At 37.1% G+C, this 108,978-nt stretch overlaps 14 protein-coding genes, 1 long non-coding RNA gene and 1 other non-coding gene across 19 annotated transcripts; 8 read left to right on the top strand and 8 right to left on the bottom strand.

The window, feature by feature from the left end:
• Positions 1-1,678: 1,678 nt before the first annotated feature.
• LOC112082044 lies at positions 1,679-4,086 on the top strand. Its single transcript, XM_024149131.1, has 3 exons — positions 1,679-2,838; positions 2,994-3,169; positions 3,242-4,086. The coding sequence occupies exons 1-3, from the start codon at positions 1,679-1,681 to the stop codon at positions 4,084-4,086; spliced, it is 2,181 nt and encodes a 726-aa protein (XP_024004899.1).
• Positions 4,087-9,589: 5,503 nt separating this feature from the next.
• Positions 9,590-11,748, top strand: LOC18029742 (transcription factor bHLH77). 2 transcript variants are annotated; one of them, XM_006414726.2, is made up of 8 exons: positions 9,590-9,718; positions 10,029-10,361; positions 10,474-10,614; positions 10,692-10,826; positions 10,908-10,979; positions 11,075-11,230; positions 11,317-11,395; positions 11,493-11,748. In XM_006414726.2, the coding sequence occupies exons 2-8, from the start codon at positions 10,038-10,040 to the stop codon at positions 11,534-11,536; spliced, it is 951 nt and encodes a 316-aa protein (XP_006414789.1). In that variant the 5' UTR covers positions 9,590-9,718; positions 10,029-10,037; the 3' UTR covers positions 11,537-11,748. The 2 variants fall into 2 exon arrangements, with proteins under 2 accessions (XP_006414789.1, XP_006414788.1); XM_006414725.2 differs by having other exon boundaries at positions 11,066-11,230; positions 11,493-11,746.
• On the bottom strand, positions 11,662-18,095 carry LOC18029741 (kinesin-like protein KIN-12A). Its single transcript, XM_006414724.2, has 16 exons — positions 17,718-18,095; positions 17,240-17,374; positions 17,068-17,151; positions 16,830-16,955; positions 16,685-16,744; positions 16,544-16,597; positions 16,370-16,462; positions 15,894-15,989; positions 15,617-15,762; positions 15,052-15,201; positions 14,836-14,965; positions 13,522-14,760; positions 13,313-13,411; positions 13,068-13,220; positions 12,197-12,988; positions 11,662-12,099 (listed from the first exon to the last, which is right to left on the bottom strand). The coding sequence occupies exons 1-16, from the start codon at positions 18,009-18,011 to the stop codon at positions 11,827-11,829; spliced, it is 3,924 nt and encodes a 1,307-aa protein (XP_006414787.1). The 5' UTR covers positions 18,012-18,095; the 3' UTR covers positions 11,662-11,826.
• Positions 18,096-26,895: 8,800 nt separating this feature from the next.
• On the bottom strand, positions 26,896-27,002 carry LOC112082477. Its single transcript, XR_002897152.1, has one exon. It is a non-coding gene; the product is annotated as a small nucleolar RNA R71 (small nucleolar RNA).
• An 18,025-nt stretch (positions 27,003-45,027) lies between these two features.
• LOC18029740 (dof zinc finger protein DOF4.3) lies at positions 45,028-45,618 on the top strand. Its single transcript, XM_006414723.1, has one exon. The coding sequence runs from the start codon at positions 45,028-45,030 to the stop codon at positions 45,616-45,618; it is 591 nt and encodes a 196-aa protein (XP_006414786.1).
• A 6,846-nt stretch (positions 45,619-52,464) lies between these two features.
• Positions 52,465-53,501, top strand: LOC18029739. The gene is made up of 2 exons (XM_024149130.1): positions 52,465-53,323; positions 53,419-53,501. Exons 1-2 carry the CDS (start codon positions 52,465-52,467, stop codon positions 53,499-53,501), a joined length of 942 nt encoding a protein of 313 aa, XP_024004898.1.
• A 37-nt stretch (positions 53,502-53,538) lies between these two features.
• LOC112082042 lies at positions 53,539-54,204 on the top strand. Its single transcript, XM_024149129.1, has one exon. It carries the CDS (start codon positions 53,539-53,541, stop codon positions 54,202-54,204), a length of 666 nt encoding a protein of 221 aa, XP_024004897.1.
• Positions 54,205-55,787: 1,583 nt separating this feature from the next.
• LOC18029508 (F-box/LRR-repeat protein At1g48400) lies at positions 55,788-57,324 on the bottom strand. The gene is made up of 3 exons (XM_006414721.1): positions 56,386-57,324; positions 56,167-56,307; positions 55,788-56,096 (listed from the first exon to the last, which is right to left on the bottom strand). The coding sequence occupies exons 1-3, from the start codon at positions 57,322-57,324 to the stop codon at positions 55,788-55,790; spliced, it is 1,389 nt and encodes a 462-aa protein (XP_006414784.1).
• Positions 57,325-58,896: 1,572 nt separating this feature from the next.
• LOC18029507 (protein transport protein SEC23) lies at positions 58,897-64,565 on the top strand. Of its 2 annotated transcripts, XM_006414720.2 has the most exons (12): positions 58,899-59,831; positions 59,936-60,109; positions 60,209-60,370; positions 61,089-61,231; positions 61,426-61,501; positions 61,615-61,784; positions 61,895-61,976; positions 62,620-62,697; positions 63,119-63,280; positions 63,382-63,645; positions 63,895-63,999; positions 64,129-64,565. In XM_006414720.2, the coding sequence occupies exons 1-12, from the start codon at positions 59,052-59,054 to the stop codon at positions 64,273-64,275; spliced, it is 2,343 nt and encodes a 780-aa protein (XP_006414783.1). In that variant the 5' UTR covers positions 58,899-59,051; the 3' UTR covers positions 64,276-64,565. The 2 variants fall into 2 exon arrangements, with proteins under 2 accessions (XP_024004652.1, XP_006414783.1); XM_024148884.1 differs by lacking the exons at positions 63,895-63,999; positions 64,129-64,565 and having other exon boundaries at positions 58,897-59,831; positions 63,119-63,281; positions 63,501-63,559.
• Positions 64,566-64,695: 130 nt separating this feature from the next.
• LOC18029506 (pentatricopeptide repeat-containing protein At4g14170) lies at positions 64,696-66,523 on the bottom strand. Its single transcript, XM_006414719.2, has one exon. The coding sequence runs from the start codon at positions 66,521-66,523 to the stop codon at positions 65,105-65,107; it is 1,419 nt and encodes a 472-aa protein (XP_006414782.1). The 3' UTR covers positions 64,696-65,104.
• Positions 66,524-66,714: 191 nt separating this feature from the next.
• On the top strand, positions 66,715-71,880 carry LOC18029505 (protein PRD1). 2 transcript variants are annotated; one of them, XM_024149475.1, is made up of 9 exons: positions 66,715-67,188; positions 67,344-67,453; positions 67,545-67,720; positions 67,929-68,228; positions 68,667-69,576; positions 69,678-70,392; positions 70,475-70,755; positions 70,828-71,497; positions 71,578-71,880. In XM_024149475.1, exons 1-9 carry the CDS (start codon positions 66,715-66,717, stop codon positions 71,878-71,880), a joined length of 3,939 nt encoding a protein of 1,312 aa, XP_024005243.1. The 2 variants fall into 2 exon arrangements, with proteins under 2 accessions (XP_024005243.1, XP_024005242.1); XM_024149474.1 differs by having other exon boundaries at positions 68,610-69,576.
• On the bottom strand, positions 71,784-73,512 carry LOC18029504 (pentatricopeptide repeat-containing protein At4g14190, chloroplastic). The gene is made up of 2 exons (XM_006414717.2): positions 73,158-73,512; positions 71,784-73,071 (listed from the first exon to the last, which is right to left on the bottom strand). Exons 1-2 carry the CDS (start codon positions 73,500-73,502, stop codon positions 71,929-71,931), a joined length of 1,488 nt encoding a protein of 495 aa, XP_006414780.1. The 5' UTR covers positions 73,503-73,512; the 3' UTR covers positions 71,784-71,928.
• Positions 73,513-75,174: 1,662 nt separating this feature from the next.
• On the top strand, positions 75,175-77,700 carry LOC112082400. Its single transcript, XR_002897072.1, has 3 exons — positions 75,175-75,888; positions 77,422-77,482; positions 77,570-77,700. It is a non-coding gene; the product is annotated as an uncharacterized LOC112082400 (long non-coding RNA).
• A 5,954-nt stretch (positions 77,701-83,654) lies between these two features.
• On the bottom strand, positions 83,655-85,767 carry LOC112082041. Its single transcript, XM_024149128.1, has 9 exons — positions 85,436-85,767; positions 85,291-85,347; positions 85,087-85,198; positions 84,762-84,998; positions 84,613-84,704; positions 84,297-84,541; positions 83,996-84,200; positions 83,778-83,920; positions 83,655-83,683 (listed from the first exon to the last, which is right to left on the bottom strand). Exons 1-9 carry the CDS (start codon positions 85,765-85,767, stop codon positions 83,655-83,657), a joined length of 1,452 nt encoding a protein of 483 aa, XP_024004896.1.
• A 13,472-nt stretch (positions 85,768-99,239) lies between these two features.
• Positions 99,240-100,920, bottom strand: LOC112082040 (ATP-dependent DNA helicase PIF1-like). Its single transcript, XM_024149127.1, has 2 exons — positions 99,954-100,920; positions 99,240-99,874 (listed from the first exon to the last, which is right to left on the bottom strand). The coding sequence occupies exons 1-2, from the start codon at positions 100,918-100,920 to the stop codon at positions 99,240-99,242; spliced, it is 1,602 nt and encodes a 533-aa protein (XP_024004895.1).
• Positions 100,921-100,965: 45 nt separating this feature from the next.
• LOC112082039 lies at positions 100,966-104,758 on the bottom strand. Its single transcript, XM_024149126.1, has 7 exons — positions 104,725-104,758; positions 104,438-104,617; positions 104,093-104,347; positions 102,584-103,369; positions 101,974-102,391; positions 101,165-101,768; positions 100,966-101,016 (listed from the first exon to the last, which is right to left on the bottom strand). The coding sequence occupies exons 1-7, from the start codon at positions 104,756-104,758 to the stop codon at positions 100,966-100,968; spliced, it is 2,328 nt and encodes a 775-aa protein (XP_024004894.1).
• Positions 104,759-108,978: the final 4,220 nt, after the last annotated feature.

The raw sequence follows: 108,978 nt of genomic DNA, 5'->3' as shown, positions 1-108,978 counted from the left end.
TAAAGGTCGTAGAAAGCCTCTAAGGTCTCTGAGGACTCCAAAAAGAGATGGAAAAAGTGGAGCTGGAGAGGAGAAGGAACAGAGGAAGAAGCCAAACATGGGTATCTCTCCAAAGAGAAAAGCGGCAGAGGTGGCAGAGGTCTTTACTAAAATCGCTAGGCATACAAACTCTGAGGAGGTCCCAAATGGGCTTATTAAGCTGGAATTCTCAAGGCTTGGGCCGGGCACAAGACTTGAAAATTCCCCGCCTCAGAGAACTACGTGAAAAACATTTCTCTGATTTTTTTTTTTAATGGAGATGAAACGTTGTAGGAATGGGTTGGTGGACATGAAGGCTTGGTTGGGTTATGAAAAGGTTTATACGGTGGATCTAGTGGGTTGGAGTGGTGGTTTAGCAGTTTTTCTAAGCATAATGTGATGGTGGGTGTGAAGTTTGCAGACAAACATCTCATTGACTGTCTTGTACATTTTGGTTCCTTTGAATTTTATGTTTCTTTTGTTTATGGTGAACCGGAGGTTAAAGGGCGAGGCCATGTGTTGGAAAGATTGATGATGATTGGTGTTCAACGGAAGGAGAACTGGTGTATGGTTGGAGATTTCAATGAGATTTTGCACAATGGGGAAAATATAGGAGGTCCCAAGAGAAGTGATAACTCTTTTAAAGCATTTGCTGAAATGCTTAGAACCTATGAAATGGATGAGCTTATAGGAGCTGGTGATGGATTTACATGGTCCGGCATAAGTGGAACCCATTGGATACAATAGATGCTTTGGTAATAAGGCTTGGAAACAGTGTTTTCCTCAGGCAAATCAAGTGTTTTTGGAGAAGCTTGGCTCAGATCATAAGCCGGTGCTTGTCAATCTGATGAATTGGCAGAGCAATGTGTGAGGTTCCTTTAGATTTGATCGAAGGATGATAGGGAAACCCCTGGTAAAGGAAGCTATACGGAAAGCTTGGCTTGGGAATCATCAAACAGCTCCTCTAAGCCTTATGGATTGGCTTTGGAAGTGCAGGAAATCTCTAAGTAGTTGGAAGCACGAGAACAACAGTAATTTGATGGATATAATTATGAAACTGAGATAGGAGCTGGAGATAGATGATTCCTTGTTATATTCTCGATTTGATGTCATGAGAGGGCTGAAACATGAAAGTGCCAAGGCATATCAGGAAGAAGAATCTTATTGGCAACAGAAATGCAAAGAAAAATGGGTTTAATGTGGAGATAAGAACACTAAGTGGTTCCATGCGTCAGTTAAATCCCAACGAATAAAATCCAAATTGAGTTTCTGATTGATGATCAAGGTCACAAGAAAACATCATCAGGATCGATGGGAGCTGTGGCTGGAAATTACTTTGACTCTCTGTTTTGATCATCGAGGAATGGGGCTATTGATGGTTCTTTTTAGGGTTTCCAGACAAGGGTTACTGATCGGATGAATCAAAGCTTGATTAAGAGGGGACAGCTACGGAGATTAAAGAAGCAGTCTTTTCAATCAAGGGATCAAGTGCACCGGGTGTTGATGGTATGAATGGTCTCTTTTTCCAATCTTATTGGGACATTCTTAGCCCCCAAGTTATTGAAGAAGTCAAAGATTTTTTTTTGAAACGGGGAATTTTCCGGTGGAGTGGAATTATACCCAAATTTTTTTGATCCCCAAGATCACTAAACCGAAGAAGATGGTTGACTTAAGACCGATAAGCCTCTGCTCAATCATATATAAAACAGTGTCGAAGATTCTTGTCAAACGACTTCAACTGTGGCTAGAGATAATTGTGTCACCAAACCAGTCAGCATTTGTTGTGGAGAGGCTTATCTCAGACAATATGCTCATCACTCATGATATGGTCCACGCCCTAAGAACTGATCCGAGAGTCTCCCTGGAAGATATGGTAATTAAAACTGATATGTCTAAGGCATATGATCGCATCGAGTGGGATTATCTCCAAGCTTTGCTTCTTGCACTTGGTTTTCACAACAAATTCATTAGCTGGATAATATTCTATGTGCGATCAGTAACATACTCTGTGTTGATCAATGGTGAAGCCCATAATATGATCAAACCGGAATGTGAATTACGCCAAGGTGATCACTTGTCACCTTTTCTTTTTGATATGTGCACGGAGTGCCTTTCTTTCTTGATGGCGAAGGCAGCATCAGATAAACGATTACATGGCATCCAATTTTCAGTGCAAGGACCGGCTGTACACCATCTTCTTTTTGCGAATGATTTCCTAATCTTATGTAAGGCTAATAAGGAAGAAAGTGATCAAATCTTTGGCGTTCTTAAGGAATACGAGCGTGTATCAGGGCAACTGATAAACTTCAACAAATCTTCTATTACTTTCGGAAGTTCTGTTGATGAGGCTATCAAACTGCGCATCAAAGACAAACTGGGCATAGTCAACAAAGGAGGTGCCGGAAAATATCTGGGACTCCCAGAATTTTTTAGTGGCTCTAAGAAGGAAAAGCTTAGTTATATTGGGGAAAACATGAAGTCTCAGTTTCAAGGTGGGTATGGAAGATTTTTATCCCAAGGTGGCAAGGAAGTACTGAAATCAGTGGTCATGTCCATGCCAGTCTATGCTATGTCGGTCTTCAGATTGCCTAAGACTACATGTAAAAATTTAACAAGTGCTATGTCCAGCTATTGGTGGAATGCTCAGGAAGACAAGAAGAAAATTTGTTGGGCGTCTTTGGAAAAACTTTGTTTGGAAAAGGACATTGGTAGACTTGGTTTCAAAGAGATTGAGCTGTTTAATCAGACATTGCTCGCCAAACAAGCTTGGAGATTACTAACTTGTCCTAAAAGTTTATGCTCAAGGGTACTTCAGAGTCGGTACTACCCCCCCCCCACTCTAATCTTCTCAGGGCCATTATAGGAAGCAAGCCGTCCTTTGCATGGCGTAGCATCATCTATGGAAGAGAACTATTAGAGAAAGGCCTTAAGAGGTTGGTTGGATCAGGAGAAACAATCAATGTGTTGTTGGATAGCTGGATAGTGGACGAGACTCCTAGGACTCCATTTCGAAGAGCTCTGTTTTGGGACTTGAACCTAAAAGTGAACACGCTGATCGACCCTCAATCAAAGACTTGGGATAGGGGGAAGCTTGAAGAGATCTTTGTTCCTGGGGACATTGACATCATTATGAAACAGAGACCTGCAGTTGGTTAAAAGGATGCCTGGGAATGGGCTTATAATCGATGTGGTGATTATTCTGTGCGTTCTGAGTACTGGTTAGGAAGGAAACTCAAGCCTTCGAATGCTATGAAGGAAGCTCTAGCCATGCCCTCAATCAATCCTCTAAAAAGCAAGGTTTGGTCCGTGAAAACATCTCCAAAGATCAAGATGTTCATGTGGAAAGCTTTATCTGGGGCCCTAAGTGTGGACGATGGTTTACAGAACAGAGGAATAAAAGTTGATGGTATGTATCAAGTTTGCGGCCAAGAAGGTGAATCTATCAATCATGTGTTGTTTGAGTGCACTGTGGCGAGGCAAGTATGGGCTCAGGCGAACTTCCCCTTTCCCTTAGAAGGTTTTCAACATTCGTCTATATATGAGAACTTTGCACACTTGTTTCGATGCTTAGATGATAAGGATATTCCAAAGGAAATAAGTCGAGGTTTTCCCTGGATTTTATGGCAAATTTGGAAGAACAGGAATGCATTATTATATGAAGGAAGATCTTTTACAGCAGTTGATACAGCTGGGAAAATCTGGGAAGGTTCAAATCAGTGGTTTGTATTGCAGAACAATGATGGGAGGGTTGTAATGGAGGGAGATGGCTCACAAGTTATGGAGCCTAAGTGGAAACCCCCTGATGCAGAGTATTTAAAATGCAACATTGGAATAGCTTGGTCGAGAAGAAATCAAATTGCTGCTGCTGTTTGGATAATACAGAACTCTGTCGGCAAAGTTCTTCTTCACAATCAACGATCCTTTACCACGATAACCAACCTGAATGAAGCAAAAGTCATGGGTAATCTTTGGGCTATTGAAAGCATGTGTAGCAATCACATTCATAATTGCATTTTTGGATCAGAAGTTGCAGAGTTGATTGGAGCTATTGAAAAGCCAAAATTATAGCCAGCTTTCCGAGCTCAATCGGCCCTTCTCTGGAATGCCATGAGTGATCACTCTAAGTGGAAGTGGGAGGTTGAATGTCGTCGCTTCAATAAGAGTGCCTTCTTAATTGCAAAGAGTGTGGTAGTGGAAGGAAGATTGCAATCATATGTTGCTTTGGGAGAATCTCACTGGCTAAGAGAAGCCATTACAGCCGATATGCCAATTCCGAATTCGTAATGGGACTATTGTGTCATTTTAATTTTGATAAAGAGTAATCTGCTTTGTGCTGTATTGCTTCTTTGTTTATTTCCTCATCATCAATAAAATTCAGCGATAAAAAAATAACTTTACTTTGTTTACTCTTAATTATATGCTGTTAAATAAATTGGTGGCTTTTCTTCAAGAAAAATTGCATATTCCAGAGATGAATGATCGTAGAGGAAAAAACAAACTCTTTTTTCTAGAGAATATGAGCTGTCACCAAACTTTTAAAGCTTTTTTAAAATTCTGTTTTCTTATGATGACTTCTACCATATACACAAAGCAATCTACCCACATAACGTTAAAAATAAATAAACTGATGTGGTTGGATAATATAATACTATTATGCAAAAGATTTAAACAATGGTGGAAATTAAAACTTCCTTAAACTTATTTCCACTTTTTGCCCACACATATGTGGTCCAAGGGGCGCAAGTCTGGGAATACGTTACACGCTCCACTCCGGGTTCAAATCTTTCTAGAAACAAAAATCTCATTTGTGTAGGAAGTCTGTGGAAAATCTGTATTGAAAGTTCAGACAATTTATATCTGGTAATCTAGTAATAAGCAGTATTCTAAAAGTTGGTGTAGGCGACCGCTTAGGAACTGCTTAGGCGCTAAGCGTTCATAGATCGTTTGTCTAGGTGCTACGCGTTTATAGACTGTGGCGGTTACTTCCTAAACGTTTTATATTTGATAATTATAAGACTTTTTTATTATTTTTATGTATAATTTAAATTTTAAATATATATATTTAAAATTTATAATATATAAATTTTATTATTTATTAACAAACCATGTAATTTTATATATTACACTTTATAAAATATATAATAAATTAATTTCTTTTGTAAACGCCTAAAACGCCTAAAAATTGCATAGACTCTCATTTGGCGTTCTAGGTGCTAGTAATAAGCAATTCGGTTACCCTTTAACATTAATCTGAAAGTATTCCAATCTCGAGATAAGCAATGTAGTGGCCAGTTGAATTTCATAGATCTCATAGTCTATTAATTTGAGCCTGCTCGGAACTCATTGTGTCTGTTGAAGGCATTTGGATAAACGGTTTGGGTCCGGGTAGGAACTGTTCGGTTCCAGATATTTCGGATATATAGATATTTTATCCACATATGTACCGAAATTATTTCGTTTTGGATTCGGTTCGAGTCCTCTCAGTTTCGGGTCGGTTCGGTTCTTAAATTGTAGATCCGATAAATACCAGAAAAAATTGGGTACTTTGTAGTTCGGTTTTTTTGTTGTATCCAAAACCAAAATTTTGTATCCAAAATGAATGAAAATTACACCGAAGTGACAAAAAAAAAAATCTGAAACCCATGATTTTATCCGAAAATTCCACTCCAATCCAAAAAAAAAATAAAAAAACCATTCTGATTCAAGTCATGCCACAACTCATAATCCTAAAACAGTTTCCAACAAGTACCAACATTCCAAAGTCTAAACACAAGTCACAAAGCCACAAACCATGAAGAAAACAATCATCCAAAATACAAAGAACACAAAGTATCAAATTCCAAACTCCAAAAGTCCCCAAGTCCAGAGTCCAAACTCCAAAGAACCTATGATATCACCACCGGCTCAGACTCTTTCTCATGTTTTCCATCCTTGAAATTTGAATTCAGGTTCATACTCTGACGAAAGACAATGAAGATATAGTTATAAATCATAATCATAAAGTGAAATGAAAAAAGAGAGAGTTACTTACTTCTCACAAGCTCATCTTCTAACTCCACATTTGAAAGCATATGTTGAATGGTTACCATTCCTTTCATTGATATAAATCTCGCACTTTAACCATTGCTCAGTACACATCAGAACTTCAACCATGTAGTGTGCCAAACAGCTTCTGTAAGGGGTTGAAACCCTACCACTAGTGCTAAAAGCCGATTCTGAAGCTACTGATGACATTTGCATTGCGAGTAAGTCCTTAGCGACTAATGACAAGATCGGATACTTACCACTATTTCGCTTCCACCATGATAGGATATCATATTCAGAACCCTTCATCAACTTTGGTTTGTCAACAGTCTATTTCAAATACAGCTCCAACTCATTCGTTGAATCTTCTACACCTGATTCTTCTACAAGTTCCTGATATATATCATCCATTCGTTTATAACCAATACCGGTTTTGAGATTCCTTTTATCCACAGCTTCACCTCTAGACAGATATTGTGACTGCAAAGATGATCCATGAGCCTGAGAAGATGTTTTTTGTGATCCACTATCATTGGCTTTATCCGCAAAAATAGTGTACTCATCAAACAAACGCTTAAAGATACTCTCGACCTCATCGTAAAGGTGAGTAGCTTTGACGATGTCTTTCCCATATAGCGATTTGAAGCAGAGCAGAAGAAACTTCATCTTCTTCCTCGGGTCAAAAACAGTTGCCACCATAGAAAGCTTGTTCATCTCAACAGTCTTATCCCCATCATTTATCGCAAACAGATCCCAATACTTTTCCAGTTTCTTAGTCATCGAAATGGCTTTACTAATCAACTCAGAATCAGAAGCTGGATTCGTCTTTAACTCATTGATGTTTGTTGTTATAGTGACTATCTCATTATAAAGTTTATGTGCAGCCACTGAAGTTGATGCAGAAAGAATCAATGTGGAATTGTAGAAAATCACAAGGAAATGGACGAACCTGTCTATTGCATCCCAATAACTCTTACAAGGTGGTCCGAGTCTCTTTTTCCCTTCCACAGTTTCTGTAAAAAGAAGTCGATATAAGGCTTATCTACCGCCTTAATCCTCTCAAAAGCCGATCTGAATTTCAGAGCTTGATCTAGCATGAGATAAGTAGAGTTCCACCTTGTATTCATATCTAAAGGTAAGCTTCCTCTAGTCATTTTCTCGGTTTCAACTCTAAACTCTAACGCCTTCGTTCTGTTTGTAGAGGACCTCACATAATGAATAGCATTAGGAATAGCAACAACATTGTGATCCACCTCTTGCAAGCCTTCCTTCAAGATCAAGTTCAATATGTGTGTAGCACACCTTAAGTGAAGATAGTCTCCGTTGAGAATCATCGCATCATCTCCAACTTTACTAAAAGCTGCTTTGAATCTCCTCATAGCTGAACTGTTTGTTGTAGCATTATCTACGGTAATATAGAAGACCCTCTTGATGTCCCACTCTTCCAAACACTGAATTAAAACCTTCAAAATCGTTGAAACTGCATTACAATTATTAACTTCACAAATCAAAAGCAAGAAGCATCGGCAGTTTTGCATCATCAACAAGCAAAAAGAAAAGGCAAATTAAAAGTTTGAGAGATACTATTATCCGAGTTGCACCTTTGTGATCATCAATATTCTTGAAACTTAAAATCTTTGTTAACCGCCAAGAAGCATCGGCAAAGTGAGCTGTTATGACCATATAACTGGCTGAAGTAGTAGGAGCAGTCTATATGTCTGTTGTCAATGACAACCTCTGCTTATTCTGTCCAAGATCCTCTTCATAGCAGCTTTCCTTGAAACATACATTTCTACAATGTCTCTTGTGGCTGTTCTCCAAGAGTGAGGACTGTATAGTTTAGTCTTTGTGGTGAAATGCTTCCAAGCTAAGCTCTCTATAAACGCTAAAGGCAACTCAGCTAACACCAACATCTCATTCGTAGCTTCTCTGAAGACATGTTCTGAAACCTTACCTAAACCCATATTTCCATCATCACCAGTAGGAGTTATCACAGTTTGGTTAGCAGCAGTCCAAGCTTGATACGCCTTACATCCAGAAATGTTGTGCTTCCTAAGGTTGGATGTGCCCGATTTGCTTGAACATGCAAATTCCTTACAACAGTAATTACAACTGCATTGGTCGTAATTCTTCTTGTGTCTGGTATAGTGCTCCTGAACTTTGGACCTTGTCTTCTTCCTTTTACAAGCAGAACCACTTGCACCTTCATTTTCTTTCCTCTTTCCTTTATTTCCGGTATTAGTTATTTCAACATCATCGTCTGTTTCAAGTGCATCATCTTCTTCATCCATTGGATCCTTATGTTCGCAAGAAGCCATCTGCAAAACGACGAGCATATATCAATGAGTTAAGAGAAATAGAGATTGAAGTAGATGAACTTTCTAATCTATCAAGGAAAACGAAAACTGAAATTACATATCAGATTATACAAAAGTAGATGAATTGAATCACTAACACTGATGAAAAGATAGAAGAGATGAAAGAATTGAGAAATCGACAGATGTATTTGAACTAAACCAAATGTAGATGAACCTCTGATAAAATTCACGACGAGGCTGATGACGGTGATGGCAAAACGGGCTCGGAACAGATGTTAGTGTATTTGGAGAACTTGTAAAAGAGAAGAAGGTTGAGATTTGAGATTGTGGGGGATTCGGGATTTCTATCGACAACTCTAAATCAGCGAAATATAACCTAAAGTTTTTAAGTATATATTATATAAGTTTTATACCATATATGTATTAAGTATGTATATATACAACCATAGATTATATAATATGAAGAATTCGATATTCGGGTAATCCGAATAACCGATGGATTTTCAGTTTTTACCTGGAACTGAGCCGATATCCACGGTTCTGAAAAAAATTATCATCGGATAAAATGACCTGATCTGAATCATAATCCGAACCGATTATTTTGGATCGGTTTCGATTTGGTTTTTTATCGATATTTATAAAAATATCCAAACTTATGTTGAACCATAACCCACACTTTAACACTATGGTGTGTTCCTACCAAAGCTAACTTGATCAGCTGATAGAGTTTATAAAAGAAAAACCTCCTCTCCTCTGTTCTTGCATAACCTAGCAAATTAATGTAGTGTCTTTTTCATAGGTTAGATACAAAATCTCTAAGTATTTGGAAATCAAAATTTGCATTTTAATACTAGAAGAAATCATCATATTCAAGATCTAACCTTCCACACAGTCAACTCTCAATTATTGACTTTTGAGCGTAGAGAGTGGAGACAAACAGTTAGACAAACCAAACACCATTTTGCCATGTTTCATTGAGGTCTTAACTTCTAAATTACTATTAGTATAATCGTTTGGTAGAAAATAATACATAATTTAAATACAATTAACAGTTTTTTAATCTCTCTCCAATCATTTCAAAGGGATCTGTGAGCTGCCCACCAACTTTCACTACCAACGATTCTTTTGAAAAACTGTAAAATTTAGTTTTTTTCTCTTTTGTCAGTTTCTCGAATTAATCATCTTTCCTCATTCATCGCTAAATGTCACTGTCTCCTCTCTGATTGATCCCGTGATTGCTCATAATCAGTTCTTGAGCCTCTATCTTTTTCTGGGTCTGCTCCTCTCATTCTCTCATCAAATTTTCTTAATCCCATTTCCGGATTATCTTCAGTAACTGTGCGAATTGCAGAAAAAAGGTAAAACCTTTTCTTTTTCTTTCTGATAATTTCTACATTTGCTCGTTTGATCTTAAACTCGTTTCAAATTTTGGGAAAAGAGTAATTCATCAGAAGAAGAATCATCTAGAAATTTGGTCTCTTATGTCTCTTTTACTTGTCGATTTAGCTGTTTCCATAAAAACTCTCTCTTTCTCTCTAGAAATTTGGTCTCTTATGTCTCTTTTACTTGTCGATTTAGCTGTTTCCATAAAAACTCTCTCTTTCTCTTTCTCTTAGTTTCGAGTTGTAGAAAGTTTTCTCATTTTTGTCTGCAACTGTTATCTTTTAGATTTTGACTATGGATAAGGAAACAGAAGAAACCCTAAACTGCTTATTACCATTAGGAAGATTTTGCGACACGCAAGAGATAACACCATTGTCACTCTCCCACTTCTCTGAGGATTTCCCAATTCGATTCCCGTATCCAGCACAATTCGGATCCAATCAGGTCCTGGGTTCGCAGCCAACAACACAGGAGAGCAACAAGAGCTCGTTACTGGATCCAGATTCGGTTTCTGATCAAGATAAGACCAGACACAACTCCAGGAAGAGAAAATCGATTCCCACTGGAAATGAAAAGGAGTCTCCAGCTTCCTCGTCTCTCACAGCTTCCAATTCCAAGGTTTTTCCAAACTTAACTCTTGGACATTATTTGTAAATGTGCTTTTAGGTATGTTCTTGATATCTAGATTTCGTAAATTCTGATGTTTTGAGTGTTTCTGAGTTGTGTTCAGATTTCAGAAGAGAAAGCTTGCAAGAGAAGCAAGCAAAATGAGACTGAAAAGAGCGAAAACAAAGAGGAGCCGCGCAAAGATTATATACATGTAAGAGCAAGAAGAGGTCAAGCAACCGATAGCCACAGTATCGCTGAAAGGGTACTGAAACCGTAGAAACTCATTATCTTCTTTTGAATTGTAATGTTTTTGATGTGTAGTATTGGATTTTGGAATAGGCAAGAAGAGAAAAGATTAGCGAGAGAATGAAGTTGCTTCAAGATTTGGTTCCTGGTTGCAACCGGATTACTGGGAAAGCTGTCATGCTTGATGAAATTATAAATTATGTGCAGTCGTTGCAGACACAAGTCGAGGTATAATCCAATCCCCATTATATTGTTCTTAATCCATGGAGCTGTGTGTTTCTTATTTTCTGAAACTCTTTACTTCTTCAGTTCTTATCTATGAAGTTGGCAACTATAAATCCAATAACGGAGTTCAATGCTAATGCTCTATTATCCGCAGAGGTACTTTTGCTTTAACAAAAATGTTTATAGCAAAACACTGGCTCTGCTTCTTGTTGAGAATGTTCTGTATCTGAGATTATGCTTAGATGTTGCAGCTTGGAGAGTCATTAACGCAGGCGATATCATGCTCAGAGGCAAGACTTCCTTCAGAGTATTTATCTCTTGGCAAGAACATTCCAAGATTCTTTGAGACTCAAACTCAGTTCCTAAACTCGTCTAGTGCTTCAAATGGTGGATTTGTTCACGCTGAGGTAGTTTAAATAATGAAGATACTTTTTGGTCATAGTGTAAAAATTCTCACTGTTCTTCCTCTGACTGTTTGTTGTGTTCTTTTTAGGCACCGGTTTTCTGGGAAAACGATCTGCAGAGTATTGTTCAGATGGGTTTCAGAGATATTCAGCAAGAGAACACCAACTGTAAGTAAACACAAAGAAAGTTTTTACATTTGAATTCTTGTTTTTGAGATGTCTAATAATATCTCTGTTACGTTTGTCATTTGGTTGTATGTGTCAGGTTTTGAACCAACGATTCATATGAAACTTGAGCCAGAGAGATGATCAAAGAAATGATGATTACTGACCATCTTTTGGATTTAATATCTGTTTGTCTGTAAAAATTCATCGTCTGTAAAAAGAGTGGTAGAACAAGAACTTTGTTGTATTGTTATTACAAAAGAGGCAGATTAAGTTGTGTAAACTGATGGATCAGATCATACTAGATTTGAGATAAAGATTAGAATGAGTTTGTGTGAAGCAAGTGCAACCTTTTTTTTGGACTTTTACATCATCACAGAATCAGACACCCATTTTTATACACATTACACAAAAATAGTAGTGGCAAGTTAGAATTAAATGTTGCACCGGTCGTAACCCGAGAACCAAGAAGGTTCACCAAGCTTTGAAAACTCGGCTTCTTTCTCGTAAAGCGGCTCAAACTCATCTCTCCATTGCTGCTCATTTGCATCAGCCGATGGTTCCACGGCTTGATCACATTTGGTAGAACATTCTTTGTGCATATGAGATTGGTTAAGTGTGTTGATTTCGTTTTCATGCTTCCTCTTGAGCTTGTCAATCTTTCTATATGCTTCTGCAGCTTCGTACTCTGCATCCATCGCTCGTTTCTGTTGACACAATCCAGATATGCAACAGACTCGATCAAGAATTCGGTTTGATATGTTTAAGAGAAATGTAATAATCAGAAGTTAAGAGAAACGTTACCTGCGCAACTGACAAGCCTTCTTCAGCTTCTTTAAGCCGAACAAGTAACTCTCCAGCTGCTTGTACGGCTTCAGCTGTGTCTCTTAGCTGTGTCTGGAGACTTTTGTTCTCATCTCTCAAGTATTGTCTCTCCTTCTCTCTCTCTACCTTCAAGGCCGAGATTTCTGATGCAAGTGAGTTTATGAATCTGGACTCTGCTCCTCTGACTCCGGCTTTCGCAGCTGCTTTTTTAACGTCGTCGATTCCTTCTTGAATCCTTCTATGTCTCGCAAGCAATTGCATATGCTTCTCTTCCAGGTCTGCGTATTGTTCGAGCATCCTCGCGTGCCCTTGCATGGCCATCTGCATCGCTTCTTTCAACTCTTCCGCACATCTTTTCTCGATATCAAGTTCATGTTTCTGCTTATTCATCACCACTTTACTGGCTTCAAGCTCGGTTCTCAATTCCTCGGCGAGAGAAATCCATTGGGTCTCTGCCTCAGTCCAACGAAGTCTTTCCTGTTCTAATGTCTTCTCAAGACTCTTGTTCAGTGATTCAGGAACAATCGTGGTAGCTGGGGGAGCCTGGTATGAAAGCTTAAGCAGGGAACATGTTTTCCTAGCTGATGTAAGAGAAGGGTCAATGTAACATTGTAGCTGCATCTTCAAATCCTGAATCTCTTCCAACAACACTTCCCTTTCTCCCATGTCACCATAAAAGTTCCTGAAACACTCGACCTCTTCTTGCGCTCGTTCCAACTCAATCTTCGTCTGCAGCACTTCAGGGTGATTCTGATACATGTCCTTCAGAAGCTGCAACATGATATGTCAGAGAAAGCTTTCGGAGTCGGGTCAAAAATTACCATCCGGAAAACAAAGAACCCACACTTACCTTATGTTCATGCAGAAGAGAAGCAAATTCTTCATCCAGGAAATCCTCCTTAGATAATACCCCATCCATAAGGCTTTCAAGGCGAATGATTTTGTCCTCCCTTGTTTGTCCTATGATGGCATTGCACTCCCTCTCATGTTTGTATTGTTGTACCTGTTGCACGATTTGGACCAATTTGTGTTCGAGGATACAGTTATAAAGAGCATAGGGAAACTAAAAGAAGAGAAAAGAATCAAGTGTCATACCAGTCGATTAAGCTGGGTTATCTCAGAGGCTTGTTTAGTACAGAACTCTTCAAGAGCCATTTCCCTCCTGATAGATCCTGCTAGAACCCTTTCCACTGCCTGTAAAGTGTAAAAATCGTCCCATCATTTGGAGGCACACAATATATGAATGTGGAAACAAAAAACCTCGAATTTCTACGTCTATTTCAGATGAATGCCACTATTCTTACTTTGGGAACTTGGCTCTTGGATTTTTCTGTCAATTCCGGGTTGTCAACAGGCACTAACTGAAGATTCGGCACGTCACCCATTTGCTGGACATCAAATTTTTCTCTGCATTTGCATTTACTGCACAGAAATTCTTTTGTATTCTCCTCTGATGTTGTATCAGCTTCAGGAAAGGTCTGCACACCTACATCCGCCTTACTTATGAAGGTTGAAGGCTTACTATCTGGAGCTTTGAAGGAAAACCTGAACGTCGATCGTCTTTGAGCTGTACTCTGGCTATACGACTCAAGAAGTTTAATTCCTTTGTGGAGGCTAGCTGCCAAACGCTCGGTCCGTACAGGAAAAACTTTGCTCTTCTGTGTAGACACAGCACTAGAACAGTTATTCATCATCATTTTGGATATAGCCGGAGATGGGTCCGCAGGATCCATAACTAACTTATCTCCCTCAGTATCCTTCTGAGATGCTGTTGACATTTCCGATGTCCTCAAGCTTTTCCTGCTATTTCTAATTGTAGGGGAGACGCTCTGTGTGGGAGATTTTAATACAGGAGCAGTACCAACTGGACCTACACAAAGACTAGGAGATGCAGAATTTACTAAGTGCTCTGGATCATTTACTCCATCAGCTCTCAATGCATTTGCAGAAGCACCGTCTTCCGGGACCAAGTCAGGGCATGATGGCACATCCTCTGTCTCGTTCAGTGGAGAACAAAGAGCATCATTGATTGAAAGAGGCTGCAAATTGGAGTCGTGATCCAAAGTTTGCAAGGGTGTCTTGATCTGATCTGCTGTGATGCCGGTCTCTGTGTCAGTTCTCACATTAACCACTGTTTCTGGTTCATGGTTCTCAGATTGAGAACAAGCATCCTCCATGGCAACATCTGTGTCCTCAGGAGATCGCTTTTCTGTGGATTGGCCATCAGATGATTTAGGATGCGATTTGTTGTATGTTCCCTCCTCACGGGTTTGTAGGGATGTACGTATACTCTCTACTCTGTTCATATCCTTGGAAGCTGAAGATGATTGCAGACCCACTTGAACACAAAGCCTTTCAACAGCAGCCTCATCAATTTCCATCTCAATATCTCCGTCATCATCTTCATGAGGTAAGGTTCTTGGATGACCCAGACCAAAGCTTCTTAATATACTCAAACTTCTACGTGCATTCCACGCAGAGGAATAAGCTACATTTGGATTGCTTGGATTATTTCCATCATCCTTCATCCTTTGTAGTTCATCCTGTTCAATTTATCCATTAAAAGCCATATTCACATTTATATTTATATCTTATAAATTATGTAAGAGAATGCGTACCTTCAGCTGCCGTATTACTCCACGCAAGAAATTTACATCATCTTGCATCACTTCATTGACGACAGCCTTATTCCGTATTGCCTTTGCACGCTGAGCAAATCTTAAGGTGCTGAAGGTTTCGCTCTTGGAACTGCAATTTTCGGTACCTACTTTATATTGCAGAAGATGGTGGATAGAATAATTTGTTGAAGTGGATATAGGGGGGTCATGTGTTACCTCAATGACGGAGAAATTGCACAAACCATCGCCAACTTTGCATTTCCACCAAGAGACTCTTGCAGTAAAAATGTTAACTTGGAATCCCTATAAGGTATATGCCTTGGCTTCCCTGTTTGAGAAATCTCTGCGAGTATGTTTATCAAGTTCCTGCACGTAACAATTTGTATGGTAAACATGTAGTTGTTATTTTACTAATATCAAATGAAGAGCACTGCTTAAAGGACAAAAGAACCTCAGAAGCTACGCTATTACCATCAGTTTTCAGGTATTATTTTCATTATCTCAAAGTTTCAGTTCTGTATCATCAAAAACTAGATTTCTAGTGCCTCCTGCAGTATCAGAAACTAGAAGACAGCAGAACAGCAAAAGCTACGCTACTACCATCAGTTTTCATATTATGTTCCATTATCCCAAAGTGTCAGCACTTCAGCATAAGAAACTAGAATTCTAGCGCATTCTGCAGTATCAAAAATAGAAAACTTCCATACTAAATGAGATGCAAAATTAACAACAACAAGGGTATATATAGACACACAGATATGGAGAGTACTCTGAATCATACCCAAGCTGAGAGAGCGATCGATTAATATTCCCAGCTTCTTTCAGACGTTCTCCTGCTGCACCAGTTAATTTTTGTCGTTCAGAACCAGCCAGATCAACAAGGTTTATTCTGCTTGTCTTAAAGCTGCTTAACCCATCTGGAACGTTCTGTTGGAAGTACATTCAAAGAATGAGACGAATCTATAAAACAAAAAAAACTACTAGCATCTCAGCTTCACAGCTTACTCTTAAAAAGCCACTAGTAATATGAAAAATTTTACTGTAGAAGAATAGCCTACCTTGCATCGGGATTCAACAACACAAGTAAATACACAATGTGACCTTGAACTCTCTGCATTCACACTCGTTGCACCAGTCCTTCTATTTCCCAAACCCTACACCAGTTTCATACACAATTCTAACTATCAAAAATACTTTTCTCAGACCATAAACTATCTTGGCCATTCAATATATTTGTCAAATAAAGAATAGTAACTTCTATATTTCTAAAAGGTATACTTTTTTGTCATATTCGATTTACACAGCATCACAACATAAACGTCAGCGTTCTATATGATTTGTGGCCATTTCCTCTTTCTAACAAAACAAGGTTTCACATTGCTTTACTAAAATTGAAGAGAAGTACAAAGATATGACACCTGGAAACTGGTATCCTTGTGTACTTTTAATGCAGCTTTTTGTTATCAAGTACTTCAAAAATATTGCAAATCAAACAGAAATAAGTGTCAGAGAGAAACCAAAAAGTATAACAAACCTTAATCAGAAGCTGTGACACATCTGTCAAGTTATTCACGTATTCCTCAGTCAGATTTTCAACATAAACACCTGACTTAACATCTTCTCTAATCTGGTGAGACATAAATGAAAAACTATGAACCCCATTTTTTTTAAGAATATAAGTCAAGTTGAATTTGAAAGTTCCTTTTACCATCAGATTTTTCTGGCTCGGATCCAGTAAATCTGTTATTTGCTCGTTGTAAATCTGCAACAGAACAAAAGGAAATGACATTATGTATGGACGAACTTTCAAACACCGTCCAAATTTAAGGTATGCATCCTCTCACTGAACCTCGAGTAATGAACAGCGGCACTGGTAATTGAGTTGCCTCTCAGCATGCTTGACTTGTTCCTGCATACCAAAAAGAATCTACTTCTGAATATGCTAATCTTTGTACAAGTTCAAAACCGCGAATTGAACAAAAACCATGCGTCACCTCTTTGATTCGGGCAAACAGGCGTTCAAAGACGCGTGGGGTCAAACCTCTTTGATCACCACTGAGGTGCTCTTTCAACAATCCATTTGCAGGACCCCACATGGTATACGTTTTCCCGCTCCCAGTCTGATGGGAATAGTTTCATGATCAGTCAAATTTAAAAGTTGCAGTCACAATTACAGTCTGAGAAAGAAATGGAACTCTGCCTCAAAGGAAGACTTTGGGAAACGAAAACTACCTGTCCATAGGCAAATACAGAACTGTTAAACCCAGATAGACAATTTTCAACAAGAGTCGCTCCCACAAGCTGAAACATTTGCTCCTGAAAACAACAGAAGAAAGAATTAGAGATTCAAAAATCATCATACGATGACAATGGCAACAAGAAAAAATGTAAACAGATATCTTGCCTGTGTTGACTCTGGATCAGCAATTGAGTCGAATGTGAAAGTTTGCCCACTAATTGTAAGGGAATCTTTTGCTATCTTTTGTACAACCATATCGCTTTCCTCACCTTTGTTTGGAGGCTTCACTCTAACTATAACCTGAAGATTGACTCAATTTGATCACCTTATGCAACTCCAATAACAAATTTGAGATATTCAACAGCAAATAATTCACACTTGGCTAAATACTAAAACAAGTTGTGTCCCATTTATCAGAAAACCAGTACTTAAAGAAGTCACCTTCACCAAGTTTCGCTATCAGAAACCGAACTAATTAGGGATTTGGCTCGACATTCCCTAATTTCTAAGAACATTCTTCAACTGGATCGAATTGATAGATAGATGTCCCTCGACATGACCTAATTTGAGATTTGGCTCGACATTGCCTAGTTTCTAAGAAGAAAGGAAGAAGAAAAAAGTTCAAATGATCCGGTGAAATTACCTTGACACCAGAGTCAGAAACTCCAGTAACGACGTTTTCCGCCGCAGCCTCCGCAGAGAGCTTCCGTTTGAGAGGATTAGACGACGGCGGCGGACGCGGAGGCAACGGACTCTTCATCTTCGTCGCCGGCCTATGGTCGAGGGTAAACGAGTTGTGCTCAGGAGGCGGAGCGTTTTCTTTGGCGGATCTAGTTTTGCGTGGGGGTTTCGATTTCGACAAACTAGGGCTCGGCGAGTGCGGCGGCTCTCCGCCGTCGCGCAAGATAGCGTTTCTTGGCAACATGAAGTGCTTCATTTCGCCGTGAAATCAACAATTAGATTCCTCCAGAGTAAGAAAAATAGGGGAGAAAAAGCGAATCTGCTTCTGCAAGAGCGTCAGTGAAACCCTAGTGTTCGGGCAAAGAGCGAGGACGAAGGGTGAGTAGAGAGAGAGAAGAGAGAGCCGTTAAAAGAGAGAGAATTTGAATTCTTCAGATCTTGCGATTATTGTCACCATATGTATATTTTATCTCGTTTAATTAATGAATTTTTATGATCGTAACTTGCAAAATGAATCCAACGGAGGGAAATACGAAATTCAGATCCGGGAATAAATATTGATCTTCATTACCTTTTCTTTCTCGACAAAAGATTTCAATAGACGCTAGTGATTTGGCCGGTTCTCGACAAATTTGTGCGGGTTCCAGTGATTTTATGTTCTTATTTTAACTCTTACAAAAAAAAATGAAGGACATGTGACTGAAACTCAAAGTCGTATGTGTTCTTAAAACCAAAATGTATTAATTTATAATTAGCTTCATATATAAATAAAAATCAAAGCCAAAATGATATCAATACGGAAAAGTAAGTACGATTTTTTGTAAAATAACAAAAACCAAACGACTAAAAATTAAATTTTAGCAAAAACTAAAGAGAAATATTCACGGTTTTCTTTAATGGCACAACATTCTTGTTTGTAATAACTCACAATGAGATACAGTATTTGTTAACTTTACAAAAAAACAAACAAAATAATGTATCTCAAATTTACTATTTTTTTATTTCTCAATTTCTTTTTTGTTTTCATGTAAATCAGTTAAGTTTTCGAGTCAATTTTGATTTAGATTTTTTTAATGATTCTAATATCTTGAATAATCAAATTTAAAATTATACTTTGTTCAAATATTCATATGTAAATCAAAATCTGCACTAGACAAAAAAGTGAACAAAAGTTCAATTTCTGTTTGATTGCAAGTTTCTTCAACCAAAAGTCTCATAACTAACTAAAAGCAAATAGGACAACCACAATTATACAATTGATATTTTGGTTTAACAATTACAATTAACAGATGTAATTTTTATCATCTGATATATGTGAGATGCATTAGTATATGAATACGATAGATCTACGGCTACAAAGTATAACAACATAGAACTAAGTTTCAATTACATATATTGATGTGCTCCTCTGTTTTCAAGTGTTTAATCTTTTTATGTAAATCTTTGTTTTCAATTAATATTCTGTTTTAAAACTATGTTTGTTTTGATGTATGTGAGCTGCATTAGTATATAAATAAGATAAATCTATGGTTATATCTAGAATATTAAGTTTCTCTTACTTCTATCAATTTTAAATTTGGCTTATATATATATATTTTGCTAAATGGTAAATGACTGTCAAAAATTTGTTGTTTTAAGATCGTAAATTTAGAAATAGTTGTTGACTGTTTTTAGGATTTGACTTCTAAGTTTTTAATTTGTAAACAAAAACAACCGTTATTATATTCTGGTGAGAAGCCTTTCAAATATAAACTTTTTTTTTGTTTTTTGTTTTATTTGTTAGACACTATAAGATCAAATATGTAAGGGTGTCAAACGGGTTATAGAACTGCGGGTTCGGTCCATCTAGATCTGTCATGGAACGTACCTGGTTAAAATTTTTTAACCTATTAATTAGCGGATTTTGCGGTTTAGCCTGTCGTAGTTAACGGGTTTAGTGGGTTAGACCAGTACGGATTCCTGGGTTAGCGGGTTTAGTCCGCGGTTTTAATTTTTAATGGTTTGGAAGCTTTAATAAATTGGTACCGGTCTATTTAATCAATCAAAGCCAATTTAAACCCTCTCTCTGTAGTAGAGTGTTCGAGTTTTAAACATATTTGACCTAACAACAGTGTTCGACGTAGATTGTAAACAGAGAAAGTTAGTTGTTTCAGAGCAAAGTAAAAGAGCCGATCCAAGCTGAAAGCCTGAGGCAGAGTTGATTCAATGGATAATTTTGTAAGAGTTGTTGTCTCTATAATTTTGGTCTCAGCTTTTACAAATTAACGTGTTATACTTGAACATCGTTGTCGTTGTTATCGTGATGAACACTGCAAATCCTGATAATCAGTTTTAACCTTTTTATTTGAATTATTGTGTTGTTATTGATAGGATTCACATGATTTTTCGAATCTACTGACAGTAGATTTCGAAACTCAAAGATTTATGGCTGCTGCAAATGCTAAACATGAACAGAGGTTGATTGAGGATGATGATCGAATGTCACCGGAACAGAGAAAAGGAGTGCTCGCAGGCAGCAGTGATGAAAATGCAGAAAACGTTCATCAGAACAGAAAGTTTGATGGACCGAATAGTTCATCAAAATCAAATCCTTACAAAAAAGATTTATGACTAGATAGAAAAAAATATTAAATTCTTACAAAAAAGATTTATGGAGGATAGAAAAGTGAAGCGGGACATATCAACAGATACTGAAAAAATTAAGGATATATAAACCCATTTCCTGAAATTGGATATCTACAATTACGTTTGGGCTTTGTAGCCCGTTATACCCTTATATTAAAGCTGTATCGCTGGAGAGAGAGATGGTGGCACATTAAATGACCCTATCTGTAATCATGAACAATAAGAATATTTACAGCTTTGACGAAATCCTTATCCAATCTTATGCCGACTGCGCAAGTAATATAGACCGTTCAAATACAAGCTTAGAGATTAGGAAATTATCAATACAGAATATTTTTTACCAGGGTTAAAGGGGAACTGAAGTTACAGAGAAGTTTTACTCCCCTATTTAATGGTGGTACATCAGTTGGCGTAACAACTGGGAAAAAAAAAATCAGAGGAAAAAAAATACCGTCAACTTGTTTGAAAGCATTTACTGTGTTTGGTGGTTTGAATTCGGTGATTGTTAACTTCAACAGCTGCGTAGAAGACAACGACAGTTAATACCGATAACATATATATATATATATATATATGAGTTTTTAAACCTCGTTGTTTTGTTGTGGTCATTATGTTCAAAGAAAGTTAACTAACTTAGCTGATATTTATGACATCAAAAATCGCAGGATTGCCAATGGAGGTTAGAGTTAACCGTGGGTTCTGGGTCAAGGATTCGGAGGGGAGATGGGATCATATACTCGATGTTCACGTCTTCAACTACTCTATCTCGGTGAAGGAGAAAGACGATTTCACAAAGATAGAGAAGTCAGTCAAATCTGAGCTTCTTCATCCGGGTGACGAGGTTGAGTTAACATACCAATGGCCGCACTAGATGCTGGGACCACAATGGAGGAAGGCACAACCAATAAACATGGTTAACGATGATGAAGTTGAACTATTTCTAGCCATCAGAGCAGACATAGACGAAGTGTTCTTGCATTCTAGAATAATACCAGTAGGAACAGAGAGAAACGTAAACTCCGACTCGGTGGCAGCGTTAGGACGGCAAAAACCTGAGAGAGGAAACACTTAAAGAGCGAGCAACGAAAAGTCAAACCGAGTTACTGATTTGAATAGGTGGCCGTTACATGTGTTCCAAACCGCCGAAATAGGTTGGTAAATTATTTTTGAATAGAAGATGTATAATAATATTGACAATGTTAATATAAAGTTATTTGTATTTTCAGGTAACCTGGATATCGAAAAACAACCAAACCAAGTACTTCCACTAAACAACGACCAACTTGTGGGGACTGAAGGCCAAAAAGAAGTGGGTCCTTCTGTCACATTTCCGGCGACTGAAGGTGAGAGTGAGGGAGTTTATGAAGAAATAGATTGAATGGCATTTATAAAAATGAAGAGCAAGCGCATAGCAAATCTTGATAACTGTGTGCGGGTAGTCCATTTAACAATGTTTGTATGACGTTATTTGTGTTTTCAGGTACACTAGGTAGCGGAAAACAGACAACTCCACCACTTCTGCTGAACGACGAACAACACATGGTAATTGTAGGCGCCGGAGCGGCAGGTCCTTTTGTCACATTTCTGACGAGTCCAGGTGAGAGTGAGGGAGTTTACGAAGCAGTAGTTGACAAACATGTATACAAATGATAAGCAAGCGAGTAGCTAATATTGATAACTGTTTTCAGGTAGTCCAGTTAACGATACATCTGGAAGTGCTGCGCCATCACCAAAATCTGTGTTAGGTAATATTCACATCCAGTGATTATGTAGGTAGAACGACAACTTGGTTAACTAAAGGTTATGATATTTGTAACAGGGATAACATCCACTGGAGAAGGGGTTGGGACAAGTACGAGGTGTGATCAAGTGTCAACGGACTTGGCACACCTCTGGTGATATTTCCGTTCAGGCGCGGATACGCTCACACAGACAACAACAAACGACCCAAGACCAACAAATATTCCGACGCAGTCAACTTTGATGCTACGTGATATAGGAGCAAGGGAGAGAAGGGGTGGTGATGCTGTACCTGCCAAAACTCACCATAGAAGAGCACATAATGTTGAAAAGAGTCTACAGTTGACCTTAGCTGGAGCGTTTGTCGGGGAAACTTAGATCAGAGTGAAGCCGCCTTGTTTGCAGGATTCTCATCGACCTCATCAAATAACAGTTACATGTCAACTTTGTCTGATGGGAGCTCTGATTTTGTTGTTCTGACCAACACTGCTATCTCATTGATTGGTACAGCAGAACAATCACACAAACTTAAAATAGAATAATCACATGAATAACTCATTGTTTTGTTACTAGTACAAGTGAAAATATGGACCCACAAGTAACCGTGGAAGATGCAAACTTACCGGGGGTTTTAACAACCCGCTGCAAGGAGTCCCGGTTTACAGAGCAGGAGAAGGGGTGCGAGACAAAGGGAAATCAATCGCAAGTGAGAGTAGATGTCCTACGCGGGCAAACATGTCGAATAGCCGACTGGTGATCCGACTCGATGGTAACCCCGTGACTGCTCAAGAACCAAGGATGACGCCTACAATACACGCATGCGATGCACCTGACGATCCAATAGGGAAAGGTAAATGGATCGGATAGTTTATTGATAATATGTTAAGTTTTGATAACAAATAGTGATATAGTTGTTAAGTTATCGTGATAACCATAGTGATAATACGTTAAGTTATCATGATAACTTTAGTGATAAAGTTGTAGTGCTAACTGGATGTGTATATAGCAGATGAGTTGGAGCGCGCGCTCCATGATGTCGACTACAAAGGGGATGAAATCTTTATCGGCCAAATTTTCAAAAACAAAGAGGATTGTCAAAGGAATTGGCTATCCAAGAAATTAACCATAAATTCCACTTTCGATATGCACGATCATGCTCCAATGTTATCATTATTGTATGTGTTGGAGATACTTGTTCATGATGTGTTTACGCTACCTGTATGGAAGAATGTAGCCGGCACGAAATTTGTAGCGTAATACAAGATCATACGTGCAGCGTGGATGCGAGAGGAAACTTCCATCAACAAGCTTCGACAGCGGTAATTGGAGTGGAAGGAAGGGGGCCACGGGCGTTTGAGCTATGCCAACTATGCAGGCAGGAAATTAGCCTCCACATCAGCTATTGGAAGGCCTGGAGAGCTAGGGAGATAGCAACGGACAAAGCATTGGGTTCAGCCATGGGAAGCTACGCTTTAGTTCTGGTTTATTTCAAATTGCTGCAACAAGCAAACCCAAACTCTGTTACCGGGATAAAGACGGAGGTAGACAGTACGGTGTGAAACGTTTTAAGTATCTTTTTTTTTCGTTACAAAATGCTTGTGCCAGAGGCTACCAATACATGCGAAAAGTTGTTGTCAATGACGGTACACATCTCCGTAATCGCTATGGAGGATGTCTAGTCGCAGCGAGTGCACAGGATGGAAATTTCCAAATTTTTCCATTGGGATTTGCAGTGGTGAATAGCGAAAATGACGAGGCGTGGGAGTGGTTTTTTGAGAAGCTTCGTCAGATTGTGCCTGATGAACCTGATTTGGTCTTTGTCTCAGACCGACACTCGTCCAATTCCTCTGCTATCCGCAAGGTATCATACATGTACATAGTTATCTAATTTAGCTAAAATAACATTGTTATCTAATGTATCTACAATATTGTTGTTATCCGATAGTTCTGTTAACAATTGCAAATGTGGGGTGCTAACATTTGATTTTTGCCATTACATTTAGTTTAATCCGATGTCTTTACACGCCGCCTACATTGTGCATTTAGAGCGAATTGTGGTGACATATTTCAAATCTGACACACTCAGTTACATGACGTCCCAAGCAGCAAGAGCTTATCGACTGAGTGAGTTTGACAGGTTGTTTGGCGAAATTAGAGCGATCGATGAAGCGTGCTCTGATTACCTTGAAATCGTGGGATTCGAACATTGGACACGGTCTCATTTCGTGGGGGATCACTACAACGTTATGACAAGCAATATCTCGGAATCCCTAAACAATGTCCTCACAATGGCCCGTGCTTTTCCCATCATATCCATCCTCGAAACAATTCGAACACTTGTGTCGTGGTTTGCACTCAGACGTAACGCAGCGAACGCCGACACGAATGTGATAAATCCCAAGGTTAAGGAAATGGTGATAAAAAAATTCAACAAATCCTCAGGATATTTCGTTATGAAGATTGGTGATGGTATTTACGAGATATGTGATGCGACGGATGTAGCATTCACTGTTCACCTGTGGGAATAGTCGTGTACCTGCAGGGGATTTCAGCTGCTAGTCATTCCATGCGAACATGCACTCGCAGCTTCTATTCGAGAAGGAGTGTGAGTTGATACACTAGTTGGCGTCCATTACACTGTAGAGTACCATAAGAAGGCGTACGAAGGGCTAATAATGCCTGTTCCAGATATGGACACTTTAGAATGTGTAGCGGAGGAAGATGGGGCTGTTAAATTGGGACCTCCTAAAGTACGCAGACCTCCAGGATGCCCAAAAAAAATCCATATTTTTTCGAAAGGGGAGTTCAAGGTAATCAGATTAACCATGACAAACGATGATATTAGTGTGATGCAGGTTTTAATATAGAGATAACAACTCCCATGCGCTCTCTTGTAGCGTATAAACAGGCGTCAGTTGATGAGTGGAGATTTTGACTCATTCTAACTTGTGTTTACTAATTGTTTTAGGAGTTTTTGGAGTCTTTTCAGGAAGTTTCAGGTGACTTAGAGTCCTTATCAAAGGATTGGAGTGTTTAGGAGGAATTGGAGCAAAAAGAGATGAATTTGAGCAATAAGGAGCTATTTCACACATTTTTGGAGAAATCATCCCCGGAGCACCTGCTCCCGGTTTGGACCCTTCGTGGAGCACCTGCTCCAGACGGGAGAAAAATAAGGAAAACATCTTTACCTAATCTCAAGCCGCGTGAAAAGAATAAAAGGAGTCCAAGCCGCCTATCTTTACGTGGACGCTTTCTTTTTACAATTTCCTAGACCATAGAGTTTTTACTTGTAAGCTTTTGGGAGAAGAAATCTGCTACACTTTGAGAAGAATTCTGAACCCTATTATCTCTTCTGCGATTTTAATTCATGAATTCCTTTCCATCTGTTTCTGTGTTTCTTTTCTCCATGTCTGAGTAGATCTCTTAGCTAGATTAAAGCGTTCAAAGGATTTCATGAGTTAGAGGATTAGATGCAAATAGGGCTTGATATCTATTGTCTTCACCATTGTTAGACTTAATGCTTAGGTTGAATTGATCACTCAATCTGCGATTTTAGGTTAATCTGTTCATCAAAAGTGTAATAGGTTGCTAGAGTAAACATTGGTGAGCGATTTGTCCTTAGCCAACGACAGTTGAAGTTAAGGCAAATCGTGAACAGATCAAACCTGCTAGCTAATGCTTGTCTGCAATTTTCTAGATTCAAACGACAGTTTAGGATTTAGGGTTTTAGACAAAGTTATCGAGATCACGACAGTGGATCGATAAGCTTTTCTGTTTGAGTTCGAGACTTGCGTTACACTTGTGCCCTGAATAGTCATCTGGTTCTTATCTCTGAAATTCCTGCGAATTGCTTTGGTCTAGTGCTTGTTTTAATTTGAATTTAAATCGTCGTTTGTCATTCTGTTTACTTTTTAGTTTTCGAAACAAACCATCGTTCGTCTTACGTCTTAGCTTTAATTCAATCCTCACAAATTCATAAAGTAACACTGGTCCTCTGGATTCCGAATCCTTTATATTACAACTACATCACTGTTCTATTGCAGTAGAAACTAGGAGTATATCTAGTGAGAACCAAATTTTGGCGCCGTTGCGACGGGGACCAATTCGTTACCTTTGATTTTTGGTTTGAAATTCAGACTAAGGCTTTACTAATTTTTCTCTTTTGTTCTCTTGTTTGCGTGTGTTTCAGGTGTATATCAAACATATCCACAAGGAGCAACTGCACCGATCTTGTTTCTTTGTCGAACACCGATCTAGCAAGAGTCGAGCGAGAAAACAGACGTCAAAGGCCTATTCAAGCCAACATGGGCGATCAAGGCAACAATGGCAACATGGCTGTCGAGGTTCAACAGCTTCGACAACAATTGGAGCAGCTGCAAAAGGCGCAGCAAGACAGGGAGCAGCCACAACCTGCTATTGGAGACAAGGACAGTCCGCACGCCTACTATCACAACAGGGCTGCGATTGCTCCTCCAACCATTCAGAGGCAAGACTTTGAGATCAAACCTCAGCTGATCTCATTGGTGAAGCAGCACCTCTTTCATGGGCTTCCTGCTGAGATTCCGATGGACCACATCGAGAATTTTGAGGAGATTTGCAGCACGACTGGATCAAATGGGATACCAGCCGATTTCTTGAAGTGCAAGCTTTTTCCATTCTCACTTGCGGACAAAGCTTTGCGCTGGCTGAAGTCATTACCACCTGGGTCATTGACTACATGGGAAGAGTGCAGATCAGCATTTTTGGACCATTTCTACACTAAGGCAAAAACTGCAACTCTGAAGAACAAGATCTCGTCGTTTAAACAGCAACCTGGTGAAGCTTTCTGCGAAGCTTGGGAGAGGTACAAGGAGTACCGAAGAGAGTGCCCTCACCATGGGTTCTTTGATGAGCAGATTCTGTCAACCTTTTATGATGGTGTCAACTGGGATTACAGGAATGCTTTGAATGCAGCTAGCAATGGCGATTTCATGACTAAGTCCAAAGAAGCTGCTTATGAGTTGATTGAGAACTTAGCTGCAAGCTCCAGCAACAAATCCCAAGAGTATGACAGGTCTAGCAAAGCAGTTCATAGTGTGGAGTTGAGCAAAATCGATGAGCTTACAGCAAAGGTGAATCTGCTGTTGAGAGAGAACCAGAGATCTGTGCATTTTGCTGATGAGGTTGGTGATGCACCTCTTGCTCAAGAGTTTGTAGATGCAGAGAATAATGATCAGATGGAGGTAAATTTCGTGAATGGACAAGGATATGTGCAGAATCGCAGTTTCAACAACTTCAGAAGCCACCCAAATTTATCCTACAGAAGCAACAATGTTGAGAACCCTCAGGATCAGGTCTATCCGCAGCAAGGAGTGCAGAATCAGTCAGGATTTCAGAAGAACTTCTCCAGCAACTTCCAAGGAAAGCAGTTCATCACCAATCAGAATCGATTTCAAGGTGGAAATCAGCAGAAGTTGCCTTTCACAAGTCTACAGCCTTCTTCGAGTTCCTCAAATAACTCGCAGGATGAGCTGAAAAACTTGATGCAACAGCTGCTGGTTAATCAGCAAAAGTCTTCCATGGAGATTAATGCCAAAGTGGACACCATGTACAATGATTTGAATGGCAAGTATGAGGCTGTGTGGACTCATGTGAAGAAGCTGGATGTTCAGGTAGCTCAGACTGCAGAAGCTGTGAAGAGATCACCTGGAACTCTCCCTGGAAAAGGTGAAAATCCCAGGAATGAGTTTGTGAATGCTATTGAGCTTAAAAGTGGGAAGACTCTACATGCTGCACCAACAAGCTCTGTCTCAGAAAAGAGGAAGAAAAAGGACGTGGAGCACCTGCTCCAAGAAGAGGAACCAGCTCATGACGTAAAAAAGACGAAGGAGCACTCTTCCTCCATCGGAGCACCTGCTCCAAAATCTGGAGCACCTGCTCCAGACGTAGATTTGACGAGGGAGCACCCTGAGCCAACGAGGGAGCACCTGCTCCAGCCACCTGCCCCAGAAAACATTCCTGCAAAAGTTTACACGCCTAAGGTACCTTACCCAGTTCCACCAAAGAAGTCTCGCAAGGACTTAGAGGATGCAAAGTGCAGGGAGATGCTGAAGGATTTGACTGTAAAACTCCCTCTAGCTGATGCTGTTCAGATGATACCAGCCCTTAAAAGATACATGCAGGGGTTAGTGTCTGGGAAAGCTGTTGAGGAAGAGAGTGTCATGATGGTTTCGAAGGAGTGCAGTGTTGTGCTTCAGAACAAAGTGCTGAAGAAGAGAAGTGATCCAGGAAGGTTTGTTCACTCAGTTAGGATTGGGAATGTACTTTTTGCAAGGTCTCTCTGCGATCTAGGTTCAAGTGTGAATCTGATGCCTTACTCTGTAGCCAAGCGATTGGGTTACACCAGATTCAAACCGACAAAAATCTCGCTGGTATTTGCTGATAGATCAACCAAATTCCCTGTTGGTATACTTGAGGATCTGCATGTTCAGATAGGTGATACACTCATTCCAGCAGATTTTGTGGTTCTGGAGCTTGATGAAGAACCCAAGGATCCTTTGATATTGGGTCGATCCTTCTTATGCACAGCTGGTGCAATCATAGATGTGAAAGAAGGAGTGATAGATCTCCAGCTGGGAGATATGGTGGTGCGATTTGAGATGAATAAACTCTTCAAGAAACCAATGCTGGACGGACAGACATTTGTCATAGATGATGGTTCAGGCATTGCTGAAGAGGTTGCTGAAGAGGTTTTGGCCATCGATCCTCTCGAAGTTGCACTCACCAAAGCTGAAGGAGAACATGGGTATTTGAGTGAAGAAACTGATGGGTTTGCAAAAATGCTGAATGCAAGCACGAGGATGCAAAGGCTGGTGGCGTACATGAGCTTAGAAGGCAAGGAGAGCTCACCTGCAGAAAAAGCCGACGGAGCACCTGCTCTGAATCCTGGAGCACCTGCTCCCGACGGCTTGATTGATGGACCTTGGAGCGAATTGAGAGCTCCAAAGCTTGAGCTCAAACCCCTTCCTGTGGGGCTCAGGTACGCGTTTCTAGGACCCAATTCGACATTCCCTGTGATAGTGAACTCTGAATTGAACAATGTAGAGATTGCCTTGCTTCTTTGTGAAATTAGAAAGTATAGGAAAGCTATAGGATATTCACTAGATGACATTCCAGGGATTTCTCCTGATCTTTGCATGCATAGAATACATCTAGAAGATGAATCAATGACTTCTGTAGAACATCAGAGGAGGTTAAACCCGAATCTACAAGATGTTGTAAAGAAAGAGATAATGAAACTTCTAGAAGCTAGTGTGATCTATGCAATTTCAGATAGTAATTGGGTTAGTCCGGTTCATGTAGTTCCTAAGAAAGGTGGCATCACTGTGATAAAAAATGATAGGAATGAATTGATACCAACTAGAACTGTTACTGGGCATCGAATGTGCATAGATTACAAGAAATTGAATGCTGCAACTCGCAAAGATCATTTTCCTTTACCATTTATCGATCAGATGCTTGAACGCTTGGCTAACCATCCTTATTACTGTTTCTTAGATGGTTATTCAGGTTTCTTTCAGATCCCAATCCACCCAGATGACCAGGAGAAGACGACATTCACATGTCCTTATGGCACCTTTGCATATCGCAGAATGCCATTTGGCTTGTGTAATGCTCCAGCAACATTCCAACGCTGCATGATGTCGATTTTCACTGACCTGATTGAAGACATAATGGAAGTTTTCATGGACGATTTTTCTGTCTATGGAAGCTCCTTTTCTGTCTGTTTGTCTAATCTGTGCAGGGTTTTGCAGCGGTGTGAGGAGAAGCATCTGGTGCTTAACTGGGAGAAATGCCATTTCATGGTGAGAGATGGGATCGTGCTGGGACACAGAATCTCAGAGAAAGGGATCGAGGTGGACAGGGCAAAGATCGAGGTGATGATGAGTCTGCAGCCACTAACATCAGTCAAGGGGGTTCGCAGTTTTCTGGGCCATGCAGGTTTTTACAGACGCTTCATCAAAAATTTCTCGAAGATTGCCAGACCCCTGACGCAGCTGCTGTGCAAGGATGTGAAATTCGAGTTTGATGATGCATGTTTGGAGGCATTTCACAGGATAAAAGGAGCTTTGGTCAGCGCTCCTATTGTCCAGCCACCAGATTGGGAACTACCTTTTGAGGTCATGACCGATGCTAGTGATTATGCAGTGGGAGCAGTGCTGGGACAAAGGAAAGAAAAGAGGCTCCACGTCATCTATTATGCTAGCCGAACACTCGACGAGGCTCAGTGCAGATATGCCACAACTGAAAAGGAGCTTCTTGCAGTGGTTTATGCTTTTGAGAAGTTCAGGTCTTACCTTGTTGGGTCGAAAGTTGTTGTTCACACAGACCATGCAGCTCTGAAATACCTGTTGACGAAGAAAGATGCCAAGCCAAGGCTCCTTCGATGGATCCTTTTGCTGCAGGAGTTTGATTTGGAGATTAAAGACAAAAAAGGGATTGATAATGGTGTTGCAGACCACTTGTCGAGGCTGAAGATAGATGATGACATTCCACTAAACGACAGACTTCCTGATGAACAAGTTTACGCCATAGATGTTTCTGGGTTCGACGAGCACCTGCTCCCCACCGGAGCACCTGCTCTGACGAGTTTTTGCAACCAAGTTGACATAGATCGGCATTCTGGTTTCCCATGGTTTGGAGAGATTGCAAATTATCTTGCTGCAGAGCAGGAACCTGCAGGTTTTGTGGGAAACAAAAAGAAGAAGTTTCTGAAGGATGTGAGGCACTACTTTTGGGATGAGCCTTATTTATACAGGCATTGCTCTGATGGAATCTTCAGAAGATGTGTAGCTGACGAGGAGATACCAGGAGTGTTGTTTCATTGCCATGGATCCTCTTATGCAGGTCACTTCGCCACTTTCAAGACTGTGTCGAAAATTCTCCAAGCTGGGTATTGGTGGCCAACGATGTTCCGAGATGCAGCGAGTTTTATCTCCAGGTGTGACACATGTCAGAGACAAGGGAACATCAGCAGGAGGAATGAGATGCCTCAGAATTTCATCTTGGAAGTAGAGATTTTCGATGTGTGGGGTATAGACTTCATGGGACCTTTTCCATCATCTTATGGGAATGAGTATATTCTGGTGGCAGTTGACTATGTGTCAAAGTGGGTGGAAGCTCTGGCTAGTCCCATAAATGACGCAAAGGTGGTTTTAAAGATGTTCAAATCTGTCATTTTTCCCAGGTTTGGTGTGCCGCGAGTGGTGATTAGCGATGGAGGCTCTCACTTCATCAACAAAGTCTTTGAAAACTTGTTGAAGAAGAATGGTGTAAGGCATAAGGTGGCGACCCCATACCATCCTCAGACGAGTGGGCAAGTTGAGGTTTCCAACAGGGAAATCAAGAACATTCTGCAGAAGACTGTGAGCACCACAAGGAAGGATTGGGCAGTGAAGCTTGATGATGCTCTTTGGGCATACAGAACAGCTTACAAAACACCTTTGGGGACTACACCATTCCACTTGGTGTATGGAAAAGCATGTCATCTTCCAGTGGAACTTGAGTACAAAGCTGCTTGGGCAGTGAAGCTGCTGAATTTCGATGCAAGGAGTGCTCAGGAGAGGAGAGTAATGCAGTTGCATGAGCTGGAGGAAATTAGGCACCTGGCATATGAAAACTCGAAGATTTACAAAGAGAGGACAAAAGCTTTCCATGACAGGAGGATCCTCAACAGAAGCTTTGCACCAAACGATCAGGTATTGCTCTTTAACTCTAGATTGAAATTGTTTCCAGGGAAGCTGAGATCGAGATGGTCTGGACCATTCACCATCAAGGAGGTTCGACCATATGGAGCTGTAGTGTTGCTGGACACTAAAGGAGGCGAGTTTGTTGTCAATGGACAGAGGTTGAAACCATACCTTACTGGTCCAAATATCGCAGAAGGTGAATCAGTCACCTTAAGCGATCCTCCTCAAGCCTAAATGGCTTTCCAAGTCAAGCTAATGACTTAAAACAAGCGCTTGGTGGGAGGCAACCCACCGGTAAGAGTCTCTAACTTTGTGTCTTTCAATTCTTAGCTACTAACTTTGTTTTTTAGGTTCTTTCTTTTCGAAAAAAAAAAAAAAAAAAAAGAGATAAAGCAGGTAGAGAGGTTTTCAGCGATGGAGGTGAAAAGAAGAAGAAGGAGGGAGCAACCCACCGGAGCACCTGCTCCATCTGCTAGGTTGGTTGCTCACCACGTAGAATTTGACGAAAGAGCACCACAGCCCCCACCGGAGCACCTGCTCCAAGGGGTGCTCACCACGGACAATGCGACGAACGAGCACCCTGCTCTAGTTTGGAGCACCTGCTCTGCCAGGGTGTTTGGCGCTTCCAGGTAAGTTTTTGGGAAAATTGGAGTTTTAATGGGAACGCAGGGGCTAGTGTGCAAAATTTTACCAAAAGATTTATTTTACACAGAATTTTACCCTACCTGAGTTTCCCTTGGTTTCTTAACTTGAGTTTTGCGACCCATAAACACCTCCTCCTTCCTCCTTTCTTTTTCGCCATACTTGATACTTGAGCTCAAATCCCAGATTTTTCAAAACTTCACCGATTTCAACGTTTTTGAGTCTAAGTTCATCGGTTTTTCGTCCTCTCTCCGTTTCTGCAACCAATTTCGACACCCAGCAAAGGTATGACTCGCAATTCCCTTTTTAATATTTCGGCAAAATTTTTAAAAGGGTGCTTACTTCTATCTGTGTGTTGATTTCGACTTATGCGCATGTTGTTGAGGTACTAGAGCAGCATCAGTTTACATCTATGTGATTATCCGTTCTACATACACACATGCAAAACTCTGCTCGAAAAATTAGGTTGGAGATTTTCTATGGGCTTAATTGTTTTCTTCTTCAATGTTGTTCCAGGAATGCCTCCCAGAACAATGTTCAAGAAGAAGGGAAAGAAGAAGAACGGTGAGGGAAGTAAACCTACCCCATCGACGTATCCATGGCCTCGCGAAGAAAACACACTGATCGAATTGCCTGATGAGTTGATACCCGAACACTCGGACGAGCAGTGGGACCAAACGGACTCGTTCTATTACAACAAGCTGCTCAACATCAAACTGCAACCAACCTTAGTGATGTGCACAGACACACTAAAACGGTTGGGAATCTTCGATGAGGTGAGCATCATCCTGCGCAACACGAAGCTGACGCAACTCGCTTTCGAGGACGACGATCTCTACCCTGATCTGGTCCGCCAATGCCTCGCATCTGCAAAGTTGCGGTACGCAAATCCGACGAAGCCAAAGGCCGATGAAGCGACTTTCACTTTCTTTGCTGAAGGGAAGCGCTACAGCATCGACATGGCAACGTTTTGCACTGCTTACGGGTTTCATGACGAGGATAAAGAGCTGCATTTCCCGAGTAAGTTCGAGGTTGCCAACCAATTTTGGCAAACCATCGCCTCCGGCCACTACAAGTCGAACACGGCAAGCGTATCAGTCATTCGCCACCCAGCTGTTCGCATCTGTGCGAAAATCTTCAACAACATGCTGTTCAACCGTGATTCTGGGAATAAGGTAGCGCTGGATGTTTTGATGTTGCTTTACTTTAGTTGTGGTGATTTGGTTGCAGATTCTTACAGCGTCAGCGTCCCGGTCGAGCACAGTATCAACTTTGGAGTTCAGCTGGCGCAAACCATATGCGCAGTGAGGACCAAACCTTTTGGGAGTTCGCAGGTCATTTACATTGGGAGTCTCCTCACAGCGCTTTTCACTTTTGCTCATATTCCTCTTCGGTATGCTACGAAAGATGTGAGCCGAAGGAAAATGGACACAGCCCATCTACTGACTTCAGGTTTTCTATGCGATGAGAACACCTACAGCTACAAAGGTGCTTACGGAGTTGCACAGCGCACGCCTCTCCCAAATCCTGCCATGACTGCACTAAACACTGCAGCTAACCTGCGTTTCCTGATGGAGGTGCCACTTTTAGCTGATGCAGCACACGACGGAGCACCCGCTCCGAATTCTGGAGCACCTGCTTCGAGTTCCGGAGCACCTGCTCGCGCCAGTTCTTCACGCTATCCACATTCACCGCAGGGAGATGAGGAGCTGCCTGACTACGTTTCAGCTGATGCTGGTGAGTTCGATTTGGCTCCTATCTCTGATGATCCTGATGATGCAGAGTTTCGGAGGTGGATGGTCGCGTCTACAAAGAAGAACAACAGCCTCATGAAGAGGTTGTTGCAGATGCTTACCAGTGGATGTCGAAGCAGCACAGCGACCGCAGCCAGTTCTCCGGAGAGGCACCCGAGACGCAGACGTCGCACTGGTGGATCTGGTAGTGAGAGCCCGGAGGACACCACCACTCACTGACCGCTAGTAACATCTCTCTACCACCATTGTATTATCCGCCTTGGTTTCTTTTCTTTTATTTGTTTCGACAGGATTTTTCTCTGCTCTTATTTGTACACCAGGGACGGTGTATAATAAGTTCGGGGGAGGATCTTGTCATCTTTTGCATTTTCTTGTGTTTTTCTTGAGTCAGTTTTAGTTTGTTTCTTTGAGTTATTTTGTTTCTTTGAGTCAGTTTGTTATATGAGTCAAGTCAAAGCTCGTGGGAATTAGGACCAATTCTATGATGATTTCAGACCATTTGTGAATCTTGACCACCTTCTTCTAGTGATTATTGCTGCAGAATCATCTAGATCGACTAATGGAAAATCCAAAGACAAAGCAGTAGACTAGAGGAGTCCAAAATTCTTGACACATCCAATGAACCTGAGCTAATTTTTCAGCTTTTCATTTTCCTCATCGATCAGGTTAGTGCTCATAGGGCTTGACTCCTCATTCTTACCTGACAAATAAAGACATGTGTGATAGATTTGGTATTCCTCTCTTATGTTCTAAGCATTGTTTCAGGCTGTTTCTAAAAAAAAATATGATCAAAAGGCAGAAAAGATTGAGATGATTTTCTTTTAGAAGTAAAGGGTTAGGAAAATTTCCAAGGATCCCATTATATTACTTCTAAAGTGGAATGATCACACAAGGGATGGAAGCGAGGGGTAGGAAAATTTCCTGTGACCCCATTGTTCGCCTACACCTTTGATATATGATGAGGGGACAAACCGGGGATTCGGTGGCAATCACCATCAATACTCGCGTCTTTGAACCTTGTTATATGTGCCGAAGAAAAAAAAAAAAAAAAAAAAAAACGAAACAGCTTGAAAAGTGAATAAGTTCGGGGGAGAGGAAAGGTACTTTTGTGTAGTATGGTCAATTTGTTGAGGTATAAGTATGGGAACGAGTCTAGAAGGTCCTTAGCACTGGTTTTATCGATGAGACTCAGCGATGATGGGACATGGATGATGTTATGAAATTGAGGGACTAATCTGGAAAGCTGCAGCGTCTACGGAGAAGTACATGGAGGTTAGATTTTTGATTGATTTTGCAGCAGATTGTCACATGCCTTGGTCAGGTTTACGGTCTTTTGAGTTTTGCGAGTTCCCAGCTTTATCCAGTCATTCTTTTGGAGTTGAATTCGAGTTTGTTTGAGGACAAACAAGGATTCAAGTTCGGGGGAGTTGATGAGTGGAGATTTTGACTCATTCTAACTTGTGTTTACTAATTGTTTTAGGAGTTTTTGGAGTCTTTTCAGGAAGTTTCAGGTGACTTAGAGGCCTTATCAAAGGATTGGAGTGTTTAGGAGGCATTGGAGCAAAAAGAGATGAATTTGAGCAATAAGGAGCTATTTCACACGTTTTTGGAGAAATCATCCCCGGAGCACCTGCTCCCGGTTTGGACCCTTCGTGGAGCACCTGCTCCAGACGGGAGAAAAATAAGGAAAACATCTTTACCTAATCTCAAGCCGCGTGAAAAGAATAAAAGGAGTCCAAGCCGCCTATCTTTACGTGGACGCTTTCTTTTTACAATTTCCTAGACCATAGAGTTTTTACTTGTAAGCTTTTGGGAGAAGAAATCTGCTACACTTTGAGAAGAATTCTGAACCCTATTATCTCTTCTGCGATTTTAATTCATGAATTCCTTTCCATCTGTTTCTGTGTTTCTTTTCTCCATGTCTGAGTAGATCTCTTAGCTAGATTAAAGCGTTCAAAGGATTTCATGAGTTAGAGGATTAGATGCAAATAGGGTTTGATATCTATTGTCTTCACCATTGTTAGACTTAATGCTTATGTTGAATTGATCACTCAATCTGCGATTTTAGGTTAATCTGTTCATCAAAAGTGTAATAGGTTGCTAGAATACACATTGGTGAGCGATTTGTCCTTAGCCAACGACAGTTGAAGTTAAGGCAAATCGTGAACAGATCAAACCTGCTAGCTAATGCTTGTCTGCAATTTTCTAGATTCAAACGACAGTTTAGGATTTAGGTTGTTAGACAAAGTTATCGAGATCACGACAGTGGATCGATAAGCTTTTCTGTTTGAGTTCGAGACTTGCGTTACACTTGTGCCCTGAATAGTCATCTGGTTCTTATCTCTGAAATTCCTGCGAATTGCTTTGGTCTAGTGCTTGTTTTAATTTGAATTTAAATCGTCGTTTGTCATTCTGTTTACTTTTTAGTTTTCGAAACAAACCATCTTTTGTCTTACGTCTTAGCTTTAATTCAATCCTCACAAATTCATAGAGTAACACTGGTCCTCTGGATTCCGAATCCTTTATATTACAACTACATCACTGTTCTATTGCAGTAGAAACTAGGAGTATATCTAGGAGAACCATCAGTGCACCCGATGTCGTGGTCTTGGTCATAACCGCTTGAGCTGTAAAGGTCCAATACCAGTAAGAATAGTCAACATTATTAACTGTGGTGTTCTGTGACGTGAACAACCAACTACACTGAATTTTAGGAACCTTAGGGAGGGAAGTCGACAAGTAACGACGTTTGGGAGTTAAGAAGCGGCAGGAATCAGAAGGGAAAAACGTGTAGTATAAAAAATACCTGTAATATAAGTGTGTTTTCGTGATCCCATTTTTCTGTATTATAAAGCGATCACTTTTAGATTCGGAACTCCAGCTGAACTAAGTTTGAACCAGACCCTCATCGCACTTGGAATTGCATTAGGGTCCAGTTCCAAACAGAGTTTAAAGGAGAGAACTTTCTTTTGGGTATGCGTACGCTATCACTGTAATATCCTTGTAATGTACTTCTCGTACTGTAATATATTAAATGTTGGATTTGCTGTTAAGTTTTCTAAGTTCGAATTGTTGTGGTGAACATTGTTCTTCACCGAGGACAACTCTATTTGTTGATAATATTCGAGTTGAACAAACAGAGATAAGACAGCGAGATATCTACTAAATTAACTGGATAACAGAGTTAATCAGTGAATATTAGCGGATAACTGCATTTATTGATAATATGCTACATAGTTAAATGAAACAGTTAGCAAGCAAAGTTGGCCAATGCAAGTTTGACACAAAATATTAAGAACGCTTATCGACGAAAAACAGAATAAATTGAAAGGACATGGAAAATGTAGGAAGTATATAAGTTATCAACTAAATTTACTTAGCTCGTCACAACTATTGCGCTGTCCTTAATTGTTGCTTTTGAACCTGTGAAAACTCATGTACTATAACAAGTAAAGCACGGCTACAAAAAGACAAGTTATTTACAAACATAACCGGGATAGTAATGTTATTACATGAAATATTAGCAGATAACTGCGTTCGCAAATAACGTGTAACAGGTTAAGAGTACGGCTTTTGAGAGTAACGATTAAAATGTTATCAAGAGATTTACTGCGTTTGCTGATAACGATGCTTTTGAGCTTATGCAGGTATTGTGTTAATAAAGGTTAACTATAATATCATTCGATAAATTTAAAGGTTGTTCAAAATGGGTTAACAAAGTTATCCAATAAAGAAGTAAACATTGTTCAAAAATGATAACATCTCAGTACACGAACACAACGATAGAGAGGATCAAGTTCAAACAACGGTACGCAGTAAAATACTAAAACATGAAAAATTATACGACAAAGTTCAACCGGATGCGGCGCCAAAGCTGTGATGAACCTCTTCAGTTCGTTTCAAACAAACTCAAATCAAAAGCTCTGGCAGCTTCAACGTCTCCCAAAGCATGGGTTTGAAGAAGGAAGATAGAGCACATACCAGCATCAGGAGAGGCTGATATTTGCGGGAGTCCAGTTATTCGTTCGATGGTAAACAGAGCAAGGTCGACCTGGCTCATCTCAGGGTTGTGTGAAACTTGTTGGAAGAGGTAAGGGAGCTTTTTCGCGATTGGTTGGAGATCGCTAACTACCCTAGACTTGGTCTTGCGTGACACATTACAATCCAAAACTCCAATCTTCTTCTCAATTAGATCTACAGCAAGGAACACCCAGTGTTACTGGTCAAAGTTGAATGGAAGGTATAATATATCTGCTTCAGCGTAGAGCTCCATCCGATATGGCTCGTCCTTCCCAGTTAGTAGGTCCACAACAACCCTGTTGAAACGAAATTCTTCCCGATTTTTGGACCTAGAGAACCTGGGGAAGAGGTTCGTGAGCTGTGACACAAACTTGGAGTCTAGAATATCGACTCTTAACCCCACGCCATCTTCAATGTCCTTCCTCAGCATGTAACGGGAAAATTTTATAAGAGCAACCATTACCTACAATCAGGTTAACGTGATATGTTAAATAGACTCTATATTTAGTGTGAAGCTTGCTATATTTGGGGGATGCGGATAAAGAGGTTACCTTAGCAAGAGGATTTTTTTTCCTTTCAAGCAAATCCGCTAACTCTCTCTTGGATAAAGTTATATGATGTGCTTGTCGTGTGTGAGGGTGTCAAGTTTTACCCTAAATGAAATCAATAACCGCAAGTGCACAGCTGATCGATTGTAGTACTTAGGGATCGAATCCACAGGGAAGGAGGATCTTTCCTGCAAAAGCCTTCAAAAAAAATATAAAGTAAGGAAGTCTAGAACCATGCGAGTTTTGTGAGGGTTTTGGTGATGTGTTTAAAACGTAAAAACGAATCCTAAAGAGAAAATACGGTAATTAAAATGACCTAATAACTAAACTTAACGAAAACAGGTAAAAACGAGAAAAACAGCTAACCTAATTGCTTAAATGAAAATCGATTGAAAGAGTAAAGATACTAGACTAAAGCTTGAATAAAAATCGGTGTAAATCAATAAGAAATAAAGCGTTGGGGTTCAGGGAAGTTTTCTCAGGGGTACGAACGATTCAAAACATTGCTAGAGAGTAAATTTGATAAGATCTTAGCTTAAACTTTTCGAACTGGAGTCACGGACGTATGAATACGCCACTGTCGTGATCATAGACTACTATCTCTCTCAACCCTGACCAGTAGGTTTCCACTCTGGCCCTGGAAAAGAAGAGGTGCATTATGTTTAAGACTCGTCAGCATTCACAAATCGCCCATAGGTAGGTTTCCACTCCTATGTTTGTTTTGCTCTCCCAAACTATATCTGACACCGGATGAACACTTTCGTGTCACCAAGCATCTGGATCAGATTGTAGTTCATGACGCTACTCTCATGCAGTAAAACGAATTCAGAAGAAAACGTTCTAAGATTCGGCTCAAAAGCCAATGGAATCCTCACCGAACATATATATCCCCATCGAAAATCTCTTAGACCCAACAATAAAACTATTCAGACATGATAAACGAAATCAAAAACATATTGAAAAGGTAGAATAGAAACCAAAATTGAAAAGAAAGAACAAGGGTTCAAGAAACAGATCTCTCTCTCCCTAAAACCTAAAAAAAAAGCTTAACGTAAAATTTTTGTAAAGTATTTCGTCTCTCTTCTTCTCTTCTTAAAAACGACCTAAATGACATGTATGTATAGTCTCCAATACTCTCTGGTGTCTAGGGTTCCGAAATTGAGGATGGGAAAATGATACGGGCTTCAGAAATGGGCTTTTAAAGTCGGAGTTAGCTGGCCGCGGTCGGGATGTGCGTGACCGCGGGGAAGGGATGGTTGGCCGCGGTCGCGGTGGTTGTGACCGCGGAGAAGGGCCTGTTGGCCGCGGGTAGAAACGCTTGTCGGCTGGTTTACGGGACATCTTGCTCTTCGCGTATCTTTTGATTGAACCGTTGGATTGCTAAGCTGTAAAGTGTGCTGGAAAGATTATACTTCCATCTTTAAGATCTCCAAATTTGAGCTGGATCGGACGGTGAGAAGGCCTTCAATCGGGGGTAAACTTCTGACAATCCAAATTTGAGCTGGATCGGACGATCCAAATTTGAGCTGGATCGGACGATCCAAATTTGAGCTGGATCGGACGATCCAAATTTGAGCTGAAATCTGGTTTTCTATCCTTTTTGTTAAGCTTTTCCCAAAGTTACCTGAAAAGAGTCTTGGAACTACAAATACTAGAAAAACGTAATAAAAGCACTTAAAAGCAATTAAAAACATAGAAAAAGTATTTCAAAACGATCCATAAAAGTTGTCAAAATACGGTGTTATCATTATACAGTTACCTAGACTTATTGATCTGCGGTTTATTCCATACATAAGCAGCCACATCCGGGAGCTATACCCACAAGTAATTATATGACATACCTTTTGACGCTGTTAATGGCGTTGTGCACATTCTCATCTAGCCTACGGAGCTTTTACAAGTGAGACTTGTTATCATGTCCTATTAGAGTCTTGAGTCTTTTATCACACTGATAACGCTGATCTAGACGGGACAAGAGCACACGCGGACGTTTGCTTTTTCTTGTTGCCTAAGGTTGGTTAACATCTGGAGATCGTCTCCGTTACCCTATACAAAGAGTTAAATAAATTAACACGTACATTATATTATATCGGTAATTTTATTAGCACATAACTCTCCTCGTCTTAAACTTATGGAAGGTGCACCGAGATCACCATCTTTAACCACCGTAGGATTTGGAGGGGCTTGGAAAGACTCGCTAGCAATGGCAGAGGGATCCTGGTTGAGAACCAATTTGTTTTACATGGGAAAGTGATAGTGCAGAGTGTTTGAAAAAAGAATAAACCGACGCACAATGAAGACGTGAATACTAACCGACACATGTTGGCTCGCACTTTTAGCTTGTTCGGTGAATTTGGATTAGACAACATCATCCTGCACCACAGCTTGATCCTGACAAACAAAGAGTCTGGATTAGTACAGTAGTAGATAATGGTCAGATATCTGTAGGATATGATTTGGTATTTTTGTTATCAGAAAACTAAAATTATCTGCTATCTATGATAACACGGTAAGTACTCACTGCCGATAATACTTCAGCATTTCCAGACTCCTGGCCAGATGTGATGAGGTGCGGTTTGGGGGCGGTTCATCGTGAACAATAGCTTGCTCCTGCTACCAATAGAAAACGATTGATGAAACGATAATCGGAAGTAAAGAATAACTATATGAAGATACTAATAACATTAAAGGATAACGGATAACGCAGATATCCCGAATAACGCAAAATCATGCTAACTATACGACCATGATAATTATTACTACCCAATCCTTCCACTCATTGGGCGTCTCGGCGATATTTGCAAGGTCATTCACCAGAGGGGGTGGGCTACTACCGGGGGAGGGGGGGGGGCAGTGAGGCCTCCTGCTGCCGGTGCCTGCATATCAAATTACCGGTGTTAATCACTAAACTTTTGATTTGCATGTAAAGAAAACAAAACTGCATGTAACTGAGTTACCGGGCTTCCAGCCGATGGGGTAATAGTTGTAGGTGCTTCCTCTTGGAATATGGCCATTCTTCCCACGTCAACATGGTCTGCCGAGTAATCAATCACTGTCATTTCCAACACCAACCCCGTTGTTAACGTCGCACACATCCGGTGTTGAATGATTGCTCGCATTCTCCTCGTCGCAATTCTCGCTTGTGTGGGAACTATCTGATACCGTACCCTTAGCAGACAAAGTTTCAACAGAAACTGACACTGTTGGCACTTGTTCGTGGTTAACCGTGTTATCTGTAATCAATTTCTTCAATGCAGCAATAATGACCTTGTTGTTCTTCTCAAGCAGGTCGGTAAATATTTTCTCTAGAGCCCTTTCATGATCAGCCAACTTCGCCTCAATGATATTCCAAATGCGAGATTCATCGGGAATTGTTGTGCTTGAACCAGAACCTCTATCCTTAGTCTTCCCTCTCCTTCCGCCTACAGCTGCGCCAGATTTGCCTCTTCTATTCTTTGTCTTCCCTGCTATCTCAGCTGGTTTGCTTCCACCCAAAAACATCTCGCTCTTGAACTGAAACCCTTCTTTAATGAGCTTCAACATGTTTTCGACCTTCGGATTGACTGGATCGTCAGCACAACTAAGATCTTCCTGGTCATCGTCAAAAACTAAATCCGGGCGAATGAGAGAGTGGACAGGGTCCTGCAATCAAAGACACTGGTGGAGTTGATAACAATGTACGATATATACCTTCGAAGTTGTGTATAACATATATCATGCCGTCGTCGTTAACTGTTAAAACTAAGTCAGACCAATTTGTCGGCAAAAGTTACTGTGGCTAGCATTGTTAACACTTATATATATACAAGTCCGTTAACTAAAATAGCTAGCTAACTGTTAACAACCATATAATCAATTTTTCGGTTAACCAGTGTGCTGATATAGATAACACTTATATGGATAACTAGACCATCGTTATGCTAACGTTTATTTGAGTTAATGTTGTACGCCTGTTAACTAAACTATCTACGATTAAATTGTATCTTGCCCGCTTCATCGATATCACGTGCGTGACTTAGTTTTAGTTGGAGGACTTGTTGCTGTTGGGGCAGGAAATCGTCTTCTTCGTCCAGCTCAGCAGACCTAGTCTGGTTCAGACTATCGGCGAGAGAGGGAACGGCTTTCAGCAAAACAAATTGCAGAGCAGCAAAAATACCTTGAACCGCTACATTGGCGTTGACAAGTTTCCATGGTTCCCTCTCCTTGATGGAAGATATCATCATGTCGAAGGAGAGACGACCCAATGGGTACTCAACGAAGGACACCGAATCCTCAGTCATTTCTGCATGTTCATTCACCACTTTGACTCTTGGGTAGTGAACGGTCGGAAGTAGAATCCCATCTACGAGCACTAAACAGGCCATTTTAAGTCAGGTTTGCTTATTGAGATCCCGCTGGCGATTCAGAATCGCTATGGCTCTCTAAACAATTTCACATAGTTTGGGTATGTAGACGATTTACGCTTCCTCGCTTCAGTTGACGGTAACCTCCCAAAGTTCAGTCCCGTCATAATTTTGAATTCGCGGAGAGAGAATCTTATCGGCCACCTAGAAAAAACAAACCAAATCTCGTTCTCCCTATCAACATCAAGCTGTCGAGAGAGTAAAAACTACCCAAAGGTGCCATGCCGGTTTTGATGGGATCTCCAGAAGCGTTCCCAGTGGCGACTCGCGGATAAATTCCAGTTCTTCTTCTTCAAGCACACCTACTAGATCTGAGATTATGCTGAATTTTTGGTAAGTTATTACTCGCTGTCCCCATGGCTCATCTCCCGCCGATATGACCGCTTTAGAAGTTCCAACGATGTCATGGCAGAATAGAATTGAAGAAAGTAGAAAAGAGTGAGACTTGTGACTAACTCGGATATTCGAGATTCCCTCGTTTTTATCGGATAACAACAAAAAAAAACTAGAAAATGGGAACGACACACACCAGGGAGTTCAAATAGGGTATTAGAAGGCTTAAAACACTATTTGGGCTTATCCTTTCGTTTTCCCCGGATATAAAGAAGGCGTCAGTATCTATAAGAAGAGATAGTCTTGTCGGTTATCTGACACACCCAGGGCGTGTAGGTCAGACGAATCAGTTTTCATGGGTAGGGGTGGTGTGGTCTTTTTGCGGTGAACACATGTGTGGGACAGGGTCTAAAAACGTGGGTCTTAATTATGATAACTTCTTTTACTCTTTAGTGGAATTTCTCAAGATATAATACTTGATAAAAAAAAAATTATATGGATATGAGTTCTTGTTTTCTTAGGATTAGTAGTATTGTCTACTCATGCACTTTTTTCACCGCTATAAACCTTATACATTATAGTTATTCTGTTACACATTTTTCATATGTGACATGAAAAACACTTGTGAATGTAAGGGCAGCTAAATTTTGGTTGTAGTATTTGATAGTAGAAAATAGTTATAAAGGACAGCTAAATTTAAAAGCAACTAGTAGAAAAAATATAAGATTTGGTAAAAAGTTTCTTGTTTTGGTTGTGTCTCTTATAATTCTTGATTTTGGTATTGGTACTGACATTAATATTGCTTCTCATTATTGGTATCTATTTTAAATATGAAACACATATGCTCACCATATTATCTTTCTCTCTTAATGAATCACTACTCAATTTCTATTTTTTTATAAAAAGTATTTATGTGTTTTGTCTATTTCAAAACTAGTTATTTTTTATTGTGGTTGAGTTTATAGTTTTCTTAGTATTGGATATTGTAATCTTCTACATCCTTTTAGCTCTCACCATTTGTATCAATTTAGATTATAGAAAAAACTCATAAAAAATTATAAAGAAAATTAATCTTATGTACCTACGTATTTTCTGATATTTTTATAGTAAAATACACACAAATTATATTTGTTTTGCCTAAAATTGGTTTTATATTCTCAAATCTCTTTAGATTTTGTTTCTGAATATATGATTTGGCTCATTTAATCATATTTATTCTCCATTTTTCATATACAACCAATAAAGTAAAGAGACTAGGTTGTTGACTAAGCTTAGCCTAAAGTATTTGGTGTGAAGATTAATCTTCAGATTTTATTAATATACAATCATTGACACGTTTTGTTCATATAATCACTCTCTAGATTTAAAACTTATATCTTCTTTAATTTCCACTTTCCAAGAGCTTATATAAGAAGAGACCCTCACATCATAAAAAAACATAACAACCATTAAAAAAAAACTAAATAGCTCTCTAGAGAAATGGCAAACTCGAATGTTTTTATAGGAGACAGTCAAGTGAATGAAGAGAAGCCTCCGCCACGAGTGTGTCCAAGGTGTAACTCAGACAACACTAAGTTCTGTTATTACAACAACTATAGCGTGTCTCAACCGCGCTACATCTGCAAGAACTGTCGCCGACATTGGACTCATGGTGGAACGTTAAAGGAAATACCCATTGGTGGAAGTGGTCATAAAACCAAGCGTCCGAAGATAAATCAACCTTCTGTTTCTCAGGTAGTTTCTGTTGATATCCAACAAGTTAATCACAACCAACCTTTCTTAAATGTTCAAGAAACCAACAACTTTGTTGGAACTTTTGGTCCTTCTTCTTCTTCTTCTATTGTTGCTGTTGGGAACCATTTTGGTTCTTTGCCTGAAATTCATGGTGATATGGTGCTTCCAATTCGAAGTGTTCCACCAATGAATCGTTTAGAATTCTCTGAAGGATCATTTCACCAAGATTACTTTGATGTTGGATCCAATGCTTTGATTGGTAATCCTTGCATAAACCAACCAATTGGTAGACATGCTAACAGTTTTAGCAGTTACCATATAAATCAAGAGGACTAAAATAAGCAGAACCAGAGCTTCAACAATAATATTATGAACATGAATCATAATGCCAGCATTAGTGGAAGCAGAGAATCGTCGGACACTGATCACATAAACAAGAACATCAAAATCGAAAACAACTGTGTGCCTAGTTCCTCTTATCATATGGAGAAGTTTGGTCCTTGAATCTTTGATATTTAATCTACCCATTTTCTTTATTTAAGTTTCTGTTTTTTTTTTTTGGGTTTATTTCTAAGTAAAAAAAAAGTCATGTCGTTGTTTCCCAAAAACTGATCTATGTTAATTATATGATAAATTTATAAATGTTTAGATGTATCCAACAATATGCTCTTGAGTCTTGATATGTGGTGATATATTTTTTTTTCCTGGTTATAAGTGAGACCTCAAGCCAAAACTAAAATTTCAGATCTTTAAAAACATGTACAACAAATACAATCAATAGAAATCGTAAAAATCTCGTTACAACATATGCTAAGCTAGCATAACGATGCCACATGAACTTTTTTTTTTTTGAAAATTTGGATACTCTTAGAATCAATGCACTTATGGTCGAAATGTTTGATATTTTTTGTTTTTTATGTTTGAAGAAATTATTTTAGGGGCATTGATTTTTGATTCCAGGTTTTAAGATTATTTTAAAATATAATAAAATATAAAGTTATAAACAGGCATCCATAGTAAAACAAACCGAATAACTGACTAAAAAATAAACAAACCGAATAACTTCGTGTTTTTTTTTAAATTTTTCTTTGTTTCATTGATAAAAATCTCATAAATAAAAGCAGATTAGCAAACCAAAAAATATTAACTATTACTAGTTAAGTATAAACATAACAGATAAAATATTTTTAATTTTGAAATAAAATTTCAGAGCAATGAATGACTAAACCTTTTGAAATTTTAATTATTTACAAACTTAAATTTACTAAGAAAAAATAATTATACTAGATTCTACCTTTTGCGTTCGCACGGAAAATTTATTTTTTAATCTAATTTTATAATGTAATTTGTGTTTTTATAGATAAATTATTTTCTAATAAATGACACAAATTTATTTTATGATAATATGAATGGATATGGTAGAATTATATTTTTATATTCATGGTCCTTTTCGGATTAATCGAATAGACGAGTTAAAATTATGTTTTAATAATCGTGATCAACTTTATTAGAAAAATAAATTTAATAAATAAATTTTAACCAACTTTATCTATAAAACACAAATTGTATTATAAAATTAGATTAAAAAATAAATAAATTATTTGTGCGGACTTACGGAGTAGAATCTAGTTACTAATTATTTTCTTATTATAATTTTCTTTTTTTTTTTGCTAATTTGTTGTAGCTCTTTTTTACAAAGATGTCTGAGAACAACTTTAAAAAATCATTGTGTGGATATAAAAAAAGAAAGCTAAACAGAAAAGAGAAGAAGAATAAGAAAAAAAATCTCAAGTGAATGCTTTATTCAGGTACTTCAAAAAACCTAAAACTCTTGATAAATCTATAAAAAAAGATGATGAGTATCCTGGTGTTTTTGGAAATCGAGTAGAGAATGCGAATGCGGTGAATGAAGATGACTTAAATAAGAAAAATGATATAAATACGCTAGATGAAGATAATTTGAATTAAAAAAGTGGATGTAGTGAATGAAGAGGGTTTAAAAGAAAAGGAAGATGAAGATGAGGATAAGAATGAATATGAAAAAGAGAATGATCTGATGGAACAGTGTGGATTGGTTTTATATGGATTTGAGATAATGAGGGTCTTTCTTTTAAGCTTGCTTATGGGCTTGAAATCTCTAGACATGGCTCTAGGAACAGTCAGATGAAACATTGGCCTCTAACTTCCAAACTTTTGTCGAGGTTATACATGAATATTTTGGCCCCTTAATTAAAAAAAATATTAATATTTTTTCTTAAATTATGTATGCCTTTCTGACCTCCAAATTCTCAGATCCGACACTAGTTATAGTCTCAATCTTACTGCATTATGCTTTTAACATTGACGGTATTACACTCTTTAAATTTTAATATTATGTTTACCTCCATCAAATATTACATAAAGATTTAACCTAAAGATACGCATAATACTTTTGAATGCCTATATATACATTTCTTTGTCACTCATTCACATCACCAAATTACAAAAAATAGTTCTATACCTATATAGTGCTCTTATAGTAAAGAAGAAAAAAAAAGGTCTCAATTACCAATCTCAGTTCATTGGAACCTTTCAAAACTCAATGGAGAGAGCGTGTAAGAATCTGAAAATGTGGAAGCAGTATTTGAATAGTATTGTATTGAGACTCTAGAATTGATCGTCGTTGATGAAAAGGTACTTTTACTTTTTACTTTAAAATTTTATTTTTTAAGTATGATAAATAGTGCAATATATGTGACACCTTACAATATCTTCATATACAAAATCAAACAATGCATGCGTCTATGAAAAAGGAGTTCATTAGAAAATATGAGAATTTGTTGGAAGAAGGGATGACCAAAATCTTTACCAACTTTCAGGTCACACATAATGGTAGAAAATTCAGGAAACATCTCATATTTACAAGATCCAGTTTACCTTCACTATCTCAGTGAAACCAGCTGAATATTGCTTTTCCTTCTGCCTCCAAACATGATAAAGCTTCTATTAGTGTTGCAGCACCCCAAAATTTTGTGAATCCTTGATGATCATAAGTTATCCAGCCCCCTACTACATGTCTCGTTTGGAGGTTATACACTGCATATCGAAGTTACACTTAAAGGATCCAATAGTAGGTCAATGCTAGGAACTCCAAACCACAATCAGGTAAGTTAGGAGTGTTATTATATTGACTACAGTTTTGTCCTTCTGAATTGAAGACCGTAAACCACTCCGCGACATCTGTTATTGCAAAATCTACATCCCTTTTAGATTTTACCCTTTTTATTGAAGATAAGCTCATTTCTAGCTTTTCAAATCCTCTTTAACCAAAGTGGCAATAATTTTTGATGTTCCATGAGGCACAGGAAAGATTGTAAATCTATGATCTTCTTAATATTTCCTTCAAGGTTTCTTGTAAAGGAAAGACTAGATAGAGGCAGATTTGAGATTCACCAAGTCGATACTGATATAGGGCAGGTAACAGCAAGTGGTTTATTGTTTCAGCCTCCGAAGAGCATCGTTGGCATGTCTTATCTAAGCAAACACCTCTGGAGATTAGACTTGTATTTGTCCCTAGTGCTCCAGACAACACTCTCCAAATAAAATGTTTGAGTTTTTGCATTATTTGAAGGCTCCATACCTGCGTCTTAAGTAATGGATCTCTGTTAGGAATTGGTAGAGGTGCACCTACATTCTCAAAATTTTGGTGATGTCGTCAAAATCAATAACCAGATTTGACTGTGTATGTACTATTTTTGGAATAATTCCATATCAACTCGTCCTTGGCAGGAATTTGGCTTATGTACAAAGAATGGGCTAATTCCTTATTCTCATTAGAAAGAAAAGTGTCTTTAAAGATGCATGATAACACCGTATTTTGACTACTTTTATGGGTTATTTTAAAATGCTTTTCTAATGATTTTATTTCTTTTAGGTGTTTTTATTATCGTTTTCTAGTATTTGTAGTCTCAAGACTCTTTTCAGGAAATTTAGATAAAAGCTTTGCAAAATAGATAGAAAACCAGATTTTTAGCTCAGAGTCAAACCGTCATAAGTTCACCCTCAAATGAAAACCTTTTCACCGTCTGATACAGCTCAAATTTGGAGATCTTAAAGATGGATCAGCTAGATGTCCAGCACACTTGACATGAGGAAAACTCAATGGTTCAATCAAAAGTTATGCAAAGATCAAGTAGTCTAGTCAAACAGCCGACCAGCCATCCGGACCGCAGCCAACACATGATTTACCACGACCAGAGAGCTCCTGGGCGCCGAGAATCAACGTCTGACCACAGAAGCCCAATTTAAAGCCTATTTGATTCATGTCTTCAAAGAAATCCTAAGTGGTAATGAAGCATGCCTTGAAGACCTATAAATACCTGTTTTAAAAACCCTAAACCGTGTGCTAATAGTTTTTAGAATACTTTAGATTGTTTCTCTTATTTCCTTAGTTTGTTTTAAGTTTTAAGGAGATAAAGATCTATATCTTGAACCCTTTTTTATTTCTCTTTCAATATCGATTGCTTTACAGTTTTCTTCTATAATATTTTTGGTTTTTTACATATGTCTGAGTAGTTTACTTGTTGAGTTTAAGGAAATTTTCAATGGGGATCAATACGTTTGATGAAGATTGCATGAGCTATTAAACCGAATCCTAGAAATTTTTCTTCTAAACTTACTTTGAATACATGAGAGTAGCGTCATGAACTATAATCTGATATAGATATATAGTGTTGTGAGAGTTTTCATTATTTGCTAGATCTTGTTTGAGAAGTGCAATTCTGCCATAGGAGATGAAAGCTACCTATGGATGAGTTGTGATCAATGTGGATGAGTCTTGTTCAAAACATTGCGTGCACCTGTTACTGGGGCCAGAGACGAAAGCTACTGGTCAGGATCGTGGACGGTAGTTGGTTATGATGACGAAAGTGACTTAGTCATACAACCGTGCTCGAGTTCTAAAAGTTTTAGCTAGGATCTCTTTTTATTTGCTTTTTAGCATGTTTTGAATCGTTCATACCCCGGAGATATTCCCAAACAAAATTAAACATATCTCTACCACAAAAATCAAACTAACATAGAAAGAAAATCTAACAGAAAACGAACCATAACAATGAATTCAGGCAGGAGAAAAAAAAAACATCATTAAAAAATGAGGTTGACCTTAAATATCCTGTATGATATGAAATTATTCGATTTTTTTAAGTTCTCCTATTTCTAATTTGAATCAGAAAAAAGGAAAAGAAACCTAATGAAATATAAAAAATCGGGTTCGAACCGGTTCATTAAAATGACTTGGTTTCAACTTTTCAATTAGGACTAAACACAAAGCAGATAGCCGGGATGATATCCATGATTTGCTCTGCTCTGACTTTTATTGGAACTCGAATATCTGTTAAAATCTAGAGATTTGTTTAAATATCCAAGGGTTTTAGGGCGGCCCATATATCAAAAGTTTTAGGGGCAGCAATAAAAACCCACAACATTTATTAAAAAGTTATGTATTGTATTTAGTTTTGTCCCACATCGAGAATGTAGAAAATATATGAAGGAAAAGCTGCATTATAAATAAGATTTATCATCCACTCTTTACTCTCAGAGAAGTTGTGGGCCTATTATTGAGCTCGATTATAAATCAACGATTTTTTTACATACGAGATGCTTTGTTTTACATAGCAGAAAGCAGTGATAATCTAGAACATCATAGTGATGTTGAGTCTCTTGCAGCAAGTGAAATACATGGAATTGGAGGGTTTGAATTTGTGTTTGGAATGGTGATTTGGTATGATTTTCTTTATGCTGTCAATATAGTTAGTGAGGAAAACCTTGCAATAAGAGGATATGGATCTTGAGGTTGCTATTTTTCAGTTAGGAGGGCTTGTTGATTATTTGAAAGGCTATAGAGAAACAGGTTTCGAGAAAGCAAAAGATGAAGCTATGCAAATTGCCAATGATATGGAGATTGACCCAATATCTTCTATAAAACCAAAATGATTGATAAAAAGAGGAAGCAATATGGTGAAATGGCTGAGCGTGTAGATGAAAGAATCCGTTAAATGCGGAAGAACGTTTTAGAATTGATTATTTCATCAACATAGTAGATCAAGCGATAATGTCTATTGGGGTTAGATTTGAGCAATTCCAATGGTATGAGGAAATTTTTGGATTTTTATTTGGTTTGAAAAAACTAAAATCAGCAAAAATGATGAGTTGATGGCATCTGGTAACAAGCCTAAAATGCTCTAGAACATGATGGGGTTTCAGATATAGATGGAACACATCTATTTATGGAACTATAATATCGAAGAGGAAGGATGCCAGCAAAATACGATAAGGGCCATCGAGATTTTAACTTTTTTTAAAAAAGAATGGATGATATATTGTTATCCAAGCACATTGATAGCTTATCGCATATTACTGATAAATCTGATTTCAGTTACTTGTGTAGAAAGAAGCTTTTCAAAGTTGAAGCTCATAAAGAATTATCTACACTTGACTATGTCTCAAAAGCGATTGAATATATTGTCAATGATATCAATTAAACATGAGTTAGCTGAGAATCTCGATTATTCGAAGCTAATAGATGATTTTGAAGGAAAAAAACTAGGAGGATTATCTTTTATAAGTAATGTATTATTGTTGTGCTACTTTATCATTTTCAAAACAAATTATGTTTTAATGATATTTTACATTATTTTGATTATATATTTTAAAAATATGTTGTAAATTTTTTTTTGTTCTGATTAAGTACATTATTTTTAAGGTGTGTTTTAGGCATCATATGACTTTGGACTGACCTAGTTCTGACAAAAATGATGAGATTTTGTAAGGTTAAGATAATTAATAAACTAATTTTGAGATGGAAAACAATTATTGATTTATTGAATATTAATTTTTAGATCTTTTGCTATAAACATGCTCCGATATAAATGTTCTAAAATGGGTCTCAGAATATTATGGTGAGAATTTGAGTAAAGTCAAGTCCAATTTAACAAACAAACGGAAAACGTACCCTTAAGAATTGAAAAAGCCGAAGAAACCACATTTCAGATTAAACGAATTATTTTACTCTGCAATAGTTGAATCAAGGTTTAGTCCGGTTTATATTCAGTTTAGGAATACCAAACAAACTCTTACAAAAATCTTCTTCAACCTCCCATAAACCCAGAAAAAAAATTCTCCGACGAAACTTTTCTCGGGAAAATGACGGAATCTTGTGATCTCATGTACTCTAAAGCAAGGGGAATTGTGGAGAGCCCAAGCGACGAAGGACTAGCGACTCTTGTCGATCAACTCTTCATCAACCGTAAAGATACCGATGAATACAAAACAGCCAAGGCTCTGTTCGATCTCTGCTTCAAAACTTTCCAGGACGGCTTAACCCGAAAGCTTCTCATGGTGTATCGAGATTCTTCCATTAAAGTCTTGAGATTACGATCGATCTTTCTCATCTCTCAAAATCTCAAGATCGAACTCTCTCTCGACGCTCTCCAGGAAATCAAGCCAATTGTGATTTCTTGCCTTACAAGGCAAGAACACAAAGGATATCATGAGGCCAAGATCTTCGGAACCATCGTTTCTTTGGTGGCAAACAATGTAAAGACGTTTAACAATGGAGGATGGGACGAGCTCAGCGACTGTATTCTCTCACTCGCAGGTACACAACCTCTCAAGGCTTTCCATGTCTTCCTTGGTTTGCCACCGATCAAGAACTGGGAATTTCTCAACCGGTTTAAGCAGAGAGTTGTAGTGGAAGCCGAGAAGATGTTGGCTGATCCTGATCAAGAAGAATATTGGCTTCTAGCTTTAGAGACTATAGCTAAAATAGGGGTCCAGGTGTTGAATTCTGAAGATAGATATGAATCGGTAAAGAGTAGTATTCTCACCATTCTTGTCAAGTCAGCAACTGAGCTAGAGAAGATCAACGGAATGAGACAAATTCTGCTTCGAGGTCTCGAGAAGTTCCTGTCACGAGACAATAACCTGTATAAGTACAATGAGGATCAATACCGTTTTGTGTCAGAGTTAACTTCAGAATTGGGAAAACGCAGCTTTGAATTCTGTCCTTGTTTCGTTCAAACACAAGAGAATTTTTCATCTAATCGTTTTGGTTGGGATGAAGGGAGTAAATATTTGCAGAGCTTGTCGTCATTACAGATTTTGGAAATGGTGGTTTCACAGAAGCTTCATGTTCTGGACCAAGAATTGGCAATCAGAATGCTCAAGGTCTTACTCTCTGATCACACTACAAAGAAGGCAACAATCGACATTGAAGTGATGAGAAAACTCCAGCCGTTGCTCATCTCTTGCCTTGGGAAAGAAGAAATCCCCGAGAACACGTTCAAGATCCTCGGCCAAGTTGTGCAACATGTTGCAAAAGAGATCATCAACGTCCAGGAGGACACATGGGAAGATCTACGTGACTATATTACATCTCATTGTCAGCAAACAGAGTTCACTAGAGGATGCTACATCTTCAGGTGCTTGAACATGCCCCTTGATGAAGAAGACTTTGTGATTCCTGTGATGGAGAAACTTCTCCCTGAGATAAGAAGAATGCTAAACCCACCAAGAAAGGTGTTGGTAGATAACTTTGGATGGGTCTTGGCGTTTACAGGTGCCTTCTGTGCGATCATTCACATGGTAGAGATTGAATCTCACGCTGAATCTGTGCAAGAGATTGAAGACAAGATGATAGAGTCAGTGACACATCTTGTGGGAAGAAAAATGGAGATTGGGATTGTTAGGAGAGCTTTCAAAGATATGGAAACAATTGTCAAGGAACAACTGGAATGGTACAGTTTAGATGAATTCACATTCGTTATGCGTCTGCTTCAGAGGCTTCTCACAATCCAAGGCATGAGAAAGGATAGTAAGCTGCTGTTGATGGGAATCAACTTTATGGTTGAAAGGGTATTGGTTAACCGTGGGATAGTTCACTGAAGATGAGCTTCTTTTGCTGAACCAACCTGAGGCTTAGGGGTTGTATAATCTGAGAAATTTCTGCACAAATTAGATTTTTGCTATATATTTTTATCTAGAGTTTTTAGCAGTGAACTGTTTTTAAAATTACTTCACTCAAAACTTCTCCTGTCTTAACTTTGGAAATTACCTTACCGTGCTTACTTTCATTCACTAAGAGACTTCATTTAATTTATCCAACAATTTTCACCCACTATAAAATAATCAGTATCATCAACTCTTGTATACTACTAGATGAATACCCGTGTATATACACGGGTCTTTTTTCAATTAATATTTTATAAGTTAATGTATTAACTATTTTGTTTTTTTTGACCGTGCACTCCATTAGTAGGCTCCATGATCCTTTCGTTCAACACAGCTAGTATGTTCTTAGTTTCTTCAACAATTCGACCATTTTTAACTCTTCCATTTTCCTTTTTTTGTGATTCTTTCTTGAGCTTTCTCTGTGCATTTCTTCTCAGACTTACAACTCTCTAATTTCTCCCATATCCTTCACCAATTCTAGTTTCAATTTAGCAATTTTTATTTACAAATTATTTCAAAAAAACATTCATTTGCAATTCGTTTGTCGTTTTCTTTTGCTGATTGTCTTTCTCTCTCATCTCCTCATTTTCTCAATTTTCCTCACTCTCAAAACTCCAAATGTTCTTTCTAAACTGATCCTTAACTCTCTTCTCATTCTCAGCTCTTGCTTTCCTAAAATCTATGCTTCCTCCTCATAGCTCTCAAACCTCTAACAAGTGATGCTTCATTTAAAAGAATTGTCTAAATAACTGAGTCAGAACTAACAAATTAATATAATTATGATAGAGAATGAACCAGAAGAGAAAGTAAAAATTAATTTACGTACGTACTGAACATAGTGGAGGATAATTCAAAGCGAATTTCATATTCATTTTGACAGATGTAAAGTTTTTACCTGTTTTGAGTTGTGGACATGTTTTTTTTTTTTTTTTTTTACCAAAAGATATGTGAAACACACAATAAATAAATCCAACTTCAAGAATTAAAAATTAATCTGAGTAGAAGTTTGACCATCAAATAAGAATTTGAATTTTTTTTTTGGCTGATGTATCAAAATTATAGATGCTGATGTGTCAAGATTGTGAGACACAACTCAACTTTTATATAATAAATACATAAAAAGTAAAAAATTTGTAATTTATTTCTAGTTTCTTTTTTCTTTGGTATGATGATGAATACAGACCTAATTATGTATATATATATATATATATCTACATATATATTTTTCGTTATGAATTAGTCACATTGATATAATCATTTAGATGTTTCATAGAGCTAGGAAAACGAAAACTTGTGAAAAGTGGATCATAAATACAAAAACAAAAATGGAAACCATAATTTCCGGCCTATATGTATTCATCATGATGTGTTCTTTCGTGATTATTTTTGTATAACACTTCTAAAATTGTGATAAATTTTAATAAAGCAAGATGTTAAAAAAAAACTACATCATAACTCTTATATCTTGTGGTAATTATTCTAGTAAAAAAAACATTCTAACCTAAATGTAAAGTGAATCAAATCATGAATTTGATTTTGCACTTGGATGAAGCTATCGGGATGAGGTTCATTAGGTCATTGATGAGTGGCAAGTATTTTTCTTGCTGATCAAGTACTTGAAACCCAATTTCCACGACTTCAAGTCTCCTCAAGTTGATCAAGAAATGTTTCATTTGTTTCAGTTCTCCACAACTTCCTCCATAACCATATACCTTTAGCACCTTTACTGGACACCACGGTAAACAACAACCCTTCTTCTTCTTCTTCGTCTCACGTTCGCAAACACATACATCCCCACATCCTTTTGTAATCTTGTGCACAAGACCCTGAACGAGAATGAAACCATTCAAGTTTTTTAAGAAGTATTAATCTACTTTAGCTTGTTCGTTTCCATACCTTGATGATTAGAGTTTCTAGCTTTGGAGAATTCTTGAGCAGATATGGAACTATTTGCCAACTCCGTTCACTATGGCTCTCAAAAGATAATGTAAGGAGGTTGTTGAAATCCGGCAGAGATCTACAGCAGAAATAAAGCACCTGAATTGATCAAAGAAACAAATTATTAAAGTGACTAACACATAATGCAATCAGTGAATGAATCTATAAAATCATGACCTCTAGACAATCAGCAGACAAGTGAAGGGTCACAACGTTTCTTATCCCTGCCATGAGTTGGGATGCATCACCCCAATCCTTTTCAATATGATCACAAATTGCATGCAATACCGTGTGATACTTCCATAATCGAAGATCAAGTCTAGCTTCAAGAAGCGAATCCAGTATAACATGATAATTCTCTATGACATAGCCAGAGTAATCAAGGTACAAAAGAGTAGGTGTCCGAATGGCAACCATTGAGTGCTCGTCTCTTATGAGAGAACGGTGAAGAATGGTTATTCTCTTGATGGATGAACTGCAAACCCATCCTTTCCAACTCGATTTAAAAGGATCTTCATCGCACACATTATACTCCTCAAGCACAGGGCTACTAAGTAGGAGCCATTTATACATGCCATCATCTCCAAACCTAGCTGAAATGAGAGAGAGTGTTTTGAGTGCAGGGAAATACACATCGGTGGGATGTTGAATCCTCTCTTTGAAATAACATTCTAGAGATAGAGTCAGCTTAACCAGTGTCTTGCTCGAGAACAACTTAGTCTCTATACACCACTGACTGATTGATGATGTCAAGTGTAGTTCTAAGATTCCACGTTGTAACGCATTGTGAATCAGCCCGTTGACACGAGGCTGATCGATCTCTGATTCCCATTTCAATGAGAATTTCTTGATGGGGGAATCTTGAAGCAGGACAAATGTTTTCTCCACGAAATCAACGAAGCCTTGATGACCATGAAATCTTGTAGCTGATTTTGTGGTTGGATAAAGGACCATGGACTCATCGAAATCGAGGTTGTGCATGAGGGGCAACAGATTCCTCCATCGCTTTGAGAGAACTGATGTGGAAGCAGCAAGCTTAGTAGGGAGCAGAGACAGAATTTGGCCTAGAACCTCGTCTGGTAGGTTGCTGATTGAATCTCTACAGCAAGTTTTCATTTTTTGTTGGCAGCCTTTTGCCACAGAAGTTGAACCTTTTTCTTGTTTTATCTGCAAACCAAATTGTTATTTAGAGATTCAAGATATCAACAAAGTCTAATAGATAACGCTAGTAAAACTCATTATTACAAGCCAAACCATAAACGGGTTCATGATCAAGAGAAAATTACATATCATGTTCAAACAGGGACAAAGAAACATATTCATTACAAAGCAAAATAATAATCGAATGTGGGATGAAAATCAACTACTAGAACAAGGAAACAAACTTAGAAACACACTGTAGCAACTTTGAAACAGAACCCTAACAAAAAAAATCGAACATATCTCAACAAAAAAAATCAAACTGACCTAGAAAGAAAATCGAACAGAAAACGAACTTTAACAAGGAATTCAGGCAGAAGAAAAAAAAACATCATTAAAATTTGAGGCTAACCTTAAATATCATGTATGATATGATATTATTCGATTTGTAAGTTTTCCAATTTCTAATTTGAATCAGAAAAAAAAGAAAAAAAAAACCTACGAATCGGGTTACATAATAAAACAAACAAATCCGATTTCAAACCGGTTTATTAAAAAGTCTTGGTTTCAAATTTTTAATTAGAACTGGACATAGAGCAGATATTCAGGATGATATCCACTATCTATTTTGTTCTATCTTTTATTGGAGTTCGAATATTCATTAAAATCTAGAGATTTGTTTGGATATCCGATCTGTTTTATACCAAATTAAAAATAAAAATAAAAAATAAAATTTTAAAATTTAATCCAAAAAGATTGTTTTTATTTATTTTTTAAATTTAACTATTTTAATAATTAATTTGATGAATAAAAGAATTATTAAATATATGTATATATATAATAATTATATATATCTATATATATATTTATATATACTATTTATATGTATATCAGAACGAATTGAATAATGAAGAAAGAGGCCGTAGAGTTTAGGTTATTTCCTAAGTTAACAATATTATTGAACCAGATTAGATCTTAATACTAGGATAAAAGAATAAATGATTTAACTCCAAAATTGATAATTTGTATAATTATGATTTATATAATCGATTATTTTATTTTATTTTAACTAGTAAATCCCACCAAAATAAATTAAAATCATAAAAAATCACTCTGTGAATTGTGAAATATTTTTGGTAATAGTTGATTTGAAGATATATTTTGATTTTTTTTCAAATCACACAAGTCCAATAACATTATATTTAAACTTTCTGACAAAAAAATAAGATAAAATAAATAACATTAGAGTAATTTCAGATATTTACATTTTAGAAAATTTCATATAGTTTATTCAACCCAGGTTATTGATATTTGGTTATTCAATTGCACAAAGATTTTATTCTATAATTTAAGATAATTTCGTAATTTAGTATATTTTTTCGGACATCCCACAATTAACTAGTGTTACCAATTGAAGCCCTAATGTTACAAATACAATGTAACACGTTTGTGAAGAAAAACTGAAAAAAAAAACAAATTAACCCAAACCCGGACAAAACATTACGATCCATCATCATCTATCCAATCAAATCTCGGGTTTGTGTGACCTGCAAGTGATTACTCGCGTCTCCTAAATCTCTCACGCTTCTCCTGATCTCCTCCTCTGCCATATTAACCCACCAACACAATTCCCAGTTTCGTCGACGACTCCTCACAATTCGATCCCCGATCTGATCCGATCCTCCTTAGATCAGGGCAAAACAATGGCGGAGATGGCGACCATGGATCCAGAAGGTATGGACGGAGTTCGTATGACCTGGAACGTTTGGCCTCGCACTAAAGTCGAAGCTAGCAAGTGCGTGATCCCACTCGCCGCCTCAATCTCACCGATCCGTCGTCACTCCGATATCCCTTCCCTTCCTTACGCTCCTCTCAAATGCCGGACCTGCGAGGCTGCTCTCAACGCCTTCGCTCGCGTCGATTTCACCGCCAAGATCTGGATCTGCCCTTTCTGCTACCAGCGGAATCATTTCCCTCCTCACTACCATATGATCTCCGAGAACAATCTCCCCGGCGAGCTTTATCCTCAGTACACCACTGTGGAATACACGCTTCCGCCGACCGCCGGTGCTGGTGCCGGACAATTCGATCCGAGAACCGGCGCTGCTCCGCCTCAAGCGCCTCCTCCTGTTTTCGTGTTTGTTCTCGATACGTGTATGATCGAGGAGGAATTGGGATTCGCCAAATCGGCGCTCAAGCAGGCGATCGGGTTGCTTCCGGAGAATGCTTTGGTTGGTTTCGTGTCGTTTGGTACTCAGGCTCATGTGCATGAATTGGGTTTCTCGGAGATGTCTAAAGTTTTTGTCTTTAAAGGCAACAAGGAAGTCTCCAAGGATCAGATCTTGGATCAGTTGGGGCTTGGGTCTTCCTCGAGGAGAACTCCTACTTCTGGGTTTCCCAAAGGAACGCAGAACGGATTTCAGAGTTCTGGTGTGAACAGATTCCTCCTGCCTGCTTCTGAGTGCGAGTACACACTGGACTTGGTGAGTAATTGGTCAATAGATTTGTGCTATCTTCGTTTTCATTTCACTTGTGTTGGATTTGAACATGGATTTTGAACATTGTGTGGCTGATGTTTGCTATGTAGCTTTTGGATGAGCTGCAAACAGACCAGTGGCCTGTTCAGCCAGGTCATCGTCCCCAAAGATGCACAGGTGTGGCATTGAGTGTAGCTGCAGGATTGCTTGGAGCTTGCTTGCCTGGAACTGGTGCTAGAATCGTGGCTTTGGTCGGAGGTCCATGTACAGAGGGCCCTGGAACGGTTAGAGCTTGTTGATTCTTCGGTTGAGTTTCATCGCATCGTAAATGTGAACCATGTTTGTTATAATCTGAATAAAATTTTCGTTCTTTTCCTTTACAGATTATTTCAAAGGATTTATCAGATCCTGTACGCTCACACAAAGATCTTGATAAAGATGCTGCCCCTTATTATAAAAAAGCTGTCAAGTTTTATGATATTATTGCAAAGCAGCTGGTCGCCCAGGGTCATGTGTTAGATCTTTTCGCTTCTGCACTTGATCAGGTATTAATGTGTCGTGATTTTATTTTGCTTGATGTCCAAAACTATGGTTTTCTTCTTCATGTATGAATGTGTAGTTTTTTTTTTTTTTTTTTGCTACGCCATGTCCAAAACTATGATTTCTCAACATTGTTCTTCATGTATGAATGCCATCTCGCATTAACTCCCTGAAAGTGAGGTTTAGGGTGTCATTGTCTTCAATATGGATTGGATTCCGAGTTACTAAATTGTGTGGCGAAGTCGACATTGTTGATGCACACCAGTTGTCAAAGCTCTTACTTGTACTCAAGTTGTTTAATTAACCTGTGATCACCAGTTTCTACTCTTCTCATCGGATTAATTTCGCAGATATTAGTGGTTGTGGATGAAAGCGCCCATTTGTAGATAAATCTTTACATATATTTTTGAAATCTTCAGTGGCAATTTATATGCTCTTTTTGGAACACCCTTTTCGTAAAGAAATCGGAAATGGCTCTTTAAAATTTCTATAATGCTTCAGGCCGTATCTGTCTGAAACTCCGGTTTTCTTTTTATTTTGATGTCCTTAGCTTCTTGAATGAATGGTATATAGTTTCCCTACCACATTTTCTTCTTAGCTTCAGTGTTGACAAGGCTTTGCTTCTTCTCTCTATCAAGTCATTCCATTTTGCTATCATTCTTCATCACAGAATTTGATACCTAACTATAATTGTCTCTGCTGTTGCATTTTGGGTATAGTTAGGTTGGGGTTGCTGAAATGAAAGTTGCAGTTGAAAGTACCGGTGGCCTCGTTGTTCTCTCTGAAAGTTTTGGGCATTCCGTATTCAAAGATTCCTTCAAGCGGGTGTTTGAAGACGGCGAACAGTCTCTTGGCCTTTGCTTTAAGTAGGTTTCTTCTCTGCTTCTGTGTCAATATTTTGCTATAATATATTCTGTTGAGTTGGTGTTGCAAGATAATGAGTATTTTGGCAATTCAAGATCCTTTCTTTTGGAGCATGATGCATAATACTGCTTGTATTGACGATAATATATACTTTGCATCCTCTTTTCGGAACTGACTATGAACCTTTCATTTTTAGTGGCATGCTCGAGATCAATTGTTCAAAAGACATCAAAATTCAAGGGGTTATCGGGCCTTGCTCATCATTAGAAAAGGTTATACCTAAGTTCTCGAAATCCATTTCTTTCAAGATGTTTCGTTTGCCCTTTGTAAATGAATATATCCGATATTAATTGATTATAATTTATTTTCGTTTTGAGCCTTGCAGAAAGGTCCCAGTGTTGCCGACACAGTCATTGGAGAGGGGAATACCACTGCTTGGAAGTTATGTGGCCTCGACAAGAGTACTTGCTTGACTGTATTCTTTGATCTATCCTCAACCGGGTCAAATGCTCCTGGAACTGTAAATCCTCAGTTTTATTTGCAGTTTCTCACAAGGTATTATGGCAGCTTTGGTTTGTCTCTTCGTTTTCCTTCATCGTTTTTTCTTAAATCTTTTACTTTTATCTTTAGAAGCATTGGATTTACTGTTTTTTACTGGATTGTAGTTACCAAAACCCTGAAGGTCAAACTTTGCTCCGGGTTACAACTGTAACCAGACAGTGGGTAGATACTGCTGTGAGTGGAGAGGTTCGTCGTTGTCTTGCTTTATGCATAGCTTGCCATCTTGCTTTCTGAATAACTTACATCTTTATACTCAATATCTAAAAGCGTCTTTATTTTTATGTAATCTTCTAGCTCTTTTCCGGTGGCATTGATTCTTAATTTTTGGTAGCATTGTTCATGCAAGGATTTAAACATGTTTTGGATAATAATACTTTGCCCCCACACTGAGCAAATGCAGTCAACATAGGTGAAAATCATGTGAAATTAAGTGAAAAGCTCTTGTTTTTTTTGGCTTTCAATGGGACTTTGCATTTTTTTTTCTCGGATAAAGTTGGTTGGTTAGGATAAACTGGATCCTTTAGATACTATTAACGTACAAGGTACTCTACTTCTGAATGCTTTAGTTTATATGATTTCTAATCCTTAACCTCCCATGTGCGACTTTTTTCCCTATTTCGCTGCAAATTCAAATTAAGTGAGTCTCAGAATTATGGTACTGGTTTCACGATTTGGAGTGTTGATGCAAGTACCTGCTTGATAGCCTTTTTTTTTTTTAAATTTCATTCTTGTCATGAAGTCAATGATAATCGTGGTTTAGGGTTATGTGCCATTCATGTAAATGTATTGTCTAACATTTTGTTCCAATGGTTGATGTATACATTTTCAGGAGCTTGTGCAAGGCTTTGATCAAGAAACTGCTGCTGTGGTCATGGCAAGATTAGCTTCCTTAAAAATGGAAACAGAGGTATCTTACATCATCTTCCCATTGCTTAATGTTTATTGTTGCTGCTGGGGTAAGGGGTTAAGCGCGTAGTGCTTTTGATGAGTTAAAAAAAGGGGTTTCCTTTCCTTGCCAAATTTTTTTACCAGAGGTTCAGGACCGTTGGTGTGTAGTTCATCTATATGTCCCAAGGAAGTCAAGTTTTTTTTTTATTTTTTTTTATTTTTTTTTTTTCACACAGCTGAAACACCTTTATAAAACAAAACAGTCGTATTATATTCAGCTTTCTACCAAGAGTTTGTACTTTGTAGTATGTGGGAGGCTCATAGTGAAACTACTAAGTACTACGGAATCCTGTCTTATTCATGTTCTTGATATAGTTTGGTCTACTTGTATTTTTGTGATAGTGTTGCTCACATATACAGTTTATCATGTATTACCTCAGGAAGGATTTGATGCTACTCGGTGGCTAGATCGGACTCTCATTCGTCTGTGTTCAAAGTTTGGTGACTATAGAAAGGACGACCCATCCTCGTTTACGCTAAATCCATATTTTTCATTATTCCCTCAGTTCATGTTTAACTTGCGGCGATCACAGTTTGTTCAGGTGAAGACTAATGTTTTTAGATTCATGATTATTCTCTGCCTTATGTAATTGGCTTACATACTTGAATCATGATTTCTATGGTGGTGTTGGAACGGTGGCAGGTCTTTAACAATAGTCCAGATGAAACCGCATACTTCCGCATGTTACTAAACCGGGAGAATATTTCAAATGCGACTGTCATGATCCAACCATCGCTGACGTCATATACATTCAATTCACCACCTCAGCCAGCTTTGCTGGATGTGGCTTCCATTGCAGCCGATCGAATTCTTCTATTAGATGCATATTTTAGTGTTGTTGTCTTCCATGGAATGACTATAGCACAATGGCGAAACATGGGTTATCATCATCAGCCTGAACACGAGGTAAAGCACGTTTCGAACGTGTAATCGTCTGTTTAGTTGCTTTAGCTTTGATTATCCAGAACCATCTTATCACACTTGCGTCGCTATAAGTGTGGAAATAGTACTTTAAAAGCTGTTTACTTCTAAATGCAAGTGAAATAAATTTGGTTGTAACAAGGTCAATAGTCTCTATCATGGTGTCTCATTTGTGACATCGTTATTCATTCAATAATGCTATACTAATAAACTCTTTGATGTCTCTCGTGCCAGGCCTTTGCTCAGCTATTGCAAGCTCCTCAAGAGGATTCCCAGATGTTAGTTCGGGAGCGTTTCCCAGTCCCGAGATTAGTTGTGTGTGATCAACATGGATCGCAGGTACATATTGTTTTACCTTTTGTCAGCTCGACCTTGATGATTTTTTTTCATCTTTTTGGGATTTGATCTGATGGTTTCATAAGTTTTATCCTCTAAACTCACACACCTTTTCACATGTAAATCCTGCAGGCAAGGTTTTTATTGGCAAAGCTGAATCCATCAGCGACATATAACAATGCAAACGAGATGTCGGCTGGGTCAGATATAATCTTCACTGACGATGTTAGCCTGCAAGTCTTTTTTGAGCATCTTCAGAAACTGGCCGTGCAATCTTGAGGGAATGTAGTTACAGTCCCGGGTTTTTTTTTTTTCGCTTAAATTATCCAGTCTTCCTTTATTACATGCCCGTCCGTTTGTACCAATTTAGAACTCTTCGATTGTTTATCTTGGTCTCCCATAAAGATCATGGAACGCATAGTTGAAGTCTTTTATTTGCATTGGATTTGCCCGCATTACAAAGAAGTACTGTTTATGTTTTTTTTTTCTTTTTCTTTTTTTGGGATGAAAATCTTGTAAGATCAATATTGGTTTGAGTCAATGGCTTAGTACTCTTGGTTTTGGACATTTTTTGAGCTTCCACTATGTTCTTTTTTAACCTTTTTTTTTGCTGAGCTCTGAACCCAAATAAGTAACACTGCAAGTCTGCAACATTGGCTTCCGATGTTACCAACTATGCAGCAAATATGAGAAAATCTGTATAAGCACAGCCAGTGCTGTGGTTTAGAGCTCCAAAATGAAACAGAAATCGAGCAAAAATATTTCTTCTGTTTTGAGAAACACTTGAACTATGTTCTGTTCCAAGCAGGTTTCATTTAAAATCTTCCTAGGAAAACTTCGGTATGGGACTAAGGTTTTGTCTTAGTGCCTGTTTAAATCTGCTAAGGCTGGTGTTTGCTTAAGTTCTTTTATACAAAGAGGAGCTTTTCTCCACGAACTTCATCTTGGAGTATTGGTTTGGGTCTTTGGGAAGTTTTGAATTGTCCTGGTTAGTTTTGCAGATCGGTCAAGCAGAAAGAACTCTTGGTGTCTTGGTCGCGGAAGCTTTTGGCCACTCGATCTTGATTCTTGAGTATGATGATGAATTCTATGCTCAGCTTCCAATCTTTCATATCGAGCTACAACCAGGAACCTTAGAAATCTGCTTCTCCTTCATCAACTGCCTCAAACTCTCAGCTTCATCAAACCGACCTGTAGCTGAATACAATCCAGCCAATGTCACATAGTAACCAGCTTTTCCTGGCTCAAGCCGAATCAGCTTCCTCGCCACTCTCTCTCCAACTTCTACATTCCCATACACCTTACACCCACTCAAAACCGCACCCATAACCGCCTCGTCAGGCTCCACAGGCATTTCCTCCATAAACCTCTCCGCTTCCTCAAGAAAACCAGCTCGAGCCATACAATCCGCAACGCTAGCATAGTGTTTCAGCTCAGGAACTATCTTACACTCCTGCATTTGTCTCAGATACATCCAAGACCTTTCCACGAGCCCACCATGCGCACAAGCCGATAAAACACCGAGAAAAGTGACTGCATTGGGTTTAATCCCTTCCTTGAGCATCTCCTCAAAGAGGTTTATCGACACTACACCGTCTCCGTCCAAGCCATAACCCAATATAAGCGAGCTCCAAGAGATCACGTCTTTTCTCTGCATATTCACAAACACTTTACGCGCACATGCCATGTTTGAGCATTTCACGTACATATCGGTTATAGCGTTTCCGAGATTCAATCCCAAGCAAGAGCATCTCCGGATACACCATCCATGAACACTCTTCCCATGCTTCAACGCTCCGAGCTGTCCACAAGCCGTAAGTAAACTCACCATTACCACAGAATCAAGCGAGAATCCAGAGCACATCATCTCTCTGAACAGAGCCAAACCCAAGATAGCTTCTCCTTGTTGAACATACCCACCAAACATAGCTGTATAAAGAACAGAGTCTCTCACATGCATATCATCGAACAACTTTCGTGCATCTGAGATTTTCTTAATATCAACATACATAATCACTAAAGCCGAGCTGACGAACAAACTCGCTCCAAATCCAAGTTTCAAGCTCAACGAATGAATCAAATCCCCGAGTTTCGCTTCTTCCGGTGACGCAGAGCAAGCTCGTAGAAGAAGAGGAAGCGTGAAATCATCTGGCCTAACGCTAGACTCACGCCACATACGAAGGAACAATCCGATCGACTCCGCCGCAAAACCCGATCTAGAGAACTCGCCGATGATTATGTTCCATGAGAAGATGTTGCGATGAGGCATGTGCCAGAAGACAGCGAGCGAGGTAGGGAAGAGGTGATCCAGCTTCGAGTACGCGAGGACGAGTTTGGAGCTGAGCACGACGTTTGAGTAGGTAGAGGTGCGAAGAAGATGAGCGTGGAGATGGCGTAAATGCTTAGCGTTTGGAGACTGGTGTAGAAGATAGAAGAGATCACGATTCTGTGTGATTCCTGACAAAGCTCGAGCTATGAGATTCTTCGCCGGAAGAGAAAAGTAGCTAGAGGCAGTCGCTAAGTGCATCGCATCACAAAATCGCAGATAATCTCAAGGTTAGAGATGAAGTGCCAAAAAAATTAAATGAAATTAAATTTTGAAAATAAAATAAAATATTTGAAAATTTGGTGAGAGAAATTTAGATTTTAGCGGAGAGATCTCTCTCCCGGTAAAAATTCGAATTTCTCAGTCGTCTCTTTAGCTCTCTCTCACACAAAATGTTCTTTCTAGATTCGCAGGAACAAAACTCCGATCATCTTCTCCATGAAGATGTGGCGGATTTCAACCGTCAATCTCCGTCGTCTCCGCCGTGCGCGAACGGCCACCGATCTACGATTTCTCTGCGAACCGACCAAGGAGGAACATTCTGCTTCCTCTGCTTCTCCAATCTCGTCTCCGATCCACGCGTCCCCACCGTACATCTCTCCTACGCGCTTCACCAGCTCTCGATCGCTCTCTCTGAACCTCTCTTCCTCCGAACCTTACTCTCCTCGCATGTTCACTTTCTCGTATCGCCTCTCGTCCACGCGCTTTCTTCCTTTGATGATGCTCCCATCGCTATTCAGATCATGGATACAATCTCTCTTCTCTGTTCCGCCGTGGAATCTTCCGTCGGCGAAGATTTTGTGGAGAGAATCTCCGCTCAGCTCTCTTCTGGTGCATTGGGTTGGAGCCGGAGACAGCTTCATATGGTATTGTTGCCTTTCTAGGGTTCTGATTTCGCATCTATTGGGGATTCTCGTTTAGATCTGCAAGTGCGACTTGTTTGAGCATGAAGAAGGTTGTTCCAGTCACTGAATTTGCCTGTTGATACTTCTCTGAAATCTCTCAATGTCTGTGTTCGCAGCTCCATTGCTTTGGCGTTCTGATGAACTATGAGAATATAGACACCAATTCGCACATCAAAGATAAAGAATCTCTTGTTTGCCAACTCGTTGAAGGTCTTCAATTACCGAGGTAACGTGCATAATGGAAACACTTGTTCTTTCTATCTTGCGTTGGCCTGTTGTGATTTATAACTGATTGTTATCTTCTTCTCTCATACCAGCGAGGAGATCCGCGGTGAAATCCTTTTCGTTCTGTACAAATTTTCTGCTCTACAGTTCATAGAACAAAATGTTGATGGAATTGAGGTTCTTTCTTCATTGTGTCCTAAGCTCTTATGCCTATCCTTCGAAGCTCTTGCAAAGACACAGAGAGATGACGTTCGCCTGAATTGTGTAGGTTCGTATGAGCTTTCACTTATTTGTTTCATTGTTTAACTCGTAGAGGTAGAATGACTTCTAATAATCATCTCCGATTGCTCTAATTCTTCTGCCTGGAACACCATGTCAAAAATTTTAATGCTTTTGATACAGTAGAACGTTTTCAATCTGAGGCTACCATACGTTTTTTTTAATTCTTCAGCTAACACAGATTTTGAACTTTGTAGCCCTTTTGACCATCTTGGCCCAGCAAGGTCTTTTAGCAAATTCATATACAAGTCCTGTCAGCAGCATGAGCTTGGATGAAGTGGATGATGACCCTATGCATACGGCTGAGACTTGTTTAAATGTCTTATTTGCTGAGGCCATCAAAGGTCCATTGCTTTCCACTGACAGCGAGGTGCAAATAAGAACCCTTGATCTTATCTTCCATTACGTGTCCCAAGAGAGTATTTCAAGCAAACAGATTCAAGTTCTGGTAGAAGAAAATGTTGCTGATTATATATTCGAGATAATGCGGTTATCAGGTAATGGCAGTCTCCTTGAATACGTGAGTTATATTTGTGATATATTTTGATGCATTGGGCTTCAATCAAGTTGTCACGTAATAAATCTTCTACTAGTATCTAGTCCTTCCAGTATAGTGGACAATGTCTGAGATTATTATACTGGAAAGATTTTATACTAGTGGAAGGTCAATCACATGTGTTTATATATCTGAGAAATATACAAACCTATCTTTCTGTGACATGCCAGAGTGAATACATATTGATGTGACATGCATTATTTCTGTTTGACTCCTCTCTTTCTCTCACTTACTGTTTTTTCCTCTAGTTGCTCACATCTGCACGAGCAGTAAGAGATAATTGTTTTAAGTATCTGACTGATGATCTCCTTTTCATGAACAGAATGTAAAGATCAGGTCATCAACTCATGCCTCAGAGTTCTTGATCTATTCTCCTTAGCCGAACATTCGTTTCGGAAGAAACTTGTAATTGGGTTTCCTTCAGTCATCCAATTGCTTCACTATGTAGGTGGAGTTCCTTGCCATCCTTTTCAAATCCAGACACTGAAGCTTATTTCGAGCTGCATTTCTGATTTTCCTGGGATTGCTTCAACTTCTCAAGTCCATGAGATTGGTCTGGTTATGAAAACGATGCTTGAAAGATATTATTCTCAGGAGATGGGATTATTTCCGGACGCATACGCGATTATCTGTTCAATCTTCGTTTCCCTAATGAAAACTCCTTCTTTTGCTGAGACTCCAGATGTGTTAACGTCATTGCAAGAATCCCTGAGACATGCCATTTTGGCCTGTCTTCGTCTCCCTGAGAAAGATTCATCCCAGATCTCGCATGCAGTCTACTTACTCAATGAAGTGTATGCATACTGTTCTGCACCAACATCCATAAACAAGACCAGTTGCATTGAGTTAAGGCATTGTGTTATAGACTTGTGCGTATCACACATATTGTCGTGGTTCCTCGCTAACGTCAACGAAATCAGTGAGGAAGCAACTCTTGGCATAATGGAAACTTTTCATTCCATTCTACTTCAGAATTCAGATATCCAAGTCGTGGATTTTGCGGAGATACTTGTTTCAGCAGATTGGTTCAGCTTTTCATTTGGATGCTTAGGAAACTTTTCTACGGATAAGATGAAACAGAGGGTATATTTGATGTTCAGTTCCCTTGTTGATGTTCTTCACAAACAGAAAACGGGGTCATATATCAGAGATGCTCTTCCCTGTCTTCCTTCTGATCCACAAGATTTGCTGTTTTTGCTCGGGCAAGATAGTTCCAGTAATCAAGAGCTGGCTTCTTGCCAGTTGGCAGCTCTGTTGATTTTCCATACCAGTTGGATACACAATGACAGGTAACTTACTTAGCCGTTTGAGTTTTAACGACGTTTTTGATGGACGCATTAAGGAGTTGCAATCTATTTCTTTTCCTTATATTCTTTTGCATCTTTTGCAGGCTTGCAGATGATAAGCTGGTTTTGGCTTCTTTGGAGCAATACATTCTTGTAAACAGGACAAGTTTAATACGTACGATCTCTGATTCTCCAGCTATGCTTCACCTAGTGAATCTATATAGTCTTTGCAGGAGTCATCAAAACAAGAGATACCAGATATCCTACAGCCTAGAAGCTGAGAGGATAGTCTTCCATCTACTAAATGAATATGAGTGGGACTTGGGTTCCAGTGATATTCATCTAGAATCTCTGAAGTGGCTCTTTCAACAGGAAGATATAAGCAAAAGCTTAACTTACCAGATCCAAAACATTTCCCGGAACAACTTTGTTGGAAATGAAATGCACAGTGTGTACGGAGATGGCAGACAGAGATCACTCACATATTGGTTCGCAAAGTTGATATCAGAAGGAGACAACTATGCCGCAACTCTTTTGGTTAACTTGTTGACACAGCTCGCAGAGAAGGAAGAGAAAGAGAATGATGTTATCTCAACTTTAACTCTGATGACCACAGTCGTATCTATATCCCCAACAGCCTCCGACCAGTTATCTATGCATGGCATTGGCAACGCAATTCATAGACTCGTTTGTGGTTTTACTAACTCATCCCTCGGAACATCTTTCACAACACTTCTTCTGCTAGTATTCAACATTTTAGCTTCTGTGCAACCTGGAGTGCTTAAAAATGATGATTCCTGGGATGCTGTATTTATAAAGGTGTGACGGCCTAAGACCTATTCTCGCCCAACATGTTCATTTTGATTTAAGTGCTCACTGAATCATCCTCTTTGTTTTGTAGTTGTTGAACTGTTTGAGCTTGCGAGAAACTGCCATAACACAGAACCATGACGGTATGGTGGTGATTGGCATTCTCTGCTTGGTTCTGTACCATTCATCATCTGGAGCACTTGTGGAAGCGTCTAGAAGTATTGTGTTAAATCCGTACTTGGTATCAGCAATCAACACTGTGGTTGACGTAGCTTGCTCAAAGGGTCCAGCACTGACTCAGTGTCAGGATGAATCTGACATCGGGGAGGCTCTAGCATTCACGTTACCTCTCTACTTTTTCTCATTAAGAAGGTAGCTTCTGAAATTTGTTCACACTTGCTAAACCCTACTTATAGTCTCTCTGACTCCGTTTTGGAATTGTAGCCTGCAGATTGTTCTAGCTGGAGCAGTGGATTGGCAAATTTTCTTTGCTCAATCGGGCAATCTTGAAACAACATTGCCCGTAATCTGCATCTATTGCCATAATTTGTGTAGGTTGATGCATTTTGGAACACCGCAAATCAAGCTCATCGCTTCCTATTGTCTTTTGGAGTTGCTCACTGGACTATCAGAACAGGTCGAAACTAAAAACGAGCAACTACGGTGTTCCCCGAATTACCTGAAATCAGTGAAGTCTGTATTAGGTGGTCTTGTATTCTACGATGACGTAAGAGTAGCGACAAACTCTGCGCTTTGTCTATCAATGATATTAAGATTGGAAGACATGGAAGGAAGAACGGAGATGCTTAAAACCAGCTCATGGTATAGGTTTATTGCAGAAGAAATGTCAGTGTCCTTGGCCATGCCCTGTTCAGCATCAAATACCTTTGTGAACCACCACAAGCCAGCGGTCTATGTAACCGTTGCCATGCTAAGACTCAGGAGCAAGCCGGTGTGGCTGAGAACTGTTTTTGACGAGTCTTGCGTCTCTAGCATGATTCAAAATCTGACCGGGACGAATATCAGCTGCGAGATTGTGATTTTGTTTCGAGAACTTATGCAGGCTCAGCTTTTGAGCTCCGAGCAAGCAGCCAAGTTGAATCGTGTATTCCAGGTTAGTAACGCAGATAAGGTTACACAATGCTAGGTTTGCATAATCAAATCGATTACATATCAATCTCATTGATGTTGCAGGCAAGCAGACAACAAATGCAGAGAAATGGAACTCGAGATGAGATCGTTGAAGAACAAGTGGAACAGACAATATCCTCAGTCCATGATCTTGGTGATGTCTGCAGTTATCTTGTTCATTTGATGGTATCTAATTCGTTTGGATACACGAGTGGAAGCGAAACATACACCAAGAAGAAGAAACAGGTTCTTGACGAAATGGAACAATTCTCTAATTTATTATCAACAAGAGGGAATGATGTTACTAATTCAACATTGTGTAAGGTCTATACAAGAAAGACAAACGCAAACAGAGCGAAATCGTGAAAGAAGATAAAGTTTCGCTGGTTACTTTTGTTAGTCTCTACATACAGTCTAGTGTTTGTTCTTCTGATTCTTAACCACAAGTTCCATTAAATACTGGTAAGTCCATGACTTAGATTCTTCGACTCTCGTACCAAGAACCTGGTTCTTCACTTCCTCACAGCTCCTAAGAAACCGTCCTTTCCCAAAAGCAGCATGAACCAAAGGGTCAGTTTTCGTTTCCACAGGCTTATCAAGAAACCCAATCTTTTTCCAAGTCATGAAAACTCCAGTACCATCAAACCCATCCACGCTCAAATCCAAGACAATTCCAACAGTGACAAGATCAAGCTTCACGTGTTTTGTCCGTAGCTCGGAGAGCAACAACTCAACGCTCCTGAAATCCCCCATCTTCGAGTAAGCTAAAAGCACGATATTTGCAAAAGTTGCATTCCAAGGAACTCTAGCTTCTTCCATCTCTTTAACAACATAATCCAAACCTTTTCTACTCACAAGACAAGCATGGCAGAGAAGCCTAAGACACCAAGCCAGATCGGTCCTACGAATGCCACGACCCAAATCATCGAGTCTCGAGAACATGAGGTTATCGATGTAAACATTAGCTACCTTCCTAACTAAATCCTCATCAAGAGATATCCCAAACCTTACAATCTTGTTATACGTATCCTCCATCTTTTCCAATACACCAAACTCTGCATAAGCTTCAAGCATTGACAACAATGTACATGGCTCAAGAGTCATCTTCCTCGACATCAAGCTCTGATACATCTGCTCCATTCTCTTAAGCAAGCCTCCTCTTGCAAACTCGCGTATGAGTAGATTGTAAGTCACATGGTCTCGCACACAACCATCAGATTCCATTTTCTTAATGCACAGAACAATCTCATCATACAATTTCCATTTACCGTATGCTTCAATCAAGCCGTCGTATGTCTCGGTTTCAGGTAACATATCATTCTCTTTCATATGATTCATGTAGAACATAGCTTCTTCGAACTTGCCATCATTTGCATAACCATGAATGATTGAGTTGTAGATTTCTAAAGAAGGGCTTAGCTCATGTTCATCAATCATACATTGGAAAGCTCGAATCGCTTCATTCATCGATTTTTCCTCGCATAAAAACCTTAAAATCTTCTCATAATTAGCCTCGTTTATTCGCGAAGGTTCTAGATTCTTCCACGCATCAAAAACCTGGAATTGAGAAAAAAAAATTAAAAAAAAGCCATCTTCATGTATTTCGTGAATATACAAACGGAGAGGAAATTTTAAGAAGTTACAGGAAGAATCTCGTGGAGTCTTGAGGAGTGACGGAGAAATCGAACGACGGCCCAGAATTGGTGTTTGCTCCAATCTCCATCCTCTCGAAGCAGCCGTAGAGGACACGAACCGGTACGGCTGAGCCGCCGCGGCAATGAATTGAGAAACCGGTGATGGTGGTGGTAGCTATCGGAGAGAAGAGAGGTGGATTGCGTCGCGTCGACAGACGACGAAGAGCAGCGGCGGAGAGAGGACGAGAAGACGGTAATAAGTTTAGGTCTCGAGTTTGGTGAAGTGAGAAACCTCGTGTTCGAATTCCACAGCGGAGGAGGTAGCTTCTGTAATTGCGCCGTGAGATTCTCCATGACTGTTTCTTCTTCTTCTTCTTCTTCACTGAGAAAGCTGGACCTGTAAATTAAGAATGAACAGATCCTCAACGGCGCCGTTTTACTTTGCTTCGGTTTAAGAGCAAAGAAACCGGTTAAGAACTTTTCGTTTTAGATTCGAATTGTATCAGTTCTCTTACAAACCTGGCTTTAACTGATAGCTTCCAAACCAGTTAAGATTTTTTTTTTTTTTTTAATATAATTGTTGATTCGGATTAGATCAAGTTAGCCTCTATAAATTGCATTAACTAAACCGAAATCGGTTTGGTGTAAGAATCCCACATCATCGACATTAGAACATCAGCAACGGTGGGTCTTAGCTCATTAGAACCAACGCATATGCACGAATCTTATTTTAATTTATATATTTTAAATATTTTCTATTGAATTTTATGTTTGTTATTAATATATTTTTATCTAAAATATTTATATTTTCTTCGATTTCTTCTTGATGATACTTTATATGTAATCTTTTTTATATCAGTTATATTAAATAGTCTCATTTTTTCTTCGATCTTTATATTCTTTTTATTTTAATAAATTTTACTAATATAACACTTGTTAATTTCTTAATTTATCATTTGATTTTTTTTTGTTATATATTTTATTGATTCCATCTTTTTTTATTATTTAAAAAAAAATCAGATGACATTTTTATATGGATACCTTTCTTTTTACTATTATTTTTTAATAACTTTTATCTTTTTAATCATTTATTAAATATGATTTGTGTTTTATAATTTTATTAGTTAAATTTTTATATAATATTATTTGAAACTTTTTAACTTATTTAGTCTCATAATTTTTTTTCACTTACATTAAAAACTAATTATTTTTTTAGTTTATAAATAAATTTTAAAGATTTTTTAAAAATAGAATTGTGCATTTAAAAAGTCTTTTATTATATAATATTTATAAGTTTTTATATGTTTAAATTAAATTTAATTTCATTCTAATATAAATATATATTAATATTTATTAATGTGATTTAATGTGTTTTAATGTTAAAATGTTTTAATATTTTTAATATGTTTTAATGTGTTTTAATTTGTTTGTTTTAAATATAATTAATTATTTATTTTATTAATGTTTAAAGATGACAGGTGGCGCTCTCTCCAGCGCTGATGTGTCACTCAACTGGAGAGAGTTGGCCAAATTTTATATATAAGATGCTTAGCTAAAAAAAAATGAAAATTGTAATAAAATGAAGCATCGATACTTAATTAAGATCCATAAGCATCGCTTCCTGGGTGTACGTAACGTACTTTTAGTGGACAGAAAGAAAAGAAGAAGACTTGTGTTTAATTTTCCCTTCTTATTTTCTCGAGTTCTAGATTTCTCCGAAAAAAAAACCGACGAATCTTCTCCACCGGCTCATCGTCATTGATGTCTTCTCCGATCGTCATCGAAATTTTTCCTGTCAGCCGAACTCGTATCATCTTCTCCGACCAGGTATATGTTATTATCATCGATTTCTGTATACAATTTTGTTGTTTTGATTGAATCGATTAAGTTAAGTTGAATACTCTGCATGCGTTTTGATTGAGTTGATTTAGGGTTTATTCTTCATGCGTTTTGGTGATTTGTGTTGGGTTTTGTGTTTTCTGAGTTTGAATCAAAAGCTTGAGTAGTTTAGTTTGGTCTGGGTTCTGTTCTGGTGTATATAGGTTGTTTTTCTCTGTATTTGTAAATCTCGGTTGAGTTGTGATTGATGATTGATATGTGTTCAATCATGGGTAATGAACTGTGTTTATTAATGAGATGTGTTTGAAACTGTATCATGATTACTGAAGAGTCTTTATGTGGGTTCGGAATTGTTATATGTGGATTCCGATTATCTCTTGCTTACACATTTCCTTCTAGTTGGTCATATACGGACTTGTATATATCGGTTGAGTTATTCTTTGTTTAGTTGCTCATTAGATTGTTTAGATTGGTATTGGTTATTTGTTTGGTAATTTGATATGGGTTATTCTTTGTTTGTCATTCTTTGTGGATCGGTTTAGTCATTCATATATGTGTGTAGGGTAATAAATGCATATGTGTGTAGAGTTTGAGTGTAGTTGTAATTGTTCATTGATGGTTTAAAGCTTGTTGTGGTAATTATTTATGGTAGATAAATGTCTAGTCGATAGTATTTAAGTCTATGTGTTTAATGAACTGAGTTGGTAATTGTGTGAGCTGAATTGTGTGTCTTGGTGTGTTTGATATTTATGTGTTAAAGTCTTTCAGTCTATGGGCTTAACCAAGTTTGTTTTCTCTTTGCAACATGTGAGCTTCGTTTGGCATATGGGAGGTTCCCAAGGCACGGCTGAGAGGTTCGTTTGGCAACCAGAATCTTTGAGTCTTGGCATTACAAAAAAAGGTATGTCATCTGTTTTCTTTGATATTCTTAAACGCTATGTTAGGTGGGAAGTATAAAAAACATTTCATTGATGGTAACTAAACTATAAAACTTAAAAAAGACTTCATTGATTGTGATGACAACTTAAAACTTAAAAAACACTTCATTACTCAACTGAGTTAAACCTTTAGTTAAAGCTTTAGTTAGATATCGAGGTTCATTGAAGTTAAAGCTTTAGTTGAAGCTTTAGTAGATATATGTCTACTCAACTGAGTTTAATACAACTTAAACTCAACTCCTCTTTAAACTGTGATCTCCAAAATCTCCAACGGTGCTCTTTTTAAACCCCTTCTTCTCTTCCTTAGTTAAAGGCATCTGCTTCTTTCCTTTCTTCTTCTTTAAACTCCAACGCTTATTCCTCTCCTCCTCAGTTTTCTTTTCATTCGCAATGGATTATTCTTCTTCAAATCCATTCACTCAAGCTTATAACTTTGTTGACCTCCTAAATAGTCAACAAGAACTTCCTCTCCATGATCCCTTTTCCTCTCAAAACCAAATCCCTCTTTTCAGCAGTCAATGCACCGTTGATGAGAGCCCTGAAGAGCGTAAAGAGAGAAAGATGTGGACTCCAACCGATGATGTACTACTCATTTCAGCCTGGCTAAACACGTCAAAGGACCCAGTGGTGGGCAATGAGCAGAAGTCTTGTGCCTTCTGGCAAAGGGTAGCAATATACTTGGCTGCTAGTCCGAAAGCTGCAGGGAGAGAAAAGAGAGAATCAGCCACTTGTAAGGCAAGATGGCAAAAAATCAATGACTTGGTGTGCAAGTTCTGTGGGGCATACGAGGCTGCAACAAGGCAGAGAGCTTCTGGAATGAATGAAAATGATGTGCTTAAACTCGCACACCAAATATTCTTCAATGACCACAAAAAGAAATTTACCTTGGAGCTTGCATGGCAGGAGCTCCGAAACGATCAAAAGTGGTGTGAGGTTTCTGCACAAAGAGCTGAAGGCGTCGGTAAAAGGAGAAGATGCAAGGAGGGTGAAGGTGAAGACAAGAAGAAAGCTGAAGAAAACCAAGGAAGCATCAGGCCACAAGGTGTGAAAGCTGCAAAAAGTAAAGGAAAGAAGAAAGTCGAGGATGGCAAAGGTTTCTCAGAGTTCCAATCAATGTACTTGCTTAAGGAGAAAGAAATGGAAATGAAAAGAGAAATTCAGAAGATGGCTCTTCTTGACAGCTTCATGGCCAAGAAAGAGCCCTTATCGGAGGTTGAAGAAGCCCTTAAAAAAAACTCATTCAACAGCTGTTGTAATCGGTTGTCTAAGCTTAAGTTCAATGCACCGGTTATGTTTCCCTTAAGTTTATGTTTTAGTTTAAGTTTTACCAGATGTTTAAGTTTAAGTTTTAGTTTAAGTGTTATGTTTAAGTTTATGTTTCAAACGTCTAAGTAGGATGTGTAATAGCTATGTATGTGTGATCATTGCAATGAAAAGCTATTAGTTATGTTACTATTTTACTCGGTTATTAACATTGGTTTGATAATAATTAACAGATAAGTTTAAAGATGTTTTCCAAGTGTTAAAGATGTATTCCAAGTGTACAAGTTATCAAGGGTAAGAGATATCTTGATTGTCTTTGTTTTTTAGATCATTATCTTTGGTTGATATTTGATGCTGATTGTGTTTGTTTTTATGTTTCAGGTATATGTCGACATTATTGTGGTGGTGGATGTCGACACTAAAGAGTGGGTGTGGTGTTTGTTACTTGAAGCAATTTTGTTTATTTCCTCTGTTTAAATTGAGTCCACAAACTTGTTGTGGTATATGTCGACATTAAAGTTTGTTTGTTTCCCTCAGACAATATGAAACCGTGTATTTTGTATTGGTAATTTGAGTCCACATCCTTTGTATGAGACTAAACCTGTAATGCTATATATATGTGGCCACTTTGTATCATATGTTATATCACATTTCTTCTCCTTTGTTCTTTCTTTTACTCAATCTCTTTTTTATCATTTGATCAATCTAGCTCAATCTCCTTTGATTTTGTTCTTATTGTTTTCAGTTTCCAAACCCAAAACCAAACAAAGCACAAATAATGGCTTCTTCTTCAAATAATAACCCTTCTTCTTCAAATAATAGCCCTTTTGATGAATCAATTTATCAAACTTTTGATGAATCAAGTTATCAAAATTATGATGAATCAATTTATCAAACTTTTGATCATTCACGTTATCAAACACTTGATCAACGATTTGATCAAAAATTTGATGATTACTTTGATCAGACTTTTGATAATTTGTGTATTGATTACCAAAAAAACATGGAGGCAAGGCAGTAAAAAAAAGACGGGCTTACATTGAAAGAGATCGGGAGTCAGGCCATACACGGTTATGGAATGATTACTTCAGTGAGAATGCAACGTACCCATCTCATTTGTTCCGACGCCGTTTTCGAATGAATAAGCCATTATTCATGAAAATTGTTGATCATCTATCCAACGAATTTCGATTCTTCCGACAAAAAAAAGATGCTGCTGGAAGACCTGGTCTCTCGGGACTTCAGAAATGTACAGCAGCAATTCGTCTCTTGGCTTACGGTACTGCAGCTGATGCAGTAGACGAATACCTCCGGCTTGGTGAATCTACGGCTCGCTCATGTTTGGAACATTTTGTTGAAGGAATAATATATTTGTTTAGTGAAAAATACTTAAGAAGACCCACACCAGAAGATCTCCAAAGACTACTTTATGTTGGAGAAAACCGCGGATTTCCCGGAATGATAGGAAGCATTGATTGTATGCATTTGGAGTGGAAGAATTGTCCCACCGCTTGGAAAAGGCAATATACACATGGTGCTGGAAAACCCTCAATCGTTTTGGAGGTGGTAGCTTCATATGATCTGTGGATATGGCACGCATTTTTTGGTCCTTTAGGTACCTTAAATGATATCAATGTTCTTGATTGTTTCACCCGTGTTTGATGATATCATACAAGGTAAAGCTCTGAAAGTGAATTTTTCTGTCAACGGTAGGGATTACAATTTGGCTTATTATCTCACTGACGGTATTTACCCAAATTGGGCTACGTTTATCAAATCTATACCACTTCCGGAGGGGGCAAAAGCTTGTAAATTTGCTAAATATCAAGAAGCTACCCGAAAAGATGTCGAGCATGCTTTCGGAGTCTTGCAAGTTCGGTTTGCAATTGTTAAAAACCCAGCTCTTTTTTGGGATAAAGTAAAAATAGGAAAGATTATGAGGGCATGTATCATTCTCCACAACATGATAGTAGAAGACGAACGAGTTGAAAAAACTCAATACGATCTTTCAGATTTCCAACACGGAGATGGCCACGGTAGTTCACATGTGGATCAGAACTATTCAACAGATATGCCTTCAAATATTGCTGATATGATGGGCACTCGAAAGAAAGTTCAAGATAAACAAGTACATAAACAATTGCAAGCTAATTTGCTTGAACACATTTGGCAAAAGTTTGGAGATGAAGAAGATTATAACTGATCGTTTATATGTTTAAAATGTATCAAAATCTATGTTTAAATTTTTTTTTTCTATATGTGAAATATTGTTATAATTTATGTTCTACTTAAATAAATAAATTTCTTTAAAAAATAATAAATTACAATTTTTTTTTTAAGCATCCCATTAGGGGTACTCCAATGGAAGCAACAAAATTCTCTTCTTCTTAATACAGATACTTAACTTAACTTTAATAATATTTAATAGCTAAGAATCCCAAAATGGGTTGCTCCATTAGCTTTCCTTATTTGTAAACCATAGCTAATATAATGAGTGTGTCATGCGATCAATTTCTAGACGCCATACGGTAGCCTCGTCTCTCCACTTTGTCTTTCACTCGCTTGGTTTGATTTCTGTGGCTAAGAAATCTAAAAATCTCAAGGGTTTCAATGGGCTTTTTTAACCGTCTATCGTCTCCTCCAAAAAAGAAAAGGAGTTCTGTTCGTTGTTTGGTGTAGTTTTACAGTTATAGTTTGATAACACCGTATTTGTATCCATTTCAAATTGATTTCAAATAATTTTTTCAAAAATTTTAATTAATTTTATGAACTTTTATTATATTTATAATATATTTGTAGTTTCAAAGCTTTTTTCAGGAAATTTAGGGAAAAACATGGCAAAATGGAAGAAATCAAGAGTTAGACCGTCAGAAGTCCAGCCTCAAATGAAGACTTTATCACCGTCTGATCCAGCTCAAATTTGTATATATTCAAGAGGAGACAACAAGTTTTCCATAGCACTTTACATCAGGACAATCAAACAGTGCAATCAAAAGTTATGTGAAGAACAAGTTGACTAAATTCACCAGTCTCGAAAGACTCTCACCGCGGTAAAAGTGCAATCCACCTGTCCCGGAAGACAACAAGATTTCTTTCATGTCTTTTATCATTTCCTGCATCATGTTAGATTAGTCACAGAGAGTCAAGTTTCTAAAGAGTATCAATGAAATACATGTTCGATTAGGAATTCTAGAGTTCTAAACCATATTCTAGATCTCATCTCTTCTAAGTTGTTTATACTGCATGAGATTAGATTCATGACCTAATATCTGAACCTAGGATCGATTAGAGCAACGAAAGTACTGTATCAGATCATCTGTACCTAGCTTCAGAAGAACATAGCCGCTATAAGAGTCGAAAGCTACCTGTAGAGAAGATGTGAGCAAACAAATTCAGTTGTGATTGCATGATCTTATCCACGGCATGAGAGCGAGAGTTAACTGTCGTATTAAGTGATTAGTTGGTTAAGGTGATGAGAGTTGGTTTGCCATACATATGCCTATTCTAGTTCAATGAAGATACTGGAAATAGATAAGGATAAATCGCCCGAAAACTAATTGGAAATGCTTAGACATTGATTAGGGTAAACCGGAGAAGTATAAATCGCCCCCCTATGAGTTTAGATCCTTAGTTTGAGTCGAATATCCCTTAAGTTTTCTTTAGCAACTCATTTGCATTGCATTTAGTTTCTCGTAAATATTAGGTTAGGATTAGTTTAGGTTCCCGTAAACCAAAAATCTCAAATAACCCCATAAGTTTATGACTCCGCTTACTTATCCCATTTTGAAGTTTTTGCAGATTAGACATCTTCCCTGTGGATCGACACCCTAAGTCCTGCAACGTACATCTGTGCATTTTCAGATATTAGGATTTTATAAATTTAAAACTCCGGACCAACGAACATGCAAAGACCTGTGACCCCGAAGTCCATCAAGTGTCTTTCTGGCGACTGCTTTGTCTGCCGGCGTTTTTACTCTGTTAGATATAGTTTTTAACGGATTTGGTTTTCTGGTTTTACAATTTTTAGAGCAAATATTGATAGTTTTGCTCTCGAAATGACCACTGTTGAAACCACCATGGAGATGGAGACGAAATGATGTCTTATATACCAAAAGGGTCGTGATTATCAGTATTGATCTGCGTCACAGTGTATTTTTCTTGTGGTATGTCAAAGATGGTGACATTGTTCACTATTATAGATGGTTACAAACCTTGATGTCATTAACACAACTACAATGAGTTCGGGTTCTAAGACTGAGGTTTTTGAGATTAGACTTAGATCTCAAAAGGAAGGCTACAACCAAGAATAAATGGTATCTAACGGCGGGAAAATCAATGTCAAGGTTTTTCAAAAAGACACTGATACAGAATAATTGGTATCAAATTGTCGAAGTTTCAGAACTATTTTCGGTAACATCGGGTTTTGTCATGTTGTGTGCAATTCAAAGGTCTGGCCAAGAGATGCTAGCTACACATATAATTCGCATCAGAGAAAGATTGAATACAAAGAAGGAAAATAACGGGTATAAGGCTCTGTTAGCGAATAAGGCTTGTCTTCGGAAAGCATCGTTGAGTTCACTTCTTATGTTGTTTTTTTTCAAATATATGGCACATATATCTGTTTATTTAATAATTTGTTTTCTGAAAGTTCTGTATAATGACTTTGTAATCTCCCTTTGAAATTAATAAAATTGTTTGCCGTAAAAAAAAATACATTGATATCTATTTTATATTTTTTGACTTAATTTTTTTGTCGTTTATTAATAGAACATATGTGTATCCATATAGTTGCGTACACGTGGACACAATTATATGAATATATATGCGGATTCACATAGATATGGCATATGTGGATATATCTATATAGATACACATACATATTTACATATGTATCTATATAATTACATAAATAGACGTAATTATATATATACGCATATTTATGTGTATATAATATACATGGATGTAACTATATAGATACACATACATATTTATATGTGTATCCAATTGTGTACGACACAATTATATAGATACGTATGTGTATCCACGTGCATATAACATACGTGGATGTAACTGTATAGATACACTACGTAACTATATGGATACACATGCATATCTATGTGCATATGATATATAGGAAATGCGACCAATTCGTACCTCAACTCTTTCAACTGGTACCGATTAGTACCTGAACAATTTTGCTGTGCTAATTAATATCTTAACTTTAGAAAATTTGAATATTCAGATCCCAACTTATAATATTTTGGCCAAAACCAACTTTGACTCGAAGTATGTTAGTCAATTCCGTTAAAATATTAAAAATGATGCTTCAGATGCCAAGTGTCATTTTCATTGAAACGAAACTGCAAAACAACGTCGTTTTATGAAAATTGTTTTTTAACAAAATATGCACATTCAAGGAATCAAACCTGTGTGAAGAGAATGCAAAGCTACAATGTTACCAATGCGCCAAATAGGTTTCTTTGAATCTGTATAACCACAAAAGAAAAATAAACCGAGAAATTGCGAAAATATAAAAAGATTATTCTTGCCACGTTTGCTCTTTCACGTCCTTTTCTTTTCTAAAACTGTGTTTGCTCAATTCCTTTTCTTCTCCCCGAGAAAATGCGAGAAAACAAAAAGATTAGTTTTTCTAGGTTTTCTTGATTTCTCTATTTGAATCTTATCCTACAATAAATGGTGGCTTTTCCTTGTTCCGAGGGATTTAGGGTTTCTGCTGTTCATATACTTCTAGGTTTATCTACATTCGGGTAAAGATTGACGAAAGAGAATCAATCAGATATGAAAATGGCATGTGCCTGAATGTGACCTACTTTGTTTTTTTCCCTCAAATTTGGGAATAAAGTTGGGTTGTTGTTTTTTTGGCTAGGACACAAGGTTTATCAATTTTTGTGATTATACAAATTCAAAGAACTTGATTTAGTACAGTGGTAACATAGCACATTTGTCTTCTTTTAACCCAGGTTCAATTTCTTTAGTATAGTCTGCATGTGTGACTATGTGATGAAGTATAGTCTGTGTAACTAACTATCATTTTTCCTTTTTATTTTTAAATATGAGAATAATAGTTGAAATGATGACAGAAGTGGAGAGAAGAGGAAGTTTGAAAATAATATAGAGAATAATAGAGAGAGAAAAGAGTAAGAAGTAATGAAATTAGATCAGATCAATGTTTTTAAAACCGGACCGGTGATCGAACTGGAAATTTTGTTGGGACATGGGTTAATATGGTTTAACTGGGTTCAACCAGTTTCAACCGGTTTAATAATATTTTACAACCTCTAATTAATTAAATATTAAATAAAATTCTTTAATATTTAAGAAAACATTCATAAAATAAATCCAAAACAACACCAAAATAAAATGGAGTAGCATTAGCAATAATTTAAAAAAAAAACCTCAATAATCTAAATAAAAAACAGCACCAAAATAAAATAGAGTAGCACATTCAATCTTCCTTGTCCAAATCTTCATTACCTTGAACAAACAAAAAAACAAAATACATATTAATTAAATGTTTTAAATTTTGAATTATAGAATGAAAAAATAATTTAAAAAAAAAACTATTCACCATCTTTAGGATATTCTTCAAAAAGATTATCTTCTAACTCTGAATAATCAAGCTCCCATTCGTCTTCTTCTTCCACAATCCAAAACTCAGTTTTATCGATAGACTCGTAATCAACTGGATCATATGATCTACTTCTCTTTGATCTACACATAAAGACAAGAAACTATATATTAATAAATATGCATAAAAAAATCTATCACACTCTACAAATAACAAACCTGTTTTGTAGACGTAAATTATAATGAACATAGACAAGATCATTGCGCCTTTGATGCTCCAGCCTATTTCTCTTTTTGGTGTGAATGCGTTCAAACACACTCCAGTTCCTCTCACATCCAGATGAAGACGCTGTTTGACTAAGAATTCGAACTGCGAGCTTTTGCAAATCAGGAATATCACAGCCAAACAATTTCCACCATTCATCTACAAATACAACAAGAAAAAAAATATTCCATGTAATTAAACATCTTAAAAGTTAGAGAAAAACATAATATATTAACATAACATAACATCACTAACCTAGTCGAGTAGTTTTGCTACAAGTAAGTGCCATCTCCCGAGAAAAACTTCCTTCTCGATCTCTATAGCGGCCAATAGTAGCTACTAGTTTTGTTTCACTTAAACCACCATTCTGCTTTTCAATCAAATTTAGCATTCCACTTGTAATCTCAGGCTTGTCACTAAAGTTCTTTGTATCGTACAAGAAAGCTGGATTCAAAAAGTAAGCGGCAGCGTAAATATCACGACGTAACATCTTATCCCACCTATTGTTAATGATCCTCGTATAAGGCCTGTAAAGATCTTTTTTTTATCAAATATCTTCTTGATACCTAACCGTGCCCTATACATCCCTTCATATACATAAGGCAAAGATGGTTTCTCATCAGAATCACAAATACGCAGCAAACGGATCAAAGGAGACATAATCTGCACAATCATAAAACACCCATTCCAAATGTCTTCATCAAAAATAAGTTGTTTCACACGCTTTGCTTTCTCTGATCTCGATATTTTTCTGAACTCCTCATCAACCACCATACTCTGCAAATCATCCTTATGAGCGTACAAACTCTGCAAAGCTATGAAATTTGTAGCAAAACGAGTGTCTGCAGGACGAATTATCTCTCTCCACCCTGGTCTGTTTCTTAACCAATTCAAGATATGCTTATGGTTATACGCAAACACAGTTATATTTGATGCAGAACTGGTTAGCTTCTCCACCTGAGGTAGTTCTCCCATATCTTAAAAATATCAAATTAATACAGTGGGCTGCACATGGCGACCAATATATGGCAGGATATCTTTCTACAAGCTTAGCAGCAGCAGCTTTGTAGTTATGTGCACTATCTGTCACCATATGAACCACATTTTGGGGGCCAATAATCTCCACAACGTCAGCAAATAGGTTACACAAAATTCTCCTGCATTTGTATATATTCCAGAAGCATCGACTGATTTGATGAAAGTTATCCCTTTAAGACAGTAGACCAGAAAATTGATTAATGGTCTTTGCCTTGTATCTTTCCATCCATCAGCCATCAAAGTACAACCAGTATCAGCCCATGTACTCCTAACAGAGTCAATAATTAAAGAAACTTGCAGTTTAGCATCACATAGTAAACGAACACGTAAATCATGATATGAAGGTCCAATGTAACCATGACCCATGCTTGTAATTTTGCTGATAAAACGTAGAATTCACTGCATTCATGGGCATACACACGTCATAGAAAAACAAAGCAACTGCCATATCAGCATCATGAATCTTTTCCTTGCTTTGCAGACATGACTTTATGGTAGGTTGCACCTGATCTTCTAAACCCCTTTTAAAGTATGAGTTTATATCGGTAGTACCCTTTCTTTTCCGACTCAGAGGCACAGAACCTTGATGAGAAGCTTGACCATCATCTACATCATGAAATTGTCTCATAACATTAACCCCCTTTTTCTCTTTTGCTCTATCCTCGTTTTCTTTCAGTGACGTTCTCATTGCTTATTGAACTTCTGGAGGAACCTTCTTGCATGCATTGGTACTTCCTTTCTGTCTAGCTAAATGTTTTTTCATTCTATTGATTCCACCTCCCTGGTTTTTCTTACCACAAAAGTCACAAGTAAAAGTATTTTTTCCAAGTGAATCTACAGTTTGAGTGACATATGCCCAAGCTGCATCGTATTTTTGACGAACAGAACGTTGTGACGGCAATTGAGATTCTGTGTATGTATCTGATGGAAGTGTCGCATCTGAATCATTCTCTTCCATTATTGAATTCACTACAAATAAAAGTAAAGCAATTAAAAAATTGATTACGTCAAAGCACACCAAGAGGTAGTTTATACTTTATATAATAGATACTAAAAGACTAAAACTAACTAAACTCAACAAACTACTCAATAATTTAATGGTTGTAAAACGTAGTAGTGATCGTTCTATTCTTTGATCGAAATTGAAACACTTTACCTTGATTTTGAACTGTAAACGTAGTAAGGCGGTGGTAAGTTGCAGAGAGAAAGGCAGAAATCTGTAAACTTAGAAACCCTATATCAAATAATGAAGGTAGAAAAACGTAAAAAAAGAAAGAAAAAAAATGATTTAAGCTTTTTTGTTTGAACCGATTTTATGCTGTTTGACGGTTCGACCGGTTTCCGGTTTTTTAGCGGTTCAATCTGGTTTTTTGACCGGTCTAATCTTATGTGGGTTTTAGTATTAACCCAACCCGGTTATACTTCCGGTTTGCGGTTTAACCTGGTCGGATCACCGGTTCGGTCCGGGGTTAAAAACATTGGATCAGATTAAATAAAGGGTAAAAATGCCAATAATGTACACAAAAAAGGAGATAAGTGTGCCAAAATATTAATATCTCAAAAAGTGTCTATAGTACTTATCTCTTATATAATAGAGCTGATAACACTATATTTTGACCATATTTATGGATCATTTTTAAATAATTTTCAAATATTTTTTTATTTATTTAGGTGTGTTTATTATGATTTTGAGTATTTGTAGTTGCAAAACTCTTTTAAAAAAACTTAGACAAAAGCTTTGCAAATTGGATTGGAGACTAGATTTTCAGTTCAGAGTCAAACAATCAGAAGTTCACCCACAAATGAAGACCTTCTCACCATCTGATCCACCTCAAATTTTAAGACCTTAAAGATGGATCAGCTCCTTCTCCAGCACACTTGACATGAGGACAATCCAATGGTTCAATCAAAAGTTACGTAAAGAGAAAGAAGTCCAGTCAAGCAGCCGACCAGCCTTCCAGACCGCGATCAACACATGTTTTACCATGGCCAGAGAGTTCCTGGCCGCGGAGAATCAGTGTCCGACCCTAGAAGCCCAATTTCAAGCCCATTTGATTTCTGTCTTTGAAGAAATCCTAAGTGACGACAAAACATGCATTGAAGACATATAAATACCTGTTTTAAGAATCCTAAACCGTGTGCTTAGAGTTTTTTTATGTTTTGGATTACTTCTCTTACTAATTTAATTTTGTTTTAGGTTTAGGGAGATAGAGATATATCTCTTGAACCCTCTTTATTTCTCTTTCAATATCGATTTCTTTACAGCTTTCATAAAAAATATTTTTGCTTTCATTACTTATGTCTGAGTAATTTACTTCTTGGGTTTAAGAGAATTTTCGATGGTGATCTATATGTTCGATGAAGATTGTATAAGGTTATTAAGCCAAATCTTGTACAAAATATTGCGTGCACCTGTTACCCGGGCCAGAGATGAAAGTTATCGGTCAGGGTCGTGGGTGGCAGTTGGTTTTGATCACGTTAGTGACGTAGTAAAACATCCGTGCTTGAGTTCTAAGAGTTTTAGCTATAATATTTTTATTTATTTTTTAGCAATGTTTTGAATCGATCATATCCCAAGATATTCTCAAATAACCCAGCGTCTCTCTTAATAGATTTTACACTGATTTTCTCAAGCTTTAGTTTTTCAATTGATTTTCTTAAGCATTTTTTTCTTTTCCCGTTTAGATTAGGATTTATCTTGAGTGACCCCCAAAAATCCCTACAAAAATTGATAGTTCTAAACTTTCTTATTCAATTAAACATCATCTTTTCTCTGTGGATTTGATCCCTAAGTACTACAATTGATTAGGTATGCACTTGCGGCTTCATTGTTTCGATTAAGGTAAAACTTGCTTACATCTCGCACACCACACAAAAGGTCATCACTTACCTCCACACGCTTAAAAAAAAATCTTTGTGTGTTAATGAAATTGAGACGGACAAATGGCTAGAATATTCTCTTATTTTTAAAGTTATTCTAAAATACAATACCTCTAATAATTAGTATTTTCTTGATCTTTTTTTTTTTAATTTGACAAAGTGGTAAAAAAAAAAAAAACCAATCAAACCAGTGTATATTTAATTACAGACTCAGGGCCTGATGGTCTAACTGCTGGATTCTACCGAAACCATTGGCCTACAATCAAAGCAGATGTGGTTAGTTTCATTCATCACTTTCTTGAAACCACTGAGTTAGATCCTGTTTTAAATCATACTCATATTTGTCTGATCCCAAAGATAGAGTCCCCTACAGAAGTTAAAGATTTTAGACCTATAAGTCAAAGTAATGTTGCATATAAGATACTTTCAAAGGTGCTAGCGGAAAGACTTAAGCCTTTTCTGAATGGTCTTATTTGTGAAAATCAATTAACATTTATTCCTGGAAGACTCATTACAAATAATGTTCTTATCGCACAGGAAATGATGCATTCAATGCGTACCAGAAAGCTTAAGTATCCCTATATGGCTGATAAAGTAGACATAAGCAAGGCTTTTGACAAGGTAGAATGGACTTACATAGATCATATTATGAGAAAAATGGGTTTTGCAGATAAATGGTGTCATTGGATTATGAAGTGTATTACTTCTGTGACATACTCAGTTTTAATCAATGAAAGTCCATCTACAACGATCACTCCAACACGCGGAATACGCCAAGGGGATCCACTTTCCTCTTATATTTACCTCTTATGTACGCAAGGACTCTCACAGCTCATCATTCAAGCCGAACAAGCTGGTTTGATCACTGGATTTCAAGCAAGTAGAGGTAGTCCATCTATTTCTCATATGTTATTTGCTGATGATTCTCTAATCTTTTGTAAGGCAACAGTAGATGAATGTGAGACATTGATGGCTGTTTTAGCGAAGTATGAGCAAATTTCAGGGCAACAGGTTAATTTCCAAAAATCAGCAATCACTTTTACCAAAGGTGTAAATCCAGCTCTTAAGGACTATATTCTTCAAACCACAAAGATTGCAAAGGTTGGAGACTTTGGGAAATATCTCGGTTTACCAGAATTTATTGGCAGGAATAAATGCAGTACTTTTTCTTAACTGGTGCAGAGAGTATCGGATAAAATGGAGAATTGGTATGCAAAATTCTTGTCTCCTGCTGGTAAAGAGGTACTTATCAAATCTGTTGTAACTGCTCTACCAACATATTGTATGTCTTGTTTTAAATTGCCTCAAATGGTAGCGGTCACAAGGCGTTTCTGGTGGTCTACACAACCAAACAGAGGAGGTATTAATTGGGTTTCATGGGAAAAACTTACGAATCCCAAGAATCAAGGAGGTTTAGGAATTAGAGATCTTCAAGAATTTAATGTAGCTTTGCTGGCTAAACAGGGTTGGAGGCTCATGCAAAATCCAAACTCCCTTTTAGCTAAAGTTTATAAAGCAAAGTACTACCCTACGACTACGTTGCTTGAAGCGAAACAGAAAAGGAACTCAAAGTTACGCTTGGAGGAGTATTTTAGCAGGCAATAAGCTGCTTAAGAAAGGAGTTAAATTGATTGTTGGAAATGGGGATCAAATTCAAGTGTGGAAGGATCCATGGCTTCCAATTATCCCATCTGCTCCTGCAACTAATATCGGTACTAATGCAGCATCAGATCTTAAAGTCAAAGATCTATTTGTTAGAGGCACGAAGGAATGGGATAATATAAAGCTTTCTTCACTTTGTCATCCTATGGATATACCTCTAATTAAAATGCTGCGTCCTTCAGTTGCAGAAACTCAGGATATGATCACTTGGATACACTCGCAACATGGGGAATATACAGTAAAATCGGGATATAATCTCATCCAAGCTAATAGAGGTCAGAATTCTTCTACTCCAATCCATTTATATAATTTTCTGTGGAAACAAAATATACCTCCCAAGATAAAGCATTTCTGGTGGAGAGTTTTTCATAATGCACTCCCAGTGGCAAATAGTTTAAAGCAAAAGGCAGCACTAAAGGATAGTACTTGTCAGTTATGTGGTGAAGCAGATGAAACGGTAAATCATCTTCTTTTTAATTGCCGTATCAGTAAGGAAATTTGGGAATTAGCTCCACTTGATAATCCATTATCTGAGTATTTAAATACTCATGACATCTGGGATAACTACCAAAGTTTTATAAATCTAAACAAGATGTCTACGGAAAGGCTTTCTCTGTTTTATATTTTAAGCTGGAGAATATGAAAACAGAGAAATGATGCCATTTTTAACAATCGAAGGTGGCCCATTCCAGATATAATTAACAAAGCACTAGTTGATTTCAAGTTGTGGAGAGAAGCTATAGAAGCAAATAATCAAACCCTCCAAGCTTCCCATAATCCCATGCTCTGTCACAAGGACCACTAAGACATCAACGAGACATTCCCAAAACCACGCAAGAAGCTATTCATAAAGCTGATCAATATTGCTGCTTTATAGATGCTTCCTGGATTTCTCAAACTCAATTAGCTGGGATTGCCTGGATCTTATATGATAAACAGGGTAAAGCTCTTCTCAAAGGCTCAGGTGCGATCTCTCCGACTCAATCTTCTATGGAAGCGGAAGCAGATGCATTATGTAATGCAATTATTAATCTGAGAAGGTTAGGCTATGAGAGAGTCACATTTTGTGGAGATCTTCAGATGTTATATGGACTCTTGTATACTAACCGAACCTACCAAAGATATGAGAAGCCACAAGTTGGAAAATATAATCAACTAGGTATCTGCCCGCGTCGCGCGGACACAATCATTATATAAACCTTATTGTAATTTGATTATTGAAATTCTCGTAACATAAACATCACATTTTTATTTCCAATTTTTGCCAAGCACGGACTTTATATATTTAAGAAATCGTATAATATTTTTATATTTGAGTTTATGAATAATAGTTAAATTGTATAATATTTTTTGTAAAACTTTCGGTATATATCATTTTTTAAAATGAACAACACTTATTTACAATAATAAAATGAAATTATACCATTAATTCTAATCAAATATAAGAAAATTGTGCTTTATATAATAAACGAAATAAAATCTAACAAATATTCTTTCAGAAAAAAAATTTCTATGTCTAAGCCTCTAAAAAAGCTAGTATCACAATTATTATCACAATAAAATAAATATTAATAATCATAACAATTATATGTCATTTTATCACTTAGTAATGATTCTGATGAGGTTCTTTCTATTTTTGATTTTCATAATTATTATATTATAATTATAACAAAACATGATATATATAGTCAACTAAATTAGTGGTGGTAAATATGACCGTTATTTTTTAAAACATTGCAAACACTACTATTGGTTGTCGTAACGGTGGTTTTCAATTTAAAGTAATACCCATGTGTTACTCATAATCAGATTCTATTCATTGTTAATAATAACTGCATCTATCTTTGAAAAAAATGTCTCCTTGCACGATGATTTCTGATTTAGGTATAGCATCTGATCGATCTTCTATCTGTGTTCAAGTTATCAAGAGTGTCGAGGAAAGCCTAGGTGTTCACGGTATTCAGCGATCGTTTATATTCGCAGACGAACATGTAAGTATAACTTCAAAAATAACATACTGTCTGAATCTTAATATATTACTGTCTGAATCTTAATATATTATCAATACCATCATTATTTTTTAACTGAAAATCGGGTGATCGAATACGTGCATCGATTCCGAATCGTTTAGTAGACCATTATGAAGGCATGATGTGTGATAAAGATTGGTATTTCATTGGTAACTTCAAAATTACTCCACACATAGGAACTTCGAGGATTACAGTCAATGGTCTCCATATCTGTATCGATGAGGATACTCATGTTGAGAAGACATCGCCTAAATCAGATGACCAGTTGTATTCATTTGCTAATTTTAGAAATGTCCTTGACGAATCTCTGATGGAAAACATAGACGTTGGTATGTTTTCTTAGTATTTCATTATACTCAATTAGATTAATTAATACTCTACTTAATTATATGAATATATTGCTTTATGTTAGTTGATTTGATTGGCGGTATTATCAAAGTTTGTCAATTGGAACGTCAAGACCAATTTTGGATCGGAAATCAGAGAATCAACTCAAGTGTTCTAAAATTTACAATAAGAGATTTTGAGTAAGAATCCATTGATACAAAGACTAATACATATATAAATCTTTACTATCATATTCTCGATGTTAAAGAAAATGATATATTAATTCTGATTTTTAGGGGTGTCGACATCAATTGCATAGCGTGGGGAAGAGATGCTGAACATTTTGAGTCCTTATGGAAAAATACTCCTCGTCGCAAAATCGTTTTCTGTGTATTGAGATTTTGGGAGATGTGTCGATATGGAGGTTATTTCTCATTCTATCGACCAACCATATATCAATTTATATTTATATCAATTGTAGCTAATATAATTTTCTATATTGTACAGATGAAATATGTGTTTGTTCTGGTCGAGAATTCTCTGAAATATTGTTCGATCCTCTAATTCCTGAAGTCGTAAATTCTCATTTTATGTAAGCATTGTTCACCGTTATCATCTTGTAAATTTACTAAACAAAATTGTAGAATATTCGACTCATTATTTATCTTGTTCTTGCAGGCTTGACTACACTGATGATTTTAACAACATTGAAGATGGCTACTTTTTTGATCACTCACCTATTTTCCCTAGCCATTGAATCTACCAATTTCATTTGATGTTTTCATTTATTTTGTTTGACAATTCTATTTGACTTTTTTCTCATTATTTTGAACTTTAAAACTCTTTAATTAGATGAAAGAATTATTATACGTAATAAAATTAGAAAATATTAAGATAACACATTAACAATATGATTGATATTGAAAACATTATTAATTACTAACAAATTTAATAGATCAGGGCAATAACGGAGATATTCATAAATTATAGGACTAAACTCTTGATCATCCAAGACCATCACAATTTATTTGTTAAAGGAAGAGTCGAATTTTGGTTACAACACGAAATTGTTTGGCCCATAAGATGTATACAAATTTTAGGCTCAGATGATATATAATTTAAATGTAACATAATAAATCGTTTACATCAGACAGATTTAGAATCAAATCAGTTATTATATATGTTATTGACATACTTTTTAATAATCCAACACGCGGTATTTTTTGACAGAACATTATTAAGAATAATGACATATGCCTGATTATCCATTCCTTTATTTTATTTACACTCCAATCGATTAAGACACAATCGTTTATCGTTTACATGCGGTTTAGGTATTAATATTATATATATAATAAAAAATGTTTAGTTTATTGTATATTGGAGATATACATCTACAAAATATTATACATGTATCAAAAACTATAGATATCCATCTATTCAAATCTATCAGAAGTTGTCAGATATATTTTCAAAAACGCAATGAATACTTAACCCTTTAAGTAGACTATAGTTTAAAAATCAACTTTTTAAATCGCCATACATCACCAAAAAAGACAAAACACTACAAACCCATTGATATACAAATTTATTCTAAACACTAATCATTCATAACATTCATAATATAAATAAGACCTAATCATTCATAACATTCATAATATAAATAAGACATAATGCAGTATGCATAGAGTCAAACCAAAATAGTAGATTAAACAACAACCGATATCATTTAATAAGTATCATAATATAATAGTTTTACAAACATTAAAAAGAAAGATAAGGAATCAACATTCCATCGATGGTGCATTAGTTAAGGCGGTATCGCCTACAAAAAAAAAATCGATATGTTAGATCAATATATCTAAAAATCAACTAACACAATATATCAATAAAGAAAAATTAAATTTAATACTTACTTAGCCCTGAAATCGTCAATCTCGTCATCAACAGGATTACACAGGAAATCAGAGCAAGGAGGGTAAGAGCATAGGACAACCGAATTCTTATCAACACCTATCATTAATTTTACGAATCAGAATTAGAAGAATGCAAGATTAGCTATTCGAAAATACTAAAAAAAGGAATAAAAACCTACCTTGACCATTAGTCATCTTCCAAAACCTCAGCACAAACACCACTGATTCACTTTGATTACGCTGATAAACACTATGCAGATTCTTAGCCAAATTCCCACGGGCGATACATGGCAATACACAATCTCTCCTAATTGATTAAAACAGAACAAAAAGGTTCTTCCAGTTTAGATGTCATAAAACCAAAACGATACATTGTTTTTTGTTTTTTTTGCATAAACAAAAGACATATGGATATAAACTCATAGATCTTACCCTGCATCAAGAAGTTCGAATCGAAGATATGTTGCATTATCCTCATAAGCATCGCTGTTTATCTCACAGAGATCACCCATCTTCAACACGGTTCCCATTACATCTATATCGAATACAAAAAAAAAAGTGATATTGACAAAACGATATATTATACTAAAATTGTCATAAAATTAACAGATGGTTACCAATATTACCAATTAAAAACTCAAAATCTAATCCGCGATCACGATGTCAAAGAAGCGTGTGCAATTGAGATGCAAGTGTAAATTATGGGTTACTGGAGAGATAGGAATCACGACCGTATGAGATCTGAAAATAAAACGATGCCTGTTTACGGTTATGCATATCGAACCACTGGCCTTCTTAACAACGAATCGACGAACCCTAAACCAGTAACCTTGTTTAAGTATAGGTCCATGCAGAGCGATTTCATCGGGCATGACAGTTGCGCCGATACGATGACCCTAAGATCGATTTCGCATAAGTTCAAGTGTAAAATCCAAAAGAAAAAATGCTTTTAAAAACAACCCTATGAAATATATAAAGAAATAACAACTACATAAGAAATACCCGATCATCAGCGAGAATCATCTCAATTGTATCACCAAAGAAATTTACATTATTCCAGAGTCGAACAACTTGCACACGAACTTCACCGCCGGTGGTGTAATAATCTAACCTAGAGATATCAACAACATGAGACATTTTTTTTTCTCTATCAAGAACACAAAAGGAAAAGTAAAACAAAAAATAAGAAAAGAGAACACATATATATATATATATATACGCGTTACATTCTAGACAGTTATTTCCTTTTCAACCCAATAAACTTATGGGAACATACAACATTGAATATGTATTTTTAAAATAAAGATTAATTTATTTATAGGTTTTGTTTTAAATGACAACAATTGTCTGTCAAAGGCGTCTTTTCATCCGTTAATGTAATTTTTCGAGACATTAGCAGCATGCAATATGAGAGAATAAAATCTAATTGCATCTGGTGTACTAAGCATACACGCAACCGAGATACGCGAGCATACCGAGTCAAAAATAATAAAAAAATACAATAGTTTCTTCAGTATACAATCATTACATCAAGCCAGTGAACATAATTTTCCTGGACAATATTTTAATAAAGCCAAAGAAACAGTTGGGGAGAAGGGTTACTTTGTTGTTTATTTTTAACAATGTATATGAGAAAATGAGGATATATATAACACCCAAATAACGGTTATGGAAAGTGTCGCGTGAATCAGTTCATTTTACGTATTTTTCAAAAGAAAAATGATCCATTTTTGGAAAGTTGCAACTTATGATGAATATTCTAAATAGATTATTAGTTAACACATTTTATTTGTTAAAGGGAGAGTCGAATTTTGGTTATAACACGAAATTTTTTGACCCAAAACAGTCTTGTAAATACAAAAAAAAAGTGTCTAACAAAACTAATAATATATATGGATTATCGATTTTGAATCATTCGAATCGGTCCAAACCATTAGACATCATCTGTATCCAGCCCATATAATCTCTCTCTAATCCTGAAATTTCAATAACAAAATCATGTTGATCTAAATATACATATATTTTTGTTTTCATAAGTCAATTTAAACAACACATCGAAATATACTTACCTATTTCGCAAGGTCAAAACTTCATCAATAGGTGAATCAGTGATAAAATGGGACACACCATCATCATCATGATCCTTGATAGACACATTCTCTAAAACATATATATTGGAATATTGTTATGTTATATACAACGATTTTATAAATAACATATTGATGTATCATCAGAGAACATACCCCCGTCAATTGCTACACACCAATCGGTTAACACACATATAGCAAAGGGACCTTCGTATTCTCTACACTTATCTCTTATTTCAGTTGCCAACTCACCATGTGCAACACATTCTAGCATGTACTCCCTATATTTTGACAAAGAATCTAGTTAATAATTAATTAGCTAAACTTCAAAATCCTACAGTTTGAGATATACTTACTCATCATCTATTATATTAAATCGAATTGATGATGTAGTCGTCCCATCCGAGTATGTAATAGTAAAATATCTAGCATCTTCAACGACTCCAATCAAATCTGTGATTGTAATTAGTCAAAATTAAGACATTAGTGCGAACTATAAATTTTGCATTATAAGAAGATACCAAAATATTCTTACCAATTAGATAATAATGAGCATCTGGGAATTCATAAATCGAGAGGAATGATGCAAAATTATAGAACGAATTATTTGTTAATGGTAAAGCTGGTGAGATCGTTGTTCCCTGTGTCAGTGTAATAACGTAATCGTGTTTTGTAATACTTGGGATATTAGTCCAGTTGTAAGGATTTAAAAGAAATCCAGTCAACATAAACCATTGATCTTCTTCGCATATTTAATTGAAATGCTCCATCATCTGATTGTTTACCCGAGCCTGTATTCTACAACCCTAGAAGTTTATACGATAACATTATATCAACAAAAGAAAAAATTATTGTATGTTAAAACAATAAGCAAAATCAACAATAATTATCACAAATAACATTTTAAGTTACTGAAATTTACTCTTTCATCGACCAGAATGAAATTTAGACTTCGATTATCGTCCGAGTAATCCACCACCCATTTTTTGAGTATTTTCTCTATAATTCTCCAGTCAGATCTTTGAGAGTCCAATTGACGAACAAAATCATAATCCGCCATTGCGTGATGCCTATCGTTTAGGGTTATACAATTTAGAGTATATTTATAAGAAAAAATGTGATTTTATATTAATATATAACCAAAAATTAAGAATATTAACATTTCAGGATAAATATAGATAAAGAAACAATATTATCTTCGAGTAAAATAAATAGATATATATATATATATATATATATTGAGATTTTTCTATTTTAAATTATGTTAATATTCCAATTCTCATTGTTAACAATTATTAAGATAGTTTACTATAAAACCATCTATATATGTTAAATGACAATTTTATTGCAATGAAAATTCACATTAGCTAAATCATAATCATGCACATCGTTTCGTATCTTCACCAAAGTCTGAAATTAATATTTAAACATATATGTAAACAATATAGTATCACAAAAAACTATATTAAGGGAGTAGGGTTAATGTCAAAATAATTATCTTACTTTGCCCGATGTGGTTTTGTCTGAATTATCTTTCTTTCTTATAAATTTATTTTCGTTTGAATTATTTTAAAAGAAAAAATTTGAATAGTTACCATTTAAAGCCCCTTTACTGTCAAAACCAACAACAATCCACTAATTATGTCAAGACACTTCCATATTGATATTGACCGATTTGTTCGTTTCACGTGCCTGGTAAGAGAATATATTCCATGTTTTAAGTTTCACCAAATATACACGCAATCTCAATAAGTAAATATACTATTTTACTAAATATAAACTTTTGCTAAATTGCAACACTTTCCATAAAATAATATGATCTCTCTCTATGGCTTATGTTATTTGAACAATTTTATGTTTCACTATTTTAGGAGATGACATATTCAACATCATAACAAAAAATGCCATTTATGTAGACTTTTACGTTATAACTTTATGTATCTACTTGAGCATTTTTTCCTTAAAGTTATATTGGAAAGTCAAACGGTTAGTTGCAAACATAAAGTCGCATAGTCTTCCCCATAAAAAAATTGAAAAATGTGAAAATTAATTATTATTGTACACCTTATAAATACTGAATTGATGGTTTCTTTTCAAAAAACTTTAAAATATTTTTCAAGTACCATTATCGTTTCTGAGAGAATTCATAAGAAGATGGCGAACACAAACGAAAAAAAATTCGATGAAAATGGCTTGTTGATCATCAATCCCCCACCATTGGTAATGAGATTTGGTGTCGTGGAACCAAACTCACCACCTTCACCAACAGATTCCGAGATAGAGCAAGAAGAATTATGGGAACAAATACACTTATTCACCGCATCAAATCAGAAAGCCAAACAGAACACTCCTCAGGTAATATATCCTATTTACTAAAGTTTGTTTTAATCATGTCTTACACAATGAATAATAAAATCTGTATATTCTACTTATGGAGGATGACAAAGGCAACACATCTAATGAGACATCCCAATAAAGTTGCACAAAACGAAAATACGACCTGATTCTAGATCTGGAGATAGGGTTAAAGTGCATGCGTTGCGGTTTTGTGGAGACAGAAATTCGACACATGGATACCGCCGAATGGGTACGTGATCAGAAACATATTTAGATCTAAATTATGAAAAATTGTCTAAAATCTATGTTATTGAGTCATTATAGTTTGTTATTGATTGCCCATTGAACTCTATGTTGTAGAAACAATTCATGTTTAAATATAATATTGAGTTAGTTCAAAGCTATATAGTTTTACAAAAATCTAAATCGGATTGTTTGTGTCTGTGTTTAAAGGGAAAGGAGAAGGAACGAAAAAAGAGGAGATCTGGAGTTTAATCAAGAACAATATCAGTTTCAAACCAAATTCATGTTTTTTTTTACTGTTTGTAATGATTACTTTAAAGACAGTATGTACTTGGTTTTATTTTCTAAAAACAATTAAGTTTATTTCGATGACATGATAATTTGGTTTTGAAGCATTCTCGATGAAATGTCAATAGATGCCCAATAATATGTTACAATTAAAGTTTGGTTAAAATATGTTATCGAATAGAGTTTGTCACTGAATTATCCGACTACAGTTAAAAATCAGAGATCAAACCATTAATACATGAGATCCAACTTAGTGAAAAATCGAAAAACGTTAAATCTATTAAAAACTATAAAACCGAATGTAATGGTCTTATACAATAAAAAGAACTAACATATTTCGAGATACATAGAGACAACATATCACAAAACAAAACACAGTAAAAAGAAATATCATATCTTATCAAAAACCTCCTTGTAGACGACATTCAATGTTTTGTTTTGTGGTTTGTTGTCTTTATCGGTGATCAATATCTTCAAACATTCTCTTGATGTAACCCTCGATACAGCGACATAGAGTTGCCCATGAGTAAAGACCGGTCTTGGAAGATACAAACCAACCTTTTCGAGTGTCTGTTCTTGGCTTTTGTTTATAGTCATTGCAAAAGCTAATGGGATAGGAAACTGCTTGCATCTCATCCTGAAAGGAAGTTTCATCTCCGAAGGAGAGAGGAATATCCTAGGAATCAGTACTTTTTCACCAACCTTGCTACCTGTTATTATCTGAGTCTGGAGAACATAATTAGCCATCTTAATAATGATGAGTCTTGTGCCATTACACAACCCATTCTTAGGGTCGATATTTCTTAGAAGCATTACACGAGTACCCTCTCTCAACTTCAGGACATGATTAGGGAAACCAGACATCTTGATACTATTTAAAAACTCCTCGGTATAAATCATGTTGTTGGAATCACCTTTATTCTTACTGGCTACACTCTCTGAGGGTACTTCAGATGCATCATTGTAATTGACAACTTCTTCAGTCGTATCAATGTTATCACAGCTAAGATAGGTCCTTTCAACACCTGTTATATACAAAACAAACGTCGTATTATATAAATATAAACAAATAAACTAAGAGGAATTAAAACAAAATAAACATACCCGATAACTTTGAAAGCATATAATCATTTATCGTATCTACATCATCGTTTCTTGGACTCAGTATGGCACGGTCTTGGAAAAATTTAGGATCAGTCTTTTTCGAAAACGAACTCCCATAAATTTCTTTGACGATCGTTTTTATAGGATCTTTACAGTCTTTAATCAACAGATCATTAGGAATATCAATCACGGCTTCACCACTACCATCGTCATTTATCGTACCATCACCAATGTCTAAGATCCACTTTGTAAAGGCAGCTCGTTCAAGCATCGCACGGCTATTATCTCCAGATATAAGTCGCATGTTCTGTGTAAGTCTCAACACTCTACATTTGTGCCACAGAGGTGACGAATTCAAAGTGGCCATAAGTATCTCTGTCTTCCCGGCATTTGGAATCACTGGCAATATTTGCCTAAAATCCCCTCCTAAAACAATGACCTTATCACCAAAGGGCTTATCAACTTCTAATATATCACGCATCGTTCTATCTAGAGTCTCGAAACAGTCTTTACTCATCATCAACGCCTCGTCCCATATAATGAGTTTAGCAATCCTTATCAGGTCGGCAAGATTCGACTCCTTCTTGATTGAACAGAAGGTAAACTTATTAACCACAATAGGGATTGCAAATCTTGAATGCGCAGTTCGGCCTCCTTCTAATAACAACGCAGCAATCCCGCTCGATGCAACCTTGAGAACAACATCACCTTGGGAACGTAGAGCAGATCCTAATAGACTCCACAAATAAGGTTTACCAGTACCTCCAGAACCATAAACAACGAACATACCTCCTTTGTTCTTATTTACTGCTTCTAGTATCTCATCATAAACACTTCTCTGTTCACTTGTTACAGTGGCTAACATCTGCTCGTTTCTTACTCTAAGAGTTTCACGATTGTAATTCCTCTCATCCCGAATAAGAGGATTATCACGTGACTCCAGAGTAATATCTTCAGGAAACGGCATAGGTGTGAATTCTTTTAAGGATCCCACTTACACGTAAAAGAAGTTCTATTTCGACCAGAGTAAAGTCTTTAACTTGCTCCTGAGATAGACTAACAGCTACACAATTTCAAAAAAGTTACAAAAGATAAATTAGCTATCAATATCTTAAAGATATATAATAACAACAACGCAAACAATAACTATACGACTTACTTTGATCCCTGGCAGCTTTTCTGTAATTATATATGACGTCATCTGATAATACCTGCCACGTAGCATCCCAAACTCTAGAAGGAATGGATATACTTTGAGTAGTGAGCAGGATCACAAAAAGACGACGGAGATAATTGGCAGAAAGCCACAAGCCGCCCTCATTGATGGTCTCAATATATTCTTTGTCATCATTCAATAATCCATACGCATAGCAAGCGTCTTTGAACGAAGAATGTAGAACTTTGTTGACCGTTTTTATATCATCAAAACTACGTGGTCCTTTGACTAAATTAAGCAGAAGCCTTAAATAATACGCTTCACCTGCCCCAATGGGTACGTACGTGATTCTACCAAGAGCAACTCTCCTTGATCGTGGCGTCCATATTCTCTTTGTGTTATTCCACACAAATCTCGTAGGAAATTGCGCATAAGTTAACGTCCTCGCCAATTCATACATATCGTTGCATTCCATCCAAGCAATGAATTTTGACGTACCAACTGAGACACGATTAATAACCTCGTCACCTGGATCATCCTCGTTGTATATGACCATTTGCTGATTCGGTAAATGAAAGGGTAGTTTAATTACAGAAACCGTGCGATGGTGAGTATGATTACGGAAAATTCTCCACGTAGACTCCGAAGGTGCTACATACCTACATAGAAAGACATTATTAAATAATGGAAGATTCGAATTTCAAAGATATAAAATATGTGAACAAAATGTTTAAACCATACCTACAATTGAAGTGTTTCTTAATCTCGTTTTCTTTATCATCATTCTTGACAGTTGCACGAATGTAGTCAGCACATTTATGAATATATTTGAATAGATACTTTACTGATCGAGATTGTACACACCATTCGACGTTGATATGAGCCCTATAAAGCAGTGTGAGACTCTTATTATAAGGAACCACAAATCCATTATCACATTCAATACCCTTTTTAACGATAACTTTCTTGTCATTACGTCGCCTGTATATAGGATATCCAACATCATCTATTTTAGTGATCGGACTGTAAGGTTTTGGAAAATACTTTGTACATTTTCCTTCAGCCATGCAAACACTATCCTTATTCAAAGCACCACATAGACCATGCATCATAACATCTCCTACTATCTCATACAGCGCTGGATCAATATCCTTGTCAGGAATCTCAGCACATATTATCTTATCAATGTCATCACCAGTTGGTAGCTTGTGACCAGCTTCTAAAAAAAGAACGATGTGTGCATGAGGTAGCCCCCGTTTTTGAAACTCAATCGTGTAGATCGCTGCAACGAATAAATGGTAGTTTTTAAAAGATTAGTTAGCATGATCATCTAGCAATGTTATGGACATTATATTGCTAAACGAAATAAGATACTTAGTTTAATAAAACATAACCGCTTTTACGACACCTAACACATTTTCTTTGGTGAGCTTGTGCATGAGATCATCTAGTTTCATCTTGAACACTCGCGTACATATATCTGGTCTATCCTCTTGCTTCAAGTTATGTCTTTTTAGGTGCCTGGTAATCTCAGGCCATTTGGGATTACACGTAAAAGTTATGAAAATATCCGGAAAACCAAAATGCTGGCAAGTAGTCATCGCATCTAGATAGTGTTGCACCATATACCTTGTACCACCAGTATAAGAAGAAGGTATAATAATACGTTTACCCTTGTCAGAAAGATCAGTGTCACCTCCATCAACAGTTTTCTTTATTTTGTCATAATTTTCGCAACGAAGTTTAGACTGATTCATTGATATGAAACGTAGTCTATTAGTCTCAATCATCGTGTACGCATCCACTAAAAACTGCTGGAACAATCTTCCAGATAAAGGGATGATTGGTGACTCACCAACCCTCTCTTGTATGCGGTAAGCAAAAAACTCTCTCATAGTAATATGCAACCTTTTCCTCCCTTGAGTATCTACAAAACCAATATCGATACCAAGTCTGAACCCGTCCTCACCATAGGGAAACAATAATGGATATTGCAAAGGCAGATACGCAGGATGTAGTTCACTGATCCTTTTGAGATTCCCAGTCTTTTTACACTCGATGATGATATCACGTGCATCTACCGCACCATTGAAATCATTAGGTATCAATGCAGCAACTTCATTAGTAGCTGGTAGATTCTCAGTCCTTCCATCGCTTTTCCTGTCACACTTTAAAATTATCCTTAACCGGCTTGTATCATCGTTAGGATCAAACCTTTCTCGAACGTTTCGTAATGCATCCACATGTTTGTTATGTTTATCTAGCATATTTTTTATTTTCTCAACAACCTTCACTCGTAATTTATCAGCCGGTCCCGTTTTCCTGTAAAATTTTTAAAATAAATTCTTATAAGAGTTAGAACCATATAACATTTAATAACAATACATATATGTTTCAAAATCGATCTCAATGATTAAATTTAATATAAACCAAAAGAATAATAATCATACCCACAAGCAGCTATTCGGTTAGATGTTTCATTTGCGGTATCATATATATATAGCTGTAAAAAAGCTGGTTCTTTTCCAGGAGGTGGTAGCAACTCCCCTATAGAATGGTAGTTCTCCCCACTCATTTGGAAAATGTAAGGACCTTTCCCGTCGTTGATTTCTTTATTTATTTTTCCTCCAAGAGAAGTGAAAGAAAACATCATATTATACGCCCGGATAAACTCACGAAAGTGATCACGCAAATCACCATCATTATACATCAATGCTAATAAGGATTTCGGAGGGGTTTTAAGAAGTGGAAGAACGACTTTACCCTGACCACAACACATGGAGAATATAGGCTTCCCACGACGATATCGTTTACCCAACCTCTCTCCATACCACATATAAGCCTTACAATTACCATATATATATATAGGATCACCATCGTCGTAATAACCTAATTAAAATAATATTCATTGCTTAGTGTTAATTACACAGTAGTTATATATTATGTATTGAATGAAATATATTAGTACAATGAAAACCATAACCTCCATCTTTCAGACCAGGACTAACTGATTCCAATAAATCTGTTCTAGTAACAACGGTCTCTGTTGCATCCCCATCACCAAATTCAGAGGTTTTAGCACGTTTTTTGGGTCTTCCTTTCTTTTTATTATCAGGCCTCGATTTTTCCACATCCTCACTTTCCGACATAGAGTCTTCATCATTATCCATATCGGACTCAGAATCAGTAGCAATAAAGCAAGCAAACTCTTCAGTGTTGATAGAAGTAGCCAAAAGATCTGTTTGTTTTTTTTACGGAAAAAATAATAAGTGAAAATCAGGCATATAATTATTAATAAACATTGTAATTACGAAAAAGAAGATCAAACCAATAGCTTCTTTTCTTTTTTTCCTCTCACGCATGATATGCATTCGTCTCTGTTGTGCATTACGAATTCCCGAGGGTGTTAGATCAGGAACTTCATTGATATTGTAACCGAACAAACCTCCATGTTGGTCTATATCGGTTACACTGGTAGGAGCATATCGTGCGTTCTTAGCATTACCACCTACAAATTATAATTAATAGTAAGCAAATTTATAACACGTAAATGTCTTAAAAATGTAATTTACTTAAAAAAAACACCTTTATTTGGAGCAATCAACGAAGATGAACCTTTTTTCTGAGGACGCCCAAGCTTACGTTTCATTTTTCTGGTGAACAGCACAAACAAAAAAAAAAAAATGTGTGATCAAAATACACAATCATTAACAAACTATATATATGAAATATTATATTGCGCGATAATGCAAAATATACATTTTAGCTTTTCATAATAAATTAAGATTTTGGTAATAAAAAGGATTTCGAAATAGAAAAACGCACGATAATGTTAACATTACTTATTCTTCGCGATAATATGCCTATCTTCTCTAATATCGAAAATTTACATTTTTCGTGATAATGTTAAAATACTATTGAAATACTTCTACATTACAATAACGCAGATCTATAAATAATTATTTATTATTCCAAATATGCAGATTTAATCCTAAAAATATATCTCTACATTACAACAAATATATTATCCTAATATTTTACGAAAACCGAAAAGACTATCGTTATATTTCTTAGAAATTGAATATTCTCCCAAAAATATAGAATTTAACATATCATCCAATAAATTATATCACATATATTTTTTCCAGTGGACAATTATACTACAATTCGTTACGCAGGCGTTTTGGGGATAACTATGAACATCGAAATCCATACATGAAAATAATAATTAAAAAATCTTATTTTCATACACTGCGTCAAAAGTCAAGTTTTATTCAAATCACATACGATGTTTAACACAAACCAAAAAACCTAAAAATAAAAATTGATATAAAATAATTCCTAAAACATTAGCACGGAACTCGTAACATCAGGGTTTAACGACTGGATATCAACTCTCGAAACTGATAGACCTCGAAGCATGGCGAATTTAGAATAACTTGTGTGCAATCATACGACGTAGTTGCCAAGAAACACCCTATATTATCGAAGAAACGAAAATCAAATCATATTTATCGCATATACTTTACAACCATCTCATATAAAAAATAAAAATATACCTCGTCGAACAATTATCTTCGCAAAACGAATGATGCAAATAATGACATCTTGTTTACATCCACCCAACTCACGAAGAAAAGTTTCAGCATAATCACCTTTCAAAACATGATAAATGTCGGTTCCTAAAGTTTCCCATCAAACAAATAACAGTCTGAGTTAAACTTAAAAATTCATTTTTTAAATTCTATTAACATAAAATAGATTACCTTTCGTTTTCGAGATCAAATCTTATTATAGGCTGTCTAGAGTATCCTAAGGATCCAATTCTATCGTGAGAGTTTCCAACGTTGACAACCTTACCGATTAGATCTGTTTAAAAAAAAAATGAATATCAAATAATCAATATAGTAACTGCATGAGAAATCGGTAATGAAAAATACACAGAATACTCACCCACACAGTAGTTAAACTCAACAGTCCCATTCATAATATCTTCGAAAACAACGAACAAAAAATAACCATTGATATCTAAAGTATAAGAGCTTGCACATGTTGTATCACTGGTAAGTTGAATCATATAAGGATGTGTACTTGGCTTAAATTCACCAGTAAGAGGCAATAGATTAAAATTTATTAGAAGAACCCAATCACCCTCGTTACATATCCTCGAATACTTATCATAAAATTTATTAGACGAACACATTGTTAGCTTTGCATGCAAATAGACAAACATGCTGAATCTTTTCTAAAGAGATCCAAAAAGTTAATGCTATTATAAAAACCCTAGCAAAATAATCACAGAACCCTAATAGAAAAACTAATGCGTAAATTATGAGAAGTTTGGTTGAAAACGCTCATATTTATACGTCTAAACAATCTAGGGTTTATTTTCTTGTGATAAATACAAAAATGTAATTATTGATCTACATGCGATATTATCTTCCCATGAATTTTGTAGTTATTAATAATAAAAATGTAAAGATTCCATTCTAGATAATAACAAAGAAGTTATGGAATATTCCTTTTTACAAAATATCTAATAAATACAAAATATTTTCAAAAATCGAATTAAAAAAAAAAAAAAAAATCACAGGATTTGAACCTGTGAACTTCGATAAATGGACAAAACACTTAACCAACACAGCTACCATCTCAATCAGCACAAACAACGTATTGGAAGGTATGCATATTTTTTTGTGGGTTTGAAATTTGGGCCAATTTATTCGAGAGAAGAGATTATGGCCCATGCCCTTTTTCTTAAATTAAAGAAGTTTTCCATTTTCAGAGCAACTAATATCGATTTTAATGATTTAAAATTAACTAATTCAACCAATCAAATTATAACAATTATCAACCAATCAAATCATCAAAATTTCATTAATCAAAACGACATCAAAAAGTGTGCGTTAAACCACAGAAGAATTCACTTCGCAAATACTAATATAGATTGGGTGTCTACATTCAGGATATTATGAAGATAGCAAAGGATTGTGGCTCTTCTTTTATGAAGATTAATAGATTAGCAAATAGTAATGCAGATAGCTTAGCAAAGGCAGCTAGAATAGGATCAAAAACTTTGAAATGACATGGACGATGTAAGAACGTTATTATGGAATGAAACAATTAGATGACAAAAAAAAAATATTTAATTAGACTCAACCACGATTTATAACGGGTAAAGTTGAGATCCAGTGTAATCGGGTTGGATATAGTTATTATTTAATATTTAGATAGTTATTTTTGGGTCCATCTCAAAGATCCGACATTGAACCGGTCCCATTGAACCTTTCTTATCTTTCCCTCGTCGATCTCGTTGTAGTGGCACTCGAGCTCTATCTTTTAGATGTTCCCCTCTATTTTTCTCCTTTCCTTTGTCTCTCCACTCAAAACCCTTCTGGCTACAACCGCAAAGAGGTATGGTAGCTTTGGAAGAGCAGAGATGGCTTCGCGAGGAGCAGCAATGGCTTTGGAAGGAACATAGGTGGATTCGGCAGCACAAATCGCTTCAACGTGAGATATCAAAGTCAAACTATATTGTTCTAGTTTAGTCGGTTGGGTTCGGTTTTTAACACAAGCTCAAGTCCAAGCCGAATGTAGAGTGATGTTGTAGGCCTTCCTTGCAAGATAGTGTCTATATATTAGGTGTAATGGACAGAAAAAAAATGAAGAAGAATCTTGTTACATTTGGATCCAAGATAGAAAGATATCAAGTAGGGTATGATCCAAGAGAAACTATGGAATAGAATGGAGAGCTGGTTTCCAACATCACTCGAGGGTAGATAAAGAACAGGGACAACTTTTGACCATTAACTTGACAAGTAGAAGACCCTCTTCGCTTGATAATACTTCAGCAAATGCAGAATATATAGTTTAATATATGACAGAGGAACGTAGAATTTGAAAATATCAGATCCCAGACGAAAATGAGAAAGAAGGAAAAAAATAAAAACAAAATAGGAAAAGTAGAGAATTATATATAACTCCAATAAGATAAATATATATATTTTTTTTTCTTTAGTCAATATAATGTAGGGTTAAGCACAGGAGGAAACTTAAAATATACGAAAACCCTAAACAACAAGCCAAAGCCACTGGCACTTTCTTTCCTTGGGAGATCACTATAGTGCACGATGATGTCAGACCTTCCAGAGGAATTGTTAGAGGAGATACTTTGGCAGGTTCCGGCCATATCTCTGAAACGGTTACGATCTTTTATTCGATGATAAGAGATTCACAAGAAAGCACATTGATAAAGCCGCAAAACAGTCTATGATTCTCATCATGTTGGAAAAGAAACTTTGGATTTGTTCCCTGAACGTCAATCACAAAAGAAGTCCATCTATAGATGTCAAAGGTGAGCTTAGCCTAATCGACCCTCGTTCTAGTTTAGATCAATTCCAGATTTCTAAAGTCTCTCACTGCGACGGGTTACTATTATGCACCAACAAAGACAACACTAGACTCATGGTTTGGAACCCTTGTACTGGCTAAACCAGGTGGATCCAACCTCAAATTCATCACAGATCAAGCGGCTCCTTTACTCTTGGATCCTACCAAGACAAGAAATTTGGCAATAAGAGCTACAAAATATTGAGATACAATTGTTTTAGTCACAAGCCAAGATTCGAAATCTATGAGATTAACTCTAATTCATGGAGGATTCTTAACGTCACTCCTAACTGCCGTTTACTGTATACTAGGCTAAATGCTACTTTTTTTATAGATATTGTATTTTTATTTTCTTAAGTTGAATTCGCCATGTCTCTTGAACATTCTTTTTTGAAGAGTTATGAATTTATACTTCATAAGATGTGGTATTATTGGATGTTTCAAAAGTACCTTACTGGTTTACAAAGTTATTATACTTCA

This window comes from Eutrema salsugineum, unplaced genomic scaffold (assembly GCF_000478725.1).
Source record: "Eutrema salsugineum unplaced genomic scaffold, Eutsalg1_0 scaffold_1, whole genome shotgun sequence".
In the NCBI taxonomy this organism is placed as follows: Eukaryota; Viridiplantae; Streptophyta; class Magnoliopsida; order Brassicales; family Brassicaceae; genus Eutrema; species Eutrema salsugineum.
Note: the sequence above shows the minus strand (reverse complement) of the source record. Positions and strands in the feature narration are given on the sequence as shown.

What these genes read in the sequence shown, in the direction of transcription:
- LOC18029506 (XM_006414719.2), bottom strand. Translation starts at nt 66,523, where the DNA reads ATGCACTTAGCGACTGCCTCTAGCTACTTTTCTCTTCCGGCGAAGAAT.
- LOC18029507 (XM_006414720.2), top strand. Translation starts at nt 59,052, where the DNA reads ATGGCGGAGATGGCGACCATGGATCCAGAAGGTATGGACGGAGTTCGT. An exon ending in GTACAGAGGGCCCTGGAACG is followed by an intron (nt 60,110 to 60,208) that starts GTTAGAGCTTGT and finishes TTTCCTTTACAG; the next exon opens with ATTATTTCAAAGGATTTATC. An exon ending in ATCATCAGCCTGAACACGAG is followed by an intron (nt 63,646 to 63,894) that starts GTAAAGCACGTT and finishes CTCTCGTGCCAG; the next exon opens with GCCTTTGCTCAGCTATTGCA.
- LOC112082040 (XM_024149127.1), bottom strand. Translation starts at nt 100,920, where the DNA reads ATGCCGTTTCCTGAAGATATTACTCTGGAGTCACGTGATAATCCTCTT. An exon ending in TATGCTTTCAAAGTTATCGG is followed by an intron (nt 99,875 to 99,953) that starts GTATGTTTATTT and finishes TGTATATAACAG; the next exon opens with GTGTTGAAAGGACCTATCTT.
- LOC18029740 (XM_006414723.1), top strand. Translation starts at nt 45,028, where the DNA reads ATGGCAAACTCGAATGTTTTTATAGGAGACAGTCAAGTGAATGAAGAG.
- LOC112082041 (XM_024149128.1), bottom strand. Translation starts at nt 85,767, where the DNA reads ATGAGAACGTCACTGAAAGAAAACGAGGATAGAGCAAAAGAGAAAAAG. An exon ending in GATGGATGGAAAGATACAAG is followed by an intron (nt 85,199 to 85,290) that starts GCAAAGACCATT and finishes ATACAAATGCAG; the next exon opens with GAGAATTTTGTGTAACCTAT. An exon ending in GATCAGAGAAAGCAAAGCGT is followed by an intron (nt 84,705 to 84,761) that starts GTGAAACAACTT and finishes ATGATTGTGCAG; the next exon opens with ATTATGTCTCCTTTGATCCG.
- LOC18029742 (XM_006414725.2), top strand. Translation starts at nt 10,038, where the DNA reads ATGGATAAGGAAACAGAAGAAACCCTAAACTGCTTATTACCATTAGGA. An exon ending in GCCACAGTATCGCTGAAAGG is followed by an intron (nt 10,615 to 10,691) that starts GTACTGAAACCG and finishes ATTTTGGAATAG; the next exon opens with GCAAGAAGAGAAAAGATTAG. An exon ending in ATGCTCTATTATCCGCAGAG is followed by an intron (nt 10,980 to 11,065) that starts GTACTTTTGCTT and finishes GATTATGCTTAG; the next exon opens with ATGTTGCAGCTTGGAGAGTC.
- LOC18029739 (XM_024149130.1), top strand. Translation starts at nt 52,465, where the DNA reads ATGACGGAATCTTGTGATCTCATGTACTCTAAAGCAAGGGGAATTGTG. An exon ending in AAAACGCAGCTTTGAATTCT is followed by an intron (nt 53,324 to 53,418) that starts GTCCTTGTTTCG and finishes TCGTCATTACAG; the next exon opens with ATTTTGGAAATGGTGGTTTC.
- LOC18029504 (XM_006414717.2), bottom strand. Translation starts at nt 73,502, where the DNA reads ATGGAGAATCTCACGGCGCAATTACAGAAGCTACCTCCTCCGCTGTGG. An exon ending in GACTCCACGAGATTCTTCCT is followed by an intron (nt 73,072 to 73,157) that starts GTAACTTCTTAA and finishes TCTCAATTCCAG; the next exon opens with GTTTTTGATGCGTGGAAGAA.
- LOC18029505 (XM_024149474.1), top strand. Translation starts at nt 66,715, where the DNA reads ATGTTCTTTCTAGATTCGCAGGAACAAAACTCCGATCATCTTCTCCAT. An exon ending in GAAGGTCTTCAATTACCGAG is followed by an intron (nt 67,454 to 67,544) that starts GTAACGTGCATA and finishes CTCTCATACCAG; the next exon opens with CGAGGAGATCCGCGGTGAAA. An exon ending in AGTTGGATACACAATGACAG is followed by an intron (nt 69,577 to 69,677) that starts GTAACTTACTTA and finishes CATCTTTTGCAG; the next exon opens with GCTTGCAGATGATAAGCTGG.
- LOC112082042 (XM_024149129.1), top strand. Translation starts at nt 53,539, where the DNA reads ATGAGAAAACTCCAGCCGTTGCTCATCTCTTGCCTTGGGAAAGAAGAA.
- LOC112082044 (XM_024149131.1), top strand. Translation starts at nt 1,679, where the DNA reads ATGGTTGACTTAAGACCGATAAGCCTCTGCTCAATCATATATAAAACA. An exon ending in TCAAGGGTACTTCAGAGTCG is followed by an intron (nt 2,839 to 2,993) that starts GTACTACCCCCC and finishes GTTGTTGGATAG; the next exon opens with CTGGATAGTGGACGAGACTC. An exon ending in GAAACAGAGACCTGCAGTTG is followed by an intron (nt 3,170 to 3,241) that starts GTTAAAAGGATG and finishes AGTACTGGTTAG; the next exon opens with GAAGGAAACTCAAGCCTTCG.
- LOC18029508 (XM_006414721.1), bottom strand. Translation starts at nt 57,324, where the DNA reads ATGAAAACTTGCTGTAGAGATTCAATCAGCAACCTACCAGACGAGGTT. An exon ending in TGTCTGCTGATTGTCTAGAG is followed by an intron (nt 56,308 to 56,385) that starts GTCATGATTTTA and finishes TGATCAATTCAG; the next exon opens with GTGCTTTATTTCTGCTGTAG. An exon ending in TAGAAACTCTAATCATCAAG is followed by an intron (nt 56,097 to 56,166) that starts GTATGGAAACGA and finishes ATTCTCGTTCAG; the next exon opens with GGTCTTGTGCACAAGATTAC.
- LOC112082039 (XM_024149126.1), bottom strand. Translation starts at nt 104,758, where the DNA reads ATGAAACGTAAGCTTGGGCGTCCTCAGAAAAAAG. An exon ending in AGAGGATAGACCAGATATAT is followed by an intron (nt 102,392 to 102,583) that starts GTACGCGAGTGT and finishes TATTCGTTGCAG; the next exon opens with CGATCTACACGATTGAGTTT. An exon ending in GCTCATATCAACGTCGAATG is followed by an intron (nt 101,769 to 101,973) that starts GTGTGTACAATC and finishes CTTTCTATGTAG; the next exon opens with GTATGTAGCACCTTCGGAGT.
- LOC18029741 (XM_006414724.2), bottom strand. Translation starts at nt 18,011, where the DNA reads ATGAAGCACTTCATGTTGCCAAGAAACGCTATCTTGCGCGACGGCGGA. An exon ending in GCCGCTGTTCATTACTCGAG is followed by an intron (nt 16,598 to 16,684) that starts GTTCAGTGAGAG and finishes GTTCTGTTGCAG; the next exon opens with ATTTACAACGAGCAAATAAC. An exon ending in TGTCACAGCTTCTGATTAAG is followed by an intron (nt 15,990 to 16,369) that starts GTTTGTTATACT and finishes AAACTGGTGTAG; the next exon opens with GGTTTGGGAAATAGAAGGAC.